A 144,179-nucleotide genomic window follows, 5' to 3' on the forward strand; every position below is an offset into this window, starting at 1 on the left:
TAACATGTGCAGCCGGAACACAGTTTGGGAATCAATTAATATTGCAATCAAACCTTTACAAGGAGGCGTGTGAAAATGCCGCAGTTGTCAGATCAAGTCTCACTCAAAGCAGTTTTTATGAACATAGATCAGGGCTTCTCGGAACATCAGGCTCAGGCAAATGACGGAGAATGAAATTCAGTGAAACAGACTTTGTTGGAAAATTCTTGGTCTGAGCTGACCCTGGGTGGGATATCGGAGCTGTAATTACACTGAGTCTTGGACTGAGCTGACCCTGGCTGTGAGATATCAGAGCAATCATCACAGTGAGTCTTAGTCTGAGCTGACTCTGGGTGGGATATCGGAGCTGTAATCACAGTGAGTCTTGATCTATGTGGACCCTGGGTGGGATATTAGAGCTGTACTCTCAGTGAGTGTTGATCTGTGCTGACCCTGGGTGGGATATCGGACTGTAATCACAATGAGTCTTGGTCTGAGCTGACCCTGGCTGTGGAATATCAGAGCTGTAATCACAGTGAGTCTTGGTCTGAGCTGACCCTGGCTGTGGTATGGGTGATGTTTTCACAGTGAAGTTGACCCTGAGTGGTGTAGGGGGGTTTTATTTGCAGTGAATTTGGGTCTGAACTAACTCCATGTGATGGCAGGGGGATGTAGCCAGAATGAATCTGAGTCTGAGCTGACCCTGAGTAGGGTAGGGAGGATGTATTCACAGTGAATCTGTGGCTGAGCTGTCCCTGGGAGGGGAATGGTGCTGTATTCACAGTGAATTTGTGTCTGAGCTTTCCCTGTGTAGGCTAAAGGAGGATGTATTCACAGTGAATTTGGTTCTGAACTGATCCTTGTGGGATATGGGGGCAGTACTTACAGTGAATCTGAGTCTGAGCTGACCCTGGGTGGAGTGTGGGGACTGTATTCACACTGACTCTAGGTTTGCGCTGACCCTGAGTTGGTTACGGGGGTTGTACTTAGAGTGCATCTGTGTCTGAATTGATCTTGGGGGGCGGAAAGGGAGCTATATTCACAGTGAAGCTGTGTCTGAATTGATGTTGGGTGGGGAATGGGAGCTGTATTCACAATGAATCTGGGTCTGAGCTGACTGTGGGTGGGAAATGTGGGCTGTATTCACATTGAATCTGGGTTTGAACTGACCCTGAGTGGGTTATGGGATTTGTACTTACAGTGAATCTGTGTCTGAATTGATCTAGGGTGGGATATCAGAGCTGCATTCACAGTGAATTTTGGTCTGGGCTAACCCTGGGTGGAGTATGGGGGCTGTATTCACATTGAATCTGGATCTGAGCTGTCCCTGGGTGGTTTATGGGGAATGAATTCACAGTGAATCCCTGTCTGAGCTAACGCTGGAATGTGTATTGGGGCTGTATTCACAGTGATTCTGGGTCTCAATAGATCCTGGTTGGGGAATGGGGGATGTACTTACAAAGAATCTGTGTCTCAGCTGATCCTGGATGGGGTATGGGGGCTGTATTTACAGTGAATCAGGGACTGAGCTATCCCTGGGTTGCGTGTGGGTGCTGCACTGACAGTGAGTCTGTGTCTGAGCTGACCCTGGGTGTGGAATGGTTGTTGTATTTGCAGTGAATCTATGTCTGTGCTCTCCCTGGGCTGTGTATGGGAGCTGTATTCACACTGTCTCTTATCTCAAGAGGGTTGGAATATAAAAGCAGAGATGTGCTACTGAGACTTTATAAAGCTCTGGTTAGGCCCCATTTAGATTACTGTGTCCAGTTTTGGTCCCCACACCTCAGGAAGGACATACTGGCACTGGAACGTGTCCAGCGGAGATTCACACGGATGATCCCTGGAATGGTAGGTCTAACATATGAGGAATGGCTGAGGATCCTGGGATTGTATTAATTGAGTTTAGAAGATTAAGGGGAGACTTAATAGAGACATACAAGATAATACATGGCTTGGAAAGGGTGGACGCTAGGAAATTGTTTCCATTAGGCGAGGAGACTAGGACCCGTGGACATAGCCTTAGAATTAGAGGGGGTAAATTCAGAACAGAAATGCGGAGACATTTCTTCAGCCAGAGAGTTGTGGGCCTGTGGAATTCATTGCCACGGATTGCAGTGGAGGCCGGGACGCTAAATGTCTTCAAGGCAGAGGTTGATAGATTCTTGTTGTCTCGAGGAATTAAGGGCTACGGGGAGAACGCTGGTAAGTGGTGTTGAAATGCCCATCAGCCATGATTGAATGGCGGAGTAGACTCGATGGGCCGAATGACCTTACTTCCACTCCTCTGGGTGCTCCGGTTTCCTCCCACAGTCACAAAGATGTGCGGGTCAGGTGAATTGGCCATGCTACATTGCCGTAGTGTTAGGTAAGGGGTAAATGTAGGGGTATGGGTGGGTTTCGCTTCGGCGGGTGGTGTGGACTTGTTGGGCCGAAGGGCCTGTTTCCACACTGTAAGTAATCTAATCTAATCTAATCTAATCTATGTCTTATGGTCTTATGAATCTGGGTCTGGACCAACCCTGGGTGGGGAATGGGGACTGTATTCACAATGAATATGGCTTTGAGCTGTCTCCAGTTGGGGTATGGGTCTGTATTTTCAGTGAAACTGTGTCTGACCTTCCTCTGTGTGGGGACCGAGGGATGCATTCACAGTGCATGTGGGTCTGAGCTGTCAGTGGGTGGGCAATAGTGCTGTATTCACAGTGAATCTGGTACTGCTCTGACACTGGGTGGGCCATGGGGGCTGTATTCTCAGTTAATCTGGATCTGCAGCATGAAACTTGGTGGAGTATGAGGGTTGTATTCGTAGTGTGTCTGGGTCTGAACTCACACTGGCTGGGATATGGTGACTGTGCTCACAGTGAGTCTGGGTTGGGGCTGACTCTGGCCGAGGTATGGGGCTGTATTCAGAGTGAATCTGGTCCTGAGCTGACACTGGTTGGGAGATAGGGGATGTATTCACATTGAATCTATGTCTGAGCTGACCCTGGATTTGGTATGGGATTTGTATTCACAATGTATCTAGGTGTGAGCTGACCCTAGGTGCACTATGTAGCTGTATTCAACGTGAATCTGGCTATGAGCTGACCCTGGGTGTGCTATGGGGACTGTATTCACAGTGAATCTGTGTCTGAGCTGTTCCTGGGTGAGGTATGTGGGTTGTATTCACAGTAAATCTGTTTCTGAGCTGACCCTGGGTGGTGTATGGGGGCTGTATTCACAGTGAATTTTGGTCTGGGCTAACTCGGGGTGGAGTACGGCGGCTGTATTCACATTAAATCTGGATCTGAGCTGACCCTGGGTGGTTTATGGGGACTGTATTCACAGTGAATGTAGGTCTGAACTAAACTTGGGTCGGGTGTGGGGTCTGTATTCACTGTAAATCAGGATCTAAGGTGAAACTGGTTTTGATATGGGTGTTGTATTCACAGTGAATCCTGATCTGAGCTGACGCTGGGAGGTGTATTGGGGCTGTATTCACAGTGAATCTGGGTCTGAACAGACCCTGGTTGGCGAATGGGTGATGTATTTACAAAGAATCTGGCACTTAGCTGACCCTTGGTGGATTGTGGGGGCTGTATTCACAGTGAATCTGGGTGTGAGCTATCTCTGGTTGGAGTGTGGTGCAAGTATTCACAGTGAATCTGGGTCTGGGCGGACTCTTATTGAGGTATGGGGCTGTATTCATAGAACATAGAACATAGAAAAATACAGCACAGTACAGGCCCTTCGGCCCTCGATGTTGCGCCAACCAAAGTCTACCTAACCTACACTAGCCCAATAACCTCCATATGCTTATCCAATGCCCGCTTAAATGACCATAAAGAGGGAGAGTCCACCACTGCTACTGGCAGGGCATTCCATGAACTCACAACCCGCTGAGTAAAGAATCTACTCCTAACATCTGTCCAATACCTACCACCCCTTAATTTAAAGCTGTGTCCCCTAGTAACAGCTGAATCCATTAACAGAAAAAGGTTCTCAGTGTCTACCCTATCTAAACCCCTAATCATCTTGTACACCTCTATCAAATCTCCCCGAAACCTTCTTTTCTCCAATGAGAACAGCCCCAAGTGCCTCAGCCTTTCCTCATACGATCTTCCTACCATACCAGGCAACATCCTGGTAAACCTCCTCTGCACTCGTTCCAATGCCTCCACATCCTTCCTATAGTATGGTGACCAAAACTGCACACAATACTCCAGATGAGGCTGCACCAGAGTCTTATACAACTGCAACATGACCTCAGGACTCTGGAACTCAATTCCTCTACCAATAAAGCCCAGTACACCATATGCCTTCTTCACAGCACTATTTACCTGGGTGGCAACTTTCAGAGATCTGTGTACATGGACACCAAGATCCCTCTGCTCATCCACACTACCAAGTAGCCTACCATTAGCCCAGTAATCCATCTTCTTGTTACTCCTACCAAAGTGAATGACTTCACACTTAGCTACATTGAACTCCATTTGCCACCTTTCTGCCCAGCTCTGCAACTTATCTATATTCCGCTGTAACCTGCCACATCCTTCTTCGCTGTCCACAACTCCACCGACTTTCGTGTCATCCGCAAACTTGCTCACCCAGCTTTCAAGCCCCTCCTCTAGATCATTTATAAAGATGACAAACAGCAATGGTCCCAAAACAGACCCTTGTGGAACACCGCTAGTAACTGCACTCCAAGATGAACCTATTCCATCAACTATTACCCTCTGTCTCCTTCCAGCCAGCCAATTCCTAATCCAAACCTCTAATGCACCCTCAATGCCATACCTCCGTAGTTTTTGCATTAGCCTACCATGGGGTACCTTATCGAACGCCTTGCTAAAATCCATATACACCACATCTACTGCTTTACCCTCGTCAACCTCCTTAGTCACCTTCTCAAAGAACTCAATAAGGTTTGTGAGGCACGACCTGCCCTTCACTAAACCATGCTGACTATCCTTGATCACATTATTCCTACCCAGATGTTCATAAATCCTATCCCTTACAATTCTCTCTAAGACTTTGCCCACAACAGAAGTGAGACTCACTGGCCTATAGTTACTAGGGCTATCCCTACTCCCCTTCTTGAACAAGGGGACCACATTCGCTATCCTCCAGTCTTCTGGCACTATTCCCGTAGACAATGACGACATAAAAATCAAGGCCAATGGCTCTGCTATCTCCTCCCTAGCTTCCCAGAGGATCTTAGGATAAATGCCATCAGGCCCAGGGGACTTATCTATATTCATCCTTTCCAGTATTCCCCAGACTTCTTCCCTACATACCTCAAGGCCATCCATTCTAATCACTTGTGACTCAATATCCACATCAGCAATAGTGTCCTGTTCCTGAGTGAATACTGACAAAAAGTATTGATTTAGTGTCTCTCCAATCTCCTCCACCTCCACGCACAACTTCCCACTACTATCCTTGACTGGACCGATACCTACCCTAGTCATCCTTTTATTCCTGACATACCTATAGAAAGCCTTTGGGTTTTCCCTAATCCTACCAACTAAGGACTTTTCATGTCCCCTTCTCGCTGCTCTTGGCTCTCTCTTCAGATCCTTCCTGGCTACCTTATAACTCTCAATCGCCCCAAGTGAACCTTCACACCTCATCTTTACATAGGCCGCCCTCTTCCCTTTCACAAGGGATTCCAATTCCTTATTAAACCACGGCTCCCTCACAAGACCCTTTACTCCCTGCCTGACTGGTAAATACTTATCAAGGACACCCAATAGGTGTTCCTTGAACAATCTCCACATATTATTTGTGTCCTTCCCTTGAAGCCTATTTTTCCAATCCACGCATCCTAAGTCATGCCCCACCGCATCATAATTTCCCTGCCCCCAGCTATAACTCTTGCCCTGCAGTGCACACTTATCCCTCTCCATCACTAAAGTAAAAGTCACCGAGTTGTGGTCACTGTCCCCGAAGTGCTCACCTACGTCCAAGTCTAACACCTGGCCTGGTTCGTTACCCCGAACCAAATCCAGTATAGCCTCACCTCTTGTTGGCCTGTCTACATATTGTGTCAGGAAACCCTCCTGCACACATTGGACAAACACCGACCCATCTAACGAACTCAAGCTATAGCTTTCCCAGTCAATATCTGGGAAGTTAAAATCCCCCATAACAACCACCCTGCTACTTTCACTCTTCTCCTGAATCATCCTCGCAATACTTTCCTCTACTTCTCTCGGACTATTGGGAGGCCTGTAGAAAACTCCTAACAGGGTGACCTCACCTTTCCTATTTCTAACCTCAGCCCAAACTACCTCACATGGCAAGTCTTCCTCCATCGTCCTTTCCACCGCTGTAATACTATCCTTGACAAGCAATGCCACACCACCCCCTCTTTTACAACCATCTCTGACCCTGCTAAAACATTTGAACCCTGGAACCTGCAACAGCCATTCCTGCCCCTGTTCTACCCACGTCTCTGTAATGGCCACAACATCGAAGTCCCAGGTACCAACCCACGCTGCAAGTTCACCTACCTTATTTCTTATACTTCTGGCATTGAAGTATACACACTTCAAGCCACCTTTCTGTTTACAGGCACCCTCCTTCGAGATCGATGCCTTGTTCCTAACCTCCCTACACTCAAGGTCCTGTACCCTAAAGCTACAGTCCAGGTTCCCATGCCCCTGCAGAGTTAGTCTAAACCCTCCCAAAGAGCACTAGCAAACCTCCCCACAAGGATACTGGTGCCCCTCAGGTTCAGGTGTAGACCATCCTGTTTATAGAGGTCCCACCTTCCCCAGAAAGAACCCCAGTTATCCAGAAACCGGAATCCCTCCCTCCTGCACCATCCCTGTAGCCACACATTTAATTGTTCTCTCTCCCTATTCCTCGACTCTCTATCACGTGGCACGGGTAACAAACCAGAGACAACAACTCTGTTCGTTCTAACTCTGAGCTTCCAACCTAGCTCCCTGAAAGCCTGCCTGACATCCTCATCCCTCTTCCTACCTATGTCGTTGGTGCCAACGTGGACCACGATCTGGGGATGCTCCCCCTCCCCCTTAAGGACCCGGAAAACACGATCAGAGACATCACGTACCCTTGCACCTGGGAGGTAACATACCAATCATGAGTCTCTGTCGCCCCCACAAAACCGCCTATCTGTGCCCCTCACTATTGAGTCCCCAAGAACTATAGCTCTATCTTTCTCCACCCTTCCCTTCTGAGCAACGGGGACAGGCTCCGTGCCAGAGGCCTGAACCTCGTTGCTTACCCCTGGTAAGTCATTCCCCCCACAAGTATCCAAAACGGTATACTTGTTCTTGAGGGGAATGACCGCAGGGGGTCCCTGCACTGGCTGCTTCCTTCCACTCCCCCTCACTGTCACCCATCTCTCTATAACTTTCGGAGTAACTACTTCCCTAAAGCTCTGATCTATGACCACCTCTGCCTCCCGAATGATCCGCAGTTCATTCAACTCCAGCTCCAGTTCCCTAACACGGTCTTGGAGGAGCTGGAGATGGGTGCACTTCTTGCAAGTGTAATCAGCAGGGACGCTAATGGCTTCCCTCACCTCATACATGTTGCAAGAGGAACATTGCACTGCCTTCGCTGCCATCCCTCTAAAAGGTAAACTTTAAAAACTAGATCTAAAGAAACAAACAAGCAAAATGCAGAACGTACCTGCTTACCACAACGGGTCTTATTATTAGGTTAGAGGAGGGGGGCGGGCGGGAGGCTCTACCCCTGTAGTGCCTCGGGTTCCTCCCCTGCGCACTTATATAAGAAAAAAAACCCTTCCCAGGTAACCTAGCGCGACACCAGCTTCCGGGTCCGCTAGGCGCTTAAAAACAAACTTTAAATTTTAACTGTTAAAAAACACTAACTGGACTATACTCGCGACTTCAAAAAAACACCACCAGACAGCCGTTACCTGCTCCGCCGAGAGAGTGAGCTAGTGAATCTGGTTCTGAGCTGACCCTGGGTGGAATATGGGGGATGTATTCACAGTGAATCTGTGTCTGAGGTAACACTGAGTGGGCAAAGGGGGATGAATTCACACTGAATCTGGGTCTGAGCTGACTCTGGGTTGGGTAAGGAGGCTATATTCACAACGAAGGTGTGCCTGAGTGGTCCCTGGGTGAGGAATGGGGGCTGTATTCAGAGTGAATCTGGGTCTGAGCTGACTCTGGGTGTGCTATGGGGGATGTACTCACAGTGCATCGGGGTCTGAGCTGTCCCTGGGTGCAGTATGGGGCATGTGCTCACAGTGAATCTGGGTCTGAGCTGACACTGGGTGGGGAATGTGGGCTGTATTCAGAATGAATCTGGGTCTGAACTGACCCTTGGTGGGTTAAGGTAGCTGTATTCACAGTGAACCTTGGTCTGAGCCAAACCTGGGTCGGATATAGACAGTGAATCTGGGTCTGGACTGAATCTTCGTGGGTTATGGGGGCTGTAATCACTGTGAATCTTAATCTGCGCTGAACCCTGGGTGGGGTAACGGGTTGTATTCATAGTGATTTTGGGTCTGTGCTGACCCTGGGTGGGGGAGGAATGTTGTATTCACCGTGAAACTTGGTCTGAGCTGATCCTGGCTGTGGTATGGGAATTGTATTCACAGTGAATCTGGGTCTGAGCTGACTCTGTGTGGCGTATGGGGGCTGTGTCCCGCAGTGAATCTGGGTCTGAGATGGCCCTGGGTGGGGATGGAGGCTGTATTCCCAGTGAATCTGGGTCTGAGTTGACACTGGGTGGTGTAAGGGGGATATAGTCAGAGTGAATCTGAGTGTGAGCTACCCCTGGGTCTGGAATGGGTGATGTATTCACAATCAATCTGTGTCTGAGGTGTCCCTGGGTGGTGTAAGGGGGATGTATTCACAATGAATCTGGGTCTGAGCTGACCCTTGGTGGGTTTGGGGATTGTATTCACAATGAATCTGGGTCTGAGCTGACCTTGGGTGGGGTATGGGAGCGTGTATTAACTGTGAATATGGGTCTGAGCTGACACTCAGTGTGCTATTGGGGCTGTATTCACAGTGATTCTCTGTCTGAACGAACCCTGGGTGTGTTCGGGGAGATTTGTTCACACTGAGCTGGGTCTGGGCTGACTCTGGGTATGCGATGTGGGATGTGATCACAGTGAATCTGGATCTCAGCTGACACTGGGGGTTCATGGGGGGAGTATTCACAGTGAATCTGAGCCTTTTGTTATCCTGGTTGGGGCATGGGAGCTGTATTCTCAGAGAATCTGGGATTGAGCTGACCCCGGGTGCAGTATGGGGGCTGTATTCACAATGAATCTGGGTCTGCACTAACCGTCGTTGAGGTATGGGAGATTTGTTCACACTGAACAGGGTCTGAGCTAACTCTGCGTGGGGTATGTGGGCTGTATTCACAATGAATCTGGGTCTCAGCTGACCCTTGGTGTTTTTGGGGACTGTATTCACACAGAATCTGAGTCTGAACTAACCCTGGATCGGGAAGGGGGGTGTATTCACAGTGAAAATGGGTCTGAGCTGAAACTGAGTGTGCTATGGGGGCTGTGTTCACAATGAATTGGGCTCTGAGCAGACACTGCGTAGATCATGGAGGCTGTAATCACATGAATCTGGGTCTGACCTGATGCTGGGTGTGCTATGGGGGATGCATTCACAGTGAATATGGGAATCAGCTGACACTGGATGGAGTGTAAGGGCTTTATTCACAGTGAATATGGGTCTGAGCTATCCATCGGTAGGGTATGTGTGAAGTATTCAGAGTAAATCTGCTTCTGAGCTGACCCTGGTGGTGTGTGTAAAAGGGGCAGTATTCGTTGTGAATCTGGGTCTGAGCTGACCCTGGGTGAGGAATGGCTGCTGCATTGACATTGAGTCTGGGTCTGAACTGACCCTTGGTGGGATATGGGGGTTGTATTCACAGTGAACCTGGTTCTGAGGTATCTTTGCGTAGGGTATGTGGGATGTATTCACAGTGAAAATGTGCCTGAGCTGACCCTGGGTGAGGTATGTGGGCTGTATTCACAATGAACCTGGTTCTTAGTTGACCCTAGATGGGATATGGGGGCTGTATTCACAGTGATCCTGCGTCTGGACTAACCCTGGGTGAGTTATGGGGGCTGTATTCCCAGTGAATCTGGGTCTGAGCTGACACTGAGTGTGCTAAAGGGGCTGTGATCACAATGCATTGGGCTCTGAGCAGACACTGCGTAGAGCACGGGGCTGTAATCACATGAATCTGGGTCTGACCTGACTCTGGTTGTGCTATGGGGGATGTATTCACAGTCAATATGGGTCTGAGCTATCCATCGGTGGGGTATGTGTGAAATATTCAGAGTAAATCTGCTCCTGAGGTGACCCTGGTGGTTTGTGTAAAAGGTGCAATATTCACAGCATTCACTGTGAGTCTGGGTCTGAGCTGACTCTGGGGGCAGAATGGGAGATGTATTCGCAGTGAATCTGGTTCTGCGGTATCCTTGGGTAGGATGTATTCACAGTGAACCTGTGTCTGAGCTGACCCTGGGTGAGGTATGTGGGCTGTATTCACAGTGAATCTGGGTCTGGACCAACCCTGGGTGGGGAATGGGGGCTGTATTCACAGTGAATGTGGCTTTGAGCTGTTCCCGGTTGGGGTATGGGTCTGTATTTTCAGTGAAACTGTGTCTGACCTTCCCCTGTGTGGGGAACGGGGGATACATTCACAGTGAATGTGGGTCTGAGCTGTCCCTGGGTGTGCAATAGTGCTGTATTTACAGTGAATCTGGTACTGCTCTGATGCTGGGTGGGCCATGGGGGCTGTATTCACAGTTAATCTGGATCTACAGCATGAAACTTGGTGGAGTACGAGGGTTGTATTCGTAGTGTGTCTGGGTCTGAGCTCACCCTGGGTGGGATATGGGGATTGTCCTCACAGTGAGTCTGGGTCGGGGCTGACTCTGGTTGAGGTATGGGGCTGTATTCAGAGTGAATCTGGTCCTGAGCTGACACTGGTTGGGACATAGGGGATGTATTCACAGTGAATCTGGATCTGAGTAACACTGAGTGGGGAAAGGGAGGGGTGAATTCAGAGCGAATTTGTGTCTGAGTTGACTGTGGGTGCAGTATGGGGGCTGTATTCGCAGTGAATCTGGTTGTGAGCTGACCCTAGATGCACTATGTGGCTGTGCACAATGTGAATCTGGCTTTGAGCTGACCCTGGGTGCTCTATGGGGGCTGTCTCCACAGTGAATCTGAATCTGAGCTGACTCTGGGTATGGTATGGGGTCTGTATTCAGTGAATCTGCATCTGAGCTGACCAATGGGTGGAATATGTGGGCTGTATTCACAATGAATCTGGTTCTGAGCTATCCTTGGGTGGTTTATGGGGACTGTATTCACAGTAAATCTGGGTCTGAACTAAACTTTGTTCGGGTGTGGGGTCTGTATTCACAGTGATTCAGGGTCGAAGGTGAACGTGGTTGCGATATGGGTGTTGTATTCACAGTGATTCCCTATCTGAGCTGACGCTGGAAGGTGTATTGGGGCTGTATTCACAGTGAATCTGGATCTGAACAGACCCTGGTTGGGCAATGGGTGGTGTATTTACAAAGAATCTGGGTCTGAGCTGACCCTTGGTGGAGTGTGGGGGCTGTATTCACAGTGAATCTGGGTGTGAGCTATCCCTGGGTTGGGTGTGGGTGCTGCGTTGACAGTGAATCTGGGTCCGAGCTGACCCTGGTTGGAGTGTGGTGCAAGTATTCACAGTGAATCTGGGTCTGGACTAACACTGGGTGGAGTATGGGGGCTGTATTCACACTGAATCTGGGTCTGAGCTGACCATGGGTGGGGAATGGTGTCTGTATTCATAGTGAATCGGGCTTTGAGCTCACCCTGCTTGGGGTGTGTGCCTGTATTTTCAGTGAAACTGTGTCTGAGCTAACCCGGTGTGGGGCCTGGAGGATGTATTCAGAGTGAATCTGTGTCTGTGCGGTCCCTGGGTGTGCAATGGTGCTGTATTCACATTGAATCTGTTTTTGAGCTGATGCTGGGTGGGGTTTGGGGGCTGTATTCACAGTGAATCTGGGTCTGAGCTGACCCTGGGTCAGCTGAGTGTGTTGTGACCACAGTTATTCTGGATCTGCAACATAACACTGGGTGGGGCATGAGGGATGAATTCACAGTGAATCTGTGTCTGAGGTAACACTGAGTGGGCAAAGGGGGTTGAATTCACACTGAATCTGGGTCTGAGCTTACCCTGGGTTGGGTAAGGAGGCTATATTCACAATGAAGTTGTGTCTGAGCTGTCCCTGGGTGAGGAATGGGGGCTGCATTCAGAGTGAATCTGGGTCTGAGCTGACTCTGGGTGTGCTATGGGGGAGGACTCACAGTGCATCTGGGTCTGAGCTCGCACTGGGTGCAATATGGGGACTGTATTCACAGTGAATCTGGGTATGAGCTGTGTGGGGAATATGGGCTGTATTCAGATTGAATCTGAGTCTGAACTGACCTTTGGTGGGTTAAGGTAGCTGTATTTACACTGAACCTTGGTCTGAACTAAACCTGGGTCGAGTATTGACAGTGAATCTGGGTCTGGGCTGAATCTTCGTGGGTTATGGAGGCTGTAATCACTGTGAATCTGAATCTGTGCTGACCCTGGATGGGGTAACGGGTTGTATTCACAGTGAATCTGGGTCTAGGCTGACCGTCGGTGAGGTATGGGTGCTCTATTCACAGTGAATCAGGAACTGAGCTGGCCCTGGGTTGGATGGGAATGTTGTATTCACTGTGAAACTTGGTCTGAGCTGATCCTGGCTGTGGTGTGGGTGTTGTATTCACAGTGAATTTGGGTCTAAGCTGATTCTGTGTGGCGTATGGGGGCTGTGTCTGCGGTCTATCTGGGTCTGAGATGGCCCTGGGTGGGGATGGAGGCCGTGTTCGTGGTGAACCTGTGTCTGAGCTGACACTGGGTGGTGTAAGGGGGGTGTAGTCAGAGTGAATCTGAGTGTGAGCTACCCCTGGGTCACGACTGGGCGATGTATTCACAATCAATCTGGGTCTGAGCTGACCCTTGGTGGTGTAAGGGGGATGTATTCACAATGAATCTGGGTCTGAGCTGACCCTAAGTGGGTATGGGAACTAGATTCACAGTGAGTCTGGGTTTGAGCGAACCCTGGGTCGGGAATGGGGTCTGTATTCAAAGGGAATCTGGGTCTGAGCTAACCGTCAGTGGGTTATGGGGAAGGAATTTTCAGTATATCATCCCAGGGTACTGAAGGAGGTGGCTAGAGAAATTATGGATGCGTTGGTGATTATTTTCCAGAATTCGATAGATTCGGGATCAGTTCCTGTGGTTTGGAGGGTGGCTATTGTTGTCCCACTTTTTAAGAAAGGTGGGAGAGAGAAAGCAGGAAATTATAGACCAGTTAGTCTGACCTCAGTGGTGGGAAAGATGCTGGAGTCTATTATAAAGGATGAAATTACGACACATCTGGATAGTAGTAACAGGATAGGTCAGAGTCAGCATGGATTTATGAAGGGAAAATCATGCTTGACTAGTCTTTGGAATTTTTTGAGGATGTAACTCTGAAGATGGACAAGGGAGATCCAGGAGATGTAGTGTACCTGGACTTTCAGAAAGCTTTTGATAAAGTCCCACATAGGAGGTTAGTGAGCAAAATTGGGGTGCATGGTATTGGGGGCAAAGTACTGACTTGGATTGAAAGTTGGTTGGCTGACAGGAAACAAAGAGTAATGATAAATGGTTCCATTTCGTTGTTGTGGTTCTGCTCGCCGAGCTGGAAGTTTTTGCTGCAAACGTTTCGTTCCCTGGCTAGGGAACATCATCAGTGCTGTTGGAGCCTCGTGTGAAGCGCTGCTTTGATGTTTCTTCCGGTATTTATATTGGTTTGTTCTTGCCGCTTCCGGGTGTCAGTTTCAGCTGCAGTGATTTGTATGTGGGGTCCAGGTCGATGTGTCTGTTGGTGGATGTTCTTGCCGTTTCCGGGTGTCAGTTTCAGCTGTAGTGGTTTGTATATGGTGTCCAGGTCAATGTGTCTGTTGATGGAGTTTGGGGATGAATGCCATGCTTCTAGGAATTCTCTGGCTGTTCTCTGTCTGGCTTGTCCTATGATAGTGGTGTTTTCCCAGTCAAATTCATTCAAGCAACATCTAAACCCCTAATCATCTTGTACACTGCTATCAAGTCACCCCTAAACCTTCTTTTCTCCAATGAAAACAGCCCCAAGTGCCTCAGCCTTTCCTCATACGATCTTCCTACCATACCAGGCAACATCCTGGTAAACCTCCTCTGCACCCGTTCCAGTGCCTCCACATCCTTCCTATACTATGGCGACCAAAACTGCACACAATACTCCAGGTGCAGCTGCACCAGAGTCTTATACAACTGCAATATAACCTCAGGACTCCGGAACTCAATTCCTCTACCAATAAAAGCCAGTACGCCATATGCCTTCTTCACAGCACTATTTACCTGGGTGGCAACTTGCAGAGATCTGTGTACATGGATACCAAGATCCCTCTGCTCATCCATACTACCAAGTATCTGACCATTAGCCCAGTACTCCATCTTCTTGTTACTCTTACCAAAGTGAATCACTTCACACTTACCTACGTTGAACTCCATTTTCCACCTTTCTGCCCAGCTCTGCAGCTTATCTGTATCCCGCTGTAACCTGCCACATCCTTCCTCACTGTCAACAACTCCACCGACTTTCGTTTCATCCGCAAACTTGCTCACCCAACCTCCTAGCCCCTCCTCCAGGTCATTTATAAAAATGACAAACAGCAATGGTCCCAAAACAGATCCTTGTGGAACACCGCTAGTAACTGCACTCCAAGATGAACCTTTACCATCAACTACTACCCTCTGTCTTCTTCCAGCCAGCCAATTCCTAATCCAAACCACCAACGCACCCTCAATGCCATACCTCTGTATTTTTTGCAGTAGCCTACCATGGGGAACCTTATCAAACGCCTTACTAAAATCCACATACACCGCATCTACCGCTTTACCCTCGTCAACCTCCTTAGTCACCTTCTCAAAGAATTCAACAAGGTTTGTGAGGCATGACCTGCCCTTCACAAAACCATGCTGACTATCCTTGATCACAATATTCCTATCCAGATGTTCATAAATCCTATCCTTTACAATTCTCTTTAAGACTTTGCCCACAACAGAAGCGAGACTCACCGGCCTATAGTTACTAGGGTTATCCCTACACCCCTTCTTGAACAAGGGAAGGACATTTGCTATCCTCCAGTCTTCTGGCACTATTCCTGTAGACAACAAGGACTTAAAAATCTAGGCCAATGGCTCTGCAATCTCCTCCCTTGCTTCCCAGAGAATTCTAGGATAAATGCCATCAGGCTCAGGGGACTTATCTATTTTCACTCTTTCCAGAATTTCCAACACCTCTTCCCTACATACATCTTAAGCCATCCATTCTAATTAATTGTGACTCAATATCCACATCGGCAACAATGGCCTGTTTCTGAGTGAATACTGACAAAAAGTATTCATTCAGTGTCTCCCCAATCTCTTCAGCCTCCACACGCAACTTCCCACTACTATCCTTGACAGGACCTATTCCTACCCTAGTCATTCTTTTATTCCTGACATACCTATAGAAAGCCTTTGGGTTTTCCCTAATCCTACCAACTAAGGACGTTTCATGTCCCCTTCTTGCTGCTCTTAGCTCTCTCTTCAGATCCTTCCTGGCTACCTTGTAACTCTCAATCGCCCCAATTGATTCTTCACGTCTCATCTTTACGTAGGCCGCCCTCTTCCCTTTAACATGGGATTCCAATTCCTTATTAAACCACGGCTCCCTCACACGACCCTTTACTCCCTGCCTGACTGGTACATACTTATCAAGGACACTCAATAGTTGCTCCTTGAACAAGCTCCATGTATTGATTGTGCCCTTCCCTTGAAGCCTACTTTCCTAAGTCATGCCTCAGCGCATTATAATTTCCCTGCCCCCAGATATAACTCTTGCCCTGCAGTGCACACTTATCCCTCTCCATCACTAGAGTAAAAGTCACTGAATTGTGGTCACTGTCCCCAAAGTGCTCACCTACCTCCAATTCTAGCACCTGGCCTGGTTCGTTACCCAGAACCAAATCCAGTTTGGCCTCACCTCTTGTTGGCCTGTCTACATATTGTGTCAGGAAACCCTCCTGCACACACTGGACTAACACCGACCCATCTAACGAACTCGAGCTATAGCTTCCCCAGTCAATATCTGGAAAGTTAAAGTCCCCCATAACAACCATCCTATTACTTTCACTCTTCTCCTGAATCATCCTCACAATCCTTTCTTCTACGTCTCTAGGACGATTAGGAGGCCTGTGGAAAACTCCTAACAGGGTGACCTCATCTTTCCTATTTCTAACCTCCTTAGATTGTAATTTATTTAATGTAAAATCTTTTTGCCTGAGGCAGTACCTATTAGCTTTAATCAAACTAGCCCTAACACCCTTCAACTTTGACGTTTCCAAGTCGCGTCTTTTCTAAACTCTCTGAAAAAATAACAATGCACAACAAAGCCTTGTTAAAGGAGCAGCAGCGTCACACCTCCCCCTTAGAAAAGTCAATATCCAAAAAAGAAAGAAAAAAGAATACAGGCATGAACTATTTTCTAATAGTGAGAAAATTCACAAAGCCAAAGTACAAAGGGATCTGGCAGTGTGAATCCAGAATTCTCGAAAGGCTAACTTGCTGATTGAGTCCGTGGTTGAGAAAGCCAACGTCATGTTGTCATTTATCTCAAAAGGGTTCAAATATCAAAGCAGCGATGTGCTACTGAGACGTTATAAAGTTCTAGTTAGGCCTCATTTAGAATATGTGACCAATTTTGGGCACTACACCTCAGGAAGGACATACTGGCACTAGAGCATGTCCAGTGGGGATTCACACAAATGATCCCTGGAATGGTTGGTCTACCATCCGACGAATGGCTGAGGATCCTGGGATTCTATTCATTAGAGTTTAGCAGGTTGAGGGAGATCTAATACAAATTTACAAGACAATGCGTGGACTCTGGGAAGTTGTTTCCGTAGGCAGGGAGACTCGGATCCATGGGCACAGCCTTAGAACTAGAGGGGGTCAATTTAGAACAGAAATGAAGAGACATTTCTTCAGCCACACAATGGTAGGCCTGGGGAATTCATTCCCACGGAGTGCAATGGAGGCTTTAACGGTAAATGTCTTCAAGGCAGTGATTGATAAATTCTTGATCTCACAAGGAATTAAGGGCTACGGGGAGAGTGCGGGCAGGTGGAGTTGAAATGCCCATCAACCATGATTAAATGACGGAGTAGACTCGATGAGCTGAATGGCCTTACTTCCACTCCAATGTCTTATGGTCTTAAGGACCTGTGAAACTAATCTGATGCCTATCTAACCTGCACAGTTCCAGTATTATCCATATGTATGTCCAATGCCCATTTAAATGCCCTTATCGTCAGCAAGTCTACTACTGTTGCAGGCAGCCCTTTCCATACCCCTAATACTCTCTGAGTGAAGAATCTACTCCTGATATCTGTCCTAAGTCTATCACCCCTCCATTTAAAGCTATGTCCCCTTGTGTTAGCCTTCACCATCTGAGAAAAAAGGCTCTAACTGTGCATGCTAACTAACCCTTTGATTAACTTATACGTCTTGATTAAGTCACATGTCAACCTTCTTCTCCCCAAAGAAAACAGCCTCGGTGCCCACAGCCTTTCTTTGTAAGACTTCCTCTCCATGCCAGGCAACATCCTAGTAAATCTCCTCTGATCCCTTCCCAAAGGTTCCACATCCTTCCTCTAATGGGGTGACCAGAACTGTACACAGTACTCTAATTATGGCTGCACCAAAGTTTTCTACACCTGTAGCATGAATCAGTTTGTAGACAGTGGTGGTGAGGTTGATGTCGTTGATGTGGATTTCAATAAAGCCTTTGACCTGATCCTATATATATAGACAGATAACAGGATAAAAATACACGGTAACTTGGCTAGTTGGATCCAAAATTAATTTGCGAATAAAAGGCTGTTTGTGTAACTGGGTGCTGGTCTCCAGTAACGCAAGGATCAGTGCTGCATCCCTTATTGTTCATAACTATGTATTTACAACATCGAAGAAAGTGCAAGGGAAATGATAAGTAAATTTACAGATCACCGAAAATTGCCGGGTGCTTGCTACTGAGACAAAAATGTCTTAGGTTTCAAAAGGATAGAGATCAATTTGACAGAGGAGCAGAGAGTGAGAGTTGAAATTAACCATGAAATGGATTGGGCCGGGTGCTGACAGGTGGGACTAGATTGGGTTGGGATATCTGGTCGGCATGGACAGGTTGGACTGAAGGGTCTGTTTCCATGCTGTACATCTCTATGGCTCTATGACTCTATGATGCACTTGGGAAATAACAAGTCAAGGGAATTCTCAATGAATAGCAGGACACAAGAAACATGAGACAAATAGAGAGGTCATGGGCGCTTGTCCACAGATCTCTGAAGGCAGCAGGACTGATTACTAACGCAGGTAACCATTCCACCAAGTCCACCTGGACCCCACCACCAAGAATACCTTCCCCTCGCCAGCCTACCTGCTTTCCACAAGGACCGCTCTCTTTCCTAATGCTTGGTTTGTGCCAATCTCCCCACTATTCCCCACCCTCCCCACGCCCCTCCCAAACCACAAGACACCTTCCACTGAAATCGGAGAAGATCCAAAATCTGCCAGCATCTCCCCACCTCCCCCCCACCCCCCGCCGCCCCCCGCCACCCCCCAAACCCCTCACCTTCATCCAGGGCCCCAAACACTCCTTCCATTTGAGACAGAGGTTCACCTACTTCTCCTCCATACTAGTTTGCTCCTCCATACAGTTGCTCCCAATGTGATCTTCTCTACATCAGGGAGACAATGGCCTAATGGTATTATTGCTGGATTGTTAAACCAGAAACCCAGGGAACATTCTGTGGACCCTGTTTTAATGAGGGTCTTTCACTCAATGAGTTCCGAACAAGCCAGAAAATGTAAACTCATTAGAACCTGAAGGCGGTAAATCCTCATCGCCTGCTGACAAGTTACATAACTGATATTTAAGCAGAATGACTGATCTTTCGCTGAATATGCTTCAATTATGATAGAAACAAGTAAATTAGTTATGAAATATCAACCTCCCAACTCGTCTCACAGCAGCCATCAGATTTGTTTTAGCCTGAGAACCTCCAGGGTTTGAGAAGCTGCCCTGAGCTGGACATTCACAGATACAATGATAGAATCAGACCGTACTGAAGAGGTCACTCTCAGCCTTCTCTGCTCTCAACAAAAGAACCTAAGCTTTTCCAGCTTCTCTTCACAATGACATTTTCCATCCAGGGCAATGTCCTGGCAATTTCCTGCAACCTCTCCAGGCCAACCACATCCTTCTTCGGTGCAGAGACCTGAACCACACACAGTACTCCAGCTGTGGCTGAAGGAAACTTTTGTACAGCCCCAACATAATCTATCTGTAGTTATAGAGTCAAACAGCGAGGAGACAGTCCCTTCATTTCAACTGGTCTGTTCCAGTGTGACAGAGTCCGAATTTCCACATTTGGACCATATCCCACAATACCCTTCTTATTCATATCCCCAGCTAGACCGCTTCTAAATGCTGTTGGTGGACTCCATTCCACCATTTACCCTGGCAGCTCATTCTGGACATGTTCCATCCTCTGTGAGAGGAAGTTACCCCTCAGGTTCTTTTTAAACCTTTCCCCTCGCACCAGAAACCAATGCCCACTAGTTTTGGATTCTCACACCCTCGGGAAAAGACTGTTATTATTCAACATATTCATGCCCCTCATTAGGTTATAAACCTCGAGGAGGTCTCCCCTTATCATCCAACACCCCAAGGATAAAATACCCCAGCCTGTTCAGCCTCTCCATGTAACTCCTTAAACTCCTGCAACAAACTTTCAAAATGTTTCTGCATCCCCTCAGGTTAAACAACATCTTTCGTACAGAAGGCGACTGGAACTGTACGTGGATTCCAAAAGTAGCCTCACCAATGTCCTGTAGAGCCACAACATGAAATTCTAATTCCTACATTTGATGTTCTGCCCAAATACCCTCTTCACCAACCTGTCTGTCTGTGACTCCACTTTACCTGCTCTTGTAATCTTTGTATTGACTGAAAAAGTGTGGTATGCCTTCATATCAAGGTTACACACATCAAAAAGAAACCGCAGATGCTGGAAACCAAGGTAGATAAGCCGAAGGCTGGGAGAACACAGCAAGCCAGCCAGGTTCAGGAGGTGGAGAACTCAAAATTTCAGGTGTAACCCTTCTACAAAACTGGGGGTGGGTGGAAGGGGAGCAGCAGACAAAGGGAGTGGAGCAGGGTGGTGGGGTGGGGATAGGTGAAGACATTTCCAGGGAATGACCTGGTTGGTCAATGGGAGGAATGAATCTGGTTAGTGGCTGAGAGGAATGGAAGTGAGGAGGAGGGGCTGGGAAGGGAGTCGGGGATGGGAGGGAGGTTATTTTAAACTGGAGATCTCAATGTTGAGTCCTTCTGGCTATAGGCTGCCCTGGTGGAAGTTGAGGTGTTGTTCCTCTAATTTGCAGTCTGATTCATTGTGGAATGGAGGAGGCCAAGGATAGTCTTGTCGGAAAGGGAGGGAGAAGGGGAATTAAAATGGGTGGTGACGAGGATGGACTGGCTGAGGTGCTCAGTGAAACCTTCCCTTAATTTACATTTTTAAAAATCCATTCATGTGATGAGGACATCACTGGTTGGGCCAGCATTTATCACCCAGAAAGCAGTTAAAAGTCAACCACATTGCTGTGGGTCTGGAGACACATGTAGGCCAGACCAGGTAAGGACACCAGATTCCTTCCCTAGAGGACATTAATCAGCATTTTAATGGGTGAGGTGCCACAGGAATACAGTGGGCAGGTTCCAATCTGTTACAGCTGAGAGAATGACATGGATGAAGGGACCAATGTCACGGTTGGTAATGTTGCAGATGCCACATAGGCATGTAGGGAAGGAAGTTACAAAGCAAAACTAAACATAAAGGATGATTACAGATTGACAAATGGACATGGAGAGTTTAATTCAGTTTGTAGGTATTTGGCAAGATTAGATTACATTCCCGATAGTTCGGAAAGAGGCCCTTCAGCCTAACAAGTCCACACCAACCCTCCAAAGAGTAACCCACCCAGACCCAGTCCTATACATTTACCCCTGACAAATGCACCTAACACTATGGGCAATTCAACTGACACATCTTTGGACCGTGGGAGGAAACTCACGCAGACACAGGAAGAATGTGCAAATTCCACACAGACAGTTGCCTGAGGCGGGAATTGAACCCAAGCCCTGGTGCTATCAGGCAACAGTACTAACACTGAGCCACCATGCCACATGAAGCATAATGAGACATGATGTGGGAAAATAAGAAAACATTCATTATGCCTGGAAGCAAAAACATATAAATGATGAGAAATTGCAGATCTCTGAGTTACAGAAGGATTTCGGTGTCCTCCTGCATAAACTGCAAAATGTTGAAATGAATGTTCCACAAATGATGAGGGAAGTTTAAAAGATGCTTTTGTTTATAATAAGGAGAATTAAATCCAAAATTGGTGAGATGATGCTTGAGCTTGAAAAGACATTCCCAGGACCACATCTGGAACAGTGTACAGCACTGGGATCCTTATTGAAGGAAGGACATAAATGTTTTAAACAGCCCAATGTTTCAACTAATAGCTGGAATGGACAGGTTATCTTTTGGGGAAAGTTTGAGCTGGTGATGTTTTAAATGGCCAGAGTTTAGAAAAGGTACAAATGACTTGAATCCTTACTGTGTGGAGACAGGCCATTTGGCCCAACAAGTCCACACCAACCCTCTGAAGAGTAACCCTTCCAGACTCGGTTACTCAATGTTTACCCTTGCCAGAAAAGGTACCTGTAATTGGAATTCACAATGAGACAAGAAGCACTCAGTTATGTAAGGTGAGGTTAGAGTGTCCAGAGAAGAGAGGAAAGTCGAGGTAGGAGTACTGGACAAACTCTCAGCTCCACGATTACAGTTTGTCCGTGCTAATGCCATAGCTGATACACTGGTAGGAGTGTTGCCTACTGTGGTTGAAAAACCAGTGGAAACTCACACAACTGATTGCAGGACACATATCCTGGAATGTTTCCTGACTGTGCAGTAATGAGGTGACAAAGTCACCAGCTGAAACAGGAGAGATCGAAGAGATTGGAGAGCTGAAGTGGAATTAGCAGACACCCTGTTTGATCAGATGGTTGAGACAAGCCAGGAGCAGGTAGATGACAATACCACTAGCTCAGATAAATTAACTGAGTTAATGCACAATGATGAAAATTGAAAACAATTGTATCAAAGGATCCAAACGTACTCCTGAATGTTATTACCTTAAAAGTGATACCTTAATGAGTAAATGGAGACCTTCAAACGTTCAGACAGATGACAAATAAGCAGAAGTGCATCAAAATGTATTGCCAGTGAGATATCGAAATGGGGTGTTGTGAATGTCACATGAGCTACTACTGGAGGTCATTTAGGAGAGAGGAAAACACAGGCTAAAATGCAAACACACTTTTACTGGCCTGGACTGCACAGGGATATAGTTGGGCTTTGCCACATGTGTCATACCTGTCAGGTAACTGGAAAACCACAGGCGGTAATAAACCCTGCACCTTCAATACCTATTCCAGCATCTGAGGATCATTTTCCAAGAGTCTTCAGTGGTTGTGTATGATGCTGACCTAAAACAAAAAAATGGGAATCATTATTTGTTCACAATAACTGATGTATCAACTAGAATTCCAGAGGTTGTCCCATTATGCAATATCAGAGCTGAAAGGATTGGAGAGGATTTCTCAGATGTTTCACTCGATATGGAAACTTAAAGAGGAAGCAGAGGGATTTTGACCTGTTAGAGAGTTGACGGTGATGAAGAATTGGTCATTAAAGAGCATTTTCAACCGAGAGCAAATCAGCCATGATCTAACTGAAGGCAAGGTAAGCTTGGGGGTGATGTGGGGGTGAGCAGCCTGCTCCTGTTTCTGATATTCACACATGCTGTTATTGGAAATGTAGTGGGTGCTATTTACCTGGACATTCTATTATTGAATGTTGCGGTCAGGGACCAGAGGATTTAGTGAGCCATCTCTGGCTGAGCTATGGGGCCTATACACACAGTGAATCTGGGTCTATAACATCACCAACAAATGAAGCATGTTGCAGAGAGAGGATGCTCAGTAAAGCAAAATGAGGGATCTCTTTCATACTCAGCTTGGGTTTTCCAGTTACCTTTTCCAAACCACCCCAAACCATGTCTGACAGTCTTGAGGGGCTGAATGGTCGCCTCTGTTTCTTTGTACCAGGTTATAGTAGCAAGTGGCCTCCAACTGCTCCTCTCTAGCTGGTTTGAGGGCTGAGTGGAACACAGGAACATGGGACCGTGGAGCAGGAATGGATCATTAGTCACTGTGGACCTTGCCTATGAGATACTAAGATCAGGTTGTGGTTCAGCCCCACATGCCTGTCTGTATCCCATTATCCGTGATTCACTTCTCTGTCAAATATTTAACTAGCACAGCATTGAATAAATATACACCAAGAGGTACCACAATCACCTGGGGAAGAGACTTCTCACTCAAAATTCCCTTTCAGAAATTCTCCTGATCCCTCTTGTGGAGAGATGTAGAACAGAAACAGACCCTTCGTTCTAACTTGTCTATGCTGACCAGGTATCCCAACCCTATCTTATCCTATTTGCCAGCAATTGGTCCATATCTCTCTAAATCCTTCCTGTTCATGTACCCGTCCAGATGCCTTTTCAGTGTAATTGTATCAGCCTCCACCACTTCCTCTGGCAGCCCATTCCATACACGCACCACCATCCATGTGAAAATGTTGCCCCGAAGGCCCTTTAAAAATCTTTCCCCTCTCACCTTAAAGCTACGCTTTGTCGTTTTGAATGCCTCCACCCCCAGGAAAATTGTCATTATCTGTTTACTCTACTCATGCTTCTCACGATTTTGTAGACTCCTGTCAAGTCAAAAGCACAGCCTCCAACACTCTATGGAAAAAACTGCAAACTATTCATCCTCTCCTTTAGTTCAAAGGCTCCAGTACCAGCAAAGTCCTTGTCAATCTTTCCTGCACTCTCTCAAGTTTAACACCGTCCTTTCCTTAACAGGGCCAACCAAATTGGACTCAGGTTTCGCAAAATGGCCTCTCCAGGATCCTGCATCGCTGTAACATGACGTCACAACTCCTACACTCAATGCACTGAGCAATGAAGGCGAGCATGCCAATGTGTTCTTCATCATTCTGTACACCTGTGACTCCACTTTCAAGGAACTATGACCCTGCACTCTGAAGCCTCTTTGTTCAGCAGCACTCCCCAGTAACTGTGTCAGTCCTGCCCTGGTTTGTCTTTCCAAAATGCAAAACTTCACTTCTCTAAGTTAGACTCCACCTGCCACTCCTTGGCCCATTGTTCCATCTGATCAACCTCCCGTTTTACTCTGAGATATTACTCGCTGCCCACTACACCACCTGTTTTGATGTCATCTGCAAACTCGCTAACCATGCCTCTAATATTCACATCCACTTCATGTTTACCAATGATGAAAAACAGTGAACTCAGCACGGATTCTTGCAGCATACCCTTGGTCACAGACCTCCAATCTGAAAAACAATATTCTACCACCACACTCACACACAGGTACACGCAAACACACAGATACACACACACGCACACACACCCACACACACAAACAAACTCACACGCAGACACACCCTTACACCCATATACACACACACACACACACACACACACACACACACACACACACACACACACACACACACACACACCCACCCTGAAAATATTTTTAGACGCTGGCCCAAATTTTAACTTGTTCTAATTGTAAAGGTGGATGTGAAGTGGGTATTCCAGGGATGATGTAACTGATCAAACCACTCAGCTTTCAGAAAACAAAATGTATTTAAACACTACAGCTAAAACACGAAGAAAGGAAAACAGAATTTAGAATAACAACTATTTGAGAACTCAACTGACCCAATTCAGAAAATTATCTAAGCAACTGTTCCAATTCACATAATATCCTGTAAACACACCCCTTGGAAAAAGGTAAATACCAACACAGGTTCTTACAGGCAGGAGAGATTGCAGAGTGAAAAGTCAGGCAAGACTCATCTGCTGAAGCTTGGAATCTTTTCTTTCTGCAGCAGCTTCTCTGCTACAATTGAACCAAACTAGAAGTAAACCTGAACTGGGAGAACTGGCCTCCCCTCTGCCATTGTTAAAGTAGACATTTCTTCACCTCTGTTTTTATGACCTCTCTTCATAAATAAAGGGACAAAATAGCCTTGTTAAAGGGAGAACAGCATCATAATACATTGTCTGTCATACACTCAGTCCCACTGACACAGAGTCACACACATACACACGTCTGATGACGAACAGAAAAACAAAATATGCAGAGTGCTAACTTGAAAGAATCTTGGCCAACTATGAGTTGAATTCAAGATAAAGGGAAAACTAAGAGATTATCCGAAACGTTATTCAGCATCTGAGGTTTTCCTGCTTACACAAGCTGCTGTCAATGGGATATCTTCCTGGAACAGTCGGATTTGGCTGAATTTGCTTTGCTTTAGGCAGTGGGAAGATTGCAATCAATGCTCAATAGGAATCCTCCAAGAGGGGTAAAGATGAATATCAAGTGTATAAGCTTGCACACATTGCTGTGAGGAGGAAGAGGAAAAGAGAGAGAGGGAACAATAGGCCATTCCTTCTTAGGAAAGTTACATTTTTTCCCTCTCTGAGTTCAATCACACAATAATGTTATCTGAAGCCACACTGGACCATGTGAGGTCTCCCTGCACATTGTCTGAACTGTAAGACTCCACCACATCCCCTGCTCCATTTAGCTGTGTCATTGCTGCTGTTGTACACAGAGCCATTTTGTTCGCAACAAATACCCCCATTTGATTTGAAGATGTGTTTATAATTTAAAAATAAAACACTTGATGTCTACGCAATGTTTGTGTTAAAATGTTTGTATTGTATTCTTAAATTACTTCCCCAGTTTTATTCTCCCATGCAAGGGGAAATATCCATTAGCTATTTACCAGCTCCCCTCTCCTTAAGACTTTATATGATCAATAAGAACATTTCACATTCTCAGGTGTGAACCATTAATCCTTCAGAACAGAATGCCTTCATCCCAATACTGAGGAAGGACAAACATCCCTGAAAAGCTTCAAATCCAATTCTGTTTTTTTTCAGTTCAGGGGATCATAACCTAACATCCTGCCTCGGATGTGGTCTCAGCAATTTTTCTGTACAGATGCACAAAAATCAGATCAAACCTGATACCCTTGTCAAAAAAAGCATCATTCCATTTACCATCTAAATCATTTGCTGCATCTTCTGAATAATATGATGTAATTTATGTACAAGGATACACAATCCCTCTGTACCACCGTGTTCTGAAATTTCTTACCAGTTAAATATTTTATGGTTGTTTTATCTTTTCACCAAAAGACAAACTTCCCATCACCCACATAGTGTGTGTGTTTTTTTGCTGAAGGTTTGCTCATTAACCTCCCCTGTCTGTATCCCATTGCAGATGCTCTGCCTCCACTTGACGTCTCATTGAATGATTATTCTTGTGTCTTAGCAAATTGAGCTCCAAATCATTCAGCCCCATCATCCCAATCATTCATCCAGATAATAAATTGTTGATGACCTTATACTGATCTCTGCGGCACTCCACTACTAACAGCTTTCCAACCTGAAAATAAGGAATAATCTCTACCCTGTATTTCCTGTTAACTAGCCAAGGATCCCCAGTTCCTGTGTAGAAACCCAGGAAGGTTGCATGGCCTCCTCCTGTGATGTATAATGTACTCAAATACTTTATTCTATTCCTGACTAACTCCTTAGAAGGATAGAATGGTTTTCTTCTGTCTCATTGCAATCATCCTGATGGGCTGAATGGAGTCTTCCCCAACCTCTGTTACTAAGAGAGCAACGCAAGGGTAAGGAGCTGCTGTTAGCCATTCGCCCCCCTCCAGCCTGCTGCTCGATTTTGAAAGATCACGTCTGGTCTGATCTCATTGCAGCTGAACACCCCTTTCCTGTCAATTCCCAACAAACTTTCACTCTTCTGTCCATCAAAGGTCAATCGAATTCAGCCTTGAATATCTTCAATGACCCAATCTTCACTGTTCCCTGGGAATGAGGACACCATGGACAGCACAGCCCAAATGATAAACAAACATCCTTATCATCATCTTAAATGAGAGACCCATTAATTTTAAAGTATGCTATCTGCACAGCAAGCCACCTCCTCTTTTGAGAAGTAAGTGCACATCAAATAGGAAAAGACTCAGGCCATTCAGTCACTCAAAACTATCCCATACTCCCAGTGACCCTGTTCAGGAATATTTATCAAACGCAATCTATACTGCTCTCCACAGAGCAAAAGTCACAATCTAATGTACTGTACAGCTGCAACATGACATCCCAACTCCTATAGTTAAAGCACTGACCAATAAAGTTATGAGGCAATACTGCGAGTTACTAATGTCACATTAACTTCTGGGTGGCACGGTGGCACAGTGGTTAGCACTGCTGCCTCACAGAGCCAGAGACCCGGGTTCAATTCCTGACTGACTGTGGAGTTTGCACATTCTCCCCGTGTCTGCATGCGTTTCCTCCGGGTGCTCCGGTTTCATCCCACACTCCAAAGATGTGCAGGTTAGGTGAGTTGCCTGTAGTATTAGGTCAAGCGGTAAATGTAGGGGAATGGTGTGGACTTGTTGGGCCGAAGGGCCTGTTTGCACATTGTAAGTAATCTAATCTAAAAAGACCATAGAGCACAAGACAGTGGGAGCAGAATTAGGCCATTTGGCCCATTGAGTAGGATTCGCTGTTTGTTCATGGCTGGCATGTTTCACAGTACAATTATTCTGCCTTCTCACTGTAACCCCAATTTCCTTAATAATCAAAATATATCTACTACAGCCTTAAAGACATAAGTGTGTCTGTGTCTCTGTATGAATGTGCAATGTGCGTGTGTCTGTTTCGTTGTGTTTCTGCTAATGACAGAACACAGAGCATGGTCTTGGTCATGCCGGACTGTTTTTCAGACTGGAGGCCTGTGACCAGCGGTGAGCCACAGGGATCAGTGCTGCATCCACTTTTGCTTGTCATTTATATCAATGACTGAGGTAAGAATATAGCAGGTATGATTAGCAAGTCTGTAGATGCCACCCAGGTTAGCTGTACAGTGGAGAGTGAAGAACATTGTCTAAGATTACAAATAATTCTTGATCAATTGGATCACTGAGGTATAGAGTTGTACAGCACGGAAACAGACCCTTCAGTCCAACTCATCCATGATAACCAGATCTCTGAAATTAATCTGGTCCTATTTATCACGATTTGGCTCATTTTCCTATAAACCCTTCCCTTTCATGTCCCCATCCAGATATCTTTTAAATGTTATAATTGTAGCAGCCTCCACGACATCCTCTGGCAGCTCATTCCATACACCCTCTGCACGAGACATTTGCCCTTTAGGTCCCATTTAAATCTTTTCCATTCACCTAAACCCATGCCCTCTAGATTTTCTACCCCCCAACCAACTCTGGAGAATACACTTTGACTGTTCAACCTATCCTTGCCCCTCATGATTTTATAAACTTCTGGAGGTGTAAATTTGACTCCAATCAATACGATTGGCTATGATTTCCATCATCCCAGATCTAAGTTCTAAAATTTAATGCTGATACCTCTTTCTTCTCAATCATGTCACAATGCTAAAATAAGTTAAATCACTCTGTTCAGATATATTATGAAATGCCTCTGTAGGATTTGAATGTAGCCCTTTGAGACCAGAGGTGGGACAGTACCATTAACTGTCCTAAAGCCCTAAATCTGTAACATTATTACCCTGTGTGTTTTGTTTATCACCCAGTTCTGACATGCTGTGACACACCTCCAAGATAAATAGGGTTGAATCCAGACCTTCTGGTCCAGAGATAGGGACACAAGCACAAGTTCAGGAATTGGAGTCGAATCCTGAGCTGTGACTCTGAGGCATGGGTGCTGCACACTACACAACTCCTGAACCTTGCCCAGATTTTGGATCACCTTTTTAAGTGCCAGCTTTCACCTTGGTAGGGGCTTATACAATCTGGTTAACTTTACTGAATGACAAAGTGGACATTTCTCATTGTTCATCAGATGCAGGGTATTTGCTTCAACTGTAGGACATTGGGTGTACATGCTGTGCCATTGAGATAAACTATGAACATCTTTAATTGCCTGGCTCTGATTTCTAGCTGAAATGGGGCGTTGGTGTTGTAGAACAGAGACGTTCAAGTACTATTTTTTGAAGTTTTCATCACATATGGAAAGGATTGTGTGCTTCCAATTAAACCTGTTGGGCTATAACCTGGTGTTGTGTGATTTTTAACTTTGTACACCCAGTCCAAATTTCATTTGGGATTATGGTCAGCATGGGCAAGTTGGACTGAAGGTTCTGTTTCAGTGCTGTATAACTCCATGTATGTTTGTGGGTCTGATATGTGTCTGTGTGCTTCTGTCTATAATTATGTTTCTTTCTTTCTGTCTATACATGACTGTGTGTGTGTGTGTGTGTGTGTGTGTGTGTGTGTGTGTGTGTGTGTGTGTGTGTGTGTGTGTGTGTGTGTGTGTTCCTATCAATATATTTGCATCTCTATATCTGCATCTCTGTGCAATGATATTTCCTGGATTACATCTCCTCACACCCTGCCTCCCGTAAAAATGTTATCCCTTATTCCCAATTCCGCTGCCTCCACTGCATCTGCTCCCAGAAGGACCAGTTCCACACAGAGCTTACCAGATGACATCCTTCTTCAAAGACTGCAATTTCCCCTCCACATGGTTGATGATGTCCTCCAACGCATATCATCCACTTCATGCACTGCCACCCTTGAACCCCATCCTTCCAACAGCAACAAAGATGGAACCCACCACACCCCACTGTCCTCACCTTCCACCCCACCTACCTCCATGTACTTCATATCAGCCACCAACATTTCTGCCACCTACAAACGGACCCCACTACCAGATATATATTGCCCTCCCCACCTCTATCCACATTCTGTAAAGACCACTCACTCTGTTTCAGGTCACTGTCCCCTAAGAACCCACCCTGCCCTCCTGGCACCTTCCCCTGCCGTTGCAAGAATTCCAAAACACACGCCCACACCTCCCTGCTCACCTCTGTCCTAGGACCCAAAGGAGCCTTCCACATCTATCAAGGTTTTACCTGCACTTCTACACATGTCAGTTCTTGTATCTGCTGCTCCTGATGCTGTCTCCTCTACACTGGGGAGGGGAAATGAGGAAACTGGTGAAATCCACATTAATGCCATGGCGTTGGAGGGTCCTGAGACATGTTCTTCCTCCAGGTGTCAGGTGGTTGGGGAGTGGTGATGGAGGAGGCCCAGGACCTGCATGTCCTCACCACAGTGGGAGCGGGTGTTGAAGTGTTCAGCCACAGGGCGGTGTGGTTGGTGGGTGCGGTGTCCAAGAGATGTTGTCTGAAGCACACTGCAAGTGGGCATCTTGTCTCCCCAGTGTAGAGGAGACAGCATCAGGAGCAGCGGATACAATAACTGACATGTGTAGAAGTGCAGGTTAAACCTTGATAGATGTGGAAGGCTCCTTTGGAACCTTGTACGGAGGTGAGCAGGGAGGTGTGGGCTCGGGTTTTGCAATTACTGTGGCGGCAGGGGAAGGTGTCAGGAGGGCAAGGTGGGTTCTTAGAGGGCATGGACCTGACATGGAGGAAATGGTCTCTACAGAAAGTGGATAGGGGTGTGGAGGAAAACATATAACTGGTAGGTGAGGTCCGTTTGTAGGTGGCAGAAATGTTGGTGGCTGATATGAAGTATATGGAGGTAGGTGAGGTGGAAGGTGAGGACAGTGGGGTGTGGTGGGTTCCATCTTTGTTGCTGTTGGAAGGATGGGGTTCAAGGGCGGCAGTGCATGAAGTGGATGAGATGTGTTGGAGGACAACATCAACCATGTGGGAGGGGAAATTGCAGTCTTTGAAGAAGGATGCCATCTGGCAAGTTCTGTGTGGAACTGGTCCTTCTGGGAGCAGATGTAGTGGAGGCGGCGGAATTGGGAATAAGGGATAGTATTTTTACATGAGGCAGGGTGTGAGGAGATGTAATCCAGGAGCTATCATTGCACTGAGATGCAGATATAGAGACGCAAATATATTAATAGGAACACGCTTCACACACACATGTACACACACAGAGAAAGGCACGCAGAATCATGGATAGACATAAAGAAATAAGCATAAATACAGACAGAAGCACAGACGCATGTCAGACACACAAACACATATGGAGTTATACAGCACAGAAACAGAACCTTCAGTCCAACTTGCCCATGCTGACCATAAGCCCAAACTAAATTAGTCTCATCTGTCTCTCCCCATATTTTACCAAACTTGATCTAAATGTCTTTAAATCATTTCAACTGTACCTGCATGCACCACTTTCACTGGAAATTCATCTTACACACGAGCTTCTCTGTTTTAAAAAAAAACTCATCTGTCTATTTAAAATATTTCTCCTCTCACCTTATAGATATCCCCAAGCCTTGTAATCACCCAGCCCAAGGGAGAGACATCTGCCATTCACCTAATCTATCCTCCTCATGATTTTATACATCTTTATTAGTTCACCTAAGCCCCACAACCTTCCAAGCTCCAGTGAACATATCCCAACATATCTCAACTAATATTATCAGTCAAACCCTTCATTTCCAGCAAAATCCTGGTAAATCTCCACAAACTCTCAAAACTTAATAAAATCTGACCTATGACAGGGTGACCAGAACTGGACACAATACTCCCGTAGATGCCTCGGCAATGCCATGTACAACCTTAAGATTATGTCCCAACTCAGATATTCAAAGGCCTGAGTCAGGAAGGCAAGTTAAATAGATGCTTTCTAAACAATCCTTTCCATATGTGATGCAAACTTTAAAAAATAGTACTTGAACGTCTCTGTTCTACAACACCAAAGCCTCATTTAAGCTAGAAATCAGAGCCAGGTTATTAAAGATGTTCATAGTTTATCTCAATGGCACAGCGCGTTCACTCAATGTCCTACAGTTGAAGCAAATACGCTGCATCTGATTAACAATGAGAAATGTCCACTGTGTCATTCAGTAAAGTTAACCAGATTGTATAAACCCCTACCGAGGTGAAAGCTGGCACTTAAAAAGGTGATCCAAAATCTGGGCAAGGTTCAGGTGTTGTGTAGTGTGCAGCGCCCATGACTCTGAGTCACAGCTCAGGATTCAACTCCAAATCCTGAACTTGTGCTTGTGTCCCTATCTCTGGACCAGAAAGTCTGGATTCAAGCCCTGATTACCTTAGTGGGCGGCACGGTGGCACAGTGGTTAGCACTGCTGCCTCACAGCGCCTGAGACCCGGGTTCAATTCCCGACTCAGGCGACTGACTGTGTGGAGTTTGCACGTTCTCCCCGTGTCTGTGTGGGTTTCCTCCGGGTGCTCCGGTTTCCTCCCACAGTCACAAAGATGTGCGGGTCAGGTGAATTGGCCATGCTAAATTGCCCGTAGTGTTAGGTAAGGGTTAATGTAGGGGTATGGGTGGGTTGCGCTTCGGCGGGTCGGTGTGGACTTGTTGGGCCGAAGGGCCTGTTTCCACACTGTAAGTCTAATCTAATCTAATTCAGGTGTGTCACAGCATGTCAGAACTGGGTGATAAACAAAACACGCAGGGTAATAATGTTACAGATTTAGGGCTTTAGCACAGTTAATGGTACTGTCCCACCTCTGGACTTAAAGGGCTACATTCAAATCCTACAGAGGCATTTCATAATATATCTGAACAAAAAATTATTTTAGCATTGTAACTTGATTGAGAAGAAAGAGAGATCAGTATTGAAGTTCAGAACTTAGATCTGGGATGATGGAAAGCATAGCCAATCGTATTGATTGGAGACAAATTTGCAACTTCTAGAAGTTTATAAAATCATGAAGGGCAAGGATAGGTTGAACAGTGAAAGTGTTTTCTCCAGAGTTGGTTGGGGGGATGCAAATCTAGAGGGCATAGGTTTAGGTGAATGGAAAAGATTTAAATGGGACCTAAAGGACATATGTCTCTTGCAGAGGGTGTATGGAATGAGCTGCCAGAGGATGTCGTGGAGGCTGCTACAATTATAACACTTTAAAGATATCTGGATGGGGGCATGAAAGGGAAGGGTTTATAGGGAAATGAGCCAAATCGTGATAAATAGGACCAGATTAATTTCAGAGATCTGGTTATCATGAATGAGTTGGACTGAAGGGTCTGTTTCCGTGCTATACAACTCTATACCTCAGTGATCCAATTGATCAAGAATTATTTGTAATCTTAGACAATGTTCTTCACTCTCCACTGTACAGCTAACCTGGGTGGCATCCACAGACTTGCTAATCATGCCTGCTATATTCTTACCTCAGTCATTGATATAAATGACAAGCAAAAGTGGATGCAGCACCGATCCCTGTGGCTCACCACTGGTCACAGGCCTCCAGTCTGAAATACAGTCCGGCATGACCAAGACCATGCTCTGTGTTCTGTCATTAGCAGAAACACACCGAAACAGACACACACACATAGCACATTCATACAGAGACACAGGCACACTTATGTCTTTAAGGCTGTAGTAGATATATTTTGATTATTAAGGAGATTGGGGTTATAGTGAGAAGGCAGAATAATTGTAGTGTGAAACATGCCAGCCACGAACAAACAGTGAATCCTACTGAATGGGCCAAATGGCCTAATTCTGCTCCCAATGTCTTGTGCTCTATGGTCTTAAAGTAGGTCTTAGGGAGAAATGACTTCTGCGGAGAACAGTATGGACTGAATTTGATAAACGTTACTGAGCAGGGTCAATGGGAATATGGGATAGTTCTGAAGAGCTGAATGGCCTGAGTCTTTTCCTATTTGATGTGCACTTACTTCTCAAAAGAGGAGCTGACTTGCTGTGCAGATAGCATACTTTAAAATTAAGGGGTCTCCCATTTAAGATGATGATAAGGATGTTTGTTTATCATTTGGGCTGTGCTGTCCATGGTGTCCTCATTCCCAGGGAACAGTGAAGATTGGGTCATTGATGATATTCAAGGCTGAACTCGATTGACCTTTGATGGACAGGAGAGTGAAAGTTTGTTGGGAATTGACAGGAAAGGGGTGTTCAGCTGCAATGAGATCAGACCAGACGTGATCTTTCAAAATCGAGCAGCAGGCTGGAGGGGGCGAATGGCTAACAGCAGCTCCTTACCCTTGCGTTGCTCTCTCAGTTACACAGGTTGAGGAAGACTCCATTCAGCCCGTCAGGATGATTGCAATGAGACAGAAGGAGACCACTCTGTCTCTCTAAGGAGTTGGTCAGAAATAGAATAAAGTATTTGAGTACATTATACATCACAGGAGGAGGCCATGCAACCTTCCTGGGTTTCTACACAGGAACAGGGGATCCTTGGCTAGTTAACAGGAAATACAGAGTAGAGATTATTCCTTATTTTCAGGTTGGAAAGCTGTTAGTAGTGGAGTGCCGCAGAGATTAGTATAAGGTCACCAACAATTTAGAATGTAAATGAATGATTTGGATGAAGGGGCTGAATGAATTGCAGCTCAATTTGCTAAGGCAGAAGAATAATCATTCAATAAGACGTCAAGTGGAGGCAGAGTATCTGCAATGGGATGCAGACAGGGGAGGTTAATGAGCAAACCTTCAGCAAAAAAAAAATACATGATGTGGCTGACAGGAAGTTTGTCTTTTGGTGAAAAGATAAAACAACCAAAAATTATTTAACTGGAGAGAGATTTCAGAACACGGTGGTACAGAGGGATTGTGTATTCTCATTCATAAACTACATCAAATCAAGAGACTTCGATCGCAAATGGAATGGTGCTTTTTTTTTGACAAGAGTATCAGGTTTGATCTGAGGGATATCTTTGTGCATCTGTCCAGAAAAAAACTGCTGAGACCACATCTGAGGCAGGATGTTAGGTTATGATTAGATTAGATTACATACAGTGTGGAAACAACCCTTCGGCCCAACAAGTCTACACTGACCCACCGAAGAGCAACCCACCCAGACCCATTCCCCTACATTAACCCCTTCACCTAACACTAGACCAATTCACCTAACCAGCACATGTTTGGACTGTGGGAGGAAACCGGAGTACCCGGAGGAAACCCACACAGACACGGGAGAATGTACAAACGCCACACAGGCAATTGCCTGAGGTAGGAATTGAACTCAAGTCTCTGGCACTCTGAGGCACCAGTGCTAACCACTGTGCCACCGTACCAGCCGTTATGATCCCCTTCACTGACAAAAAAGCAGAAAATTGGATTTGAAGCTCTTCAAAGATGTTTGTCTTTACTCGCTCTTATGATAAAGGCATTCTGTTCTGAAGGATTAACAGTTCAGACCTGAGAAGCTGAAATGTTCTTATTGATCATATAAAGTCTTGAGGAGAGGGTAGCTGGTAAATAGTTAATGGATATAAATAGCTAAAGGGCTAAAAGAATGATGAGAGTAAGATTAGCGCCAATCAAGGATAGGAGTGGGAAGTTGTGTGTGGAGTCAGAGGAGATAGGGGAAGCACTAAATGAATATTTTTCGACAGTATTCACTCTAGAAAATGACAATATTGTCGAGGAGAATACTGAGATACAGGCTACTAGACTAGGTGGGATTGAGGTTCACAAGGAAGAGGTATTAGAAATCTTGCAGAGTGTGAAAATGGATAAGTCCCCTGGGCAGGGTAGGATTTATCCTAGGATCCTCTGGGAAGCCAGGGAGGAGATTGCTGAGCTTTTGGCATTGATCTTTAAATTGTCATTGTCTACAGGAATAGTGCCAGAAGACTGGAGGATAGCAAATGTGGTTCCCCTGTTCAAGAAGGGGAGTAGAGACAATCCTGTTAATTAAAGACTAGTGAGCCTTACTTCAGTTGTTGGTAAACTGTTGGAAAAGGTGATAAGAGATAGGATTTATAATCATCTAGAAAAGAATAATTTGATTAGGGATAGTCAGCACGGTTTTGTGAAGGGTAGGTCGTGCCTCACAAACCTTATTGAGTTCTTTGAGAAGGTGACCAAACAGGTAGATGAGAGTAAATCGGTAGATGTGGTGTATATAGATTTCAGCAAGGCGTTCAATAAGGTTCCCCACAGTAGGCTATTGTACAAAATGCGGAGGAATGGGATTGTGGGAGATATAGCAGTTTGGATCAGTAATTGGCTTTCTAAAAGAAGACAGAGAGTGATGGTTGATGGAAAATGTTCATCCTGGTGTCCAGCTATCAGTGGTGGACTGCAAGGGTCAGTGTTGGGTCCACTGCTGTTTGTCATTTTCACAAACGACTTGGATGAGGGTGTAGGAGGGTGGGTTCGTAAATTTGCAGGCGACACTAAGGTTGGTGGAGTTGTGGATAGTCACGAAGGATGTTGTAGGTTACAGAGAGACATAGATAAGCTGCAGAGCTGGGCTGAGACGTGGAAAATAGAGTTTAATGTGGACAAGTGTGAGGTGATTCACTTTGGTCGGAGTAACCAGAATGCAAAGTACTGGACTAATGGTAAGATTCTTGGTAGTGTAGATGAACAGAGAGATCTCAGTGTCCAGGTTCACAGATCCTTAAAAGTTGCCACCAGGTAGACAGGGTTGTTATGAAGGCATTCAGTGTTTTAGCTTTTATTAGGAGTATTGTGTACAGTTCTGGTCACCGCATTATAAGAAGGATGTGGAAGCTTAGGAAAGGGTGCAGAGGAGATTTACAAGGATGTTGCCTGGTCTAGAGGGAAGGTCTTACAAGGAAAGGCGGAGGGACTTGAGGCTATTTTCGTTGAAGAGAAGAAGGTTGATAGGTGACTTAATAGAGACATATAAGATATCAAAGAACCCTTTGATAGGGTGGACAGGGAGAGCCTTTTTCCAAGAATGGTGACGGCGAGCACAAGGGGGCATAGCTTTAAATTGAGGGGTGACATTCAATCTCGGAAAATGATTCTGAAATGCTGGAATAAGTATGAAGTGCAGGCTTTATTTCCACCTGTGGTTTTCCAATTACGTGACAGGTATGACACGTGTGGTAAAATTCAACTCCATCTTTGTGCCATCCAGGCCAGTAAAAATATTTTTGCATTTTAGCCTGTGTTTTCCTCACTCTGAAATGACCTCCAGTGGTAGGTCATGCGACATTCACAACACCCCATTTCAATACCTGTCTGCCAATACAATTTGATGAATTTTTGCTCATTTGTAATCTGCCTGAATGTGTGATGGTCTTTATTTCCTCATTAAGGTATCACTTTTATGGTAATAACATTTAGGCATACATTCAGATTCTTTTGATACAATTGTTTTCAATTTTCATCATTGTGCATTAACTCAGTTAATTTATCTGAGCTAGTGGCATTGTCATCTATCTGCTCCTGGCTTGTCTCAACCATCTGATCAAACAGGGTGTCTGCTAATTCCACTTCAGCTCTCCAATCTCTTCGATCTCTCCTGTTTCAGCTGGTGACTTTGTCACCTCATTACTGCACAGTCAGGAAACATTCCAGGATATGTGTCCTGCAATCAGTTGTGTGAGTTTCCACTGGTTTTTCAACCACAGTAGGCAACACTCCTACCAGTGTATCAGCTATGGCATTAGCACGGACAAACTGTAATCGTGGAGCTGAGAGTTTGTCCAGTACTCCTACCTCGACTTCCCTCTCTTCTCTGGACACTCTAACCTCACCTTACATAACTGAGTGCTTCTTGTCTCATCGTGAATTCCAATTACAGGTACCTTTTCTGGCAAGGGTAAACATTGAGTAACCGAGTCTGGAAGGGTTACTCTTCAGAGGTTTGGTGTGGACTTGTTGGGCCAAATGGCCTGTTTCCACACAGTAAGGATTCAAGTCATTTGTACCTTTTCTAAACTCTGGCCATTTAAAACATCACCAGCTCAAACATTCCCCAAAAGACAACCTGTCCATGCCAACTATTAGTTGAAACATTGGGCTGCTTCAAAACATTTACATCCTTCCTTCAATAAGGAGCCCAGTGCTGTACACTGTTCCAGATGTGGTCCTGGGAATGTCTTTTCAAGCTTAAGCATCATCTCACCAATTTTGAGTTTAATTCCTCTTATAAGAATCAAAAGCATCTTTTAAACATCTCTAGTCATTTGTTGAACCTTCAGTTTAACATTTTGCAGTTTATGCAGGAGGACACCGAAATCCTTCTGTAACTCAGAGACCTGCAATCTCCCATCATTTATATTTTAGCCTTCCAGCCATAATGAATGTTTTTTTTACTTTCCCACATTATGCCTCATTATGCTTCATGTGGCATGGAGGCTCAGTGGTTAGCAGTGTCGCCTGGTGCCCGGGTTCGATTCCCGCCTCAGACAACTGTCTGTGTGGAGTTTGCACATTCTTCCTGTGTCTGCGTAGGTTTCCTCCCACAGCCCAAAGTTGTGTCTGGTGAAGTGGCTATGCTAAATTGTTCATAGTGTTAGGCGTATGGCCTAACCCAAAGGGCACCAATATCCTGGGAGGTAGGTTTGCGAGCACTCTTCGGGGGGGTTTAAACTAATTTAGCAGGGGGAAGGGATCCTCACTTGTAGACCAGCAAGTAGGTTAGTTGTTTTTCAGGATGCCCAAGAATGTAGGGATGCTGTGGAGAAGGTAGCAGTGACAGGGAATACTTGCGGACACAGAGATGGGTTCAAGTGTGTATACTTCAACGCAAGGAGTACCAGAAATATGGTGGGTGAACTTAAGGCGTGGATCGGTACTTGGGACGACGATGTTGTGGCCATCACGGAAACATGGATAGAAGAGGGACAGGAATGGTTGTTGGAGGTTCCTGGTTACAGAAGTTTCAGTAAGATTAGGAAGGGTAGTAAAAAAGGAGGAGGTGTGGCGTTGCTAATTAGAAATGGTATAATGGCTGCAGAAAGGCAGATCGAGGGCGATCTGCCTTTGGAGGTAGTATGGGCTGAAGTCAGAAATAGGAAAGGAGCAGTCACCTTGTTGGGTGTTTACTATAGGCCCCCCAATAGCAGCAGAGATGTGGAGAAACAGATTGGGAAACAGATTTTGGAAAGGTGTAGAAGCCACAGGGTAGTAGTCATGGGCGATTTCAACTTCCCAAATATTGATTGGAAACTCTTTAGATCAAGTAGATTGGACAGGACAGTGTTTGTGCAGTGTGTCCAGGAAGCTTTTCTAACTCAGTATGTAGATTGTCCGACCAGAAAGGAGGCAATATTAAATTTGGTACTTGGTAAACAACTGGGACAAGTGATGGGCTTGTTAGTGGGTGAGCATTTAGGCGATGGTGATCACAATTCTGTGACTTTCACCTTGGTTATGGAGAGAGATAGGTACGTGCAACAGGGTGCATTTTACAATTGGGGGAAGGGTAAATACAATGCCGCAAGACAGAATCTGAGGAGCATAATTTGGGAGCATAGGCTGGCAGGGGAGGATGTCGTTGAAATGTGGAACTTTTTCAAGGAACAGATACGATGTGTCCTTGAGATGTATGTACCTGTCAGGCAGGAAAGAGATGGTCGTGTGAGGGAACCTTGGTTGACAAGGGAGGTTGAATGTCTCGTAAGGAGGAAGAAGGAGGCTTAAGGTTGAGGAAACAAGATTCAGACCGAGCGTTGGAGGGATACAGGATAGGCAGGAGGGAGCTGAAGAAAGGGATTAGGAGAGCTAAGAGAGGGCATGAAAAATCTTTGGCGGGTAGGATCAAGGATAACCCCAAGGCCTCTTATGCCTATGTGAGAAACATGAGAATGACGAGAACGAGGGTAGGTCCGATCAAGGACAGTAGTGGGACACTGTGTATTGAGTCGGAAGAAATAGGAAAGGCCTTGAAAGAGTACTTTTCTTCAGTATTTACAAATGAGAGGGACATTATTGTTGAAGAGGAGAGTATGAAAAGGACTGGTAACCTAGAGGAGATACTTGTTAGGAAGGAAGATGTGTTGGGCATTTTGAAAAAATTGAGGATAGACAACTCCCCCGGGCCTGACGGGATGTATCCTAGGATTATGTGGGAAGCAAAAGAGGAAATTGCAGTACCGTTGGCAATGATCTTTTTGTCTTCACTGTCAATGGGGGTTGTTCCAGGGGAGTGGAGAATGGTGAATGTTGTGCCCCTGTTCAAAAAAGGGAATAGGGATAACCCCGGGAATACAGGCCAGTTAGTATTACATCAGTGGTAGGCAAAGTAATGGAAAGGGTACTGAGGGATAGGATTTATGAGTATCTGGAAAGACACTGCTTGATTAGGGACAGCCAGCACGGATTTGTGAGGGGTAGGTCTTGCCTTACAAGTCTTATTGAATTTTTTGAGGAGGTGACCAAGCATGTGGATGAGGGTAGAGCAGTGGATGTAGTGTACATGGATTTTAGTAAGGCATTTGATAAGGTTCCCCATGGTAGGCTTATGCAGAAAGTCAGGAGGCATGGGATAGTGAGACGTTTGGCCAGTTGGATAGAGAACTGGCTAACCAGTCGAAGTCAGAGAGGGGTGGTAGATGGTAAATATTCAGCCTGGAGCCCAGTTACAAGTGGAGTTCTGCAGGGATCAGTTCTGGGTCCTCTGCTGTTTGTAATTTTTATTAATGACTTGGAAGAGGGATCGAAGGGTGGGTCAGTAAATTTGCAGACACTATGAAGATAGATGGAGTTGTGGGTAGTGAGGAGGGCTGTTGTCAGCTGCAAAGGGACTTAGATATGATGCAGAGCTGGGCTGAGGAGTGGCAGATGGAGTTCAACCCTGTCAAGTGTGAGGTTGTGCATTTTGGAAGGACAAATAAGAATGCGGAATACAGGGTTAACGGTAGGGTTCTTAGTAAGGTGCAGGAGCAGAGGGATCTTGGGGTCTATGTTCATAGCTCTTTGAAAGTTGCCACTCAGGTGGATAGAGCTTGTAAGAAGGCCTATGGTGTATTAGCGTTCATTAGCAGAGGGATTGAATTCAAGAGTCGTGAGGTGATGTTGCAGCTTTACAGGACCTTGGCAAGGCCACATTTGGAGTACTGTGTGCAGTTCTTGTCACCTCACTTTAGGAAGGATGTGGAAGCTTTGGAGAGGGTGCAGAGGAGATTTACCAGGATATTGCCTGGAATGGAAAATAGGTCGTACAAGTATAGGTTGAGAGTGCTAGGCCTTTTCTCATTGGAACGGCGAAGGATGAGGGGTGACTTGATCGAGGTTTATAAAATGATCAGGGGAATAGATGGAGTAGACAGTCAGAGACTTTTTCCCCGGGTACAACAGAGTGTTACAAGGGGACATAAATTTAAGTTGAAGGGTGGAAGGTATGGAGGGATGTCGGGATAAGTTCTTTATCCAGAGAGTGGTTGTTGCATGGAATGAGCAGCCTGTGGGAGTGGCAGAGTCAGAATCATTGGTGACCTTTAAGTGGCAATTGGATAGGTACATTGATAAGTGCTTAAGCTAAGACAAATGTTCGGCACAAGATCGTTGTTCAAAGGCCCTGTTCTGTGCTGTACTGTTCTATGTTCTATGTATTTCTTAGGGTTAAATGGAAAGGACTGGGTTGGTGTGGACTTGTTAGTCTGAAGGGCCTCTTTCCCTCTTACTGTCGGGAATGTAATCTAAAATTGCAAAAATGAGAACATTGAATAAAGAGGTTGTCAGCTGAAATGGTTTGTTTCATGATATTCTGAATCTGCTTCACAGAACACCACAAACAACATAAACTGGGAAAGGATGACAGCCCAGCATGCAGAGCTGTGCAGGCCATGCTCGTGTGTTTCTCAGTAAACTGCACTATCTGCCCAACATGGGGAGTATTCCAAAACTTAAATATCATATGGGAATGATGCATACACCAGATTACTATCTATAAGGGGAGGATTTATAACTACATTGGACTAATATAAGGGGGGTGTGTGTGTGTGTGTGTGTGTGTGTGTGTGTGTGTGTGTGTGTGTGTGTGTGTGTGTGTGTGTGTGTGTGTGTGTGTGTGTGTGTGTGTGTGTGTGTGTGTGTGTGTGTTGTATCTGGGGTGAATGAATGCGAAAAATCATTGCAAACCAGGTTAAATATGAACAAGTGTCAGGGACTTGGATAATCGACACTGAGATACTGAGGGAAGTTTCGTGGACGGTTCAGTTAAAGTGTATAAGAATTTTTTTCTAAAATGCCTTGCTAGACACAATAGCGATATAGATCAGCGTACACAGGAATGGCAGATTTTGGTGTGAGTTCGAATCAGATTTGTTTCTGCAGGTTCCAACCTGACAGTGTCAGCAGCAGATTGTTGGCATCAATAGGTCTGTATTTCACAGCTCAAGATTAAACAGCAGATGGGTTAAGCCAGTGAAGTACATTCTGGAGCAGTGAGTAGTTAAAGTTAATAATGGTCAGGGCATGGTGTCAGGAATCAGCTCATGGCCAAAGCGATCACTAGACTTGTGATTAAACAGTGTCAAACACCACCTAGATGTTCCTTGGTGCAGTTCGTTGTGGTCTGCAGAATGAACATCTATATTCAGACTCTAATATTAACAATAATAGTGGCAAGAAGTGAACACGATATGCCAGAACAGTAATACATTAACTGGTTTATAGAAAAAGTATCTGGACGGTGAGACATACCAGTGACACCAACGATATACAGAAGAGGATAATAAAAACATTGAATAATGTGAAGATGATAATAGATCCCTGAATATAATGGCAACCCATCATAATATGTAGAAAGAGACCAGACACAATGTCCATTGTTGTAACATTCCAGTTTATTGTACTCAGATTATGATCGATTGTCAGAACGTTCCAGTCTATTGTTCTCAGATTCTGATCGATTGTCAGAACATTCCAGAATAATGCTCTCAGATTCTGATTCATTTTTAGAACTTTCCAATCTAATATTCACAGATTATGATCTCTCCTCCACCTCTCCCTAGAGCTGCTGATCCCTGTTAGTCCTTCCGGTGATGTTCCCACTAATCCTATGGAATAACATATTGAATGGAGCCCACTTGTCATTGGAAGATGGAAATCTTCCACTGAGATAATTGCAACACATGGAGACTGACATTATTCACAGTCATTGAACCCACAGGCTCAGTTAACCCATGTGTTACATACCATTTCATATCACAATAAAGAGGAATATTTACTCAGTCTGAATGGAATGTATGAGGGTTACTGACGGATGGACTACAAATCTTTTATTTTTAATAAACGCTTTCTTTATATGTGGGAGTATTGCCAGACCACTGCAGGGCTGTATATGTTCCACTCTGTTTATAAAGGAGACAGGGATAAAATAACAGACCAGCTGCATAAGATGGCTGGTGGGGAAATTTCTGGATACATTAACTCAAGTGAGAAAGTGAGGATTGCAGATGCTGAAGATCAAAGTTGACAGCGTGGTGCTGGAAAAGCAAAGCAGGTCAGGTGGCATGCGAGGAGCAAAAAAATTCGACGTTTCGGTCAAAATCTCTTCACCAGGAATCGGGCTTTGGCCTGAAACATCGATTCTCCTACTCCTCGGATGCTGTCTGACTTGCTGTGCTTTTCCCCCACCACACTCTCGACTCTAATCTCCAGCATCTGCAAAACTCAGTTTCACCTACACACTAGTTTCAGCCACTTCTGTAATGCTGCCTTTAATTGTGTTCTCATTGTTGTAGGAAAGATGTTGTCACATTTGAAATGGTGCAGACATGATTTACAAGCATGTTTACGGTGTTGGTGGGGCGGGGCGGGTGATGTTGAACTACACGGAGAGTATGAATGGCAGGGGCTATATTCCCTGCACTGTTGAGTCTGAGGAGTGACCTTACTGAGGTTTAACGCGGTGAATCACGATTCTCCAATATGAACAAAGCCAAAGGCCAGGGAAATAACAAGACAGTTATTCACGTTAAAACTGGACACAATTACTCATGGGACAACAAGTTTCTGCACTATGGAGATAGACCGAAGAATGTGACTAGCCAGAGGAGTCAGAATTTATAGGGTCCAATGACGTGAATGGGAACAAAAATAAAGGCATTGGCATATAAACTGGCATGATTATTTATATCACATTCTCAATCCACCTCACAGAACCAGCCCAGGCACCATACACCCAGGGGAGACATCTGTTGAGCATGGAGCACTGTGCAGACCAAGCTAGTGTACTGCTGAACACCGCCCTACAATCGGTCCAGAGTGGAACACTGTGCAGACCTCAGCAGTGCACTGATCTATAAACCCTGATGAGGTATGTGACCAGGGTGTGAAACTGTGTCCACCACCCCAGTACATTTCTCAGAAAAATGTGTTAGATCCCTGCCCAGTGTAGGGACACTTGCAGCCCATGCTGGAAGTGATAAAATGTGCAGCTCCATTCCAGTTTCAACTCCATATCTACACTGTGCCATGATAAGGGGTGATTTGGGTGTGAACATCACTGCCAGAGAGAGATGGCCAGGGAATCAGTTTAAATATCCCTAAATGGGAGGTGATTGGGGTAAAGACAGAAAGGGCAAGATTGAGTGACGTGTCAAGGAAGGATGTGATCACAGGTTCCAAAATGCTGAACTGTTGACATTTCAACAGTTTCGTGTGACAGAAGCCAGTGTTTCCAGGAATGATAGGTGAATGGAATATTGGTGTGAGGTCAGATGATGGAGAGTTTTCGATGAACATTTATTCTGCAGCTTTGTAACTGAGAGTACGGTCAGCACAGAGTTCGTTTCATTGGCTTGAATCTAACCATAATTTGTCTCAATGTCATTTTCAATACTTGTGACAGGGAGATCGTCTACATGAGGCGGAGTTAGTTTCCTGGTGTTATCTTATTGAACTCAGCGCATTAACTACCCACCCCACCCCGTGGTTTCCGCCTCATTCAATGCCAGCCCGATTCTCCCATCATGGCTGGAGGTACTCACCATTGCCCGGATGTTCCTGGATATTCCGTGATCCCTAGCAATGGTGCCATCTTTAAAAGGCCATTTGGCACATATTTGAGATTTCTCAGTTGATAGCTGCCCTGCGCAGTTTACCCCGAGCATGGCAGACCACAGCTTGTCTATAGGGGAACGGAGGTCCTGTTGAATGCGCTCGTACAGAGGGGGGTCATTCTCTTCCCGGGGGTGGGTGGGGCGGCACACCACCAGATCCGCCGAGCATAATCTGAGCTCATCACTCAGCTCAGTGCAGTATCTTCAGTCTGAGGAAATACCCAGCAATATAGTACAAACATCAAAAACGTTCCCCACTCTCTCAGGATAAGAGTATTTTCTCTGCTCCCTCACACTCACTGTAAATCTGTTATAGCATCGACCCCCAAACAAAGCTCATGCTCCACAATGCAGCTCTCTCTCTCTCTCTTTTTCTCTCTCCATCCATTTACTATACTCCCTACACTAATAACACAGCATGGATACAACACTATGGACTGACTCCCTCCGGACACCTCACCATTTCCTCTCTCCCCACCTACACCAGCACTGGCAGCAGGGCCACACACTCCCACCCTCAGTCTCTCCCTCCCCTTCTGGTATTCTTGGATGAGGGAGTCGGAGGGTGGGTCAGTAAATTTGCAGATGATACGAAGATTGGTGGAGTTGTGGACAGTGAGGAGGGCTGTTGTCGGCTGCAAAGGGACTTAGATATGATGCAGAGCTGGGCTGAGGAGTGGCAGATGGAGTTCAACCCTGCCAAGTGTGAGGTTGTCCATTTTGGAAGAACAAATAAGAATGCGGAATACAGGGTTAACGGTAAAGTTCTTAGTCAGGTGGAGGAACAGAGGGATCTTGGGGTCTATGTACATAGGTCTTTGAAAGTTGCCACTCAGGTGGATAGAGCTTGTAAGAAGGCCTATGGTGTATTAGCGTTCATTAGCAGAGGGATTGAATTCAAGAGTCGTGAAGTGATGTTGCAGCTGTACAGGACTTTCGTTAGGCCACATTTGGAGTACTGTGTGCAGTTCTGGTCGCCTCACTTTAGGAAAGATGTGGAAGCTTTGGAGAGGGTGCAGAGAAGATTTACCAGGATGTTGCCTGGAATAGAGAATAGGTCGTACGAGGACAGGTTGAGAGTTCTCGGGCTTTTCTCATTGGAACGGCGAAGGATGAGGGTGACTTGATAGAGGTTTATAAGATGATCAGAGGAATAGATAGAGTAGACAGTCAGAAACTTTTTCCCCCGGGTACAACAGAGTATTACAAGGGAACATAAATTTAAGGTGAAGGGTGGAAGGTATAGGGGAGATGTCAGGGGTGGGTTCTTTACCCAGAGAGTGGTGGGGGCATGGAATGCGCTGCCCGTGGGAGTGGTAGAGTCAGAATCATTGACGACCTTTAAGCGACAATTGGATAGGTAGATGGATGGGTGCTTAATTTAGGATAAATGTTCGGCACAACATCGTGGGCCAAAGGGCCTGTTCTGTGCTGTATTGTTCTATGTTCTATGTTCTATTCCAGTAGAAACAGCCTGGAATAGGACAGAAAGAGCCAAGCCGGGTTGTGGGGTGCCCGATGTCCGTTCCCTCACCACCCCCCTCCCTCAGCCAAGTGGAGCCATCCCTGGTACGAGCTGGAGAGGACAGGGACGCCTCGTGTGGAGATTGTGAAACATTCACGTCCCACCGATCGAGTAAGGAGCAATGTTCAGTGAAGTGCAATTCTCACTTTAAACCCACTGGCAGCTCCGTTTCCTCTGGCTCAACTTAGAAGCCATGGCCCTGATGCCATCTCCCTTTTGTGTCAAGCTGGTCTCGGTGGGTAGGAGGGTGGACTTACAACGCATCGTCTTTACCACCTCCCAGAAAGGGAGCACGGAGGCCCCCTCCTTCACTTCCACCTGGAAACAGCCCAGATACATAAACTAATCTGTGATATTTACTGCTCTCCCCACTTGTGCTCATATACATCGAGGGCCCTCTGCTCCTGTTCCCCTTTATAATGGTACAGCCTGTTTTATATTGTCTTCCAATGTTCTTCCAAGCAAAGTGCGTCATTTCACACTGCTCTGCAGTGATCCTCATCTGCCATACACCTGAAAACTACACCAATTTGTTTCTGTCCTGTTGGAGTTCCACACCGTCCATCACACACTTTATAATTCTTCCAGGTTTTGTATCTGTAAGCAGTGTCCTCCTGTCACACGCCAAACAGAAATACCGAATCACTTACTGTTGTGAACAAGTGCAATACTAACACACTTCCTGAGGACAGACTGAAATACCGACAGAATGAGTGAAATATTGGCAAGAAAACCATGGAGCAAGAGAAATACTGACAGACACACCATGTCTGTATTACCTTCTGTGTATTAGTGAGTGTCTCTATGTCTATTGTATTAGTGTGTATGAATCTGTGTGTATCAGTGTGGGGCGAGTCTGGAAGTCTCTATAGTGTTTAAAGTGATGTAATGTCCTTCTGACACGAGTACTGAGGAAGGGTCACTCAACCTGAAACGTTAACTTTCATTTCGGTTCACAGATGCTTCCAGACTGGCTGAACTTTCTGTTGCTGTCAGTCTCTGCTGATGTCTCCACACCACTGTTCAGGTGGGAATGGAGTGTGAAAATAATCAGGGATACAGTTAGCGAGGGACAGAAGGAGGGCATCAGCTCACAGCACCATCCGAACTGACAGCACCATCAACACACACAGACACACAGATAGACATACACATAATCACATACATACACACACAAGCACACAGACAGGCACAGACACAGAAACACGCACACACTCACAGAAACAGACACATTACATGCATAGAGAGATAGATACACGTAGAGGGGCACACAGGGACACATATAGACACACAGAAATAGACAAGCACCGACAGAAATACACAGATACATAGTTGGACATACAAACATGGTGTCAACGAGCTACGCAGAGGGTTTGGAAACAGACATATCGGCCCATACAGTCCACGCTGATGATAATCTCAAACTAAACGCGAATTACCAACCTGCGCTTGGCCCAGATTTTCCCAAACCTTTCTTTATTCTTGTAATTAATCAAATGTCTTTTGAATGTTGTAACTTTACCCACATCCATCACTTCTCAGAACGTTCATTCTATTAACGAATGAAATGATGTGTAATAAAAATGCAAATGGGTCCTGATCAGGTTTACACGAGAACCTTGTGGGATGCTCGGGAAGTGATTGCTGGGAGCGTTTATGACATGCTCTTATCATCAAAAGCCACAGGTGAGGTGTTGGAAGACATGAGGCTGACTAACGCGGTGCCATTGTTAAACAAACTGGGAAGGAAAAGCCAGGGAACTATAGACCAGCGAACCTGACATCAGTGGTGGGCAAGTTGTTGGAGAGAAAACTGAGGGACAGGATATACATGTATTTGGCGAGGCAAGGACTGATTAGGGATTGTCAACATGCTTTGTGCGTGGGAAATCATGTTTCATAAACTTGATTATTTTTGCTTGAAGAAGCAACGAACAGGATTGATGAGGGCAGAGCAGTGGATGTGATTTATGTGGACTTCAGTTAAGCGTTCAACAAGGTTACTCATGGAAGACTGGTTAGCAAGTTAGATCTTATGGAATGCAGGGAGAACTAGCCATTTCGATACAGAACTGGCTCGAAGTTAGAGGACGGAGGACGGTGGTGGAGGGTTGCTTTACAGACTGGAGGCCGGTGATCAGTGGTGTGCCACAAAGATCGGTGCTGGAACCATTGCTATTTGCCATTTATATAAATGATTTGGATTTGAACATAGGAGGTATGGTTATTACGTTTATAGAAAACACCAAAATTGGAGGTGCAGTGGACACAGAAGAAGGTTACCTTCGATTACAACAGGATCTTGATCAGATGAGCCAAGAACCTGAGGAATGGCAGATGAGGTTTAATTTAGGTAAGGGTGAGGTGCTGCATTTTGGAAACGAAAATCAAGGCTTGATTTATGCATTCAATGTTAAGTAGGTGGGGAGTGTTGCTAAACAACAAGACCTTGGAGTGCAGGTTCATATTACTTTGAAAGTGGAGTCGCAGGTGTGTAGGCTAGTGTAGTAGGCGTTTGGTGTGCTTGCCGTTGTTGCTAAGTGCCTTAGGAGGTCACGTTGTGGCAGTTCAGAACATTGGTTAGGCCACTTTGTAATACTTCGTGCAATCAAGGTCTCACTCATGCAGGAAGGGTATGTGAAACCTCAAAGAATTCAGAAAAGATTTACAAAGATATTGCCAGAGTTAGAGGTTTTGAGATTTATGGAGATGTTGAATACGCTGGTGTCATTTTCCCGCAACTTCAGCAGTTGAGAGGTGATCTTAGAGGATTGCAAAGTCATACGTGGAATGGATAGTGTGAATAGCCAAGGTCTTTTCGCCAGGGTAGCACATTCCAAAACTATAAGGCATTGTTGTGGTTCTGTTTGCCGAGCTGGGAGTTTTTTCTTGCAAACGTTTCGTCCCCTTTCTAGCTGACATCTTCAGTGATTGGGAGAATCCTGTGAAGCGCTTCTGTGCTGATTCCTCCGGCATTTATACTGGTTTGAATCTGCCGCTTCCGGTTGTCAGCTGCTGTCCGTGGCAGTGGCCGGTATTTAGGGTCTAGGTCGATGTGTCTATTGATAGAATTCGTGGATGAGTGCCATGCTTCTAGGAATTCCCTGGCTGTTCTCTGTTTGGCCTGCCCTATAATAGTGGTGTTGTCCCAATCGAATTCATGTTGTTTGTCATCTGACTGTATGGCTACTGGGGATAGCTGGTCGTGTCGTTTCGTGGCTAGTTGATGTTCGTGGATGCGGGTTGTTAGCTGTCTTCCTGTTTGTCCTATGTAGTGTTTTGTGCAGTCCTTGCATGGGATTTTGTACACTACGTTGGTTTTGTTCATGCTGGTTATCGGGTCCTTTGTCCTGGTGAGTTGTTGTCTGAGGGTGGCTGTTGGTTTGTGTGCTGTTATGAGTCCTAGTGGTCGCAGCAGTCTGGCTGTCAGTTCAGAAATGCTCCTGATGTATGGGAGTGTGGCCAGTCCTTTGGGTTGTGGCATGTCCTCATTTCGTTGTCTTTCCCTGCGGCATCTGTTGATGAAATTGCGCGGGTATCCATTTTTGTTGAATACCTTCTATAGGTGTTCTTCTTCCTCTTTTTGTAGTTCAGGTGTGCTGCAGTGTGTTGTGGCTCTTTTGAATAATGTCCTGATGCAACTTCGTTTGTGTGTATTGGCATGGTTGCTTTCATAGTTCAGGACTTGGTCTGTGTGTGTGGCTTTTCAGTATTCCTTCGTAGTGAATTCTCCGTTTGATGTTCTTTGCACCATCACGTCCAGGAATGGGAGCTGGTTGTCCTTTTCTTCCTCTCTCGTGAAGCGGATTCCTGTGAGTGTGGCGTTGATGTTTCGGTGTGTTCTCTATTTCTTTTTTTTAAATGATTACAAAAGTGTCGTCCACGTATCTGATCCATAGTTTGGGTTGTAATTGAGTTAAAACTGTTTTTTCTAACCTTTGCATTACTGCTTCTGTTATGAGTCCGGAGGTCGGTGAGCCCATGGGTGTTCTGTTGATTTGTTACAGACAATAGGACGCTATTAACAAAGACGGCATACTTAAACTACTGGACCTGCGCCTCACAACACATTTCACATTCAACAACCAGATATATGAACAGATCAACAGATGCCGCAGGGAAAGACAACGAAATGAGGACATGCCACAATCCAAATGAATGGCCACACTCCCATATATCAGGAGCATTTCTGAACTGACAGCCAGACTGCTGCGACCACTAGGACTCATAACAGCACACAAACCAACAGCCACCCTCAGACAACAACTCACCAGGACAAAGGACCCGATACCCAGCATGAGCAAAACCAACGTAGTGTACAAAATCCCATGCAAGGACTGCACAAAACACTATATAGGACAAACAGGACGACAGCTAACAACCCGCATCCATGAACATCAACTAGCCACGAAACGACACGACCAGCTATCCCCAGTAGCCATACAGTCAGATGACAAACAACATGAATTCGATTGGGACAACACCACTATTATAGGGCAGGCCAAACAGAGAACAGCCAGGGAATTCCTAGAAGCATGGCACTCATCCACGAATTCTATCAACAGACACATCGACCTAGACCCTAAATACCGGCCACTGCAACGGACAGCAACTGACAACCGGAAGCAGCAGGTTCAAACCAGTATAAATGCCGGAGGAATCAGCACAGAAGCGCTTCACAGGAGGCTCCCAATCACTGAAGATGTCAGCTAGAAAGGGGACGAAACGTTTGCAAGAAAAACTTCCAGCTCGGCCAACAGAACCACAACAACGAGCACCCGAGCTACAAATCTTCTCACAAACCTTGAACTATAGGGCATTGGTTGAAGGTTAAAGAGGAAAGTCTAAAAAGGGATCTAAGGGGCAGAGTTTTCAAATAGAGGGTACTGTGCATGAGGGAGCTGCGAGGGGAAGTTATGGAGGCTTTTACAATTACAACATTTAAAAGACATATAGATGGGCAGATGAATAGGACGTGTTTATTGTGATATGGGCCAAATGTTAGCAAATGGAACTACATTAATGTAGGACATCCGGTCAGTAGGGAAGAGTCGGATAGAAGGGTTTATTTTTAATGCTGGACAGCTCCATGACAATATGTCTTCTGTAAACCGTTCTAATGGAATCTTAAAATAATTCCACAATCTTGAAATCCATCACCCTAAGGAAAGGACACTTGCCGTTCAACATTATCTATATCCCTTATTGCTTTACAAACCTCTGTAAGGTGTATAAGATCTCAAACTCCTATACTGCAGTGAGCATGTATTCAGTTCATCGAGCCTATCCTGATAACCTAAATTCTCCATTTCCAGCAACGTCCTAGTAAATCTTTTCTGAAACATCTCCAGTTTAAAGATATCCTTATTGTAACTGGGTGACCAGAACTGCACACAGTACTCCCGGGGAGACGTCAATAATGTCCTGCACATTCCACCACCTGTACTCCAAGGTCTGAGCAATGAAGGCCAGCAAGCCAAATGCCTTCATACCCACCCTACCGGCACATGATGCAAACTTCAAAGAAATACACCAGAACTCCATGATCTCTCTGTTCTACAACACTACCAATGGGCTGACATTTAATTGTAGATGTCCTCTCCTTATTTGTTTTACCAAATTAAGTTCTCTTTCATTAATCGAAGTGAAACTTCATCTGCCACTCCTCAGCCCAGTGAGTGACAGTACTTGGGAAGAAAGGTTAGAAAGTAATCAGCTGCCTTGGATTATTCCATGGTTTTAAGAATAGGGCAGTCATACATTTGAGGCGGGAAATGGTGATCGGTGCTTTGGACCCAGAAATCATGATCTTTCTTAGTCTCTGGCGTTCAGTAATAAATATGCATTTGAGATCCCTTACAGTGCAGAGTCTGTCTGCAGGATATTTTTCCCTCACATTGCAGATGTCAGATAATAGCCATTTCAGTTGGAATTCCTAATCAAACAATTAAAGATCTTCACAGTTTATCTCGAAGGCAAAACACATAAATTCAACATCCTATAGTTGAGGTGCACACATTTCATCCGTTTAATAATGTAATTCTTTGAACTGTGTCATTCGGCAAAGTGAACCAAATTTTAATGAATTCACACAGAGCTGAAAGCTGACATTTAAAGTATGACGAAAAATCTGGGCTTGGTTGAAGTCTTGTGCAATGGGTAATGCCCATACCTCTGAGCCAGACGTCTGGGTTAGATTCCAATACTTGAACATGTAGGGAAGAGGTTTTGGGAATATTGGAAAGGATGAATATAGATAAGTCTCCTGGGCCTGATGGCATTTACCCCAGGATCCTATGGGAAGCTAGGGAGGAGATAGCAGAGCCATTGGCCTGGATTTTTATGTCGTCGTTGTCAACAGGAATAGTACCAGAGGACTGGAGGATAGCGAATGTGGTCCCATTGTTCAAGAAAGGGAGTAGGGATAGCCCTAGCAACTATAGGCCAGTGAGTCTGACTTCAGTGGTGGGCAAAGTCTTAGAGAGAATGGTAAGGGATAAGATTTATGAACATCTGGGTAGGAATAACGTGATCAGGGATAGCCAGCATGGTTTTGTGAAGGGCAGGTCGTGCCTCACAAACCTTATTGAGTTCTTTGAGAAGGTGACCAAGGAAGTGGATGAGGGTAAAGCAGTAGATGTTGTGTATATGGATTTTAGTAAGGCGTTCGATAAGGTTCCCCATGGTAGGCTAATGCTAAAACTTCGGAGGTATGGCATTGAGGATACATTAGAGGTTTGGATTAGGAATTGGCTGGCTGGAAGGAGACAGAGGGTAGTAGTTGATGGATTATGTTCATCTTGGAGCGCAGTTACTAGCGGTGTACCACAAGGATCTGTTTTGGGACCATTGCTTTTTGTTATCTTTATAAATGATCTAGAGGAAGGACTTGAAAGCTGGGTAAGCAAGTTTGCGGATGACACGAAAGTCGGTGGAGTTGTGGATAGTGAGGAAGGAAGTGGTAAGTTACAGCGGGATATAGATAAGTTGCAGAGCTGGGCGGAAATGTGGCAAATGGAATTCAATGTAGCTAAGTGCGAAGTCGTTCACTTTGGTAGGAATAACAAGATGATGGATTACTGGGCTAATGGTAGGCTACTTGGTAGTGTGGATGAGCAGAGGGATCTTGGTGTCCATGTACACAGATCTCTGAAAGTTGCCACCCAGGTAAATAGTGCTGTGAGGAAGGCATATGGTGTACTGGGCTTTATTGGCAGAGGAATTGAGTTCCGGAGTCCTGAGGTCATGTTGCAGTTGTATAAGACTCTGGTGCGGCCTCATCTGGAGTATTGTGTGCAGTTTTGGTCACCAAACTATAGGAAGGATGTGGAAGCTTTAGAACGAGTGCAGAGGAGGTTTACCAGGATGTTGCCTGGAATGGTAGGAAAATCTTATGAGGAAAGGCTGAGGCACTTGGGGCTGTTCTCATTGGAGAAGAGAAGGTTTAGGGGAGATCTGATAGAAGTGTATAAGATGATTAGGGGTTTAGATAGGGTAGATACTAAGAACCTTTTACCGCTAATGGAGTCAGGTGTTACTAGGGGACATAGCTTTAAATTAAGGGGTGGTAGGTATAGGACAGATGTTAGGGGTAGATTCTTCACACAGCGGGTTGTGAGTTCATGGAATGCCCTGCCCGTATCAGTGGTGAACTCTCCTTCTTTATGGTCATTTAAGCGGGCATTGGATAGGCATTTGGAAGTTATTGGGCTAGTATAGGCTAGGTAGGATTCTGTCGGCGCAACATCGAGGGCCGAAGGGCCTGTACTGCGCTGTATCCTTCTATCTATGTGTGGTACTGTCTCTCACTCTGGACATGAATGTCTGGATTCAAGTCCTGCCTGTCACGGAGATATGTCACAGTATTTCAAAACAGGCTAATGAACAAACACAGAGATGAATAATAATGCAGGTTTAGGGACGATTGTCATGTGGTGGTTGTGTCCCTACCACTGCGTACAAAAGCCGACACTCAAATTCCATAGAGATATTTTATAATGTGGCCCAACAAGTTGTTAAAATTATTTTAGAATTGTGACGTGATGGAGATGGAAGAGGTGTCAGTATTGAATGTCAGAATGTGGGCCTGGGATGATTGAAAGCACAGCCATTCGTGTTGATTGGAGTCACATTTGCACATTCTAGAGGTTTATGACATCAAGAAGACCAAGGATATGGTGAATAGTCAGGGTCTTTAGTCCAGTGTAGGGAATTTCAAAACTAGAGGACATAGATTGAAGGTGAGATAGAAAAGACTAAAAAAGGACCTAAGGGGATCATTTTCACACAGGGGGTGGTGCTTGTATGCAATGAGCTACCAAGGAAGTGATGGAGTTTCGTAAAAATTACAACATTTAAAAGGCATCTGAATGGGGACATGAATTGACAGGATTTAGAGAAATATGGAACAAATGCTGGAAAATGAAAGTAAGTTAATTTACGACATCTGGTTGGTGTGAATGAGTTGGATCAAAGTGTCTGTTTCTGTGCTGTACAACGCTGTGATTCATTGATCCAATTAATCATGATCTCCTTGTAATCTTATGTAACCTTCCTCACCTTCCACAATGTAACTAATCTTGGTGTCATAGGTAAATTTGCTCAACATGCCTTCTTTAATTCTCATCTAAATAATTGATATAAGTGGATCCAGCATCAATCCCTGTGGAATGCCGCTAGTCACCGGCACCCAGTTTAAAAGACAACCCTCGTCCACCACCCTCTGCCTCCTGCCAATAACCCGAAACACACATAAAAATATGCAGAGACATAGACACAGTTCTGTCTTTAAGACAGAAATAGATAACGTGTTGATCGATAAGGGGAGCAAAGGTTACAGTGAAAAGGCAAGGGAATTTTGTTGAGAAACTTGTCTGCCTGATCGAACCGCAGATCAGACGTGATGGACTAAACAGTCCAGTTCTGCACCAATTTCATACGCTCTATGATTTACACTATCAGAAACGTCTACCCAAGAGAGTAGTGGAGGCTGAGTTTGATAAATGCGTTTCTGAACAGAGTCAATGAGAATGTGGCATAGGTTTGAGGGGCTGAATGGTCTATTCCTTTCCTATTGGTTGTGCCCTCATTTCTAAAAAAAAGAGGGTTAGTTGCTGTGAAGTTCACACAGTTTTAAATCTAGAGGTTCCCCCATTTAAGATTGAGATAAAGATGTTCCTATCTCCTTAAGGTTGTGCAGTCTGTGATATTCTCATCCCCAGTGAAGACTGGGTTATTGAAGATATTAAAGTCTATCCTTGTTGGGCAGGGAAGTCAGTGTTTATTGACACTAGCCAGAAAAGAGGTTCTCAGCCGCAAACAAACTAGCCATTATCTTTATCAACTGAGCAGCAGGCTGGAGCTCCTGTATCATGTTGTTCTCTCAGTGCACTCCTTGAGGCTGTTACAGAGGGAGAGGAAGACCCCATTAAACCAGTCAGTAACACTGCAATGAGGCAGGAGGAGCCCATTCTGCCCCTCTAAGGAGTTATACAGGAATAGACTGAAGGATTCAGACATAGTGTTGTAGATATATACATAAGGGAAACAGCCCATTTGGTCCAACTCATCCGTGCCAACCAGATGTCCTCAACTAATTTAGTCCCATTGACCAGCATTTCGGCCACATCCCTCTGAATAGTTCATTTCCATATACACATCGGGATGACTTTTAAACATTGTAATTATACCAGACTCCACCACTTCCTCTGGCAGCTCTTTCCATACACACAGAATGCTCTGTGTGAACATATTGCCCTATGTCCATTGCATATCTTTCCCCAGTCACCTTATCCTATGACCTCTAGTTCTGGACAGTCCCGCCCCAGAAAAAAGACCATTCGTAATTACCAAATTCATGCCCCTGGTGATTTTATAAACATCTATAAGGTCATCTCTCAAAGACAATAGTTTATTTAATGTGTAGTGACTGCGACAATTTTTCAACACAGCACCAACAAACAAAAATGAAATTTAAGATTCTTGATTGTGTTGTTAAGGGGACGCATGTTAATCAGTCTAATAAGAAGTCTGCCCTCTTCCTCAGTGTCTGGTGAAAATTTAGCACACGATTGATATTACAGAATTTTTTTTGCTGCATTTGAAAGACAGCATGTTTGACCGGGTAGCGATTCCGCCCCCCAACCCCCGCACCAAATCTTAGTCTATATTCTGTGTTCATCTTTTATACTCTCAGGGATCAGGATCGTTGCCGATATGAACTCCACTTCATCATCTGACAATAGGTGGCCTGAAGGAGGATCACTGAGATCAGAAACAAATCGACAACCAGCTACACAATACAGTAGGACGCCATGCAATCTTCTGGGCAGGTACACAGGAAGTGGGCCGTCCTGGTCAGCTACCAGTAAATACAGAATAGAGATAATTACTTATTTTCAAGTTATTATCTGCAACTAGTGGAATTTCTTAGGGATCAGAGTGAGGCCATCAACAGCTTACAATGTGGATTATTGATTTGGATGAAGAGGCTGGATGGAGTGAATTTGCTCATACACCAGGATAGTCATTCAATAAGATGCCAAGTGGAGACACAGAGTCTGCAATAGGATACAGACACGGGAGGGAAGTGTGTCTGTAGTGTGATACAGACAGGACAGGGCAGTGAGTAAACCTTGGCAAGAAAAGCACAATGTGGGTGATGGGAAGTTTGTGTTTTGGAGGAAGCATAAAACAGCAGTAAATTATATAACTGGAGGCAGAATGCAGAACTCAGTGGTACACAAATTACATCAATTAGCCTGTCGATACAGCACGTGATTTGGATAATAAATGGAATGACACCTTTCCTTGCAAGGGGAATCGGATCTGATCTTGAGGCTGTTTTACTGCATCTGTACAGGCCATTGCTGAGACAACATCTGATGTACTGCGTGTGGGTTGTAATTCCATTAAAGTGAAAAAACAAATTGCTTTATAAACATTTTAAAGATGTTTCTGTTTACTCATTCTTGGGATGAAGACATTGTTTTATGTACGCATAAGTGTTTAGGCCTGAGAATGAGAAATGTTTATTGACCATGTAAGATTTTCATCTAACGAATACCTGATGAATATTTCATCTTGTATGGGAGAAAAGGCTGGGGAAGTAATTTAAGATTAAGATGTATTCTTTTAAATACAGATGTTGTGAAAACATTAAAAGTTTGTATTTTAGAAGTATACAGGACATATAAACACATCTTCAAATCTAATTGGGTTATTTGTTACGGAAGTATTGGCTCTGCACACGACAGCAACAATGATGTACCGACATAGAGAAGGGAAAGCAATGGAGTCGTACAGTTCAAACACTGTCCAAAGAGACCTCATTTGTTCCATTTTGGAGCTGGATAATGTTATTGTTTGATTCAACTCAGAGAGGGAGAAAATGTAATCTTCCGAACAAGGAACAGCCTGTTGCTACTTCTCTCTCCACGTTCCTCCTCCCAGCAAAGTGTGTGAGCTGAAAACTCCTCATTTATCTTTACAACTAATGGAGGATTCCTGTTCAGGATTCACTGGAGTCTCCCCACCACCTGAAGTAAAGGGAATTCCGCTTAAACCACCTGTTGCAGGAAGTGATCCCATTACAAGTAGCTTGTAGGAGCAGAATGGCTCCATAAGCTGAATGTTATTTGGAATAATCACTTATATTTCCTTTCGACATGAGTTCAATTAATATTTTGGCAAAGTTCTTCAAAATTAACGCTCTGCTGAGACGTTGTAATTCTGTTGGTCGTCAAACGTGTGCATGTGTCAGTATTTTTAGAAAGGGAAACATCAGTACTCAGATTTGCAAAATGCAAATTGTTTGTCATTCGTCTTTCCATTGTAGATTGAATAACTCTGGATCATAAACTTGTTAATTTTAACAGATTAAAGAATCCTACCATTCTTGTTCCGAACCCTGACCCAGTCTGAGCTTATATTGTTGGTGAAATCACTATCACGGTTACATGAGCATTTGCAGTGAACAGCGGAAGCGTGGGACGATGAAAGGGAAGAGTGACCTGATCTATAAATCGGTAAGCCTGATGTCATTAGTGAACTCATTGTTGGAGAGGATTGTGAGGGATATGATTTACATACAATTGCAAATGCAACTACTGATTAGGGATAGTCAACATGGTTTTGTGCATGGTAAATAATTTCTAAAAAAATTAAATTGCCTTTTTGAAGAGGTGAGACAAACAAGGTTAATGAAGGCAGTTTGGTAGCCACTGTCCATACAGCCTTCAGCAAGGCATTCATCAAGATTCCGCATGACAGACAAATTACTATGTTTTGATCATAAATAGATCCAAGATAAGCTAGCCAATCCACTGCAAAATTAGAGTGAAGGTAGGAGGTAGAGGGTGGTAGAGGACTGCTTTTCAGACTGGAACCCTGTGACCAGTGGTGTAACACAAGGTGCTGAGTCCACTGTTTTTGTCAATTATATAAATGATTTTGATGTGAATATTTGCCTGTTTATTATGTTTACGGATGACATCAAAATTGGAGGTGCAGCGGACAGCAGGATTTACCTTAGAGTAGAATGGGACCTTAATCAGATGGGACAATGTGCCAAGGACTGACAGATGTAGGTAAATTTAGATAAATGTGAAGTGTTGCATTTTGATAAGTTAACATACGGCAGGACACATACAATTAATGGTGGGGTCCTGGGGAGTGTTGTTGAACAAAAGAATGCAGGATCATAGTTCCTTAAAAGTGAAGTCGCAGTTAAACAGGGTGGTGAAGAAGGGGTTTGGTATGCTTTCCTTTATTTTTCAGTGCATTGAGTATGCAAGTTGAGAGAACATATGACAACTGGGCAGGATGTTGGTGAGGTCACATTTAAAATATTGCGTCTAATTTGGTTTTCATATTAAAGAAAGGATGTTGTTTAACTTGAGAGGGTGCAGAAAAGATTTACAAGGATATTGCCGGGCATGGAGGGATTGAGCTATAGGGAGTGGCTAGACAAACTCGGGACTGTTTATGCTGGAGCATCAGAGGCCAAGGGGTGACATTATAGACGATTATGAATCATGAGGAACATGGATGATCTGAATAGCCAAGGTCTTTTACTCAGGATCGGGGAATCCAAAACTACAGGGCAAAGGTTTAAGGAGAGAAGAGAAAGGAGTAAAGGGATAACATTTTCATGCAGACTATGGTGTGGATAAGAAATGAGTTGTCAGAGAAAGTGATGCAAGTTGCTAAAGGTACAACATTTAAAAGACATCTGGACGCGCATATTAATAGGAAGGATTTAGAAGGATATGGGCATATGTTGGCAAATAGGTTGAGATCAGATTGGGATGTGTGAGTTATGTGGACATGGTTCTCTGCTATATGACACTGCAAGAGAGTTGAGGAGAAATCATAAAAGTGCCATTTGAGTGGGAATTCTCTTCTCCAGAGGTATGTGGTGCCTCTTTGTTCACATTTATTCAAACTGATTTCATTAAATATTTGACAGAGATTCAGTCGTGGATAATGGAATACAGACAGGAAAGTGGGGCTGAGACAACAACCTGATCATCCACAAACTTAGTGCCTGAAGGAGCAGTTTCATAGTGTCGAACGGCTTAACCCTGCTGCTGAGTGCGATGCTCCATTGATCCAGTCAGCCCCTCAAACCTGCTAGACAGGAGCAGTTGGAGGCCACTTACTGCTATACACTGGTGCACAGCAACAGGGAAGACCTTTCAGAGATCTTTCCGTGATCTAGCTCCCCTAAACTCCCTGAAATAGAAAATTCATGACATTCACTACCCTATGTTTAAAGATGTCGTTGCCCGCTAATACACGATGATATATTGATATGAGCGATAGAGGAGAATACAAGGACTTAGTGAAGAGTGACTGGCCCTGATATCAAGGCAGTATTTAACTGAGGATGAAATCAAGGAGACTGAGCAAAGTCGCACTTCATGAGAATCCATTGCAAACTCTGCAGTGTTTGGAGTTATTCACAACACAAGGGAAGATGTTTATTATCGTTGGGCATCAATAATCTCACCCGTGGGACATCACTGCAGGCGATCCTCAGGGTAGCTATCTCAGCCCAGGCATCTCCAGTTTTGTTAGCGGGAAATCCATTAAATGTGGAAGCAAGCCATTCGGCTCATTGAGTTGGCACCGGACAGAAGTGGGGATAATCACTCTAGGTTACACAATGTTCAGAAAACTTCGTCAACCCTCAGTTCCTAAAGTAGTCTGTGTCCATGCTCAACAAGAACTGGACAGCAATCAAGCCTGTGCTGCTCAACATTGGTAACATTCATGGATCAACTTTGCCAGACACTGCACATTTCCAAAGTAAACGGAGGAGTTCACTCAGTACCTCAATCTGGCTTCACAAGAATATGGGATAGTCATTCAGCCTATCAAAGCTATTGTGCAAAAAGAGGGACAGCCCATTCAGTCCCTCCTGCCTGTTACACAGGAAGACAAGCAGTCTGCTCACTCCTACACATCACTTACACAGGATCAGAAAGTGAACACTTCATACCCAGAGTCATTAAAACGGAAATGGAATAAGTCATTCAGATTCTCTAGTCACTAACCAAGGAACAGAAAGGTGTCAGAGATGCTCCAACATCACAGACAAATGGAGCAGGGTCTGCACAGATAGACTGCTCCACCTTGTTCCTCGAAGTTTCATTACTCATAGTACATATGTGTTACTATAACATGGTTTCCTGGGAGTAGGAATGAAGCCAATTTTTAAAACCAGTTTCAAAGGTATTTTTCCTCGCTGAGAGAGCAGATCCATGTTCTCTCTGGAAGTCAGAAGATGGTGGCGAATGAGAAACTGTTTTAGAATTAAGGTATTGCGGCTTCTGACAGGATTGTGTGCAATGTAACATTAAATGCAGGGTCACACAGTAACTGTGCATGAAAGTGTTCAGCGTTCATTCAGAGCCTGTACTTCACTGTCAATCGAAATGAGTCCGCTGCACAGGCATGCAAACTATCAAGAATCGAGCATCCTATGGAAAGTGTGGAATTTCTCACCTTATCAATGGCTGCTTGAGACATAATGAGTGTCCGTCCATCACCATCAAGTTTGAACTTCTTGTTCTGTAACAGTGCTACAGGTTAAACACATAGTTACTGCACTATCTCCTGATGGTACCATCATGCCAGGGCTCAGTCTGGTGAAACTCCCTTGCACTGTCTCGGTGACATGGAGATCATTATTTATGAAGAAGACTCAGCCTGTACACATTACGCCAAATACGCTCAACAAAACACTTCCATTGAGTAAGATATATTTACTCTGGTACTTTAATAATTTTCCATGACGGACCACATATCCTTTACAGTAATAATTACTTTCTGCCCGTTACGAATTCTGTTCGTGACTTATAACCAAAGACATCCACATCCTTTTCAACAACAGCCCTTCCCAACCTCTCACCATTTAATAAACTTAAATTTGAATGATGCTATTTGTTGTTCATATCTGAATCATTTTTATACCTTGTGCACAGTTATTGCACAAGAACTGATCCTTCTGATACTCCACAAGCCTTCCATCCAGAGAAAAAAGAGTACTCAGTTCATTTTGTCCATGATCCAATTTTTAATCCATATGGCGTATATTCCACCACTATCTATCCATGGACTTTAACATTCTCCACCAACTTGCATTCAACAATGTCAAACGTCTTCTGAAAATTCAATTACTCCACTCCTGCTGTTTCTCAATTGTCAATGACATAACGGACAGAGTCCACAAACTCCAGCAGGTTTAGCAAAGATCATTTCCCTTTACTGAATCTGGCCCAAATCTATCAAATCACATAATTATTTTCCAAGTGTCTAGTTGCCACATTCTTATGAAAGGTCCCAGTGTTTTTTTTTCTTATAGCTGACATCAAACTATTTAGTTTTCTGTTTGCCCTCTCCGGCCTGTTTTAATTATTTAGGATTACAATTGCTGCTTTCCAGTCTGCAGGATCCTTTCTAGTATGTAACCAGCTTTGAAGAATAATCAGTAGTTCTTTTGCAAGCTCTGTTGCTATCTCCTCAACACTCCAGGATGGTACTCATCAGATGGAGCATCTTACTAAATTTCAATTTAATTAGATTTTTGAAAACATACTCTTTATTAATAATAGTTTCGTGCAGTTCCTCATTTTCATTAGTTCCCCTTTTCCCTAGTATATCTGGAAGTTTGCTTCTGTAACTTCCTCAGGGAGATGGACTCAATGTATTCCTCTCAGCTGGCAGATGGCTTCTGGAATATTCCAGAATTAATCGAGTTTACTTCATGGTGAGTGTCAGTACAGTTCTGTCCCTGGCGTGAGGCTACAGGTGACACAGCTCAGTGACTCTACTCATTTTTGAAAGTTTCACATTTTACGTTTGGAATTGTTTCAGGTTAAAAACTTATTCCTGAAAATCCCGGGGAGGATAATACAATGCCCAGCCCCTCCCCCGCACAGAGTTTCCCTTCAGTGTAGTCTCAGCCCCATTTGTTTCCCATGGACCCAGACACTCTGTAAATGCAGTTTCCAGAGTGTGGTAACCAGACCTTTGGTCTCCCTGAATGCATGAAGCAGCTGATAACACAAACATGAGAAAAGCGTCCACAGAATCTCCCTTTACTGTCTAATGGCATGCGCAAGTCAAATTCCCACAAACACACTGCACACACTCCTTGTAGAAACTGTTTCTCTTTCTGGCAGAAAAAGCCGTTACATCTCTGAAAGTCCAACAGTAACGGTCCCTTTCTCTGAAGAAGCTGTTGACAATGTGATATTACGTTTCTCTGTATCTCAGCGACTATAACGGCAGCATAAATATTGCCAATTGAGTTGATCACCACACTCAGAGAAGAGCAATAAAGGGAATACAACTCACTTTAAACCGGGCATATCTACATTGACGTGATATTCAGGAATATGGGGCAAGGATATATGAAGCTCCCTTTTTATTTTCCCCTTACTTCATCATCAGCGATCCCTTTGTTTGCTTTTCATTTCTGTCTCTGTCTCTCTATCTCTTGCTTGACATTTCTCCATCTATTCGACTAATCTCCCCCTCATCCATCCAGCCATACCTGATATAAATACTATTATTTCTCAGTTGGTTTCGGTGTTGATGTAGGGTCACTCGACTTGAAACTTTATGTTTTTCTCGTGAATGAGGCTGCCATATTTGCTGAGATTCTCCAACATCCCTTCAGACGCTGAAGAATTTTATTTCAAATCTCAAGCATCCACAGTTCCTTGGTTTATTTCACCTATAATGCTTTTATTTCAGGGGATATCAGCATCACTGGCAAGATCAGCGTTTGTTGACCATCACTAACTGCCATTGACTGTGAGGCCATTTGTCAAGACAACACGGAGCCAACTATGTGGTCGTGGTTCTGATGTCACACTTAGTTCCTTTACCAAATGCTGCAAGTGAAATAATGAAAGAAATCCTGATGGTTTATGGTTGCCGTTAGTAAAATGAGATTTTGTTCCAATTTTGTCATTCGAATTTAAGTTCTGTCATTGGCTGTGATAGGATTTGAAACAATCCCTTTAATGTCATAACCTGTGCCTCTCAATTTCCCGTCCAGTGGCATCATTACTCTGATAAGGGGTCCCTATTATGAAATAGCCGGAGAGACAAAAACAAATATGTGTTTAAAATATTTGCAATTGGAGGAGGGGTCAGAAGAGAACTGGAGCCGTAAAACCTGAAGTTAGCAAGGCGGCAGATGACGGCTAATTCAACAACAGCACTGAGGCAGAGCTGGAGACTGGGGATATTATAGAGGTGGGTGTGGGCAGGGTTGAAGGCAGAGAAAATATAGAGAAACAGTTGAGGGTTAAAGGAAGACTCAAGTGTCTGAACAATTTTGTTCTTCTTAGATGCTTATGAGTGAGGAGTCTGAAATTGATGGAAATGAAGTGGAGTTTGTGACTGAGACCGAAGATAACAGTTTATGCATATACAAATATAAATAACTGAAATAGCAATAACCTTCACCATTGTTTATAGAATTGACAGAGATAAGCTTACCAGGAACACCGATAATGGCGAGGATGGGATAGTAACCTGCTTGAATAATCATTAGTACGGCTCGTATCCTCATCTGTAGCCATGCCCAATCCTGAGAAAGCAAGTAAAAACCCCAGGATAAACTCCTGTCCATTGTTGGAAGTTTCCAGTCTAATGTTCGAAGATTGTCTTCCTCTCCCTTTCTCTGTGGCTGCTGATCCCAATAATCTTGAGGATGACACTGCCGCTGATACTATGAGATAACAGGTTGAAGGAAGCCCCTTATTAAAAGAAGAGGAAAACCTCCAGTGACACAGGTAAAATCCACGGAGAGTGACATCAATCACAGTCACCGAACAAACAGCTCCCGTTAACCCCTATTACAACAACCTTGACATATGACAATAATACTTGGTTTGGTGTGCTGATGACATCGCTGACTATTGGTTGAATGGCACATCTCGAATTGTAAAGTTAGATGTGAGGGAGAGAGATGATGCTTTCTCTTAACAAGCTCGATAAGTCTACTGTGCTGTGGCACGGTAGGAATTGCTGGGCTCCAGAGGCCGTCTGTCTCTGATCACCAGGCCTGCTGCATCCTTTGGCTTTAATTATTTATATCGAACGTTGACAGTTATCTTACCAAAATTGCAGGGCTTAGGTGGTGTTAGGCTTGTTTGATACGCTACTACAGTGCCATAGACGGTGTAGATCCAGTCCATTCCCTGTGGTCCTTGCAGCCACAGCCTGGTCCTGTGGAGTGATGGTCAAGCTCTCACAGAACAAGGATTCATAGTTTTACCTTTTGCCATTTATTGCTGGGGTCTCAGCAGGATTGGAAGGCAGTAAATCTCTCCCGGCTGCTGCTCTCGCTCCCTGAGAATTCTCGCAGAATTGTCTTTTGATGTTTGTTCCTCCTGGATTGGAGAATTGCAGGAGTTTCCTGAATTTGTTTTTTACACTTGTGTGTTTCTACGCTGTTACAATATTGGAGCAGTTACTGTTCAGTAATTAGATAAGCTATTAATCTGTTGAATGTTCCAATCAATTATTTTTTCCAAGTTGCTCTTGTTTTTGATGTATTTTGTGAACAGTGTTTGAATAAATTGTGTTTTTAATGTGGAATATTTTGACCAAACGAATTGCATCTTAAACACAGCACCAAACCTTTAAAATAAGAAAATGTTCGGGTCGAGACTACCTTCATATATTGAGAGGCGTCTGTTTGGGTCCGTGACAAGAAAGACAGATATTCATGTTTTAATTGGATAACTACTTAATGGACAATAAGTTGCAGAATACAAGGGGTTGGAAGCCGAATGCTTCGAGCTGGAGGAATCATAACTCTATCAGGAATTATATCGCATGCACAATCCACTTCACAGACCCAGCCCAGACACATATATAACCAGATGATATATCTGCTATGCATGGAGCACCGTGCACATCAGGCTTAGTACAACTCAGCAGTCTGTCCATGATGGAATACTGTGCAGCTCTCACTAATCTATCTGTCCAACATGGGTAGTAGTACAGACCACACCAGTTCATTGATTCCGAAACCTGGGTGAAATGATCTGTCGATCATGTGGTAATATGCAGCACACATAAGTGGGCTTGTTCTATAAACGTGGCTAAGGCATCTGTTCAATATGGGGAGCTGTACACTGAATAGCATTGAATTGATCTGTAAACCTGGAACAATTACACTCCCAAGCATGTAGAGCTGTGTCCACCACCCCAGTGCATTGCTCATAAATACTGTGTTAGATCCCTGCCCAGCGTGGGGAAATTTTCAGCCCATGCTGGAAGTGACTGAATGCACAGTTCCTATACATTTACAACTCCCTCTCTCCACTGTGCCTTGACAATGGTGGTGCTGTGGGTGTGAAGCACTGCCAGAGAGACATGTCAGGGAAGTTAGTTTAAATACAGACGGATACAAAAAAAGAAGGATTTTGGGATAATGAGAAAGGAAGATTGAGAGACATTTTCATGGAAGATCACAGGTTTCAGAATGCTGAATTGGAGATATTTCAATGGCATCGTGCAACGTAAGCCAGTATTCCCAGTAATGATAGGTGAATGGGATATTGCTGTGAGTACAGATGATGGAGAGTTTTGCATTAGCATTTGTTCTGCAGCTTTGTAACTGGGAGTGGACTCAGCAGAACCTTCGACTCATTGTGCTGAATCTAACAACAATTTGCCTCAGTGCCATTTTCATTGAATGTGACAGAAAGATTGTCTGCACGAGACCGAGATAGTTTCCTGGTATCTAACTCACCTCACTAACTACCCATCCACCCCATGATGTCCCTCTCATTCAATTCCAATCCTATTCTCCCACCCATCATGGCTGAAGATATTCAACATCGCCCGGATGCCCCTGGATATTCTGGAAACGCTGGCACTGGTGCCATCTTTAAAAGGCCAATCGGCACACGGTTGAACATTCTTTGTTTGGAGCTGCACTGCAGTTTACTCCGAGGATGGCAGATAAGGGGTAATTACACCACGGTTTGTTGACAGGGGCACAGTGATTCTGGTGGATGTGCTAGTACAGAGGCGGACCATTCTCTTCCAAGAGGGGGCCACACCACCAGACCCACTGAGCATATTCTGAGCTCACCACCCAGCTCAGTGCAGTACCTGAGGTCGGAAGAAATGTCCAGCAATACAGGACAAGCATCAATAACCTTCCCTGCTCTGTCAGAATAAGGATCACCGTGTTCTCTCTGCTCCATCACACTCACTGTATATATGTTGTAGCATCCACCCCGAACAAGGCTCATGCTCCACCACTCTCACTACTGCATGCAGTAGCTTCCCTCTCTCTCTCTCTCTAACCGCCCCCCCCCCCCCGCCCCCTCTCAATTGCATTTTCAATACTCCCACACGGCAAAAGAATATTCTGAAGAACGCTGATCATGGAATGTTCCAGATAATGTTCCAAATAACTCAATTTTTCAGGAAAATGTCAGTGCTCTAGTATGTAACACAAAAGGGGAGGAGTAGAGAGGTACGTTTTTGAACTCACATACAATTCAAATTCATTATGAGGCCATTCAGCCCTTCAAATGTGCGCTGGCATTCAATAAGATCGCAGCTGATCTGACGGTTTTCCCATCTCCCTGTTGGAGAAATTTTCAGTTCCTGGGTTCCTGTCACTGACCAGACAACACTCAGGCACTTTTACTCAGGTTATCTTCAAGCACCTGTTCCAGGGCATTTCCAATGGGAATGCACTCTCCAAACAATATACTCCAGCAGCTTTATACTTCTAGGTAATGATAAGCACATTTTCCACAGATAAGTCAGAAGTATACGCATAGTTATGCTTTACAATACCAAATTAGAATTAATAATTCTGGCTAATTCACTTTTCTTACTTTATTGTATTCACCCAAAGACAGCATCTAAACAATTGTCTCGATATAAAATTTAATTCAGGCAGAGAATATTTTTGTCCTCCGCCGTTATCTTGACCGTTAACTGAATTGTACCTTTTCCCTTGTCATGAAAGTTTCTCTTGCCCTTTGCCTGTGACTGTTTCTGTCTGTAACCGTTAAACAGTCTGCCACGTTGATGGCTAGTTTGTGATGCAGAGGGAGGCCAGAAGCGCAGGTTCAATTCCCCAAACTGACAGATGTCATCATGAAGGGGACAATGTCTCAAACTCACCCCATCACCCAAGATGTGGTGACCCTCAGAGTAAGCCACGAGCGAGCTATCTCTAAGATAGAGCAGCCCCATGGTCTTTTGGGATGGTATTCTATCACTGTTGCATTTTAAACTTTTATCTATGTCATAATTTTTTACATTGTATTCCTGAATGTTTTGAATCAGTGTTATTTGATACCCCTGTCAGCATTTCCCCCACACTGCACATTCCTGCCTAATAGTCCTTCACTCGTTGTTATTTATGAACCTTTCGTCTGTGCCTGAAAATATTCAATATCTCTGCCTCCAATACTCTGCGGGGAAGAGATTTATAAAGACTCACTACTCTAAGAAACAAACATAAAAATCATCTGAGATTATTTTCTGTCTCTTTACCTGAGTAACGATATAATGACATTGGAAGCAGTTCGGATATGCTTCGCTTCACTTATTCAAGGTATTAAGGGCTTATATTATGAAGGCCTTAACAGCTTACTCTTTGAATGAGAGGTGATCTTATTGAAACATAAAAGACCTTGAGGAGAGTGGATCAGGTAGATGCCCACTTGATGTTTGTATAGTCCAAACTTGTTGTCATTGTCGTAGAATCTTTACAGATGTGAAGGCAGAACAGTCTGCCCATCGCATCCACACCAACCCACCAAGGAGCATCACACGCAGACCTGCCCGCCATATAACCCTATATTTCTCATGACTAACCCACCTAACGAAGACATGCCTGGGCATTATGAGCAATCTAACATGGCCAATCCACTCTAAGCTGCACATCTTTGGTTTGTGGGAGGAGACTAGGGCACTGGGAGGTAACCTACACAGACATGTGGAGAATGTTCAAAAACCACATAGTGGTTCGCTCGAGGTTGGAACTGAACCCAGCTCCTTGGTGATGTGAGGCAGCAGTGCTAACCACAGCTCCACAATATTCCTCCATTAGTTATGTTAGTTACTTGAGTCTGACTAAAGAAATTTGCCTGACTTGTTCCTATCACTTAATCTTTCCCAGTCTGAGACCTTTCACATCGGCCATATCACCAACCTGGTTACATTTAATGTGTATTGTGAGCAGTGGAGGAGTGAGACTAGAAAAGGAAATAGTGACGCCTTCCAGCCTCAGTCAGAAAAGGAACGAGGAGAAATTCGCAAACTGGGAATCCATTCAAGTGGGAAAGCTCTTTCCTGGAAGTATGGGATGGCCAGATCTTTATATTATATCGAGGCTGGCTTCGCCTGATTTTTAATAGACATGTAAATCAGGGATAATGGTGCATGGAGAGAAAAGTGCAGCTGGTACCACAATGAGATGAGCCACGACCTTACTAACTAGTGGTGTAGTGTCAAAGGGCCGAATGGCCCACTCGTGTCCCTCAGCCCTGTGTTCAGATGTTCAATTCAGCCCTTTGGACTTGCTACACAGAGGTAGATCGAGGTCACTCTGATGGTTGGATGTAGTTTCGGAAATGTACATGGAAAATCCAGGTAGGGTCAGGAAATTACTCCCACCCCTAATCCCTCTCTCCAGGCTTCCATTTTCTGTAACTTCTGCTCCAGATGTGTGTCACGTTACAGACCCAGTTTCACTGCGAATACAGCCTCCATACTGCACCCAGAGTTAACTCAAACATATTCTCTGCTCTCCCTGAATGCAACATTGTTTAACACGACCTCTACGAATATAACAAGTTATTTTCCAAAAGCACAACATAAGAATGTAAGAAATAGGAACAGGAGTAGGCTATTCGGCCTCTCAACCCTGCACTGTCATTCAATATGGAAATGGCTGATCTACTCCAGGGCTCAACACCACTTTCCTGCTAGCCCATTGTCTCCCGCTACTCGCTGATGTGTCAAAAACCAATCCTCCCGGTCGGTAAATACATTCAGTGACCCAGCCTCCACAACCATTTGCGTTAATGAATTGTGGATTTTCATTATCTTCGGGAGAGAAGAAATTTCTTTACATCTCAGTTTGAAATCAGTATACTTTATTGTGTATCTATGTCCCCGAGTTCGAGACTCTGCCCATGAATGGAAGCACTTGTCAAGCTCCCTCTGTATCTCGCACATTTCAGTAATATCACCCTCATTCATTTCAACCACAATTAATACTCAAGAACAAACCACGACAAGCAGACCAAACACAGCCAGAAACCCTAACCACCTGACCATACATCAAAGAAGTTTCAGAAATGACAGCCAGACTACTAAGACCCCTCAGAATCCCAGTAGCACACAAACCCGCCAATACTCTCAAACAAAAGCTAACAAACTTATAAGACCCAATGCAACCCTTGGACAAAACCTCCGTCATCTACAAAATTCCATGCAAGGACTGCCACAAACACTACGTAGGACAAACAGGAAGAAAATTAGCCATCAGGATACACGAACACCAGCTAGCCACAAAAAGACATGACCCTCTCTCCCTCGTAGCCCTACACACGGATGAAAAAAAATACCATTTCGAGTGGGGCAACAAGTCTATCCTGGGTTGGGTAAGCAAAGACATGCCATAAAATTCCGAGAGGCCTGGCACTCCAACCACACCGCCATAAACAAACACATAGATCTAGATGACATCCATCAACCCCTCAGATAAAGAACAGGAAATGATATCACCACACACCCCAGGAATCCTATCGAGGAGAAAGATATAAATAGAAAGAAGGAGACAACACCTTCGCTTCACTTGAAGGTCGCCAATGATGATGTTACCTATCCAGGTAACGAAACGTCTGGATATCAAACCTACAGGTCAGCGATCAAAGCTACACCCTAAACCTCAACCTGAGCTATAAATCTTCACAAACCTTGCAAGCCAAAAACCGTTTTAACAACTGAACTTGGTGGATTTTGTCTGTTCTAGATAACCACACATATTGTGCTGACACTCAGGTGACTGAAACAATTATATCAAAACTGGAAGGCTTGGTCTAACGCCCCTCCCCACCTTCCTGAATTCACACACCTCACTCCCACACACACTCCACTCCCTCACTCCCTCACACAGCTCATTCCCTCACACATTCACCAACCGACGAGAATCCAGAAACTGAGTGCAACTTGGAAAATAGAACAGCACAGCACAGTGCAGGCACTTCAGCCTTCAATGTTTTGCCCGCCTTTTACCCTACTTTAAGATCAGACTGACCTACATAACCTTCAATGCACTAACTTTTGTATGGCTATCCAAGAGCCTTCTTAAATACCTCTAATGTGTCTGACTCTACTACTACCGCTGGAGGAAAGCCTTAGCCACTCAACCTTTCTTTGGAAGACATGCCCTCCAGTCCTTGCATCGCCCTGGTAAGTCTCCTCTGCACACCCTCTGAGGCTTCCACGTGTTTCCAATAATGAGGCACCCAGAACTGAAGACAGTATTCCAAGTGTGGTTGAACCAGAGCTTTATAGAGCGAAGAAGTAACCTCGCTGCTCTTAAACTCAATACCCCTGTTAATGAAAGAAAACACACCGTATTCATTCTCAACAGCCCTGTCAACTTGGGTGGCACCTTTGAGAGATCTATGGACAATGACCCCAAGATTCCTCTGTCACTCCACACTGCCAAGAATTCTGCCTTTAACCCTATATTCTTTATGCAAACATCCAAAATAAATTGCTTCATACTTTTTAAGGTTGAAGTCTATCTGCCACATATCAGCCCAGCTCTCCTCCTGTCAATGTCCTGTTGCAAACTACAATAGCCTTCCACACTATCCACAATCCCACCAACCTTTGCGTCATCGGCAAACTTACTAACCTACTTGTTCACTTTCTCATCAAAGTCTTTTATGAAAATAACAAAGAGCACATGTCCCACAGCTGATCCCTGTGGAACACCACTGGTCACTGACCTCCAGGCGGAATACTTTCCATCTGTTTCCATCTTCTGTTTTCTATGGGCCAGCCACGCCCATATCCAAACAGCCAAATGTTTCTGTGCCCCATGCTTCCGTACATTCTGAATGAGCCTACAATGGGGAACGCCTTGCTAAAATACTTGATCACCACATCTACAGATATACCATCATTAACGTGTTTTTACATCTTCAAAGAATTCAATGCGGTTTCTGAGGGATGACCTGCTCCTCATAAAGCCATGCTGACTACCTCAAATCAAACTATCGTTTTCTAAGTAATTTAAAATCTTGTCTGTCAGAAACGTCTGCAATATTTTGCCCACCACTGATGTAAGACTGACTGTTCGGTCATTCCCAGAGTTATCCCTATTCCCTTTTCCTGAACAAGGGAATAACATTTGTCACCCTCCATTCATCTGGCTGGCACTGTTCCAGTGGATAGTGAGGACACAAAGATCATAACCAAAGGCACACCAATCTCTACCGTCACTTCCTGGAGTTACCGAGGGTAACCCGATCTGGCCCAGGGGATTTACCTATCCTTACGTTTGTAATTCATTCAATCGGTATATACTTCCCTTCATCTTTTCTACACTCGGCCCAAACAACTGACTGACTGCTTTCCATTTCAGTGCAATATACAGTGCTGCCTTCCTGAGTAAGTACAGTTCACAACATTCTGTGAATCATGGAATGAAAAAATAAAGGAATGCACCAATGCCTTCTTGATGAAGAGTTTACAACCGAAACATTGACTCTCCTTCCCCTCGGATGCTGCCTGACCTGCTGTGCTTTTCCAGCACCACACTTCTTGAGTCTGATCTCCATCAACTGCAGTCCTCACTTTCTCCATTACTGAGGGCTGTCCCCTCTGCACACTGAGTGGGCAATTAACCATCAGAAACTCATTGTATGTGGAGCTGACTGCACAGTTCTGGAAAGTTGCACTTGATGAATACATTTTTAAAAAAAATGAAATTACACTTCCACAGATATTGATTTAGTGCCAGAGTTAGAGTTGTGGTTCATGGTTTGAGCAGCTTGATAACAAACAGGAAATCACTGAAGAACTCCGAGATACAGGGTACTCCAGGTATTATATTCCAGCTTACGTTAATGCTGGGAATATTATCAGACAGGCTGACAGATGTGATAAGGGAATGAGTTGACATGTGGAGGTGTGAAATTTTTGCCATCACAGAGGCGTATTTGAGGGAGGTCAGAGCTAACAACTCAATACTCTCTTCTACTGGAACTATAGGCAGGACAGTGCAGGGTGTTAAAAATGAGGTGGTGCTGCATTATAAATTAGCAAGTCAGTTACTGCTGAAAGGATGGACAGTATCTTGGAAAGATCTTCAGAAGAGGCTTTTTGGGTCGAGGTTCGAATCAAAATGATGACAGACACACTTTTTTAAAGCACATTTTAGCTTACAGTGTGGAAACAGGCCCTTTGGCCCGAAAAGTCCACACAGACCTTTCGAAGAGCAACCCACACAGACTCATTCCTTTACATTTACCCCGTCACCTAACACTACTGGCAATTAAGCATGGCCAGTACGCAAAATCTTTGGATTGTGGGAGGAAATTGGAACACCCGAAGGAAAACCTGGCAGACATGGGGAGAAAGCGCAAACTCCACACAGATAGTTGCTTGAAGTGGGAAGTGAATCCGGGTCTCGGGCAATGTGAGGCAGCGGTGTTAACAGAGATCGGAAGGCAAGGTTGCAGATGTTACAGACATAGGAAAGCAAGGCTGGAGATATTACAGAGAGAGGAAAGCAAGGCTGGAGATGTTACAGCAAGAGGAAAGCAAGGCTGGAGATGTTACAGCAAGAGGAAAGCAAGGCTGGAAATGTTACAATGATGGGGAAGCAAGGCTGGAGATGGTACAGAAATTGTAAAGCCAGGTTGATGATGTTCCAGAGATAGGAAAGCAAGGCTGGAGATGTTACACAAATATGAAAGCAAGGCTGATGATGTTACAGAGAGAGGAAAGCAAGGCTGTAGATGTTACAGAGCTAGGAAAGCAAGGCTGCAGATGTTACAGAGAGATGAAATCAAGATTGGAGATTTTACAGAGATAGGAAAGCAAGGCTGGATGTAGTCAAACGATAGAGTGGCCTGTGCATGCTAGAAGAGGTTAGTGAGATATTTTTAAATTCATTCACAGGATATGGATGAGAGGTGTAGCCGCTGGAGACTAAAGAGATGGGGGGTGTAAGGGCTGGCAGAATTTACAGTGATAGATGCGGCTGGAGTATGAGATAAAGATTCTGGAGATACGGAGGTTTACTGAGACACAGATGTATGCAGTGGCTGGTGGAGATGACAGGGAAAGATACAGAGATACACGTAGATAGTTTAAAAACGGCATTGTGCAATGACTTACTGGACAACATATTGTAGAAATCTGTGGAATAGACAAGGCACTGGGAGGAACTGAAGGAGTGAAACCTTGGAGTGTCCAATCACAAGAGTTATAGAGTATTATACAGACAGAAGAGGCCCTTCAATTGACATGACAAAAACAAAAGTCCTGCCGACACTGGAAACCCCTCCTTCCTAACGTCTGAGGTCTAGGGCAAGACTTGGGAGAGGTATCCTACAGACTGTTCAAGCAACAATGTGACATAACAAAACCAGACGGTGTCAGGTTAAACACTGACATAGAAACATCCTGCTGACTCCCCTCCCTCAGCCTTACTGTGTCAGATCAAACATTGACACGGAAATCTCCTGTTGACTCCTCCCCCACTCAGCTGATGGATCAGTGTCCCTCCACATTGAACAACACTTGCAGGAAGCCCTTATAGAGTGACAGAGCTGGAGAATGTATATTGGGTATGTATACATTTCAAAACCACCATCAAGTCGGGTTCAGCAGCAGCACTTCTGATAAAGATGGTTGGGTCAAAAAACAACATAGCTGCGAGACTGGCTCTGCACTGGGTCGGGGTGGGGTGGGGTGGGGTGGGGGAGTCAACTGAGAGCTAAAAACCAACTGTTGGCAGACACATTGATCGATGACCATATTGGGAACGGCGACACCACAAACAGTATTTCTGGAGACAAAGTCCCACTTTTACACTTGTATGTTTGTGTGTGTGCGTGTACATGCACGAGCGCACATGTGAGAGATACTATCACCATTATAAATGGGAGAGATTTTGAAGAGATCTAGAGCTCAGCACTGGCCTGTGTGAGGTGGTTTGGGTCATTACCAACAGCTGCAGAATAGTACTCCAGCACAATTTTCACTGTCATTGCCTGACATCTGTTCCACTTTACACTGACCATCAGGCCAGGAGATAAGCCCTTGTTCAGTGAAGAATACAAGAGGTCCTGCCAAAGGCAGCACTACGTACACCTCACAATGTGGGTGATTTTACCAAACAGGACCACTGACACACCAAATAGCATATAAAGCTCGTGACAGACAGATCTAACCAACAAATCAGACCTAATCTCTGCAATCCTGTCACATGCTGTCAGCATGAATTGTGTGGTCAATCAAAAAACTCTCTGGAGGAAGAGATTCCACAAATACCACATTCGTCAATGATGGAAGCGCTCAGCACAATAATAAAAAAAGTAAGGCTGGAACATTCACAGCAATGTTCTGACAGAAGTATCGATGGGATGATCAATTTTAGTCTCCTCCAGATGGCAGTCTTCAGCTAATACAATTCATTTTGTGTGATGTCTCTATGTGGCTGGACTGATGTGGAATGCAAAGGCTGTGCACCCTTATAACATTCCATTCAAACTGTTACTGCTGGGATACAGCACTGGCATATACCTGACATTGTGGGAAATTCTCCGGGTATGTTCTGTACACACACAGATCAAACATCAGGCAATCAATGACTGCCCCATTGCTCTAATCCCTATCACTAATAAAGTGCTGGAATGTTATTGGAATCTACAATGGGATCAAGCAGCATTTCCTCAGCACCAACCTGCTCACTGAAATTCAGTTTGGGCTCTGCCAGAGCCACTCATCCTTTGGGCTCATTGAAGCCTTAGTTTAACGATGCACAGCAAGAAAATGCACAGCTGAATTATAAAGGTGAGGCGATAGTAACTGCATTTTTAATGTTGTCATATCTGCACTTGATCAAATGTCGTACCCAGGATTAACGGCAAAACTGATCAAATAGGAACCGTCTGCACAGGCTGAAGTTATATCTGGTACAAAGGACGGTGGCTGGAGTTGGTGGAGAGCAGCTAACTCAGCTCCGCAGCAGTTTCCCTGTGTTGGTGTTTGAGTATGCCCGTAGATCAAAAATGGAAATGGAAAGCCACCTAATGGAAAGGTAAGGCACCATGCTCCCACAGTATTATAGGGCTGCTCTCTTGTTAGATAGAGACAACTGGTGGTAGTTTAACTGGATAGTCATCATGCCCCAAGTAAGGGGGAGGTTGAAAAGGACAGTCCTTTAGTCACACCAGTCAGTGAAGAAAATGAACCCACACTGTTGGCATTAATAACTAGCTGTCCAAATGATTGAGCTAACCAAGTTATCGCTCAGCTCGTTGGGGAAGATACTGTAACATTATTCTGTTCAGATATTTTGTTTCACACCTCTGGAACAGGTGGAACTTGAAGGAAGCCTTCTAACCCAGAGAGACGGTCAGTATCAGTGAGCTATAAGAGTACTCCCTGCCCTCGGCCCAATCGTAAATGGCCCTCCCTATACATTAAAGTCACAAGCAGGGGAGCTTGCCAATGATTGGGCAATGTTCAACACGATGCGTGATTTACTCAGATACTGAAGCAATCCTTATCCAAATGCAACAAGGAACTGTAAGTATGCAGGCGTGTGCTTAACAGTGACAAGGGCCACTTCCATTACACACGTGCCTCTAACAAATACCTCTAACAATACAGACCTGAACCATATCCTCTAACGGTCAATGCCACCACCATTACTGATCATCCACCTAGCAATATCACGGGAATTACTGTTAACCAGAACTGGACTGACCATATAATTTCATTCTGGATTAGTTGTGCTGGAAGAGCACAGCAGTTCAGGCAGCATCCGAGGAGCAGTAAAATCGACTTTTCGTGCAAAAGTCCTTCATCAGGAATACCGCTGTATTCCTGATGAAGGGCTTTTGCCCAAAACGTCGATTTTACTGCTCCATGGATGCTGCCTGAACTGCTGTGCCCTTCCAGCACCACTAATCCAGAATCTAGTTTCCAGCATCTGCAGTCATTGTTTTTACCATATAAGTGCATTCCCCATTCCTGTGAAGGGCTTATGCTAAAACGTCGATTCTCTTGCTGCGTGACCTGTTGTGCTTTTCCAGTGCTACACTTTTCGATGTATGTAAATTAATTGGCTACAAGAATGTGTCGGGGGGAACTCGTGCATGAATACGGAGGCACAGTGGTTAGCATTGCTGCTTCACAGCGCCAGAAACCCGGTTCAATTTCTGTCTCGGGCAACTCGCTGTGTGGAGTTTGCGCAGTATCTGTGTGGGTTGACAGCGGGCAATGGGGATTCATATTCCTCCCCATATACTAGGGCTTTAATTAATGTATTCCATCCAGACTCATCTTTTTCTGGCTTAGCATTTGGAAGGGAAGATTCTTCCCAGTAAGATTGGCAACTCCCCTACTTATTGAGCTGAAAGCTGAAAAGAACACCTGTGCAAATCCATCCTGTTGCAGCTTCGAATGCACCTTATCAAGTAGATGTGTCTCCTGTAGAAGGGCTACATTCAACCATTTCTTTTTTTAAGACTTGATTTTCTTCTTTCCTTTTGATTAATGAGTGGCTCCCCTTGACCTTCCAGTTGCACCACCTAAACGAATGACTCGCCATGATAGTACAAAAAAGCCAGAAGGCCCACAGGAGAAAGAATCCCACCCAAAAGACATTGAATAAAAACCAAAAAAAAGCTCATACGTAAAACTCTCTTTAAAACAGCTGAATCAAAACAACTAAGAAATTTTCCTCGAAACAAATAACATAAACATATGTAAGATGATACTTTCCCCCTTGTTCAGAGGAGGCACTACAACCTTCCAATAATCTCACCATGCCATCTCCCAGCCAGAGGCATGCCCTTGGCCCAGGCATTACAAAGCAGAGTAAATAAATTCCAACATCTTATAAGGCAGAAGTTAAAAGTGGGCGACCCCCACACCAACACCTTGACACACTTAGCAAAACAACGCAAGATGAAAATATATAAAATTACAAAATTACAATCCCAGTAAGTAATAAGCAACCAAATAAAAAACACTCAGAACGTCCCCCAGTAATCAAATAAACCGGACGAGCTATAGATAAGAGTCCATAGAAAGGATAAGGAACTAGCAGTCCCCCTACCACCCGCCCCTCCCCCGCAACAACGGAAAGATAGAGTAGAGAAAAAAGGAAGAAAGGAGGAGGAAAAATAAAAGAATGGGGGGGGGCAAAATAAAGTCATTATCCATACAGTTCAAATTCTGCAGTCTATTTGAGAGCATCCTGGAATTCTTTTACTTTTTCCGGTGATCTGAAGTCATATACAGATCCTCCATGACATGACTGCAGCATAGCATTGCCGGATATCACAAAGAATATTGATTTTTAAATCCCTCAGACGCTTCTTCGCCTCATCAAATGCCTTCCTCTGCTGAACCACAGCCAGAGAACAACTTTATCCTGGAGCCCTTGTATTTCATGGCATGGGGATTCTTCCCCAACACTATGGCGGACTCTTGCAGCATCTGTTTTTCCCTCTAATGTTAAAGTTGAACTAGGACCTGGCGGCGACGCTGGTCCGACCTGAGCCGGTGCACAGCAACCCAATGGGCCCGGTCAACCGGCCACCATCCCACCTTCGACTCCAGTTTCAGCAGCTGTGGGAGCCATTGTTCCAGGAAATCAACAAGCTGACCTTCCTCCTCCCGTTCGGGAAGGCCCAGCAACCGAATATCTTTCCTGATTTTCGAGGTCATTAATATGTTCATCTAAGGCCGGGATTCGATGTTCCAGAGCCCAGACTTGACCCATGGATGACTCCGCAGTGGTCTCGGATGCTTCCGCCTCCCCGACACGCTGCCCGAGTTTCTCATTCTCTCCGTCATGTTTCTGCAGTATGACCGAGATCGACTCCCACCTGGACAGCATCTCTTCAATGAAGTCATCAATCTTCTCTCAGAGTTTAAGAAACTCCGAGATGAGGCTGGCCCCTGCAGGTCAGGCCCCCGGAGCGGCCTCAGACGTCTCTGTTGCTAAGGGGTAATGGGGGAGAAGTCCCTGCCTGTTGTGAACTGCGAGAACCTTTACCTTCGGTCATTTTAAAAAGCATCAGACTGCTAAAGTTTCATGTAGAATGGCCATGGATGCTGGGCAAAAACTATTTTAGCAACGTAGCAGGTGAGGTGAGGGTGTGTACCCCACTTTGCCTGAGTCTTTGTCAGAGGTCTGCAGACTCAGACCTACTTGTTCGCCGCCACCTTGGATCTCGTTGACATCCTGTTTAAAAGGGGAATAAGGCAAAAGACAGAAAATTACAAACTGATTAGCCTAACCCCAGCCGTGGGTACGTTCCTGGAATCCATTGTGAAGGATGAGATTTCTGAATAATTGCCAGTGCATGGTAAAGTAGGGCGAAGTCAGTATGGTTTCATCAAGGGGAGCTCATGCTAATGAATCTGTTAGAACGCTTTGAGGATATAACAAGCAGGTTAGACCAAGGAGAGCCAATGGATGCTATGAATCTGGAATTTGACAAGGTGCTTCACAGGAGGCTGATGAATAAGATAAGGGCCCATGGTGTCAGAGACAAGATACTAGTGTGTACAGAATTTGACTGTCTGGCAGAGGGTACAGAGTGGGAATAAAAGGGTCTTTCTCTGGATAGCAGTCAATGACAACTGGTGGTCCACAAGGGAACCACAACTTATTACTTTGTACATTAACAATCTAGATGTAGGAACTGAGGGCACACCGGCGAAGATTTTAGATGATGCAAAGGTAGGTAGAGGGACAGGTATCATTGAGGAGGCAGGGAGGCTGCAGAAGGATTTAGACAGGGTAGGAATTTTGGGCAAAGACGTGGCAGATGGAGTACAACCTGAGAAAGTGCGAGGTGACGCACTTTAGTAGGAAGAAGAGAGGCATGGATTATTTTATAACTGCGGAGAAAATTCAGAAGTCTGAAGTGCAGAGTGTTGCGAGTTCCAGTCAGGATTGTCACAATGTAAATGTGTCTGTTGTGTCAGTAGCTAGGAAGGGACTGTATTTGCCACACAGTGTGTTTGAAATCTTACATTCAGCAAAAGAACTGAGTCAACGTTTATAAACAATGATATTTGTTTATTGAATACAATTAATATTAGAACAATAAAACGTATTATAACGTAACGAAAAACACTACAATCTATCTTATGGTTTAACGTAACCTTGCACGATCACACACCACCCCACCAGAAGTTGACCGGATTCCACGTGGCAAAGTCTTCTTGTTCTTCTGATGGCCCTGTAGGTGTCTTATCTTTCAGTGGTTGTTCTCGAGTTACCACTCTCTGAGCGGTTTACAGTGATTCTTATCCTCCCAAGCCTTCACGCCTTTTGGGAGGGTGTGGAGAATCTGCCAATGGAATGATCAATTACTCTGATCAATCAGACCCAACTGGGCTTGTCACATTGATGGCCCAAGGGCGACATTCCATTGTCCCATTCAGATCCAACTTCAGGTGTGTTTTTCAGGGTCTGTAGCTGTCAGGGTTTGTTTGCAAACCATCTCTGGGTAGCTGCAGCTTGTCTGGATTCTGCAGCATGTGGATGAGCACAGACACTTTGGTCAATGCTGCGTTCTACTTCCCAGCATGCTTTAATCATTGTTCATTTTTGTAATTCCATGGTAAATTTGCTATTGTCCATCGTAAGATTATTATTTCAGGTGGCCTGTCTGGTCAGAAAGGCAAATACAGTGATGGCATTTCTTTTGAGATGACTTGAATATTACAGCAGGGATGGATTTCCGCGGCTCGAAAAGATTCTGATCAGAACACATTTGATGTATTGTGTACCGTTTTGGGCCCCATAACTCAGGAACGATGTACCACCCCGGAGCGTGTTCAGAGGAGCTTCATAAGAATGGTCCTAGGAATGAAAAGCTCAACATATGAGGTCTCTGGGACTTACTCGCTGGAGTGTATAAGGGTGAAGGGGGCTCTAATAGAAGCAGACTGGTTGCCTGGTCAGAATAGATGTTGGGAAGATGCTTCCACTGTTAGAAGAGAAAGGACTCAAGGATATAGCCTGAGAGTCAAGAGAACATCTTTAGAATAGAGATAAGGAGAAACGTCTTCAGTCTGAGAGTGGTGAATCTATGGTAGAATGGCAGTTTCCTTCCCTAAAGGATATCATTGCGTGTGTTTCCTTTAACAGTCCAAAGATGTGCAGGTCAGGTGCATTGGCCATGCTAAATTACCCATAGTACATTATACCAGGATATCATTGAACTAGGTGAGTTTTTCTTGGCAATCGATTCATAACCATCATCAGTCTCTTAATTCCAGATTTAAATTTAAGTTCCGCCACTTGTTGTGGCAGGATTTGAATCCTGGTAACTCGAAAATTATCTGGGTTTATCATATAAGAATTCAATTATAACACCACGAGGTCATTGACTTGCCCAATTTCCACAGTGTGACTAACGTGCGCAGTATGATATGCACTGGGATTTGCCTTCATGTTATCCTTGACTTCCTTATCAAGATATGGATGATTTTTCTCTGTTATGCAATTCCGCGTTGGTCTTTAGTATCTTCCTAATTATTGCCAAATTTCATCAACTGTCCTGTCTTTGACTGTTCTTTTCTCCCCCCAGTCCACCACAGCCAAATACTTTCTTAGGCCAGTATAATTATCATTGTTAAACTCTCATGTATCACTCAGTCTTCACTCTTTCAATCAGGATGTGAAACTCCAGCAAGTTGTGGTTTCTCCTTCCAAGGCAAAGCTCATCCACCAATCCTTCCTTGTTACATAATATGAATTCTAAATTAGATTAGATTCCCTACAGTATGGAAACAGGCCCTTCGGTCCAACAAGTCCACACCGACCCTCCGAAGAGTAACCCACCCAGCCCCATTTCCCTCTGAATAATGTACCTAACTCTATGGGCAATTTAGCATGGTCAATTCACCTGACCTTCACATCTTTGGACTGTTGGAGGAAACCCACGCAGACGGGGGAGAATGCGTAAACTATACGCAGACAGTCCCCCGAGGCTGGAATCGAACCTGGGACCCTGGTGCTGAACCACTGAGCCACCGTGCCGTCCCATTCTCTGGTTGGTTCCATGCCGTCCTGCTCTCAGAAATACTCTCCCAGACACTCTCTGAATCTTTATTCAAGGATATCACTGTCAAGTTGATTAATTGAGCCATTTTGCATGTTCAAGCCACCCATAGTTACTGTTGTGCTCTGATTACAAGCCCTCAGTCTTTTCTCCCTCAGAAGTATTTTGGGGGACAGTGGCTGAAAATTACTCTTCCCAAGAGGTTTCTTCTCCTGGTTTTTATTTGCACTGAGACAGATTTCAAATATTTTCTGGCACAAAACACTTTGAAAAGGTCTGAGATTCCATTCGCACGAACAAATCTTTATTTTCGTTTCAACAGCCACAATTCACAGTAAATATCGAGGATTTAAGAGGGCTAAAAGTGGTCATGAGATATCGTTAGCAAACAGGGTTGAGGAACATCACGAACTGTTCTTTTCATATATAAGGAGCAAGAGGGTAACTAGAGAAATGTTTGGCCAACACAGGGCAAAGGAAGAAAGTTATGCGTGGAGTCAGAGAAGATGGGTGAGATTCTTAGTGAGTACTTTGCATCTGTATTCACCAAGGAGAGTGACATGACGGATGTTGAGGTTAGGGATAGATCTCTGAATCCTCTGGGTCAAGTCGACTTAATGAGGGAGGAAGTTTTGGATACTCTTAAAGGTATTAAGGAAGACAAGACCCCAAGTCCGGATGGGATCAAACTCAGGTTACTGAGGGATGTGAGTGTGGAAATAACTGGGGGCTTTAACATATATCTTTGCAGGATGATTGTACATGGTTGAGATCCCAGACGATTGGCGAATTGTTAACATTGTCTCCTTCTTTAAGAATGATAGCGGGGATAATCCAATTAATTGCAGACCAGCAAGACTGACATCAGTATTAGGGAAGCTACTGAGGGACTTGAGTAAGATTTTTTATTATGTTCCTCGTGGTCGGCTGATGAAGAAGGTGAAGTTGCATGGGGTCCAGGGTGTTCTATCTAGATGGATAGAGAACTGCATGGGCAACAGGAGACCGAGAGTAATAGTGGAAGAGGATTTCTCAAAATGGAGACCCATTACCAGTGGTATGCAACAGCGATCTGTGCTGGGGTCACTGTTGTTTGTGATATATATCAATGATTTGGAAGAAGGTATCGGTTGCCTGATTAGCAAGTTTGCAGCTGATACCAAGATTGTTGGAGTAGCAGATAGTGAAGGGGACTGTCAGAGAATAGAGCAGAATATAGATAGATTGGAGAGATGGGCACAGAAACGGCAGATGGAGTTCAATCTGTGCAAATGTGAGGTGATGCGTTTTGAAAGTACCAGTTCAAGAGTGAACAACACAGTAAACAGAAAAATCCTGGGGAATATTCACTTACCGCGAGATCTGGGTGTTTGGGTCCATTGTTTCCTGAAGATGCCAACACAGGTGAGTAAAGGGTCAAAGAGGCATATGGCATGCTTTCCTTCATTGGATCAGGTGTTGGGTACAAAAGTTGGCAGGTGATGTTACAGTTGCAGAGGACTTTGGTTTGGCCGCATTTGGAATACTGCATATAGTTCTGGTCATCACATTAACAAAAGGATGTGGATGCTTTGAATAGCGTTCAGAGTAGGTTTATCAGGATGCTGCCTGGGTTGGACGGTACTGGTTATGGAGAAAGATTGAGTAGATTAGGACTATTTTCATTACAAAGTCGAAGGTTGAGGTCTACAAAATCAAGACAGATATACACAGGGTGGATAGCAAGAAGCTTTTTCCACAGATTGTGGAAATCAATTACTCAGAGTCATGAGTCCAAAGTAAGAGGGGAAAGATTTAGGGCAGATATATGTGGTAAGTTCTTTCACAAAGGGCGGTGGCAGCCTGGAACGTGTGGCCAGCAGAGGTGGTAGGGGCAGGAGCGATAGCGTTTTCTACGATGTATCTAGACAGAAACATGAATGGGGAGGGAGCAGAGGAATACAGGCCCTTATAAAATAGGTGGTAGATTTAGAAAATAGGAGGATCTGGATCAGCACAGGCTAGGAGGGCCGGGGGTCTGTTCCTGTGTTAGAATGTTCTTTGTTCTTTATCATTCATTCTAAAAATAGCAAGTTTTCAACTTATTGTATGCTACAAGATGTTTTTTACAGATGTTAGGGGTAGATTCTTCACACAGCGGGTTGTGAGTTCATGGAATGCCCTGCCCGTATCAGTGGTGAACTCTCCTTCTTTATGTTCATTTAAGCGGGCATTGGATAGGCATTTGGAAGTTATTGGGCTAGTATAGGTTAGGTAGGACTCGGTCGGCGCAACATCGAGGGCCGAAGGGCCTGTACTGCGCTGTATCCTTCTATGTTCTATGTTCTATGTTCTATGTACAATTTAATAATGTAAACGATTTATTTATTTGATAGTGCGCGTCAAATTATTGTCACGGGGCCAAAGAGATGTACAACATGGAAACAAACCCGTCGGTCCAACTTGTCCATGCCGACCAAATATCCCAACCCAATCTAGTCGCACCTGCCAGCACTCAGCCCATATCCCTCTAAACACTTTCTATTCATATATCTATCCAGACGCCATCTAAATGTTGCAATTGTACTAACCACCACCACTTCCTCTGGCAGTTCATTCCACGCACGTACAATCCTCTGAGTAAAAAAAAATGCCCCTAACATCTCTTGTACATTTTTCCCTTCCTAACTGGAACCCATGCCCTCTAGTTCTGGACTCCCCCACCTCAGGGAAAAGAGCTTGTCTATTTACCCTTTCCATGCCTCTCATGATTATTTAAACCTCTATAAGGTCACCCCTCAATCTCCAACGTTCCAGAGAAAACAGCCCCAGCCTGTTCAACCTCCAGCGATAGCTCCAACCCTCCAACCTTGGCAACATGCATGTAAATCTTTTCTGAACCCTTTCAAGTTTCACCTGATCGATCAGGTCCTGGAGATTTTTGCATCTTCATGCGTTTCAAGACATCCAGTACTTCTTCCTCTGTAATATAGACATCTTTCATGATATCACCATCTATTCATCCGTATATCTACATCTCGTATGTCCTTCTCCTGAGTTAACACTGATACAAAATACTCGTTTAGTATCTCTCCCATCTCCTGCGGCTCCACACAAAGGCCGCCTTGCTGATCTTGGAGGGCTCTTTTCTCTCCCTGTTTACCCTTTTGTTATCAATGTATTTGTAAAATCCTTTTGGATTCTCCTTAACTCTGTTTGCCAAAGCTATCTCATGTCCCCTTTTTGCCTTCCAGATTTTCCTCTTTAGAATATTCCTCCTGCGTTTATACTCTTCTAAGGATTCACTCGATCTATCCTGTCTGTACCTGTCATATCCTTCCTTCTTACTCTTTTCTCGCCCCTCAATGTCTTTAGTCATTCAGCGCTCTCTACACCTACCAGCCTTTCCTTTTACCCTCACAAGAATATACTGTCTCTGGACTCCGGCTATCTAATTTCTAAAGGCTTCCCATTTTCTAGCCGCCCGCTTACCTGCGATCATTTGCCGCCATCAGCTTTTGAAGGATCTTGACTAATACCGTCAAAATTGGCCTTTCTCCAAATTAGAACTTCAACTTTTAGATCTAGTCTATCCTATTCCATCATTGTTTTAAAACTAATAGAATTGTTGGCAAATAACTGAAGCTCACACATTTCAGGTGAGAAATTAAATCAATTGATTATATTTATATATTATAATTCTGTTTGATTGTTTAATCAAATGTTAACTCTGAATATTCAATCTGTCAGATGTCAACTATTCTACAAATGATAGACCGACAATATATGCATTTGAGTACTGAAATTCAATGTGTAATAGTGATCACCAGCACAGTCAGACAACATGTTCTTTTTCGATGCAAAACAAAATGTGCATTCTTTACTTTTAAATAAAAAAAAGGTCAATCGGTGTTTATATTTTAATTCCATCAACATAGAATCAATTTTATTGTCTTCAGAGATGATGCAGTTATTGTTCAGTTGAATAATTGTAGCTCATACCTTATTTTTGCACAATTCACAAACATGGCAAACTGCTGATAATTGTGCAGATCAGAAAACCGTCACTGTGCATCATGACCGACATTAAAAATGGGTTCCAAAAGGGTGAATTCGGGTACAGTGCGACTGGACCTCACAGCTGTATGTAGGACTCAGAGAGACACTGGCCTGGTCCTGAGTCTGTGAAGAGATTTTCCAACCTGGGTCAGGGCAGTCATTCAAACATTCCCTCACAGAGAATCATTTGGAATCCACCTTGAGCGGGAGGAAACTAGCCAACAGGCTATCACTGCTCTCAGTGTAGGTATAAATGCTCTCTAAATTAGATACCAATGACTGACCAGGAACCACGCCTTTCAAATACATGCTCAGTCAGAGCTTAGCCCAGGGAGCAGATGTATGGGCATGGAGAGTCAGAATCACATCGCACAAGTTACGTATGGTGATGACATCTGGCATGTCCCCCTTACTCCATACATCTGCACCCTGGACCAGACACTGGGTGAAAACGTTCACAATTGACAGTCTATTGCAGCATTTTGTGTCTCACAGAGAACCCTCTGAAACTATATCCAATAAATGTACCTTCACATTCAACAGTATCAAAATAAATTATACATGTCTGTGGATGGTCAGATACTAATTCATAGATCACCCAACAGGATGCATCTGAAGTAACCAGGAGCAACTGGCAAGCCAAAAATCGTTTTCATAATTGAACTTGGTGGATTTTGTCTGGTCTTGGAAACCACACATATTGTGCTGACACTCAGGTGAATGGAACAATTATATCAAAATTCGAAGTCTTGGTCTAAGACCCCTCCCCACCTTCCTGACCTCACACACCTCACTCCCTCATACAATGGATTCACTCACTCCCTCACACACCTCACACCCTCACACACTCCATTCCCTCACTCCCTCACACACCTCACTCCCTCACACATTCACCAACTGACGAGAATCCACAAGCTGAGTGAAACTTGGAGCATTGAACGGTATAGCACAGTGCAGACATTTCAGCCCTCAATGTTTTGCCAGCCTTTTATCATACTCTAAGATCATACTAACCTACATAACCTTCAATACACTACCTTTCGTGTGCCTATCCAAGTGTCTTCTTAAATATCCCTAATGTATCTGACTCTACTACCACCGCTGGAGGAAAGCCCTAGTCGCTCAAGCTTTCTTTGTTAGACATGCCGTTCAGTCCAGGCAGCACCCTGGTAAGTCTCCTCTGCACACTCTGAGCCTTCCATGTGTTTCCGACAATAAGGCAACCAGAACTCAACACCATATTCCAAGTGTAGTTGAAACGACAGCTTTATAGAGCGAAGAAATAACCTCGCTGCTCTTAAACTCAATACCCCTGATAATGAAAGACAACACACCATATTCCTTCGGAACAACCCTATCAACTTGGTTGGCAACTTTGAGAGATATATGGAAAATGACCCCAAGATCCCTCTGTCACTCCACACTGCCAAGAATTCTGCTATTAACCCTGTATTCTTTATGTAAATGCAATTTTCCAAAAAACAAAATGCTTCACACATTTTAAGGTTGAACTCTATCTGTCACTTATCAGCCCAGCTCTGCATCCTGTCAATATCCTATTTCAACCTACAATGCCCGCCACACTATCCACAATCCCACCAACCTTCGTGTCATCGGCAAACTTACTAACCTATTTGGTCCACTTCCTCATCAAAGTCATTTATAAACATCAATAACAGCACTGGCCCCAGAGCCGATCCCTGTGGAACACCACTGGTCACTGAGCTCCAGGCTGAATACATTCCATCTGCTACCATCTTCTCTCTTCCACGGGCCAGCCACGCCCGTATCCAGACAGCCAAATGTCCCTGCGCCCAAGCTTCCGTACCTTCTGAATAAGCCTACGATAGGAACGCTTTGCTAAAATTCTTGTTCACCACAACTACTGGTATCCCTTCATCAACGTGTTTTTAACATCTTCAAAGAATTCAATACGGTTTCTGAGGAATGACCTGCTCTTCACAAAGCCATGCTGACTATGCCAAATCAAACTATCGTTTTCTAAGTAATTGAAAATCCTGTCTGTCAGAAACGTCTGCAATATTTTGTCCACCCCTGATGTAAGACTGACTGTTCGGTCATTCCCAGAGTTATCCTTATTTCCTTTCCTGAACAAGGGAATAACATTTGTCACCCTCCATTAATCTGGCTGACACTGCTCCCGTAGACAGTGAGGACGCAAAGATCATCACCAAAGGCACACCAATCTCTCCCGTCACTTCCTGGAGTAACTTAGGGTAACCCCATTTGGCCCAGGGGATTTACCTATCCTTGCGTTTGTAATTCATTCAATCATTATATACTTCCCTTCAATTTTTCTACACACTGTCCAACCAACTGATTGACTGCTTTCATTTCAGTGCAATATACAGTGCAGCCTTCCTGAGTAAGTACAGTTCACAATATTCTATGAATCGTGGAATGAAAAGAAAAGGAATGCACCAATGCCTTCCTGATGAAAAATGTATGACCGAAACATCGACTCTACTGCCACTGGGATGCTGCCTGACCTGCTGTTCTTTTCCAGCAATACACTTTTTGAGTCTGATCTCCATCAACTGCAGTCCTCATTTTCTCCATGGCTGAGGGCTGTCCCCTCTGTACACTGAGTGGAGAATTAACCATCAGAAACTCATTGTATGTGGAGTTTACTGCTCAGTTCTTGAAAGTTGCACTTGATAAATACATTTTTAAAGAAAATGAAATTACAATTCCACAGATATTCATCCAGTCACAGAGTTAGAGTTGTGGCTCATGGTTTGAGCAGCTTGATAACAAACAGGAAATGACTGAAGAACTCTGAGGTACAGGGTATTCCAGGTATTATATTCCAGCTTACGTTAATGCTAGGAGTATTATCAGACAGGCTGACAGATGTGATAAGGAAATGAGTTGACATGTGGAGGTGTGACATTTTTGCCATCACAGAGGCGCATTTGAGGAAGGTCACGGCTAACACCTGAATACTCCGTTGTACTGGAACTATAGGCAGGACAGGGCAGGGTGTTAAAGAGGAGGTGGTGTTGCATTATTAATTAGCAAGTTAGATGCTGCTGAAAGAATGGACAATATCTTGGAGAAGTCTTCAAATGTGGCTTTGTGGGTCCAGTTTTGAATCAAAATGATGACAGACACACTGCTTTTTAAAGCACATTTTAGCTTACAGTGTGGAAACAGGACCTTCGGCCCAACAAGTCCACACACACCCTTCGAAGAGCAACATTAAGATTGACAAGTCACCAGGCCTGGATCAGATTTGTCCTCGGCTGCTTTGGGAAACGAGAAATGCGATTGCTTCGCCGCTTGTGAAGATGTTTGCATCCTCGCTCTCCACTGGAGTCGCACCTGAGGACTGGAGAGAGGCAAATGTAATTCCTCTCTTCAGGAATGGAAATACGGAAATCCCCGGCAATTACAGACCAGTTAGTCTCACGTCTGCCGTCTGCAAGGTGTTAGAAAGGATTCTGAGGGATATGATTCATGACCATCTGGAAAAGCATGGCTTGATTAAATACAGTCAACACGGCTTTGTGAGGGGCAAGTCATGATGAGGGTCGAGCTGTGGATGTGGTGTATATGGACTTCAGAAAGGCATTTGATAAGGTTCCCCATGGTAGGCTCATTCAGAAGGTCAGGAGGAATGGGACACCGGGGAATTTAGCTGTCTGGATACAGAATTGGCTGGCCTACAGAAGACAGCGAGTGGTAGTAATAGGAAAATATTCTGCCTGGAAGTCAGTGGTGAGAGGTGTTCCACAGGGCTCTGTCCTTGCGCCTCTACTGTTTGTAATTTTTATTAATGACTTGGATGGGAGGATTGAAGAATGGGTCAGCAAGTTTGCAGACGACACAAAGGTTGGAGGTGTCGTTGACAGTATAGAGGGTTGTCGTAGGCTGAAGCGGGACATTGACAGGATGTGGAGATGGGCTGAGAGGTGGCAGATGGAGTTCAACCTGGATAAATTCGAGGTGATGCAATTTTTAAGGTCGAATTTGAATGCTGAGTACAGGATTAAGGATAGGATTCTTGGCAGTGTGGAGGAACAGAGAGATCTTGGTGTGCAGATACATAGATCCCTTAAAATGGCCACCCAAGTGGACAGCGGTGTTAAGACATCATATGGTGTTTTGGCTTGCATTAACAGGGGATTGAGTTTAAAGTCGTGAGATCTTGTTGCGTCTCTATAAAACTTTGGTTAGTCCGCACTTGGAATACTGCGTCCTGTTCTGGTCGCCCTATTATAGGAAAGATGTGGATGCTGTGGAGACGGTTCAGAGGAGGATAACCAGGATGCTGTCTGGACTGGAGGGCTTATCTTATGAATAGAGGATGACTGAGCTCGGACTTTTTTCATTGGAGAAAAGAGGAGGAGAGGAGACCTAATTGAGGTGCAAGACAATGAGAGGCATAGATATAGTCGAAAGCCAGAGACTATTTCCCAGGGCAGAAATAGCTAACACCAGGGGTCATAGTTTTAATCTGGTTGGTGGAAAGTATAGACGGGATGTCAGAGGTGGGTTCTTTACACGGAGAGTTGTGAGAGCATGGAATGCGTTGCCAGCAGCAGTTGTGGAAGCAAGGTCATTGGGGACATTTAAGAGACTGCTGGACATGCATATGGTCACAGAAATTTGAGGGTGCATACATGAGGATCAATGATCAGCACAACATCGTGGGCAAAAGGGCCTGTTCTGTGCTGTATTGTTCTATGTTTTACTTTCAAAGTCCTTGCACTTAATAATAACTTGGTCTTGGGTGTGGAAATGAAACCCATCATTTCAATGCTCCATACTGTGAGTTGTGCACTGCTTTCATCATATTGTTATAAAAATGAACTGAATAAAGAGAGGTGGGTGGGTTGAGTTAATTGGACAATCCAAAAGTTGGTATTACAAAAGGATATCGGAACTTCAGTGAAAAGACTTTGCTGTTAATGGTTAGAACAATGCTGCAAACATGTATACAGAGATTTCCAATTCAAGTCACACGCAAGGATGTTGGGGTGGATGGATGTCGGCCATCAATGGAGCTGCACAATTCTGTTTGGATACTGACATTGTGGAGATAACGTACACTGGATATGGTTTATGAGGGATTCAACGTAAGATGAAATGTTCTGCAGGAACCCTTCACCTTTGTAACGCATTCATTCAGATTGGGTCCAAGGTACAGAATTACAGAGTTCAGGTGACCCACAAGAAGAGATATACTTGCAAGACATAGTTGTTTACAGGTCATTGTTACAAATGTTGAACTGTATCATGTGCTAGTCCATTGATCATTCTGCCCCACACGCATCTCCCTGTTGTTCAGGTATGTCTCTAACCAGTCTATTGTGAGGGATTATGTGAGTCACCGTCCAGCTCAAGTTAGGAAGCTCTCTGAACAGATTTTGGAAATGAACAGTGTTTTGGAGGTCGTGGTGAGTGCCAGTAAAAATGTGTCTGGATGTAGATTTTTTTTTCTCAATGTTATTGCCAACAGCTTTGCTGCCTGGAAAATGGTTTGTTCACTGAAGTGAACATGAATTGGCCGTTTATTACAGTCACTGAACTGTAATAGTTAGGTGTGCGCTCTGGTAAATCAATTATGGCTCACTTCAATTGCTTTCAACTGAAAAACAATGATGTTTGGTTTATTTTAAAATATGTAAGAAATAAAGTGATATTAACTCTTCGTTATACAGAATGTAAAAGTGACCTGTTGTATATTTCCCACAGCGAATCAAGCAAGCAGCAATCCGATATTGTCTGGAAAGCAAGAATATGTGAACAAGACTCTGTCCGAGGCAACATCAGCATCTTCTATGGTAGGGTCTGTCCCACTGAAAGGGCACAGCCAGACAGAAGAGGTCAGCTCCTTGGCATACAGCCAATATAGGGCGGCATGGCAGCTCAGTGGTTAGCACTACTGCCTCACAGCACCAGTGACCCAGGTTTGATTCCAGCCTTGGGAAACTGCCTGTGTGGAGTTTGCACACTCTCCCCGTGTCTGCGTGGGTTTCCTCCCACAGTCCCAACAAATGCAGCTCAGGTGAAATGGCCATGGTAGTGGGTTGCTCTTCGGAGGGTTGGTGTGGACTGGTTGAGCCTAAGGGTCGGTTCCTATACTGTAGGGAATCTAATATATTGAAAGTGCTCAGCATTAATGCTGGATCCTGTGGTGTCTAGACTGCTCTCCGGCAGGTTATGGGGAACCAATAAAAGGGAAACCTATAATTGACCACATCATCACGGATCTGACGGCTGCAGACACACCCCTCCATTTCATACGTCGATAAGAAAGTTCACTCCACAGTCCTTATAGGGAACAAGGGCTAACTTCACATTTTGCAGACCTTCCACACAATGATATGTACTGAATGGTACAGACTTTAAACAGATTCAGCAACCAGTGATGATGCATCCATGAGGTAAAACGGCTCATCGGCAGCAGCACAATCACATTCTGTACAACTCATACAGTCTGCAACTTCCTGGACCTACATACCTCCTACTGTACAGCAAACATCACGGACCAACATACCTCCCACTGTACAGTAACCGTCATGGCCTGACATTACTCCCACTGTACAGTAACCGTCATGGCCAGACATACCTCCCACTGAAGTGACCATCACAGCCAGGCATACATTCCCCTGTACAGGAACCATCACGGTCCAACATACCTCCCACTGTACAGTAACCATCACGGCCTGACACAATTCCCACTGTACAATAACCGTCATGGCCCGACATACCTCCCACTGAACAATAACCGTCACGGCCCGACATACCTCCCACTGTACAGTAACCATCACGGCCCGACATCCCTCCCACTGTACAGTAACCGTCACGGCCCGACAGACCTCCCACTGTACAGTAACTATCACGGCACGACATATCTCCCACTGTAGAGTAACCATCATGACCCGACATACCTCCCACTGTACATTAACCCATCAAGAGCTCAGTGTTTAGCATTGCTACCTCACAGCACCAAAGTCCTAGGTTCTATTCCGGATGTGGGTGACTGACAGTGTGGAGTTTGCACATTCTCCCGGTGTCTGTGTGGGTTTCCTCAGGGTGCTCCCGTTTCCTCCCACAGTCCAAGGATGTGCAGTTCAGGTGAATTGGACATGCTAAATTGCCCATAGTGTTAGGTGCATTAGCCAGGGTAAAATATAGGACAGGGGAATGGGTCTGGTTGGGTTACTCCTCTGAGGATTGGTGTGGACTGGTTGGGCTAATGGGCCTGTTTCCACATTGTAGGGAATCTAATCTAACCTCCAAGAGTCAAGTCAGGAATATGATGAAATAATCACTTCTCTGAATGAGTGCATCTCCACCATTAGGAGTAAGTGCTCCAACAGTTCTCTAATATTGACTTACTAGCAACAGGCAACACAGTGTTGCGGTAAAGATTCTGTCTCACAAACTTGATTGATTATTTTAAGGAAATGACAAAATTGATTGATCAGGGCGTGGGGCTGAATGTTGGCCAATTGGAACTTTGCAAGGCCTTTGATATGGTTCCATATGGTAGGCTCATACAGAAGGTGAATTGAAAAGGGATTAGCTGTCAGTTAGTAAGATGGATAGAGAACTGCTTGGTCATAGAAGACAGAGTCGTTGTGGAACAGTGTTTTTGTAACTGGAGATCTGTGAATAGATTGGCGGAGTTGCAGATTGTGAGGATGATTGCCAGAGAATACTGCAGGATATAGGTCAACTGCAGACTTGGACAGAGAAAACACAGATGTAACTTTATCTGGACAGTTGCAACGTGATGCATTTTAGAAGGTATAATGGAGGAGAGGAGTATACAGTAGATCGAAAAAACTACTGGCCACATCAACATCCAAAGGGATCTTGGTGTAGAGCTTCACAGTTCCCGAAAACTGGCAACACGGGTGGATAGGGTGATCAAGAAGACTGATGGTAAACTTGCAGACATGCATCAGAGCATGCAGTACGAAAATTAGCAGGTCATATTGCAGCTGTAGAGAAAATTAGTTCGTGCACATTTAGAATATTGTGTACAGTACTGGTTGCCACACCAGCCAAACGATGTGGAAGTGTTGGAGAGGGTATGGAAAGGTTTTACCAGCATGTTGTCTGATTTGGAGATTATTTACCAGAAGGAGAAATTGAACAAACATGGTTTGTTTGCACCTGGGCATCACTGGCTATGGGGCGACCTGATAGATACTTATAAAATTATCAGAGGCATAGATAGAAGGGCAGTTAGAGGCTTTTTCCCAGAGTAAAAATATCAAATACTCGTGACCGTAACTTTTTGGTCAAAGGGAGAAAGTTTAGGAGACGTGATCGGCAAGTTTTTATTTGCTTTTCCAGAAAGAATGTGTAAGTGTCTGGAATGCACTGATAGAGGGGAAGAAGCTTATATAGCAAGGTTTAAGAGGGGTCTTGTCACAAGTATGAGTAAGCAGGGAACCGAATGACATAGAGGGTGTCGGAGCAAAAACTTTGTTTTTAACTTTGGAAGGGCATCATGCGTCAGTGCTGGCGTGCTGAGCTGAAGGGCGTGTTACTGTGCCAGACTGTCCTTTTAAACAAGATTTGAGTGCAGGACTGGTGAGATGCTGACTGAATGATTACTGATGATCAACAGCCACATTCAGTGGATCTCTCCTCAACAACATGCAGCTTCATACCATCCCTCCCACAGTAGGGAAACTCAATATAGAGAATTGGACATAAACGTCAGAGCTGGTAACTGGTGACTACATCTCGCCCCTCGCTCCTGTAGACCTCTATCTTGGACACCAACGCCTCGGGAGACACTGCACAGACAGAAGCTGCATGTACTCCACACCCACCAATGATGGCATCTGTCACATGCGAAGCTCACCATTCCATCCCAGCACATCCCCGACCCACTGTCAGTACGCTTCTGTACTTCAATGCTGCACCTCAGGGTGCACTGACAACTGTCATTGCAAGGACATTGTGCTCAGGGACACACACCCAGCTCATGGGCTGTACCTCTGAGCAGCTCACTCCGTGTTTATACATACTCAATACTACTGGAAGGACACTGTGCTCAGGGACACACACCCAGCTCATGGTCTGTACCTCTGGGCAGCTCACTCCGTGTTTATATACACTCAATACTGCTGGAAGGACAGTGTGTTCAGAGACACACACCCAGCTCATGGGCTGTACCTCTGGGCAGCTCACTCCGTGTTTGTACACACACAATGCTGCTGCAAAGACACTGTGCTCAGGGGCACATACCCAGCACATGGCCTGTCACTCTGGGCTTCTCACTCCGTGTTTGTACACATACAGTGCTGCTGCAAGGACACTGTACTCAGGGACACACAACCAGATCATGGCCTGTCCCTCTGGGCTGTTCACTCGGTGTTTGTTAACACTCACTTTGAACTGACTTGAATGCTCACAGAATTATTGCCATGAGTTACCCTGCCCTCAGCAGAGTGTCCCCTCAGCCAGAGCTACCAGGCTCACCCGCCTGCTGCATTGTCTTGGTGTTTAGCACAGACACAAAATCAGGAAGCTTGGTATCATTGTCCACAGTCAGTCACGGTGCCCAGCCCAGTGAGTCAGGAGGAGTCTCAGATTCCAGTCCGACAGCTTGGACACGGTCAGTCACGGTGCCCAGCACAGTGAGTCAGGGGAATCTCAGATCCCAGTCCGGGAGCTTGGACACGGTCAGTCAGCCTCTCGTGGTTGTTAGAGTCAGGATCCTTCCCCTGTGATAGCTTGAGGAGCTGAATGTAAGGGAGCCCCTTATCCCTCTTGGCTCTTTCTCTCCTATTGTGGGATGGTTCCTTCTGGGATATGAAAATTATCAAGATGTATTAAGGGAGATAAAAGTAAATGGTACAGCTGTTTGTGCCGGGACAGCTAAGGGAAAGTTGGTGAGGTGGCCTGAGTGAGTAGACAGCACAGACACGAGGGAGAGTTGGCTATGGGGCAGAAAAGAGGTTCGAGAGACTGATAGAAGGTGCTGCATTCAGTGACGGTGGGTAACTCACATGCAGTTACAAGTGTGTGGGTGGGTGAACATGAGCCTTGATGCGAGGTGAGTGCAGTAACAGAGAGAGAGTGAGGGAGAGGTCACGAAGTGCAGATGAAGGCCGTTACCCGGTAGAGAGAGAAGGTCACTGACCACCTTCCTATATTGCTGGGAATTCAACCAGAAGGCTGGCACCTCACTGACCCAGGGGTCAGCCTCGGATCAAGCTGGCAGGGTCTGGTGTCATGTACTCCCCTGCCAGTCCTGGAGGAAGATAATGTCTCTGTTCTACAGCATGCTATCCACTAGAAGCTCAGGGGCTTGGCCACAAAGTGAGGCCCCAGTTTTACCCCCTCTGCCATGTCCAAGCAGTTTCAGATTGACAATCCAAGAGTGTAATGACATTGCAAAGATGGCCACTGTAACAAGCAGGGCAGTGCATTCTGGGATATCTGAGCAGTTGTTGTGATGAAGGGAAAAATCATCGCATTATTGTCAGATGAGAGGAAGGCCACACGGGCAGGAAGGGTATTTAATGAGGCAGATTGGGGATGGTATCATCAGAAAATGCAGTTAACCTTGTGGAAAGAAACCTTCCATGAAACTCGACTAAAATGAGACTTGACCAAACCATAAGATGGGATTGGCCTCTGTCTGTCTGAACCAAAATAGGGATGCAGTGTGAAATATTGGGAGCAACAAACTTGGAGCAGAGAATTACACAGGAGACTCAAATCCTGAAAAAAGGGGTAAGGCAATGTCCAGATTGTTAAAAAGAGCCGGGGATAATCCCTGCCTTATAGTTATCTGCATTATCCAATTCTCACTGGATGCAGGGATGGTGCCGCATCACTGGAGAATGGGTAACGCCATTATTTTGTTTAATGTGGAATAAGGGACTGACGGCATAGGTCGCAGCTGGAATTCTGAGACAGTGGATAAACGGTCACTGAGGAAGTTCCAGGGAATCAAGGACAGTCGGTCTGGACTTGTTTTAGAAGATCGTGTGTAATTCACCTGACTGTGTCGGTTTGAGGCAGTAACTTGTAACTGCATGTGACTTACTTGGATTTGACGAGAGATACCATGTAAGACAGTTTAAAAACAGAAACTATAGGATCCAGGTGAATGGAGCAAACAACCCCGAGAAGTGCAAGGCAAGGCATTTGGGGACATCAACAATAGAGAGGAATACACAATAAATGGGAGTGTGGTCAGTGTGAGCAGGTAACTGAAGGTAGCTGGAAACATCAATAACTTCGTTAATGCAACAAATGGCATCATTTCCTCTATCAGCCAAAGTGCAGAATTTCAGAGCAGGAAGCTTATGCTGGAACTGTCTAAATAATGATCTCAGTCACTGCTTGTGGACCGTGTCCAGTTCTGGTCACCCCATCACATGGAAGGATGGAACTGGACTGGAGAGGGTACAGAGAAGAATCGATACTCAGTGTCAATGGAAGTGCAGTTATAAGGCAAGATTGGAATAGAGGATGCTGAGAGGAGATTTCGTTGGAGTGCATATGTTGTGATCATCCTTGGTAAAGAGGGTGAGAACATCTATTTCCTGTTGGACAGCTCAGTTACCAGTGGCGAATATTTAATGTATTTGGATGAAACATTACTGAAGTGCTGAGGAAGGTTGTTATTTCACCCAGAGTATGGTCGGGATCTGGGAGTCAGACATGGAAACCGAGTAGAGGCAGAAACTAAAACCATTTTGAAAAGTTGCCCGGATCTGCACCTGAAGTCCTATCGTCTCTGGGATGAGAGAACAAGAGTTAGCAAGTTTTGTGAAGATTTGCAGCTCAGACTGAAGTTTTGGATGTAGGTTTGCTCGCTGAGCTGAAAGGTTGATTTCCAGACGATTCGTTCACATACTAAGTAACATTTTTAGCGGACCTCATGCAAAGCGATGCTGAAAATTCATTCTTTCTATTTATATGTTTGAGTTTCTTTACTTTGGGTTCTTAGAACAAGAGTTTTAAATAAAACATTACTTCTTGTTCAATGCAGACAGTATTCAGAGTGATCTCCTCTATACTGTGATATTTTCTGAAGTTTTCAAAGGTTATCAATATCTGCTAGGATCAATACACAGGGATAAAGTGAGAGGGCAGGAAGGAGCAGCGTGTAAGCTGATTAGCATCACAATAATACTGATCCCATCATTTATTCACAAAGCTATTTCCCTGTGTTGGCCTACTATCCTTCCTTAGAACTGCGGAAAACCTTTGATTATCCAGTTCTCAGTCGTGGCCACACTGCAGCCGCATCTCGATAATCCCAGCTACATCTGACTATTTAAAACTACCAATTCATTCGCTTTTATGAAACGTTAGGAAGGAATTCATGGATGGCAGCAAGTGCGAGAGCCCAGGATGGCTGTTGGCTCCTGGGGAGGTTACAGAGATAGGAAGGTGTGTGAAGGCTGTGGATATTACAAGGGTATGGGTTGTTCTAGGGGCTAAAGGAGATTACAAAGACAAGAATAATTTTTGTTTTTTTTTATTTGAAACTGGAGCTGGACCAGCCAGAGCAATTTTTTTTTATCTACAATCTTCCGAAACATGATGAAAATTTTACTTGGACAATGTATCACATGATTTCGCTTTCAGTGTCTGTCTGCATCGGAAATAAACATTCTATCTACTGTGCCTCGAAACTGCCAGTCTCTGGAATATCCTTCCAGTTCCATTACCCTTCACACTTCTGTAAACCCACTGTTTTCCACAAACATTCCTATTTGTGTAAAGTTCTCCATGTCCTATGAAGCTCCCTGCTTCGAAACCTCCTTCCTCCTTATGGAGAAGGTCACATACAAACGGCAAATCGAGTTTTTGGAAGCGGTTAGAGATTAGTCAGAAACATTCTGGGTGGAGGATTTGAGGTAAAAACAATGTCTGCAGATGCTGGAAACCAAAGTCTAGATTAGAGTGGTGCTGGAAAACACACACTCCCAACATGGCACCTTCCCCTGCCTCTGTAGGAATTGAACACCTCCTCTCTCCTCTCTATTCAAGGCCTTAAATGAGCCTTCCACATCCATCAGATTTTATCTGCACATCCACTAATATCATTTATTGTATCCGTTGCTCCCGATGCGGTCTCTTCTACACTGGGGAGACTGGACGCCTCCTAGCAGAGCACTTTAAGGAACATCTCTGGGACACCTGCACCAATCAACCACACCGCCCTGTGGCCCAACATTTCCACCCCCCCTCCAACTCTGCCAAGGACATGGAGGTCCTGGGCCTCCTTCACCGTTTCTCCCTCACCACCAGACGCCTGGAGGAAGAACGCCTCATCTTCCGCCTCGGAACACTTCAATGCCAGAGCATCAATGTGGACTTCAGCAGTATCCTCATTTCCTCTTCCCCCACCTCATCCCAGTACCAAACTTTCAACTCAGCACTGTCCCCATTATTTTTCCTACCTGCCTATCTTCTTTTCCACCTATCCACTCTCCCCTCCCCCCTCACCTAACCTTTTCATCCCCTGCCCCACACACCTATTGTACTCTATGCTACATTCTCCCCACCCCCGCCCTCCCCTAACTTATTTCTCCACCGTTCAGGTTCTCTGCTTATATTCCTGATGAAGGGCTTTTGCCGGAAGCGTCGATTTTACTGCTCCCCGGATGCTGCCTGAACTGTTGTGCTTTTCCAGCCAATATACTGAAGTAGCTTTGTGAATAAATATTGGGGTCAGTATTATTGTGATGCTAATCAATTTATACAATGCTCCTTCCTGCCCTCTCACTTTATCTCTGTGTATTGATCCTAGCAGATATTGGGAACATTTGAAAAATTCAGAAAATAGCACAGTATAGAGGAGATAAAATATATCGCTCTGGCTGGTACAGTTCCAGTTTCAAATCAAAAAAACTAACATTATTCGTGTCTTTGTAATCTCCTTCAGCCCCTAGAACAACCCATACCCTTGTAATATCCCCAGCCTTCACCCACCTTCCTATCTCTGTAACCTCCCCTGGATCACACAGCCATCCTGGGCTCTCGCACTTGCTGCTATCCATCAATTCTTTCTTAACGTTTCAACAAAGCGAATGAATTGGAAGATTTAAATAGTCAGATTTAGCTGGGATTATGGAGATGGGCTGCAGTGTGACCACGACTGAGAACTGGATAATCAAAGGTTTTCCCCAGTTCTACAGGAAGGATAATAGACCAACACAGGGAAGTAGCTTTGTGACTAAATGATGGGATCAGTATTATTGTGATGCTAATCAGCTTACACGCTGCTCCTTCCTGCCCTCTCACTTTATCTCTGTGTATCGATCCTGTGTATTGATACCCTTTGAAAACTTCAGAAAATAGCACAGTATAGAGGAGATCACTCTGAATACTGTTTGCATTGGATAAGAAGTAAAGTTTTATTTAAAACTCGTGTTCTAAGAACCCAAAGAAAAGAAACCCAAACATATAAATAGAAAGAATGAATTTTCAGCATTGCTTTGCCTGAGGTCCACTAAAAATCTTACTTAGTACGTGAACGAAACGTCTGGAAATTAACCTTTCAGCTCAGCGAGCAAACCTACATCCAAAACTTCAGTCTGAGCTAAAAATCTTCACAAAACTTGCTAACTCTTGTTCTCTCTTCCCAGAGACGATAGGACTTCAGGAGCAGATCCGGGCAACTTTTCAAAATGGTTTTAGTTTCTGCCTCTACTCGGTTTCCATGTCTGACTCCCAGATCCCGACCATACTCTGGGTGAAATAACAACCTTCCTCAGCACTTCACTAATGTTTCATGCAATTACATTAAATATTCGCCGCTGGTAACTGAGCTGTCAAACAAGAAATAGATGTTCTCACCCTCTTTACCAAGGTCGATCACAACATGTGCACTCCAATGAAATCTCCTCTCAGCATCCTCCATTCCAATCTTGCCTTATAACTGCACTTCCACTGACACTGAGTGACGATTCTCCTCTGTACCCTCTCCAGTCCAGTTCCATCCTTCCATGTGATGGGGTGACCAGAACTGGACACGGTCCACAAGCAGTGACTGAGATCATTATTTAGACAGTTCTAGCATAAGTTTCCTGCTCTGAAATTCTGCACTTTGGCTGATAGAGGAAATGATGTCATTTGCTGCATTAACGAAGTTATTGATGTTTCCAGCTATCTTCATTTACCTGCCCACACTGACCATACTCCCATTTATTGTGTATTCCTCTCTATTGTTGATGTCCCCAAATGCCTTGCCTTGCACTTCTCTGGGTTTTTTTTCTCCATTCACCTGGATCCTATAGTTTCTGTTCTTAAACTGTCTTACATGGTATCTCTCGTCAAATCCAAGTAAGTCACATGCAGTTACAAGTTACTGCCTCAAACCGACACAGTCAGGTGAATTACACACGATCTTCTAAAACAAGTCCAGACCGACTGTCCTTGATTCCCTGGAACTTCCTCAGTGACCGTTTATCCACCGTCTCAGAATTCCAGCTGCGACCTATTCAATCAGTCCCATATTCCACGTTAAACAATGTAATGGTTTTAGCCGTTGTCCAGTCATGCGGCACCATCCCTGCATCCAGTGAGAATTGGATAATGCAGATAACTATAAGGCAGGGATTATCCCCGGCTCTTTTTAACAATCTGGACATTGTTTTACCCCTTTTTTTCAGGATTTGAATCTCCTGTGTAATTCTCTGCTCCAAGTTTGTTGCTCCCAATATTTCACACTGCATCCCTATTTTGATTCAGACAGACAGAGGCCAATCCCATCTCATGGTTTGGTCAAGTCTCATTTTAGTCGAGTTTCATGGAAGGTTTCTTTCCACAAGGTTAACTGCATTTTCTGATGATACCATCCCCAATCTGCCTCATTAAATATCCTTCCTGCCCGTGTGGCCTTCCTCTCATCTGACAATAATGCGATGATTTTTCCCTTCATCACAACAACTGCTCAGATATCCCAGAATGCACTGCCCTGCGTTTTACAGGAGCCATCTTTAAAATGTCATTACAACTCTTGGCTTTTCAATGTGAAACTGCCTGGACATGGCAGAGGGTGTAAATCTGGGGCCTCACTTTGTGGTCAAGCCCCTGATCTTCTAGTGGATAGCATGCTGTAGAACAGAGACATTATCTTCCTCCAGGACTGGCAGGGGAGTCCATGACTCCAGATCCTGCCAGCTTGGTCCGAGGGTGACCACTGGGTCAGTGAGGTGCCAGCCTTCTGTGTGAATGGCCGGCAGTGTAGGAAGGAGATCAGTGACCTTGCCCACTCCATCAGGGTAAATGCCACCATCTGCACTTTATGACATAACCCTTTCTCTCTCTCTCTCTGTGTTTCTGCACACACCTCTCACCAAGGCCCATGTTATCCCACCCTCACACCTGCAGTTGCATGTGACCTCACCACCCTCACGGAATGCAGCACCTTCGCTCTGTCTCTCGAACCTCATTTCTGCCCCACAGTCAACTCTGCCTGGTGTGTGTGCTGCCTATTCACTTAGTCAGGCTACCTCGCCACCTTTCCCTCAGCTGTCCCAGCACTAACAGCTGTACCATCCACTTCAATCTCCCTTAATACCTTTTGCTAACTTTCACATTCCAGAAGGAACCATCCCACAATAGGAGAGAAAGAGCCAAGAGGGGTAGGGGACTCCCTAACATTCAGCTCCTCACCCCATCACAGGGGAAGGATCCTGATCCTAACAACCACGAGAGGCTGACTGACCGTGTCCAAGCTCCCGGACTGGGATCTGAGACACACCTTGTCTCACTGTGCTGTGCACCGTCACTGACTATCGACAATGATATCAAGTTTCCTGGGTTTGTGTCTGTGCAAAACATGCAGACAATACAGCAGGCGCGTGAGCCTGGTAGCTCTGGCTGAGGGGACACATTGCTGAGGGTAGGGTAAGGCAAGGCAATAATTCTGTGAACATTCAAGTCAGTTCAAAGTGAGTGTGTACAAACACCGAGTGATCAGCACAGAGGGACAGGCCATGGGCTGGGTGTGTGTCCCTGAGCACAGTGTCCTTGCAGCAGCATTGCGTATGTACAAACACGGAGTGAGCAACCCAAAGGTACAGGCCATGAGCTGGGTGTGTGTCCCTGAGCACAGTGTCCTTGCAGCAGCATTGCAATGAGAGTTGTCAGTACACCCTGAGCTACAGCACTGAAGTACAGAAGCGTACTGCCAGTGTGTCGGAGTTGTGCTGGGATGGCATGGTGAGGCTGGCATGTGACAGATGCCATCACTGGAGGGTGTGGATTGCATGCAGCTTCTGTCTGAGCAGTGTCTCCCGTGATGTTGGTGTCCAAGATAGAAGGCCGCAGGAGCGAGGGGTGAGGTGGAGTCACCAGTTACCAGCTCGGACTTTCACGTCAAATTCTCCATATTGAATTTCTCTGATATGGGATGGAGGATACGAACCTGCAATCTGTTGAGGAGAGATGCACTGAATGTGGCTGATGATCATCAGTAATCATTCAGTCAATATCTTGCCACTCCTGCACTCAAATCTTGTTTCAAAGAGCAGTCCAGCACAGGAACAGTCCCTTCATCCCGGCGAGTTCACACTGACACGTTATGCCCTTCTAAAGTTAAAAAGAAAGTTTCTGCTCCGACACCCTCCTTGTCATTCTGTTCCCTGCTTACTCATATTTGTGCCAAGATCCCTCTTAAACCTTGCTATGTTAGCTTCTTCTCCTCTATCAGTGCATTCCAGGCACTTGCACATTCTGTCTGTTTGGAACGCAAAAATAAACCTTTCCACTCATATTCCTAAACGTTCTACCTTTTACCTAAAACCTACGGTCATGTGTAATTGATACTTCTACTCTGTGAAAAAAGGCTTCTAACTGTATTTCTATCTATGCCACTGATAATTTTGTAAATATCTATCAGGTAGCCCCATAGCCAATGATGCCCAGTAGGAAACAAACCATGTTTGTTCAATTTCTCTTCCTGGATCATACTCTCCAAACCATACAACATCTTGGTAAAACGTTTCCATTCCCTCTCCAACGCTTCCACATCGTTCTGCAGATGTGGCAACAAGTACTGTACACAATATTCTCAATGTGCCCGAACTAATTTTCTCTACAGCTGCAACATGACCTCTTAATTTTCACATTGCATGCTCTGATGCATGTCTCCAAGTTTGCCATCAGTTTTCTTGATCACCCTATCCACCCGTGTTGCCAAATTCAGGGGACTGTGGAGCTGTACACCTCGGTCCCTTCGGATGTTGATGCGGCCAGTAGATTTTCTATCCACGTTAAACTTATCTCCAGCATTAGACTTTCGAAAACTCATTACATCGCAACTGTCCAGATAAAGTTACATCTGCTTTTTCTCTGTCCAAGTCTGCAGCTGACCTATATCCTGCTGTATTCTCTGGCAATCATCCTCATAATTTGCAACTCTACCAATCTATTTACAGATCTCCAGTCACAAAAACACTGTTCCATCACGACTCTGTCTTCTATGACCAAACAGCTCTCTATCTATCTTACTAACTCACCGCTGATCCCATTCCAATTCACCTTCTGTATGAGCCTGCCATAAGGAACCATATCAAAGGCCTTGCTAAGGTCCAAACGGTCAACATCCAGCCCCACGCCTTCATCAATCAAGTTTGTCACTTCCTTAAAATAATCAATCAAGTTTGTGAGACATGATCTTCCCCACGCAACTATGTTGCCTTTTGCTAGTAAGTCCATTCTCGAGTACTTTTGGAGCTGCACTCATTCAGAGAAGTGATTATTCCATCATGTTCCTGATTTGAACCTTGGAGGTTAGACTAGATTCCCTACAGTGTGGAAACAGGCCCTTCGGCCAAACCAGTCCACATCAACCCTCAGAAGAGTAACCCACCAAGTACCATTACCCTGCCCTATATTTACCCCTGACTAATGCACCTAACACTATGGGCAATTTAGCATGTCCAATTCACCTGAACTGCACATCTTTGGACTGTGGGAGGAAACCAGAGCACCCAGAGGAAACCCATGCAGACACTGGGAGATTGTGCAAACTCCACACTGACAGTCACCCAAGTCCGGAATAGAACCTAGGACTTTGGTGCTGTGACGTAGCAGTGCTAAGCACTGAGCTCTTGATGGTTACTGTACAGTGGGAGGTCTGTCGGGCCGTGACGGTTACTGTAGAGTGGGAGGTATGTCGGGCCGTGATGGTTACTGTACAGTGGGAAGTATTTCGGGCTGTGAGGTAGCAGACTGATTTGTACAGAGTATGATTCTGCTGCTGCTAATGGCCCATTGCACCTCATAGATATATCATCATTTGTTGCTCAATCTGTTTAACGTCTGTCCCATTATGAGTCATTATCATCGTGAGGAGGATCTGCGAAACGTGAAGTTAGCCCTTGCCCCCATAAGGACTGTGCAGTGAACATTGTTACCGATATGTGAAATGGAGAGGTGTATCTGCAGCAGGCAGATCGGTGATGATGCGGTCAATTATATGTTTCTCTTTTATTGGTTCCCCATAACCTGCCGCAGAGCAGTCTGGCCACCACAGGATCCAGCATCAATGCTGAGCACTGTACTGACTATATACCAAGGAGCTGTCCCCCTCTGCCTCGCTATGTCCTGTCAGTGGGACAGACCCTACCAGAGAGGGTTGTTGAAGTTGTCAGAGCCATAGTCCTGTTCACAGAATCCTGCTTTACAGGCAATATCTGACTTTTTTTGATTAGTCGGTGGGAAATATACAACAGGTCACGTTTACATTTTATATAATGAAGTGTTGATATCACTTTGTTTCTTACATATTTTAACATAAACCAAGACATCATTATTTTTCAGTTGAAAACAATTGAAGTGAACAATAATTGAATTACCAGAGCACACAGCTAACTATTGCACAATTCAGCGACTGTAGTAAACAGCCGATTCATGTTCAGATCAGTGAACACACTATCTTGCAGGCAGTATAGCTGTCGAAAATGACTTTGGGGAAAAGCCTGAATTCAGACAGTGTTACTCTGCCTCAACCTCTGCCTTAGGGCGGCACGGTGGCACAGTGGTTAGCACTGCTGCCTCACAGCGCCTGTCGACCCGGGTTCAATTCCCGACTCAGGCGACTGACTGTGTGGAGTTTGCACGTTCTCCCCGTGTCTGCGTGGGTTTCCTCCGGGTGCTCCGGTTTCCTCCCACAGTCACAAAGATGTGCGTGTCAGGTGAATTGGCTAAGCTAAATTGCCCGTAGAGTTAGGTAAGGGGTAAATGTAGGGGTATGGGTGGATTGCGCTTCGGCGGGTCGGTGTGGACTTGTTGGGCCGAAGGGCCTGTTTCCACACTGTAAGTCTAATCTAAAAAAAAACATGACCTCCAAAACACTGGCCATCTCCAGAATATGTCCAGAGAGCTTCCAAACTGGAGGTGGGCAGTTACTGACATAATCCCTCACAATAGACTGGTTGGAGACATACCTGAACAATGGGGAGATGTGAGTGGGGAAAACTGGTCAATTGACTAGCACATGGTGCTGATCCAGACGCAGTTCAACATTTGTAACAATGACCTGTAAACAGCCATGCCTTGCAAGTATATCTCTTCTGTGTGCCACCTAAACTGTGTAATTCTGCACCTTGGACCCGATCCTGAATGAATGTGTTATGAAGGTGATGAGCTCCTGCAGCACATGGCATCTTACATTGAATCCCTCATAAACCATATCCAGTGTATGTTAACCCCACAATGTCAGTTTTCAAACAGAATTGTGCAGCTCCATTAATGACTGGCATCATCCCATCCCCACGTCCTTGTGTGTGACTTGAACTGGAAATCTCAGTGTAAATTTTTGCAGCATTATTCTAACCACGAACAGCAAAGTCTCTTTAATGAAGTTTCGACAGCCTTTCATAATACCAACTTTTAGGTTGTCCAATAAGCATTATATCCCCCCTTTATTCTGTTCACTTTTATAAAAACAATATGGTGAAAACAGTGCACAACTCACAGTAAGGAGCATTGAAATAATGAGTCCCATTCCCACACCCAAGTCCAAATTATTATTAAGTACAAGGACTTTTGAAATATACAATTATTTGCATTAATATTGTGAACCTTCTTCTTGAAGGTTGTGGTTTCAGAGGTACGTTGTAAGGAGCCTTGGGAAATCTCTTCAGAGCACCGTGTAGATGGCAGGCATTGCTGCTACTGAGTGTCAGTGGGTGAGGGGTGAAGCTACACTCACACAGGCAAATTGAGTTATTTAATCACATTCAACATGAGACTTCTTGAAGGGAGACAGGCTTTCCGAAATTTTGAAGTGAGTCATTCTTGTAGGATTTCTTGCCCCTGACATATTCTTGTATCCAATGAATTAATATGTGTTAAAGTGTGGCGCAGGAAAAGCACAACAGTTCAGTCAGCACTTGAGGTACAGGAGAGTCGACGTTTTAGCATAAGCCCTTCATAGGAATGTGTAATGAAATTATATGGTCAGTCCAGTTCTGGTTAATAGTAATCCCTGGGATATTGCTAGGTGGGTGTTCAGTGCTGTTGGTGGCATTGAACGTTAGCGGATATGGTACACTTTTCTATTGTTAGAGGTAATTGTTGCCTGGCACGTGTGTAATGGAAATGGTACTTGTCACTGTTAAGCACATACCTGCATATTTCCAAGTCCTTGTTGCATTTGGATAAGGATTGCTTCAGTATCTGAGTAAATCACGAATGGTGTTGAACATTGTCCAATCATTAGCAAACATTCTCATTTGTGACTTTAACAGTGAAGGGATAGTCATTTATGAAGCAGCTGAGAATTATTGGGCCTAGCGCAGAGAGCACTCTTACAGCTCTCTGATGCTGTCCCTCTCTCTGAGCTGGGAAGCTGGCTTCTAGTTCCACCTGCTCCAGAGGTGTCTAACAACATAGCTGAGCAGAATAATGTTATAGGATCTTCCGCAATGAGCTGAGCGAGGACTTGGTTAGCTCAATCAGTTGGACAGCTAGTTTGTAATGCAGATTAATGCCAACTGTGTGTGTACCATTCCTGCACTGAATGAGGTGTCTGGAAAGGGCTGTCTTACTCAACCTTTCTCTTGCTTGAGGCATGATAACTGTCTAGTTAAAATGCCGCTAGTCGAATCTATCTAACAAGAGATCTGCCCTATCATCCTGTGGGCGTATGGAGCTCTGCCTTTCCATTCCTGGTTTACAGGTTTACTCAGAAACCCCTCCCCTGGGGAACTGCTGCAGAGATGGCTGCTCCCCACCAATCCCAGCCAACCTTCTTTGTACCAGGTATAACTTCAGCCAATGCAGACGATTCCTATTTGCTCCAGTTTTGTTGTTAATCCTGGATACGACACTTCATCAAATGCAGTTATGATGATGTTAAGTGCAGTCACTGTCACTTCACCTCTAGAATTCATATTGTACTTCGTTAAACCAAGGGTCCAATGAGCCCAAGGAATGAGAGTCCAAACTGAGCTTCAGTGAGCAGGTTGGTGCTGAGGAAGTGCTGTTTGACCCTACTGTAGATGACATCTTCCATCCCTTTATTAATGATAGAGATGAGAGCAATGGGGCAATCATTGATTGTCTGATGTTTAGTCTGAGTGTGTGCAGGACATGCCTGGATAATTACCACATTGTCAGGTAGGTCGCATTGGAATATATCCCTGCCGGAACAGGTTGAATGGAATGTCCTCAGGGCCAACAGACTTTGCATTCCCCATCCCTCCAGCCGTTTGGATTTACCACACACAGTAAATCAAATAAGCTGAAGACTCCCATCTGAAGAAGACTAAAATAGATCATCCAATCGACACTTTGGTCTGAACATTGTTGTGAATGTTTCAGCCTTAGATTTTCTATTGTTGTACTAGGCCCTTTCATCATTGAAAAAGGCGATATTTGTGGATCCTACTCCTCCAGTGAGTTGTTAAATTGAACACACAATTCACGCTGACTGCATGTGACAGGATTGCAGAGATTAGGTCTGATTTATTTGTTAGATCTATCTGTCACTGGCTATTTATGCTATTTGATGAGTAAGTGGTCCTGTTTGTTAATGTCACCTCATTTTGACGTGTACCTGATGCTGCTCTTGATAGGCCAGGCTGTGTTCCTCATTGAACAAGGTTTTATCCCTGGCCTAATGGTCAGGGTAAAGTGGAGCATTTCCTAGGCAGTGACAGTGAAAATTATGCTGGAGTACAATTCTGCTGCTGTCGATAGTAACCCGAATCACCTCCCACAGGCTAGGGCTGAGTTCTAGATCTATTTGAAATCTGTCCAGTTTAGCATGGTGAGAGTGCCTTTCACATGTGTGCTCATGTGTGTATACATACACACACACACACACACACACACACACACACACACACACACACACACACACACACACTTCACAATGTAAAAGTGGGACTTTGTCTCCAGAAATACTGTGTGTGGTAGTCACCATTCCCAATATGGACATTGTGCAATGTCGCTGCAGCCAGTAGATTGGTGAGGATGAGGTCAGGTATGTTTCTCCCTGTCAGTGGTTCACCCCAACCCGGTGCAGCCCCAGTCTCGCAGCTTTCTCCTTTTGGACCCGATCATCAATGCTGCTGCTGAGCCTTCTGGGTTGTGGTTTTGAAATGGCCCAACCAGTATAGATTCTCCAGCTCATTCACTCTGTCAGTGTGTCCTCCAAGTGTTGTTCAATGTAGAGGGTCACTGAACCATCAGCTGAGAGAAGGGAGTCAGCAGGAGGTTTCTGTGTCAGTGTTTGATCTCACACCATGTGGCTGAGGGAGGGGAGTCAGCAGGAGGTTTCCGTGTCAGTGTTTGATGTGACACCATGAGGTTTCGTTATGTCACATTGTTGTTTGAGGAATCTGTTGAATGCCTCTACCACATTTCGCCCTAGCCTCCAGACGTAAGGAAGGAGGGATTTCCAGTGCCTGAAGGGCTTTTACTTCTTTGTCATTATCAATCGTAGGGCTTTTTCCGTACTGTATGACACTCACGCTATGACTCTTGTGATTGGACAGTCCAGGTCTCACTCCTTCAGTTCCTCCAAGTGCCTTGCCTATTCCACAGATTTCTACAATATTTTCTCTATTAATATATTGCATAATTCCGTTTTTAAACGATCTACGTGTATCTCTGTTTCTTTCCCTGTCATTTCCTCCAGCCGCTACATCCATCTGTATCTCAGTAACCCTCCGTATCTCCACAATCTTTATCTCATACTACAGCCCCATCTATCACTGTAAATTCCCCCTGCCGCGACACCACTCCCTATCTCTCTAATCTCCAGCGGCTACACCTCTCCCCATATCCTGTGAATGAATTTAAAATATCTCACTAACCTCTTCTAGCATGCACAGGCCACGCTATCGATGTAACATCTCCAGCCTTGCTTTCCTATACCTGTACCATCTCCAGCCTTGCTTTCCTCTCTGTAACATCTCCATCCTTGCTTTCCTATTGCTGCAACATCTCCAGTCTTGCTTTCCTATCGCTGTACCATCTCCAGCCTTGCTTTCCTATCTCTGTAACATCTCCAGCCTTTCTTCCCGATCTCTGTACCATCTCCAGTCTTGTTTTCCTCTCTCTCTGTAACATCTCCAGCATTGCTTTCCTATCTCTGTAACATCTCCAGCGTTTCTTCCCTATCTCTGTACCATCTCCAGTCTTGCTTTCCTCTCTCTCTCTGCAACATCTCCAGCCTTGCTTTCCTCTCTCTGCAATATATCCAGCTTTTCATCCCTATCATTGCAACATCTCCAGTCTTGCTTTCCTCTCTCTGTAAAATCTCCAGCCTTTCTTCCCTATCTCTGTACCATTTCCAGTCTTGCTTTCCTCTCTCTCTGTAACATCTCCAACATTGCTTTCCTCTCTGTGTAACATCTCCAGCCTTTCTTCCCTATCTCTGTCCCATTTTCAGTCTTGCTTTCCTCTCTCTCTGTAACATCACCAGCATTGCTTTCCTCTCTCTCCGTAACATCTCCAGTCTTGTTTTTCCTCTCTCTCTGTAACACCTCCAGCCTTGCTTTCCTATCTCTGTAACATCTCCAGCCTTCTTTTCCTTTCTTAGTAACATATCCAGCCTTGCTTTCATTCACAACTCAGTGACTTGTTTATGTATCTGCTCCTGTATTTTCACCTTGCTGGGGCTCTATAAAATATCCCAGCGTGTGTCTATCATCGATTGTATTAAACCTCGACCCATAAAGCCTCACTTGAAGACACGTCCAAGATATCGTCCCTCCTCAATGCATTTACTGTTCCCTAATTAATAATGCAACACTACCTCCTCTTTAACACTATCTCCTGTCCTGCCTACAGTTCCAGTACAACAGAATATTGAATTTTTAGCCCTGACCTCCCTCGAACACCTCTCTGAGATGGCAACAACGTTCCACCTCCACGTATCAACTCATGCCATTACCATATCAATCTGCCTGATAATACTGTCAGTATTAACATAAGCTGGAATATAACACCCGGAATACTCTGTGCCTCGGAGTTCCTAAATCATTCACTTTTTGCTATCAGGCTGCCCAAACCATGAACCAAAATTGTAACTGTTTGACTGAATGAACATTTGTTGAATTGTAATATCTTTTTTCAAAAAATGTATTCATCAAGTGCAACTTTCCAGAACTGAGCAGTCAGCTCCACATACAATGAGTTTTTGATGGTTAATTCCCCACTCAGTGTACAGAGGGGAGGGCCCTCAGTAATGGAGACAGTGAGGACTGCAGTTGATGGAGATGAGAGTCGAACAGTGTGGTTCTGGAAAAGCACACCAGGTCAGGCAGCATCGGAGGAGTAGGAGAGTTGATGTTTCGGGCATAGACCCTTCATCAAGAAGGCATTAGTGCATTCTTCTTTATTTCATTCTGTGATTCACACGATGTTTAGAACCGTATTTACTCAGGAAGCCAACACTATATGTTGCACTGAAAAGGAAAGCAATCAATCAATTCGTTGGACAGAGTGTAGAAAAGTTGAAGGGAAGTACAGACTGATCGAAGTCCAAACATAAGGATAGTTAAATCCCCTGAGTCAGATGGGGTATACCTGAGAGAACTCCAGGAAGTTACAGGAGACATTGGCATGCCTTTGGTGATGATCTTTGCATCCTCACTGTCCACTGGAGAAGTGCCAGATGATTGGAGAGTGGCAAATGTTATTCCCTTGTTTAAGAAAGGGAAAATGAATAACTCTGGGAATGACAGAACAGTCAGTCTTACATCAGTGGTGAAAAATATGTTGCTGGAAAAGCGCAGCAGGTCAGTCAGCATCCAAAGATCAGGACAATCGACGTTTCGGGCAAGAGCCCTTCTTCAGTAGGTTCATGCCCGAAATGTCGATTCTCCTGATCTTTGGATGATGCCTGACCTGCTGCGCATTTCCAGCAACTCATTTTTCCGCTCGGATCTCCAGCATGTGCAGTCCTCACTTTCTCCTTACACCAATGGTGGGCAAAGTATTGGAGATGATTCTGAGAGACAGGATTTACAATTACTTAGAAAACCGTAATTTGATTAGAGATAGTCAGCATGGCTTTGTGAGGGGCAGGTCATTCCTCAGATCCTTACTGATGTTTTGAAGATGTGAAATAACACGTTGATGAAGGTAGACCAGTAGATGTGGTGAACAAGAATGTTAGCAAGGCATGTGATAAGGTTCCCCATTGTAGGCTCATTCAAAAGTTAAGGAGATATGGGACACAGGGAAAATTGGCTGTTTGGATATGAACTTGGCTGGCCCAAAGAAGACAGAGGATGGTAGAAGGTGGAAAGTATTCAGCCTGCAGCTCAGTGACCAGTGGTGTTCCACAGGGATCAGCTCTGGGACCTGTGCTCGTTGTGATTTTTATAAATGACAATTTATAGATGAGGAAGTAGAATGGTGGGTTAGTAAGTTTGCCGATGTCATGAAGGTTGGTGGAGTTGTGTGTAGTGTGGAGGGATATTGTAGTTTGCAACAGGTTATTGTTAGGATACAGGGTTGGGTTGATAAGTGGCAGATACAGTTCAACCTTAAGAATTGTGAAGCGATTTATTTTGGAAGGTTGAATTTGCATACAGAATACAGGGTTAGAGACAGAATTCTTGGCAATGTGGAGCAACAGAAGGATCTTGCAGTCCATGTCCATAGATCCCTCCAAGTTGCGACTCAAGTTGATTGGGTTATTAAGAAGGTGTTTGGTATATTGGCTTCCATTATCAGGGGAATTGAGGTTAAGAGCGGCGAGGTTAATGATTAGCTCTATAAGGCTGTGGTTCAAACACACTTGGAATATTGTGTTCAGTTCTGGATGCCTCATTATAGGAAACATGTGGAAGCCTCAGGGACTGAGCAGAGGAGATTCACCAGGATGCTGCCAGGACTGGAGGACATGTCTTGGGAAGAAGGTTTGAGGGAGCTACAGTTTTTCTCCATGGAGCGAAGAAGGATGAGAAGTGACGTGATAGAGGTGTACAAGATGTTGAGAGACATAGAAAGAGTGGATAGTCAGAGTCTTTTCCCATCACTCAGCTTGTGGATTCTCATCAGTTGGTGAATGTGCGAGGGAGTTTGTTGCGTGAGGGAGTGAGTTGCGTCAGTGAGTGAGTTCCGTGAGGGAGTGAGTTGCGTGAGGGGGTGGGGCGCGTGAGGGAATGGTGGTCGTGAGGGAGTGGGGCGCGTGAGGGAGTGGGGGCGTGAGGGAGTGGGGGCGTGAGGGAGTGGGGCGCGTGAGGGAGTGGAGGGAGTGAGTGAATGAAGCGCGTGAAGGAGTAGGGCGCGGGAGGGAGTGCGGTGTGTGAGGGAGTGGGGCGTGTGAGGGAATTGGGCGTGTAAGGGAGTGGGGGTGTGAAGGAGTGGGGGGTGTGAGGGAATTGGGCGTGTGAGGGAGTTGGGCATGTGAGGGAGTTGGGCATGTGAGGGAGTGTGCCATGTGAGGGAGTGTGGCATGTGAGGGAGTGGGGCATGTGAGGGAGTGGGGGTGTGAGGGAGAGAGGCGTGTGAGGGAATTGGGCGTGTGAGGGAGTTGGGCGTGTGAGTGAGTGAGGCGTGAGGGAGTGGGGCGTGTGAGGAAGTGGAGTGCGTGAGGAAGTGGGGCGTGTGCGGGAGTGGGGCCTGTGAGGGAGAGGGGCCTGTGAGGGAGTTGGGCCTGTGAGGGAGTGGGGCCCGTGAGGGAGAGAGGCTTGTGATTGAGTGGTGCCTGTGAGGGAGTGGCGCATGTGAGGGAGTGGGGTCTGTGAGGGAGTGAGTCGTGTGCTGGAGTGAGGTGTGTGAGGTTAGGAAGCTGTGAAGAGGCATTTGGCCAAGACTTTCAGTTATGGTGTGCATTGTTACATTCACCTGAGTGCCAGCACAATATGTGTAGTTATCTAGATCAGACAAAATCCACCAATTCAGTTATTATACTGCAGAAGACTGTCAATTGTGAACATTTTCACCCAGTGTCTGGTCCAGGGAGCAGATGTATGGAGTATAGGGGACATTCCAGATGTCATCACCAAAAGCAACACCATGTGAATCTGACTCTCCATGTCCATACAACTGCTCTCTGGGCCAGGCTTTGACTGAAGATGAATTTGTAAGACCTGGTTCCTGGTCAATCATTGGTATTTAATTTAGATAGTATTTGTAACTACACTGTGAGTAGTGATAGCCTGTTGGCTCGTTTCCTCCGGCCCAAGGTGGAATCGAAATGATTTACTTTGAAGAAATGTTTGAATGATTGCCCTGACCCAGGTTGGACACTCTCTGGACAGATTCATGAACAGGCCAGTGTCTCACTGAGTGCCACAGGAAGCTGTGAGGTCCCGTAATATGGTGCCTGAATTCAGGCCTTTTGGAATACATTTTTAATCTCGATCATGCCAATGTCGGCAGCGTTGTGGATTGACTGGCCTGAACAATAATCAGGTGTTTACCATGTTTGTGAATGTAGAGTGATGAGATATGAACTACAATTATTTCACTGAACAATAACTGCATCTTCTCTGAAAACAATTAAGTTGATTCTATGTTGAGGGAATTAAAATATGAACAGCCAATAATATTTTATGATACAAAAGTAAAGAATGCACATTTTGTTTTGTACCGAAAAATAAAATGTTATCTGACTATTCTGGTGAACACAATTACACAGTGGATGTCAGTATTCAAATGCATATATTGTCGCTCTATCATTTGAAAAGTGGTTGACCTCTAACTGGTTACGTATTCAGAGTCAGCAAACGTTTGAACAATCAAATAGAATTATCATTCTGACACATTTAAATATCATCAATCGATTTAATTTCTCTTATCACCTACCTACAGATACCCAGTCACGCAAACAAAAAGCGGGACAGAAAACAAGAAGGCGTTTGGTATGCCTTCCTTTATTGGTCATAGTATTGAGTACAGGAGTTGAGAGGTCATGTTGCTGCTGTACAGGACATTGTTTAGGCCACTGTTGGAATGCTTTGTGCAATTCCGGTCTCCTTCATAGCAGAAAGATGTTGTGAAACCTGAAAGGATTCAGAAAAGATTTGCAAGGATTTTGCTCGGTTTGGAGGATTTGAGATATAGGGAAAGGCTGAATCGGCTCAGGGTGTTTTCCCTGGAGCGTCGGAAGCTGAGGGGAGTCCTTATCGGGGTTTATAACATCATGAGGAGCATGGATAGGATAAATAGACAAGGCATTCTCCCTGGTGTGTGGGAGACCAGAACTAGAGAGCATATGAGGGAAAAGATATAAAAGAGACCTAAGAACGAAGAACAAAGAAAATTCCAGCACAGGCACAGGCCCTTCGGCCCTCCAAGCCTGCACCGATCCAGATCCTCTATCCAAACCTGCTGCCTATTTTCTAAGGATTAGTATCCATTTGCTCCCTGCCCATTCATGTATCTGTCTAGATATACCTTAAATGATGCTATTGTAAAATACACAAAATATGGTCTGATCTGAGCCTTGTAAAGCACCAGAAATCCATCCCTGCTTTAATAATCAAATCCTCTCAAAATAAATGCCATCACTCTATTTGTCTTTCTGACCGGATAGGCCACCTGAAACAATGAACACATGATGGACATTCATAAACTTAAAATGAAGTTACAAAAATGAACAATGATTAAAGCATCCTGAGAAATGGATCCCAGCCTTGACTAAAGTGTCTGTGCTAATCCATATGCTGCAGGATCCAGACAGGCTGCAGCTCCCCACAAACAAAACTGGCCTTCAATATTCACCTGAAGTTGGACTATGAAGGGGCTATGGAATGTAGCCCTTGGGCCATCAATGTGCCAGTCCTTGGTTGGGACTGATTGATCAGGCTCAATGAACTTGATCATTCCATTGGCAAATCCTTCATACCATCCCAGGTTATGAAGACTTGTAAAGATAAAAATCAACTCAAAACCCCACAAAGTGCGGTATCCGGAGAATAATCACTGAAAAAGGAGACAACTCCAAGACCAATGGAAGAATAAGAAGGCATCACCACGTGGAGTCTGGCCAAGTTCTAGTATGGTGGTACACGATCATCCAAATTTCAGTAAAAGCATAAGACAGTGTGCCGTATTTTTCATTACTTTATAGTAAACATTATTGTACTAACATTGATTGTGCTCAATAAAAAAATATTATTGTTCGCAAGAGTTGCCTCACACTTCTTTTGTTGAATAGAATACTTTAAACTTACTGTGTGGCAGATACAACACCATCCTCACTATTAACTCAACCTGCAACTTTACTTTGAGCCAATCATGTACAACAACTCGCAACTCTTTTTGCACTTTAGACTTCTGAATTTTCTCACCCTGCCTCATTGCCTCCACAGAAAGTGCACCACTTCATGCTTTCCCAAGATTTACTCCATCTGCCACTTCTTTGCCCACTCTCCTATTCTATCTAAATACTTCTGTAGCCTTCCTGCCTCCTCAATGCCACCTGTCCCTCTGCCTACCTTTGTGTCATCTAAAAACCTCGACAGAATGCCTCCAGTTCCTTAATCGTTCATAAACAAAGTAAAAAGTTGTGGGCCCAACACTGAGCGTTGTGGAACATCAGTTATAATCGGCTACTATCCTGAGAAGGACCCTTATATCCCCATTCCCTACTTGCCGCCATAGAGCCAAGCTCGAGCAGACGCTACTACCTTGCATCTAACAAAATGGGGCATTATTTTACTCATGCAACTTCCTGTCCAGAACCTTGTCAAAGTCCTTTTTGAAGTCCAGGTGGATACCATCCACAGGCTTTCCTTTGCCTCACTTGCTTGTTGCATCGTCAAATAATTCTTACAGATTTTTGAGGCATGATTTCCCCTTGATGAAACTATACTGACCAATTTTACAATTCGCTTGCAAGCATTCAGAAGTCTCATCCTTCACAATGGATTCCAGGATCTTACACACGACTGAGGTTAGGTTAATTGGTCTGTCACTATCTGTCTTTTGCCTTCCTCCCTTTTTAAAGAGGGGGTCACGTTAGCAACTTGCTTGTGTTTTGAGCGTCTCCCTGATTCTAGAAATTCATGAAAGATCACCATAAATGTCTTCATTATTTCTACATCTATCTCTCTTGCATCTCTGGGATATTGTCCATCTGGTCCAGTTTATTTGCCCATTTAGGTTTTTCGAGCAACATCTCCTAATAAGCTTTGTCCCCTTGATATCTTGAATTTGTGTGATACTATTCGTGTCTTTTACTGGGAAAACCGACGTGAAATAATTGTTCTGTTTCTCAGCCCATTATTTGTTCCCCATTACTATATCTCCAGCGTCGTATTTTGTATCCCAATGTCCATTTCTGTCTCTCTTTTACCCTTTATATATCTAAAGAAACTCTTACAGTCTTCTTTTATGTTACTGGCTAGCTTCATCTCATATTTTATCTTTTTCCTCCTATTTCTCATTTTGTAGCGCTCCATTGGTATTTGCAATTTTCCAAATCCTCTGGCATTTGACATGTTATCTGATTTCTCTTTTGCTTTTATGCTAACCCTGATTTCCCCTGTCATCCATTGTTGCCTCATCTACCTGTACAATACTTCTTTTAGATTGGGATGAATCTCTGCTGCGTCTCCTGAATTATTCCCAGAAACTCCTGTCATTACTGTTCCACTGTCTTTCCTGCAAACCTTCTCTCCTAGGCAATTCAACCCAATTCCTCCCTCATGCATTTGGAGTTGTTTTTATTCAGCAGTAATATTGATAACTCTGATTCTATCTTCTCCTTCTCAAATTGAAGAGTAGGTTCAACGATATTATGATCACTGCCTCATACAGTGTTCTTTATCTAAAATTCCCTTATCAGGTCTGCCTCATTGCACAACACTAAATCCAGTATTTCCCGATCCCTTGTTGTCTGCACCAGAAGCTGCTCCAAAAAGCCACCTCGCAGACATCCCACAAATTCCTTTTCTTTCAAACCACTGCCAACCTGATTTTCCCAGTCCAGCCGCATATTGAAATCCCCCCAATCAATGTAACTTTGCCTTTCCTACACATCTTTTCTATCTCCTAATGCGTCCTCCACCCAAGCTCCTGGCTCCGATTTGAAGACCTACAAATAACTCTAACTATGGTTTTTGACCTTTGCTTTTCCTCAATTAAAACCACACAGATTCTATACCATATGTCGCTACTTTGAGTTTTGGGAACGGAGTGACAGGACTGCAAAACACTTTAGCATTGTCACAAGTTCATAGTTTAGACATTGATTAAAGTTATTACATTGTCAATTCTATTGGAATGTAGCGGTAATCTATTTCTTTGGCCAAATATTGTGTGTGAGTGTTATGGAGTAATGCAGACACTGGAACTGTTAGAAAATCAAGAGGTGAATAGGGCTTGAGTCTATAAACCGATTAAGGTAGGTCAAGTGAACAGAAAAAAAAAATATTTTTGTATGGAGCATCTTTGGAAATATTGTATGTGCGCTCAAAGATGTTGGTGGGTTGAATTGAAAGGCAGTGTATTATTTCAGTAGAGAGATTGGCTTGAGGCACAGAGGAATCGGGCACTTGGATTACAAAATAAAAACTTCATGTGTGCATAAAGGTTTGGGGGACGTAAGATAACTGCAGAAACTTTCTGAAACAGATTACATGCAAAATTAGGGAAGATTTTCTACAGTTTTTCAGATTAGTGGCGAGACAACATCGAGAGAGCAGATTCCGTAATGACATGCAAATCAGTCCAGAAAAGATTGACTCAACTGACTTCTATGTGCGACGTTTGGTTCAGGAGGAAATCTTGAACTGACTGACTCTGGATCTGCTGGGTTTGAGGCGGACAATATGTGATCTTGGTAACCCCAGAATATTCCAAATAGTCTTTTCAAATTGAATTCTCAACAATATTTCAGCTTGTGCGAGAGATTACCAGGAGTGGGTGGATTATGAAACTGAAGTATATCTCAGTTAAGAAGACGTTGGTTGTTTTAACACTCTCAAAGTGTCGTGTATTTGTGAACTATCTTCCCAGATAGAAAGGGAGGACAAAACATTGAATATTCCTAAGGTAGAGGCAGGCAGAGTCTTGACTAAGAATGGTGCACTAACATTGTAAGGACAAAGGTGGAATGTGTGATTGAGATCACAATCAGATCATACACGATCTTATCGCAAGACGGAACTGTATTGGTGACTTACTCCTGATGCTCGTTTCTGCGTTTCTGTTGTCTTTACATACTGACAAATTATGAGATAATTCTCATGAACATGAAGACTTTTCTTTTCAGATTATTGGGCGAAGCTTTCCATATGTGACTTTTAAACAGCACTCAAAAGCACGCAGGGGAGGTTCATAGTTTTGGAGAAAGGTCAGGAGCAGAGGGCAAAGTGAACGCCTGCCTTGAAACTGCATTAGAAATCAGCTTGGGTTGAATGGATAATTTTAATTCTGGACATTCATTTCAGTTGTTCTTGTGAGCTGAGTTTCATTAGCAAGGTCAGCATTCTGTTGCCCATGTGTAATTTATATTCAGAATATGGTGATAAACACCAGGTGTTCTTGTGGTGCAGGAACACTAACAGATAGTCTTACAAAGATAGAAACAGGGTTCTGAACCATTTGATAGTGAAGGGAGAATGATATAGATTCAAGTCAATGTGCTGTGTGACACTGGAGATTGTATTCCTCGCCATTTGATGCTCACACGCTATGGAAATAGTGAGACTACATTCTCTGTTTTCAACAATTAAAGTGACAGTCATACAGCATATAAACAGGCTATTCAGCCCAATACATCTTCCCGAAAAAACAACGTACATTTTTCCCAGTTCCCTGAAGACCTATAGCCTACTATGCCCTGGCAGTTTTTTGTTTAAATGCTGCATTGTCTTGTATAATCTGTGACCTGAGCATTTTTTGTTGTTTAAACCGCACAGGTGGCATGGTGGCACAGTGGTTACCGCTGCTGACTCACAGCGCTAGAGACCTGTATTCTATTCCCACCAGGGGCAACTATCTGTTTGGAGTTTGCACATTTGCCCCTTGTCTGCGTGCGTTTCCTCCCACAATCCAAAAATGTGCATGTTAGGTGAGTTGGCCATGCTAAATTGCCCCGAGTGTGATGTGAAGGGTTAAATGTAGGGAGTGGGTTGCTCCTCGGAGTTTTGGGTTGGGCCAAAGGGCCTGATTCCACACAGTAAGTGATCTAACATATGTACAATATTGTTTCATGGATATAGATAACACAACTATGAAGACAGCTACAAACTCATCAGATCAATAAACATTCTCTACATTTTTCAATAATTAAAGGAAATCCGATTGTCTTTTCAATTCATTTAGAATTTTAATGGAGTTAGATCAGCATTAATTGCCCTTGAGAAGTTCCAATCCAGTTAATGTTAGTCCATCCAAATGTTGAGAGGGAGTGCCAGCAGTGCATCTCAGGTGCCAGTTTAACTGGGAGTAAATATTACCGGTGGTGGATGGAGTGTTAAACAAGCAGCAATGCTGTGATGAACAGCTCGCAGGAATACACAGGAAATCTGACTCATTGTCAAAGCGAACAAATATGATGGAGTTTATTATTTTTCTGAGAAATAGCAACCTTACAGATACAAGTCTATATAATTACGAATGGAAGTCTGCATCAAAGATATTGGTGTCCTTAAAATAATGGTGTCAAATGGCTGGAATTCTGTTATTGCTTTTGATGGGCGATTCTTGCACTGAACAAAGAAATTATCCTGGATATTTTCAGAGATGGCCAGGCAGTAGTAGGTTGATTAAGTGCTGGTATTCCATAGGATGATGTTGATTTGTAATCTCATCACTTACTGAGTACAGTTCGCCAGAACTAAGCAACAGGTGCCGTTAGTTGGTGCTTCCGAATGTAGCAGAGCTTCATTTCCTGCCACTACATGAAATCATGTAATAAAGACAAGGCCCATCGAGTCTGCACCACCCAGTGCTGCTGCAAGTGCTTTATAAAGTTTATGAGATTGCATTCCTGAACCACTCTACCAGGCAAGGCATTCTAGACACAAACTATCCTCTGGATTCTAAACAGATTCCACAATTCTCTCTCAATATCTTCTCTTTCACTTTAAACATGTGTCCCTTGTTTTAAACACTTTGACTATGGGGAACAGCTGCTGTCTGTTCACTCTGCCCATACCTCTCATGCTCTTATACACCTCTGTCAGGATCACTCTTTTTTGCTGCAAAAGCAAGTCTAGCCTGTCATCACGGTTTGAGTTCTCCCTTGTCTTGTTACTGATTTCAAAGTGCAGCATCTCACATATTTCAATGTTATTTTTTATCGGTCATTGATCTGGCCAACTGAACAATCAGTTTGTACCCTCCTGTAACCTATCATGCTCCTCCTCACTGTGACCCATCCGGCTAATCATTATTTCATCCACAACATTGTTTATCATTCCCCAACCCTCCACCCCCCATCTCCTATATTAATATCAGAAACAAATCTTGATTTTCTTCCTGTTCTACAGATCTGTTGCAGAGGGAGACTTGGGAATTCCAGTCTCTTGTTTGTTTGTATTTTGTGAATTGACAGCGTGACGCAGTTGAGGGAGGCACAAATAATATTTTGGACATAGAGCTGATTTCTGCTTTTACACTCCACCCCTCTGTATGTATTATTCATAACGTTTGTGTACCATTAACTTTGGACTAGCCTTTGGCACTGAAACGTTTCTGTTGTACATGGCCTGCAGCTTATTCTTTAAAACATTCAATGCAAAAGTCAGAGCTGTAGAATTATTTTTCCATCTGCAGGATGCACGCAGGCCAATTCATTAAGTTTGTTTGAAAGAGCTAGAAGGATGAAATTTAAATTCTGCATAACATATACACGTAGAAGATCAATTCGCATTCTCATTTCTATGTTGAATTGGAAGCAAATTAAAAGAACAAGTACCCACAGTTCTGAGTATTGTTTTAAAAGTGACATCATGTTGCAATAATGCATTGGGGAGAAAAGAAAATGTCTGCACTAATGGAGATACAGAAATGCAGAATGAATGTACAATATGAAGAAGAATCAAGCGTTAATAAAAAAAATGTGGAAACTTTTCTTATTTTTCAAAGGAAACCAGATCCCAATTTTACCGAACAGTGATATTTGATTTTACGTCAATCTCACTTCTCCAACTACAGGGTTTTCCCTGCCACTGTTGGGCCTTCCGTCACACCACCGCCTCCCCCTTTCTGCTCTTTCCTTACACTCCTATTTCCCTTGCTGCTGCTACATACCTTTTCACTGACCATCTCCCTTCACACATCTCGCACTGTATATCACACAATTTCCCCTGTCACTCCCACTTTCCCTGACCCTTCCTTTCCCTTTTTGGTCAGCAACGAGATGCTGGAAGCTGCAGATTGCTGTGGGATTACTGGTCATCAGAGAATGGTGAGTTTGGAATGATCAATGTCCAAGAGCAACAAATAATAGGATTTTGCCATTGTCTGATGGACCGTGAACAGGATAATTTTGTTCAGTAACTTGTACAGATTGGAGCTTCTTCCTGTCCATCTGCCACAATGTTTAACCAAACAGCCTCATCACCATCAGTACAAACAACTTCTGACAGATTTGGAAGACCGTGAAACAATTTTCTTCTGAATATTACGTGAACATTATTCTTGTCTTTTGCTCATTATTATTTCAATTGACCTTCCAATGTAATTTGAGGTGAGATAGAACATAGAAGGATACAGCGCAGTACAGGCCCTTCGGCCCTCGATGTTGCGCCGACCGAATCCTACCTAACCTATACTAGCCCAATAACTTCCAAATGCCTATCCAATGCCCGCTTAAATGACCATAAAGAAGGAGAGTTCACCACTGATACGGGCAGGGCATTCCATGAACTCACAACCCGCTGTGTGAAGAATCTACCCCTAACCTCTGTCCTATACCTACCACCCCTTAATTTAAAGCTATGTCCCCTAGTAACACCTGACTCCATTAGCGGTAAAAGGTTCTTAGTATCTACCCTATCTAAACCCCTAATCATCTTATACACTTCTATCAGATCTCCCCTAAACCTTCTCTTCTCCAATGAGAACAGCCCCAAGTGCCTCAGCCTTTCCTCATAAGATTTTCCTACCATTCCAGGCAACATCCTGGTAAACCTCCTCTGCACTCGTTCTAAAGCTTCCACATCCTTCCTATAGTATGGCGACCAAAACTGCACACAATACTCCAGATGAGGCCGCACCAGAGTCTTATACAACTGCAACATGACCTCAGGACTCCGGAACTCAATTCCTCTGCCAATAAAGCCCAGTACACCATATGCCTTCCTCACAGCACTATTTACCTGGGTGGCAACTTTCAGAGATCTGTGTACATGGACACCAAGATCCCTCTGCTCATCCACACTACCAAGTAGCCTACCATTAGCCCAGTAATCCATCATCTTGTTATTCCTACCAAAGTGAACGACTTCGCACTTAGCTACATTGAATTCCATTTGCCACATTTCCACCCAGCTCTGCAACTTATCTATATCCCGCTGTAACCTACCACTTCCTTCCTCACTATCCACAACTCCACCGACTTTTGTGTCATCCGCAAACTTGCTTACCCAGCTTTCAAGTCCTTCCTCTAGATCATTTATAAAGATAACAAAAAGCAATGGTCCCAAAACAGATCCTTGTGGTACACCGCTAGTAACTGCGCTCCAAGATGAACATAATCCATCAACTACTACCCTCTGTCTCCTTCCAGCCAGCCAATTCCTAATCCAAACCTCTAATGTATCCTCAATGCCATACCTAAAGATTAGAGTGATTACCCTTTCAATCGAAGAAGAACTTCACTGAGGGTGGAATCAAGACCTGGAGCAAACTTTGATTAATGGTACTTATTAATGGGAATGCGAACAATGGAAAAAGCAATCTCTTCGTGGTACCTTACAAGTTGCATGTCATTCTGACTAGGGACTAATTTGGTCTTCCTTCATTATCGGTACTTAAAAATCTTGGAATGCTCCTACAATAGCTCTGTGTGCATCTGCATTACTTGGATTGAAGAGGTTTAAGTAGGCACCTCTAGGGCGCCTTTTTCTAGAGCTACTGGGGACGACAAATGAACTCTGCCCTTGCTAGAGCCTTCTGAATCCCTGGATGAATATGCCCTGTTAAACAAAAAAACGATATTTTATGTTTACACACTCACATCTGAAGTTTCAGAAAGTTATGACCTTGCTGGATGAGTACAATGCCAGTGACATCAGGAGCATGACAAGACATTGATAACAATTTGAATCATTACTTCAGTTAGTTACTTCCAGATGATTGTGTGATGTCAGTGCCACGAAGTTGAACATTTTCACAATGCGTTATGTTAGTGCAAATCCTTATCAGTATGTACAAACCTGTCATTCATAAAGTTTGTATTTTTTTCATTCAGAAGCCATAACCAAATACTCGAGAGTTAATGGAAATGGCTGCTTCACTGTTCCCTTTCAGATCAGACAAATATCCACAGTCCAAAAGACGAAGTAAGTTGAAAGTGATGGAAAGCCTTAACAGGTTCTGAGCAGAGATAAATAGATTTAACGAATATGAGTTTTTTTCCCAATAGGGTAATATCAGGCTTAATAAGCTAACTCTGTTGCTCTATCCAGATACTAGCTCATCTGTTATGTTTTGTCAATGCTTTCTGTTTATATTGCAGGTTGATATTTTCTCCAGTATTCCCTAGCATAGTGGTTCATTGGGGGGGAGGGGGGTATGGTGTCTCATTGCTTCCGCACTTAAGACTGTTTGTATTGAGTTTTAAAATTCTCCCCCGCCTGCAAGTGTTTCCTCCAGGTGCCCCAGATTCCACCCACAGTCCAAAGACTTTCAGGGATTGACCATGCTAAATTGCCCATCTAACACACCTTTAAATAAATGCAAACCCACAGGTACCACAGACTTGAGAGGAAGAGAATTCCAACTAAAACGATCCTTAGAGATTTTCTCCTCATCCCTGTTCCTATCCTGGTTGGAGAGTCACTGTTTCTTTTTCTAGACCCACTCCTCCAGGGTTCACGACAAATTATCAGTGTAACAAAGTGTGTGATATGGCAAATGAATTTTGTCTCAGACTGGGTCAGGTACGTTGTTAGGAACAAGTCAGGCAGGTTTCTTAAATTTGTAAAAATAACCAATCTTAACCCAAAGTAACGTTACTGGAAAAACAATGGAAAGATAAATGGCATAAAGTTTGGACATTGACGATGCATGTATCATTATTTATTTTCCTATAAATCTGAGATACACACACGGCTGAAAGCAAATAGAGAAAAGAAATCTCTGCAGAAAATAGTTTGGAAGAGCTTTGTACAAATAATAGTTAATTTCATGGCAAAAGGAAAATTGAGATGGTCTCAATTGTTGTTTTGCCTCACAGATGTTGATGGCAATAACCGTTGGACTTGGCTGAATTCCCTTCTCTGCTGGCAGTGGGGGGATTGCAATGAATCCTCAAAAGGAACCCTCCACGAGTGGTGAAGATGACTGATGGATTTTCAGCTCTCTGTTAAGAAGGCATACGAGGTGTTAGGTTTCATTGGTAGAGGGATTGAGTTCCAGAGCCGCAATATCATGCTGCAACTATACAAAGTACTAGTGCAGCCACATTTAGAATATTGTGTACAGTTCTGGTCCCCATATTTCAAGAAATATGTGGAAGCATTGGAAACGTTGCAAAGGAGATTTACCAGGATGTTGCCTGGTCTGGAGGTAAGGTCTTATGTGGAAAGGCTGATACTCTTGAACCTGTTCACAATGGAAAGAAGAAGGCTAAGAGGGGATTTGCTAGAGACATACAAGATGATCAGAGGCTTAGATTGGGTAGACAATGAAAGTCTTTTTCCTAGGATGATGACGTCTCTTGTACTATGGGGCATAATTACAAATTGAGGGATGAGAGACTTAAGAAAGATGTCAGAGGCAGGTTCTTTAAGCGAGAGTTGTGAGGACGTGGAATGCACTACTTGCTAATGTAGTCAGCTCAGCCACATTAGGGAGATTTAAACAATCCTTAGATAAGCACATGGATGATTTTGGGATAGTGTAGGGGGACGATCTGAGATTAGTTCACAGGTCAGCGCAACATCGAGGGCCGAAGGGCCTATTCTGCTCTGTGTTGTTCTATGTTCTATATGTTGCTGCCGAGACGAACAAGTAAAACGAAGGAGCAATGGCCGTGGCTTCTCAAACAAGTTACATTTTCTCCCTCTCTGACGATATACAAGTCTTATGAATAATATATGCAGAGGGGCAGAGTGTAAAAGTAGAATTCAGCTCCAAGTCCAAAACATTATTTGTGGCTCACTCACAAAAGACCTCAACTGCATCACGCTGACAATTCACAAAAACATGAAAAACATGAAACTGGAATTCCCAATTCTTCCTCTGCAACAGATCTGCAGAACATGAAGAAAATCAAGGTTTGTTTCTGATATTCATTAATGTTGATGATATTAATGTGGGAGATGGGGGCTGGGGTTGGAGAATGTTAAACAATGTTGTGGATGACACAATGATTAGCCGGACGGGTCACGGTGAGGAGGAGCGTATTAGGTTACAGGAGGGTACAGACTGGTTGTTCAGATGGCCAGATCACTGAGCGATAAAAAATAACAGTGAATTATGTGAGATGCTGCACTTAGGAAGAAGTAAAAAAACAAGAGAGAACTCAAACTATGAAGATAGGCTAGTCTTACTTTTGGAGCAGAGAAGGGTGAGGGGTGAACCTGATAGAGGTGGATAAGAGCATGAGAGGTATGGGCAGAGTGAACAGACAACAGCTGTTCCCCTTAGTCAAAGGGTCAAAGACTAGGGACGCATGTTTAAAATGGAAGAGGCAATATTGAGTAAGGACTTGTGGATCCTGTTTTGAATCCAGAGGATGGTTTGTGTCTAGACTGTATTGCTTGGGTGGTTGGCTCAGGAATGTAACCTCGCAAACGTTATAAAACACTTGCATCAGCACTGGATGGTGCAGACTCGATGGGCCTTGTCTTGATTACATGATTCCATTTGGTGGTTCCTGAAGAAGGGCTCATGTCCGAAACGTCTATTCTCCTGCTCTTTGGATGCTGCCTGACCTGCTGCGCTTTTCTAGCAACACATTTTCAGCTCCACGTGGTGGTAGCCATGAATGCTGTGATACATTCTGAAGCACCAACCAACGGTACCTGTTTTTGTGTTCTGGCGAATTGTGCACAGTAAGTGGCGAGGTTACAAACTAGCATCATCCCATGGAGTGCCAGCACTTACTCAACCTAGGACAGCCCAGCTATCTCTGAAAACATCCATGTTAATTCACATGCTCAGTGCAAGATCCCTCCAACATCAGCACCACCGTTATTCCATCTGTTTGACACCATTATTTTAAGGACAGCAATAACATAGAAACAGGATTCCCTTCATTATTATATAGGCTTGTATTTGTAAGGCTGCTATTCAAAAAAAGTAAACTCCATCCTATATGTTTGCTTTGACAATAAGTCAGATTTCTGTGTATTTCTGTGAGCTGTTCCTTACATTATGGCAGCTTGTGTAACACTCAATCCACCACCAGTAATATTTACTCCCAGTTAAACCAGCACATGAGATGCCCAGCTGGTACACCCTCCCACCAGTCATTTGGAAGGACCAACACCAACTGGACTGGAACTTCTCAAGGGCAATGAATGCTGGTCTAGCTCCATTAAAATCCCAAACGAATTGAAAAGTCAATTGAATTATCTATAATTATTTAAAAATGTAGAGATTTTTATTAATCTGATGAGTTTGCCGCTGTCTTTATAGTTGTATTATCTATGTCTGTGAAACCATTTTGTACATATATTAAAAGAACAAAAAAAAACATCAGGTTACAGATAAAACAAGACAATGCAGCATTTGAGCAAAAACTGCCAGGGCATAGTAGGCTACAGGTCTTCAGATAACTGGGAATAATGTACGTTGGGGTATTCTGGCTGGAATCGATGTATTGGGCTGAAGGACCTGTTTATATGCTGTATGACTATCACTGTAATGGTTGAAAACAGAGAATGTAGTCTCACTATCTCCATAGCTTGTGAGCATCAAGTGGTGAGGAATGCAATCTCCAGTGTCACACTGCACACTGACTTGATGCTATATAGAACATAGAACATTACAGCACAATACAGACCCTTCGGCCCTCGATTTTGCGCCGACATGTCATACTAATCTGAATCCAATCTAACCTACATTATTTCACGTAAGTCCATATGCTGTTCAATGACGATTTAAATATACGTAAAGTTGGCGAATCTACCTCGATTGCAGGCAAAGCATTCCATGCCCTTACTACTCTCTGAGTAAAGAAACAACCTCTGACATATGTCCTATATCTATCACCTCTCAATTTAATGCTATGCCCTCTCGTGTTCGTTGTCACCATACTTGGAAAAAGGTTTTCCTTGTCCACCCTACCTAACCCTCTGATTATCTTATATGTCGCTACTAAGTCACCCCTCAAACTTCTCTCGAACGAAAACAGCCTCAAGTCCCTCAGCCTTTCCTCGTAAGACCTTCCCTCCATACCAGGCAACATCCCAGTAAATCTCCTGTGCACGCTTTCCAAGGCTTCCACATCCTTCTTATAATGCAGTGACCAGAACTGTACACAATACTCCAAGCGCAGCCGCACCAGAGTTTTGTACAGCTGTAGCATAACCTCATTGTTACAGAACTCGATCCCTCTATTAATATAAACTAAAACATTGTGTGCATTCTTAACAGCCCTGTCAACCTGGGTGACAACTTACAAGATTTGTGTAACTGGACACCGAGATCTCTCTGCTCATCTACATGACCAAAAATCTTACCATTACCCCAGTACTTTTCATTCCGGATACTCCAACCAAAGTGAATTACCTCACACTTGTCCATTTGCCACCTCTCAGCCCAGCTCTGCAGCTTATCTATATGTCTCTGTAACCTACAACATCCTTAGTCACTATCCACAACTCCACAACCTTAGTGCCATCTGCAAATTTACTAACCCATCCTTCTACGCCCTCATCCAGGTGGTTTATAAAAATGACGAACTGCAGTGGACCCAATATCGACCCTTGCGGTACATCACTACTAACTGGACTCCGGGATGAACATTTCCCATCGACCACCACTCTCTTTTACTTTCAGCAAGCCAATTACTGATCCAAACTGCTATATCTCACACAATCCCAATCCTCTGCATTTTGTACAATAACCTACTGTGGACAACCATATCGAACGCCTTCCTGAAATCCATATACACCACATCAACTCGTTTACTCTCATCTTCCTCTTTGGTCACCTTCTCAAAGAACTCAATAAGGTTTGTGAAGCATAACTTACCCTTCACAAAATCGTGCTGACTATCACTAATCAAATTATTCTTTTCTGGATGATTATATATCCTATCTCTTATAACACTTTACCAACAACTGAAGTAAGGCTCACTGGTCTATAATTACCAGGATTGTCTCTACTCCCCTTCTTGAAGAAGGAAACCACATTTGCTAGCCTCCAGTCTTATGGCACTATTTCTATAGACAATGATGATATAAAGAACAACGCCAAAGATCCGGCAATATCCTCCCTAGCTTCCCAGAGTATCCTAGGAAAAATCCCATCCGGCTCTGGGGACTTATCTGTTTTCAAACTCTGCAGGATTTCTAATACCTCTTCCTTGTAAACCTCAATCACACCTAGTCTAGTAGCCTGCATCGCAGTAATCTCTTCAACAATACTGTCGTTTTCTAGAATGAATACTGTTGAAAAACATTTATTAAATGCTACCCCTATCTCCTCTGATGCCACACACAACGTCCCACTGCTATCCTTGATTGGCCCTAATCTTAATCCTCATTATTTTATTCCTTAAGCCATCAAGCGCTCCAACTAAGCCTTCACTTCTCATCCTAATATAAGCCTTCTTCTTCAGCTTGTCCAGAAATTCCGCTGCTTTCATAAACTATGGTTCCCGTGCTCTACAACTACCTTCCTGCCTGACAGGTAATACTTATCTAGGACACAGAGTAGCTTTTCCTTGAATAAGCTCCACATTTCTAATGTGCCTATCCCCTACAGTTTCCTTCCAGAGTCTAGGCTTCCTAAATCTTGTGTAATCGCAGCGTTTTTGCCTCTTCCCCAGCTGAAACTCTTGCCCAGTGTTATACGCCTATTTCTTTCAATCACTAAAGTAAACATAAAAAAATTGTGATCGCTATCACCAAAGTGCTCACCTACTTCCAAGTCTATATCATTCTTTCTTCACTATCAAATGGTTCAGATCCCCGTTTCTCTCTTTGTAACATACCTGTTAGTGTTCCTGCACCACAAGAACCGCTGGGGTTTATCACCATATTCTGAACAGAAATTAAACACAGGTAACAGAATGCTGGCCTTGCTAATGAAACTCAGCTCACAAGAACAACTGAAAGGAATGTGCAGAATTAAAGTTATCCATTAGACCCAATCTGACTTTTAAAGCAGTGTCAACGCAGGCGTTCACTTTGCCCTATGCTCCTGACCTTTTTCCAAAACCATGAACGTTCCGTCAGTGCTTTTCAGTGCTGTTTAAAAGTCACATATGGAAAGCTTCGCCCAATAATCTGAAAGGAAATGTCTTAATGCTCATGAGAATCATTTCATAATTTGTCAGTACCTAAATACAACAGAAATACAGCTCCGTTATGCGATAAGATCGTGTATGATCTGATTGTGACCTCAATCACACATTCCTCCTCTGCCCTTAAAATGTTAGTGCACCATTCTTAGTCAAGAATCTGCCTGTCTCTGCCTTTGGAATATTCAATGTTTTATCCTCGCTTGCTATCTGGAAAGATAGTTCACAAATACATGACACTTTGAGAGAGTTAAATCACCCAACAACTTCTTAACTGAGATAGCCTTCAGTTTCATCGTCCATCCATTTCTGGTAATCTCTCACACAAGCTGAAACATTGTTGAGAATTCAACTTGAAAAGACTACTTTGAATATTCTGGGGTTACCAAAATCACATGGTGTCCGCCTAAACCCCAGCAGATCCACAGTCAGTCAGTTTAAAATTTCGTCCTGAAATAAACTTTGGACACAGGAGTCAGTTGAGTGAATCCCATTCTTGGTATTGTTGGTATTCCTGGTAATCTTCTCTGTCGATTCTATAAACGATGGTGAAGGTTATTGCTACTTCAGATATTCATATTTAACAAGTGCATAAACTATTATATTCGGTATCAGTCACAATCACTACTTCATTTCCATCAATTTCAGACTTCCCACTCATAAACATTTCGGAAGGAATAATGCTGTTTAGATCCCCGAGTTTTCCCTTTGCCCTGAACTGTTTTTTGTCTCTGTATTCTCTTGTCATCATCCCTGCCTACACTCACATCTGTAATATCCCCAGTATCCAGCTGTGCCTCAGTCCTATTGCAGAATTAACCGTCGTCTTGCCCTTAGTTATCGACAGATTTTACAGTTCAAGTTCTCTTCCAACGAATCTTCCAAATTATTTTGATCGCAAGCTTGTTCTTGTCTCGACAGTTATTTCATGACAGGGATCCCGTATCAGAGTAACAATGTCACTGGACGAATAATTCATAGGCACAAGTTATGACTTTAATGGAATTGTTTCGAATCCTACCACAGTCAATGACAGAACTTAAATTTTGAATGACAAAAATTGGAGTGAAACCTCATCTTACTAACGACAATCATAAGCCAGCAGGATTTCCTTTTTTTTAATTTCACTGATAGCCTTTGGTAAACAAACTAACTGTGACTACAGGACCAGACCCACATGGTTGGCTCCATATTGTCTGGACAAATGACCTCACACTCAAGAGCAATTAGTGATGGACAACAAATGCAGCCCATGTCAGTGATGCTGACATCTCGGGAAACAACAACAGTTCAAGTGAAATAAACAAAGGAACTGTGAATGATGGAGATCTGAAATAAAATTCTCCAGCATCTGAAAATGTTTGAGAATCTCAGCCAGTATGGCAGTCTCTGTTAGGAGAAATATACATAAAGTTTCGAGTTTCGTGACCCTATCTCAATACTGAAAGCAACTGGGAAATAATATTATTTATATCAGGGATGGCTGGATAAGTGAAGGGGAGGTTAGTTGAATGGATGGAGAAATATCCAGCGAAAGAGATACACAGAAAGAGTGATCGAGGGATGAAAAGCAAACAAAGGGACTGCTGATGATGAACTAGAAGGGAAATAAAATGGGAGCGTATTCTAACATTTCCCCCTTTTCCCATATTTCTGAGTATCACATCAATTTAGATGTGCCCCTGTTTAAATTGAGTTGTGTTCCCTCTAACTCTCTTCTCTGAGTGTGGAAATCAACTCCATCGGCAATACTCGTGCTGCCCTTTTAGTTGCTGAGATACAGAGAAACGTAATGTTCCTTGTCAACTGCTTCTTTGGAGAAAGGAACTGTAACTGTGGGACTGTGCAGAGATGTAATGTTTTATCCCATTCAGAAGAGAAACATTTTCAACACTGAACGGGTGCACCGCGTGTGTGGGGATTTGACTTGTTCCTGTCACTGGAAAGTCAGTGGAGGTTCTGTGGATGCTTACCTCGGGTTTTTGTTATCAGCTGCTGGGTCCATTCAGGGAGACGCGAGAGTCTAGCGACCCCACTCTGGACACTGCATTTCCAGTGTGTCTGGATCCATAGTAAACAAATGGAGCCGAGACTACACGGGCGGCACGGTGGCACAGTGGTTAGCACTGCTGCCTCACAGCGCCAGGGACCTGGGTTCAATTCCCGCCTCAGGCGACTGACTGTGTGGAGTTTGCACATTCTCCCCGTGTCTGCGTGGGTTTCCTCTGGGTGCTCCGGTTTCCTCCCACAGTCCAAAGATGTGCGGGTCAGGTGAATTGGCCATGCTAAATTGCCCGTAGTGTTAGGTAAGGAGTATATGTAGGGGTATGGGTGGGGTTCGCTTCGGCGGGTCGGTGTGGACTTGTTGGGCCGAAGGGCCTGTTTCCACACTGTAAGTAATCTAATCTACACAGAAGGGAAGCTCTGTCCATGGGGTGTGTCGGTGCACTGTATTATTCTCTCTGGGATTTCCAGGAACATTTGCAAAGTTGGACCAATTCCAAGTGTAAAATGTGAAACCAGAGTCTTGCGAAAATGAGGGGGTCACTAGATTGTGACCCCTCCAACACCAGGGACAGGACTGAGCTCACTCTTATAATGAAGTAAACTGGATTGATTCTGAAACTTTCCAGGCTGGAGTGGATGACATATCTGATGTATCACTAGCTGAGAGGAATGCATTGCTTCTGTCTCCCCCGTGGAAGGTATAGAAACTAACTTCCAGAAATACTAGGGAACGGGGAACTGGTGAAAATGAAGAACTGCAGGAAATTACAAATATTGAAGAATATGTTTTTGAAAATCTAATCGAATTAAAGCTTAGTGAGTTGCGGCATCTAATGAGCTCCATCCCAGAGTATTGAGGAGGAGACAACACGGCTAGTGAAACAATAATTGATTATTCTTCAAAGCTGGTTAGATTCTGGGAAGGATCCTGCAGATTGGAGAATAGCATTTTAAAACCTAATTTAAAACAGGACGGAGAGGGAAAACAGTAAACTATACAGCTTGATGTCAGCTCTGAGAAAAGTAGTGGAACATTTTATAAGGAATGTGACAACTAGACACTTTGAGAATAATTACATGATTTGGGAGAGTCGGCCTAGATTCAGGAAGGGAAATTATCTTTGATAAATTTGCTGTGATGTGTGGATGTTGTCCTTTGTGTCATTGAAAATTGAGATCCAGTGGGAGTGAAGTATTTGAATTTTCAGAATAATTTTGACATTGTTGAATGCAGGTGGGTGTCGAATTTTAGAGTCCATGTGTAGGCAGGGGAGTAATACACCGACTAGAATAAAAATTGGATAATGGACAAAATGAAAAGAAGACTGTTTTTTTTTGTCTCTGGACAGAAGGCTTGTAGGGTATCAGAAGGATAAGAGTTGGGGCAATAGATGTTCCCAACATACAAAAATGATTCAGGTATGCACAACAAATATAAAGATTCTCATTAATATTTAATAAACAGTGAGAAGTTGGGCAGTGGCGTTATAGAATTATAGAGATATACAGTACAAAAACATACCCTTCTGTCCAATTCATGCATTCTGATCAGATATCCTAACACAATCTAGTCCCATCTGACAGCACCAGCTCATGTCTCTCCAAACCCCTCCTAATGATATACTGATCTAGATGGCTTTTAAATGTTGCATTTGTACCAGCCTCCACCACTTCCTCTGGCAGCTCATTCCATTCACATACCACCCACTGTGTGAAAAAGTTGGCCCTCAGTTCCCTTTCATATCTTTCCCCTCTCACACTAAACCTGTGTCCTCTAGTTCTGGACTCTCCCACCCCAAGGAAAAGACTTTGTCTATTTATCCTATCCATGCCCCTCATACATTTATAAACCTGTATAAGTGCACCCCTTGGATTCCGACGCCCTAGGAAAAACCGCCCTTGCCTATGCAACCTTTCCCTATAGCTCAAATACTTCAATTCTGGCAACATCCTGGTAAATCTTTTCTGAACACTTTCAAGTTGTTGAAAAGGACCTCGGTGTCCTTGGTTATAAGTCATTAACAAACTCATACGGGCAGTGAGTAATTATAACTGTAAATGTTATGTGGTCCTTCATGCAAAATGTTTAAAGTGACAGACTAAATATAGTAGCGTTTTGTTACGACACAATTTGGATTATTGTGTACAGACTGAGTATGGCTTATAAATAATGATCTCCATGTCACCGAGACAGTGCAAAGGAGTTTCGCCATACTGAACCCTGGCATCGTGGTTACTTCAGGAGAGAGTGCAGTAACTATCTGTTTAATCTGTAGCGCTGTGACAGAATAAGAAGTTGAAACTTGATGGTTTTGGACGGACACTCATTATGTCTCAATCAGCTAATGATAAGATGAGAAATTCCAAACTTCCCATAGGATGCTTTATTGCTGGTAGTTTACAAGCCTATGCAGATACCTCATTTCGATTGACAGAGAGGCACAGGCTCTTGAATGAACTCTGAACACTTTAATGCGCAGTTACTGTGTGAACCTGCACTCAACGTTACATCGTTCACAATCCTATCAGCAGCCACAGTACCTTCATTCTGAAACAGTTAGCCATTCCCTACTAGCTTCTGACTTCCGTGCGTATCATGGGTCTGCATTCTTGGAGATGGGAGATACCTTGGAGAATGTTTAAAAAAAGGTGGTGTTATTCGTACTTCCAGAAATTCAGGGAAGTAACTGCTATGTACTATGGGTAATGACGGCACGAGGAACAAATTGCAGCAATCTATCTGTGCAGCCCCTGCTCCATTTGTTTGTGATATTGGAGCATCTCTGAAACTTTCCTGTTACTGGATTAGTGATGTGAGAAGCTGAATGACCTCTTCCTGTTCCTTAGTAAGTGACTCCGAGTATGAAATAGCCTCTTTCTGATCCTGTGTAAGTGATGTTAGGGAGTGAGCAGACTCATTGTCTTCCTGTGTAATAGGCAGGAGGGACTGCATGGGCTGTTCCTCTTCTTGCCCAAAGATTTTGGTGGACCGAATGGATTCCACACATTCTTGGGAAAGCCAGATTGAGATGCTGAAAGAACCTTTCCGTTTACTGTGGAAATGGGCAGTGTCTGGCAATGCTGGTACATGAATGTTGCCAACACGTTAACAGCACGGGCTTGAATGCTGTCCAGGTCTTGTTTCACGTGGACACAGACTGCTTCAGGAGCTGAGGGATGGTGAAGTGTTCTGAATATTGCGTAACCTAGAGTGAATAACACCACTTCGGATCGGTGTGGACTCAATGAGCTGAATGGCCTCCTTCCAGACTGCAGGGATTGCCTGCTGACAGACTGGAGATGCCTGGGTTGAGGGAGCTACCCTGAGGATCTCCTGCAGTGATGTCCCACAGCTGAGATGACTAATGCCCAATGATGATAAACATCTTCTCTTGTGCTATGAATGACTCCAAACAGCGGAGAGTTTACACTCAATTCTCATTAAGTACAATTTTGCACGGGCTCCTTGTTGTCATCCTCAGTCAAATATTGCCCTGACACCTGCGCCAGTCACTGTTACCTGAGCCCTAGTATTCAGCTCTATTGCTCATATCAATAGGTCATGGTGTAGGATCAAGGACAATTTTATTGAAACAGACGGTAGTGAATGTCAGTAATTCTCTTACACAGAGAGGTAGGAGAGCGACATCATTAAAGATCACTGTATGGTCTTCCCTGCTCCTCTGAACCAGGTTATAGCAATAAGTGGCCTCCAACTACTCCTGTCTAACAGGTTTCAGGGGCTGAATGGAGCACAGGAACATTGGACTGAGGAGCAGGAATGGGTCATTAGACAATTTGAGCCTTCTCATCCAGGCATTTAAATTGTGGCTGATCAGGTTGTGGGCTCAGCCCCACTTTCTTGTCAGTATCCCACTATCCATGACTCTCGTATCTGTCAAATATTTAACTAACTCAGTTTGAATAAATGTAAACAGACAGGCACCACAATATTCTGGGGAAGAGAACTCCCACTCGAAAGGCCCTTTTAAAATTACTCCTCATCTCTCTTAGAGCATCATAGAGCACGGAGACTGTCCACATTGACCACATATCCCCATCTGATCTGGTCCCATTTGCCAGAAGGAGGCCCATATCCCTCTCAATCCTTCCTATTAATATGAACATTCAGATGCCTTTTAAACGTTGTAATTGTACCAGTCTCATTGACTTTCTCTGGCAGCTTGTTCCATACACAAACCACCCTGTGCATGAAAATGTTGCCCCTTTTATATCTTTCTCCTCACACTTTAAACTATTGCCCACTAGTTTTGAACTCTCCTATCCTGGGGAAAAGACCTTGGCTTTTCAGACTAGCCATGCCCCTCATGATTTTATTAACCTCTATAAGGTCACGCCTCAGCTTCCGATTATCCACAGTAAACAAGCCCCAGACCGTCCAACCTCTCCCTGTAACTCAAGTCCTTAATTCCCGATAACATCCTTGAAAGTTTTTCTGCACCACGTCCGGGGGGAAATTGCGGTCTTTGGAAAGGAGGCCATCTCTGTTGTCCCGTATTGGAACTGGTCCTCCTGGGAGCAGATGCGGTGGAGACGAAGGAATTGGAAATATGGGATGGAGTTTTTACAGGGGACAGGGCGCCAGCTCGCGGAAACCTCCTCCTACTGCCCCCTTGACCATGATCGCACCGCCCACCATGAAAACATTATCTCCCAGGCCATCCATAACCTCATCTCCTCAGGGGATCTCCCATCCACCGCCTCCAACCTCATAGTCCCACAACGCCGCACCAACCATTTCTACCTCCTGCCAAAAATCCACAAACCTGACTGCATCTGCCAACCCATTGTCTCAGCCTGCTCCAGCCCCACCGAACTCAGATGTGCATACCTCGACGCGGTTGTGTCCCCCTTAGACAAAGAACTCCCAACCTACGTTCGGGACACCGCCCACGTCCTCCACCTCCTCCATGATTTTCGCTTACCCGGTCCCCAATGCCTTATTTTCACCATGGACATCCAGTCCCTGTACACCTCTATCCCCCATCAAGAAGGAGTCAAATCCGTCTGCTTCTTCCTTTCCCGCCATACCAACCAGTACCCTTCCACTGACAGCCTCCTTCGACTGACTGAACTGGTCCTCACTCTGAACAACTTCTCTTTCGAATACTCCCACTTCATCCAAACCAATGGAGTAGCCAAGGGCACCCACATGGGCCCCAGTTATGCCTGCCTCTTCGTAGGATATGTGGAACAGTCCATCTTCCGTAGATACATTGGCACCACCCCCACCTTTTCCTCCACTACATTGGTGACTGTATCGGCGTTGCCTCGTGCTCCCACGAGCAGGTTGAACAGTTCATCCACTTTACTAACACCTTCCACCCCGACCTCAAATTTACCTGGACCATCTCAGACTCCTCCCTCGCCTGCCTAAACCTCTCCATTTCTATCTTGGGCGAACGACTCAAAACGGACATTTATTATAAACCGACCGGCTCCCACAGCTACCTAGACTACACCTCCTCCATCATGGCTGGTCTATTTGCGGCTGAAAACTCTTTTACAGTCTATTGCCAATAAACACTGACTCCCCGTCCAACAAAGGTCAGTCAAGATCAGACTTGAATATCTTCAATGGTCCAGTCTTCACTGTCCCCTGGGGATGAGAATACTACAGACAGCACAATCCTAAAGAGATAGGAACATTCTTATCTTAATCTTAAATGGGGTAACATCTAAATTTAAAAGTGTATCCCACATTCCCATTGACTCTGTTCAGTAAAATATATATCAAACAAAACCTCCAATGCTTTCTTCCGATAGTGTAAATCATAGAGCATACGAAATTGGTGCAGAACTAGAGTGTTTGTCCATCGAGTCTGATCAGCTGTTCAATTATGGCTGGCATGTTTCACAACAAAATTCTCCCGCCTTCACACTGTAATGCTCGATCCCCTTATCAATCAAAACATATCTATCTCTGCCTTAAAGACAGAACTGTGTATATGTCATCGTATGTCTGTGTGTATGTTTCTGCTTATTGGCGGGAGACAGGCGGTCGCGGAGGAGCGTTGTCTTATGGACTGGAGGCTTGAGACCAGCAGCGCTCCACAGGGATTGGTGCTGGATCCATTTTGGTTGTCATTTATATCAATAATTTAGATGTAAATGATAGATGGTATCCTGAGCACATTTATGGATGACACCAAGATTAGTTATATCGTGGAAGGTGAAGAAGCTCACATAAGATTATAAAGAAATAAAAATTAATTGCATCAATGAATCATAGAGTTGTACAGCACACCATTTTGTCCAACTCATTCGTGCCAGCCACATGTCGTAGATTAACTTTGTTTCATTTTCCAGCATTCGTTCCATATCCCTCTAAACGATACTAATTCATGTCCCTATCCAGATGCCTTTGATATGTTGTAATTGTACCAACCTCCACCACTTCTTCTGGCAACTCATTGCATGCATGCACCACCCTCTGTCCATTTTACCTTAAATCTATGTCGACTAGTTGTGGACATCCTTAACCTGCGATAACGACCCTGACTATTCACCCTATCCATGGTCTTCATGATTTTATAATCCACTAGAATGTGCAAATGTGATTCCAATCAACACGAATGGCTGTGCTTCAAGTCATCCCGGGCCTAAATTTTGAAATTCAATACTGACGCCGCTTCCTTCTCCATCAAGTCACAATTGTAAAACCCTTTTAATCAACTTTTTCAGCCACATTATGAAACACCTCTGTCGGATTTGAAACTAGAATTTTGAGCTCAGAGGTAGGGACACGACAACCACTTGGCAACAATCTCTAAAGCTGCAACATTATTCTCCTGTGTGTTTGTTCAGCAGACTGTCGTTAAATACTGTGACATACCTCCGTGACAGGCAAGACTTGAATCTAGACCATCTAATCCAGAGTGCGAGACATTACCACGCAAGTTCAGGTGTTGGAATCTAACCCAGAGCAGTGGCTCAGAGGCACGGGCGTTACCCATTACACAAGCATTAAACCATGCCCAGATTTTGGGTCACATTTTAAATGTCAGCTTTCAGCTCAGTGTGGATTCACTAAAATTTGGTTCACTTTTACTTAATAACACAGTTAAATGAATTATATTGTTTAACAAATGAAAGGTACCCATCCCAAATATAGGATGTTGAGCTTAGGGGCTCTGCCTTCGAGATAAACTATGAAGATATTTAATTGTTTGACGATGATTTCCACCTTTATCTGACCGCTATTATCTGATATCTGCAATATGAGGGAAGGACATCCTGCAGACACACTCTGCACTATAAACGATTTGGAACAGATACTTATTACTGCACACAGAGATGAAGAAAAAGTATGCTTACTGGATCAAAAACAGCAATCACTCTTTCCTGCCTGTAAAGTGTGACTGCCTTCTTCTTAAAACCACAAAATGATCCAAAGCAGTGTACTTTCTTCCCCAGTACTATCACTCTCACTGGGCTGAGGAGTGGCAGATGGAGTTTAGTTTCGATAAGTACAAGGTATCAGAATTTGGTAAAACAAACAACGAGAGGACACATACAATTCAATGTCAGGCCATTGGTAGTATTGGAGAACAGAGGGATCTAGGAGTTCTGGTATATTTCTTTGAAGTTTGCATCATGTGTAGGCAGGGTGGGTATGAAGGCGTTTGATTTGCTGGCCTTCATTGCTCAGACCTTTGAGTACAGGAGCTGAAACATTATCTTCAGATTGTGAAGGGCATTCGTGAGATCTCTACTGAAGTTCGGTGTGCAGTTCTCGTCACCCAGTCACATTGAGGATATTATTAAACTGGAGACGGTTCAGAAAAGTTCTACCAGGATGTTGCTGGGAATAGAGTGTTTAAGTTATGAGGACAGCCTTGAAAGCCTGGGACCTTTTCCACTGCAGCGTAGAAGGTCGAGACCTTATCAAGTTTATAGAGGTTTATAAAACAATGAAGGATATAAATCATGTTGAATAGCAGGTGTCCTTTCCTTAGGGTGGTGGATTTCCAGACTGGATGCAATTTTAACATGACAGGAGAAAGTTTAACGGAAGACATAGTGTCACAGAGCTGTCCAGCATGGAAACAGACCTTTCTATCCAACTCGGCACCACTGACTAGATGTCCTTAAGTAATGTAGTTTCATTTGCTAGCATTTGACCCATATCTACTAAACGCTTCCTATTCATGTGCCCATGCAGATGTCTTTTAATGTTGTAATTGTACCAGCCTCCACAACTTACTCTGGCAGCTCGTTCCATACACAGCACCCTCTAATTGAAACCGTTGCTCCTTAGATACGTTTAAAGTCTTTTCCCTCTCACCTTCATTCTATGTCCTCTAGCTTTGGAACATGCTACATTGGGGGAAAGACCTTGGCTATTCACGCTACCATTCCACTTAAGAATTTGGAACCTCTAAGATCACCTCTCAACCGCTGGTGCTCCAGGGAAAATAGCCTCGGCCTACTCAGCCTCTCCATAAATCTCAGAACCCGCAACCCTGGCAGTATCTTTGTAAATATTTTCTGACTCCTTTCAGGTTTCACCCATTCTTCCTCTATTATCGAAACCGTAATTGCACAAAGTATTCAAAAGTGGCCTAAGCAATCTTCTGTACAGCCGCAATATGACCTCCCAAATCTTATATTCAATACACTGTGCATCAGCGGCAAGAATATCAAACATCTTCTTCACTATCCGATATACCTACGATTCTGCTTTCCAAATACAATGAGGACAGCCTCGATAGACTGGGACCTTTTTCACTGCAGCCCAAGGTCTCTTTGTTGAGCAAACGTCCCTAGGAATTTAACTTTAAATGTATAAGCCAAGGCTTGATTTTCCTTTCCAAAATGCAGTACTCCACGTTTCTCTATCTGCCACTCCTCAGCCCATTTGTCCATCTGATAAAGATCCTGTTATACTTTGAGGTAACGTTTTTCTCTGTCCACTGCACCTCCAACTTTGATGTCAACTATAAACGTACTAATCATACAGTCTATGTTCATATCCAAATCATTTATGTTAATGACAAATAGTGGTGGACCCATCACCGATCATTGTGGCACTCCACTGGTCACAGGCCTCCAGTATGAAAAGCAACCCACCACCGCCATTTTCTGTCTTGTACCTTTCGTCACTTCTATATCCAAATGGCTAGTTCTCCCTGTATTCCATGAGCTCGAACCTTGCTAATCAGTCTCCCATGAGGCACTTTGTCGAACGCCTTACTGATGTCCATATCGATCACGTGCACTGCTCTTCCCTCATCAATCCTTTTCGTTACTTCTTCCAGCATAAATGATCGTGTTTGTGAGAAATGATTTCCCATGGACAACCTCATGTTGTCTGTCCCTAATCGGTCCTTGCCTTTCCAAATACATGTACGTCCTGTCCCTCGGGATTCTCTCCAATAACTTGCCCACCACCGATGTCAGGATCATTGGTCTATAGTTCTCTGGCTTTTCCTTCCCAGTTTGTTTAATGATAGCACAACGTTAGTTAGCCTTATGTTTTTCAGCACCTCAACTTTGGCTATTGATGATAAGAACATGCCATTAAGGTTCCCAGCACTCACTTCCCGAACTTCTCACAAAGTTCTCATGTACACCTGATCAGGATCCATGAAGTGTATTTTGATTACACATCATTTGGTTCATGTATGGAATGAACGTCCTGAGAAGTGATGGACGTTTAATAGACATTTGATTAAAGTTTGGAAGAAGATTTGTAGCTCGGGTGCTCGTTGTTGCGGTTCTATTCGCCGAGCTAGGAATTTGTGTTGCAGACGTTTTGTCCCCTGTCTAGGTGACATCCTCAGTGCTTGGGAGCCTCCTGTGAAGCGCTTCTGTGATCTTTCCTCCGCCATTTATAGTGATTTGTATCTGCCGCTTCAGGTTGTCAGTTCCAGCTGTCCACTGCAGTGGCCGGTATATTGGGTCCAGGTCAATGTGCTTATTGATTGAATCTGTGGATGAGTGTCATGCCGCTAGTAATTCCCTGGCTGTTCTCTGTTTGGCTTGTCCTATAGTAGTAGTGTTGTCCCAGTCGAACTCATGTTGCTTGTCATCTGAGTTTGTGGCTACTAAGGATAGCTGGTCGTGTCAATTCGTGGCTAGTTGGTGTTCATAGATGTGGACATTTGATTAAGTACAAGTATAAGAGAAGGTTTGGGAAAATATGGTCCAAGCGCATGCAGGTGGGACGGGTTTTGTTTGAGATTATCATCAGCATGGACTGTATGAGCCGATAGGTCTGTTTCCAAACATCCAGTGTAACTCTATGACTCCACGTGTGTTTGTATGCCCAAGCATGTATCTGCATATTTCCGTCCGTGCTTGTCTACTTTTGTGTGTTTATATGTGTCTCTGTGTGCCCACTGTGAGTATCTATCTCTGTGTTGACTTTATGTGTCTGTTTCTGTGTGCGTGTGTCTGCGTCTGTCTGTGTATCTGTTGGAATGTGTGTCGATGGTGCTGTGAGCTGCTGTCCTCACTCTGTCCCTCGTAAACTGAATCCCTGATGATTCTCACTATCCACTCCTACCTGTACAGTGATGCGGGAAGGCCAACAGAGACTGACAGCAACAGAAAGATCAGCTGGCCTGGCAGCATCTGTGGACAGAAATGTAAGTTAA

The sequence above is a fragment of the Hemiscyllium ocellatum genome, chromosome 21 (genome assembly GCF_020745735.1).
Source record: "Hemiscyllium ocellatum isolate sHemOce1 chromosome 21, sHemOce1.pat.X.cur, whole genome shotgun sequence".
Taxonomy (NCBI): domain Eukaryota; kingdom Metazoa; phylum Chordata; class Chondrichthyes; order Orectolobiformes; family Hemiscylliidae; genus Hemiscyllium; species Hemiscyllium ocellatum.